The 121,896-nt window shown below is 46.1% G+C and overlaps 2 protein-coding genes across 8 annotated transcripts; one reads left to right on the top strand and one right to left on the bottom strand.

Moving 5' to 3' along the window:
- The first annotated feature begins 748 nt into the window (after window positions 1-748).
- ZBTB44 (zinc finger and BTB domain containing 44) lies at window positions 749-68,084 on the top strand. 7 transcript variants are annotated; one of them, XR_012028874.1, is made up of 7 exons: window positions 750-903; window positions 39,135-40,208; window positions 55,316-55,400; window positions 56,735-56,898; window positions 58,447-58,747; window positions 60,730-61,180; window positions 66,391-68,084. XR_012028874.1 is itself a non-coding variant. In XM_072822723.1 (7 exons), exons 3-7 carry the CDS (start codon window positions 39,191-39,193, stop codon window positions 61,010-61,012), a joined length of 1,851 nt encoding a protein of 616 aa, XP_072678824.1. In that variant the 5' UTR covers window positions 822-903; window positions 2,017-2,069; window positions 39,135-39,190; the 3' UTR covers window positions 61,013-62,558. The 7 variants fall into 7 exon arrangements, 6 of the variants coding, with proteins under 6 accessions (XP_072678828.1, XP_072678825.1, XP_072678826.1 ...); XM_072822723.1 differs by lacking the exon at window positions 66,391-68,084 and adding an exon at window positions 2,017-2,069 and having other exon boundaries at window positions 822-903; window positions 60,730-62,558; XM_072822727.1 differs by lacking the exon at window positions 60,730-61,180 and having other exon boundaries at window positions 749-903.
- A 10,917-nt stretch (window positions 68,085-79,001) lies between these two features.
- On the bottom strand, window positions 79,002-115,225 carry ST14 (ST14 transmembrane serine protease matriptase). Its single transcript, XM_072822721.1, has 19 exons — window positions 115,068-115,225; window positions 92,950-93,109; window positions 92,189-92,316; window positions 91,929-91,999; window positions 91,082-91,239; window positions 90,855-90,890; window positions 90,351-90,591; window positions 88,151-88,290; window positions 87,740-87,837; window positions 87,003-87,112; window positions 86,786-86,916; window positions 85,497-85,601; window positions 85,162-85,272; window positions 84,954-85,067; window positions 84,484-84,606; window positions 83,845-84,031; window positions 80,326-80,600; window positions 79,772-79,908; window positions 79,002-79,589 (listed from the first exon to the last, which is right to left on the bottom strand). Exons 1-19 carry the CDS (start codon window positions 115,146-115,148, stop codon window positions 79,428-79,430), a joined length of 2,568 nt encoding a protein of 855 aa, XP_072678822.1. The 5' UTR covers window positions 115,149-115,225; the 3' UTR covers window positions 79,002-79,427.
- Window positions 115,226-121,896: the final 6,671 nt, after the last annotated feature.

Here is a 121,896-nt window from a genome sequence, read left to right as displayed (position 1 = left end):
ACCTGCCTTCGGCCCAGGGCGTGACCCTGGAGTCCCGGGATCGAGCCCCGCACTGGGCTCCCTGCGTGGAGCCTGCTTCTCCCTCTGCCTGCGTCTCTGACGACCAAATAAATAAAATATTAAAAAAAGGAAGCAATGCCTCCGTTAGTGTAAGCGCGGAGGGGCTGGCGGAGAGGGCGCCGAGCGGAAGGCCGCGTGCACACGCACAGACACCGGCGCGCACACGCCCGCGGGAGGGGAGAGCCGGGCCCGCCGGCCGCCGCTCCGGCCCGGGCAGGGGCAGGGGCAGCGGCAACGCGAGCGGGAGCGGGAGCGGGAGCGGGAGCCGGAGCGGGAGCGGCCTCCGCGGCGCCTGCGCACTGGCCGCGCCCGCCCCGCCCCCACCGCGCCGGCGCCCCGCCCCCGGCTCGCCCCGCCCCGCCCACTCCCCTCGCGGTCCCAGCCCGGCCGCCCGCGCACGGCATTGTGGGACACAAACAAAGTGCCCCCGAGCAGGCTGGAGCGAGCGGAGCGGCAGCGGCCGCGGCGCCGGCCCCCTCCCGGCCGCCCCCTCCCCTCCCCTCACTCCCCTTCCCTCCCCCGCCCCGCCCCGCCGGGCGCCCGCGAGCCGCCGCCGCCGGCCCTCCCGCCGGGCGCCCCGGGGGCTGCGCCGCCGCCGCCGCCGCCGCCTCGCGCTCGCGCCCCTCGCGGGCACGCCATGCCCCGGCCGCAGGCCGCCCACGGGCCCGGGCGCGGCGGCCCCAGGTAGGGGCCCCCGGCTCCCGGGGAGGAGAGAGGCGGCGGGCCCGCGCTCCGCCCCCTCCCCCCGGGCCGCCGCCGCCGCCGCCGCCGCCGCCGCCGCCGCCTCAGCCTGGCGGGGAGGAGGAGCAGCAGGCCTCCGGGCCCCGGCGCCGCCGCCCCCAGGTACCGGGGAGGGGGAGGGGGAGGGGGGGAAGGAGGGAGGGAGGGGAGGGGACGGGAGGTGCGCCCCCCGCCCGGCCGCGCCGCGGGACGCAGAGCCCCGGCTCGCGGGCCCCCTCGGCGGCGTCCGCTCCTGCAGGGAGGAGACCAGCCGGGGGGGGCGGCTAGGAGCAGTGTCCCCGCTCGGCCGGGGCGCCCCCTAACCCGCGGGGGCGGCGGAGTCACCTGCTCTCACCTGGCGAGCCCCAGACCTGCCCCCCACACACACCCACATCCACCTCCCTCCCCCCCCCCGCTGCAAAGAAAAGGATGGCACTCTTGGGGGAAAAAAAAAAAAAAAAAGAATAACAACAAACACCCCTTTTCCTTCCCTACCTGAGGATCACCGCATAGCTAGTCGCTTTCTGCCGGCCTAGCCAAGGAGGGGGGGGGAGAAGGGGTGGGGAGTTCCCTGCAGGTGAAACTGGCACGTCCAGCACAGGTGATGCGAGGGGCTCTGCGTGCGGCTCCCACCCGGAATCTTCATTGTGCACTCGATTGGAACTTGAAGGAATGAAGACAAAAACTTAAGTTGTTTGTGGGTTTTTTGTTTTTTGTTTTTTTCCCCTTTTACACCGTATAAGTAGATTGAATCTGTTGAGGTCAGGAAGAAATGGTTTCCCACTTGTTCTCTTACAGGTTGGTGTGTTGGGACATAGACTGGTAATACCCTAAACGCACTAATCGGTGTGGTAAGAGGGCAGATAGTCTGGCCAGGTAAAAAATTTCTGATTCCCATTGGCCTGGGCTTGGAGTTAGAATTATTGGGTTTAAGAAAATAATGATCATAAAAAGAAGCACCATACAAATCTTCACTTCCCTCATTGCTTCGCATTGCCAGTGCATTAATAATATTTCATTGTGCCTAGTGGAGTTTCCTTATCACGCAATGTGAAAATCACCAAAGGAATGTTTTTTTCCCGTAGCCTTTTGTGTTTTTTTTAGGACGATAGCACTCATCGATTGCGGAAACCAGATTTACTTATTTTGTGCAACACAGGCATCTCGCATATGTGGTCTTATTTAATTCTCAGAGCAACCTGATGACTTAGACGTTATTCCTTGAATTTTGTCTAGGTGAACAGATCACACAGCTAGAAGTGAAATCTGTACCCAGATAGAATTCCAAGGTGGGTAATGTTTCTGCCTTGCCGCTCAGCACAGGGACACTTTTATTACGAAAGATTTGTCTCATGAAATTGAGAAATAATGAATATTTCACTATGTAGATGGAGTGAGTAAGGTTGTTCCCCCTCACTCCTCCCTTTTAGTGTCTCTCTTTAACCATTTGAAAGTAAGTTGCAAACATGGGGACCCTCGACTAATTTCAGCATGCATTTCCTAAAAATAAAGGACATACTTCTCCTCAACGTCATCATCTACACCTTTCTAAATTAATCCATATGCAAATTTCCTCTTTATTCTAAAATCTCCTTGAGAAAATTTACCCCTTCTGTATTCACTTGAGATTATTGCATTTGACCATTATGCCTTTAGTCCCCTTTTAAAAATAATACCCATCACCTTTTTTTTCCTGACACTTACTTGACCCAACCACTTGTCTTTTAGAATGCTCCCACATTCTAGACTTGTCTATTTCCTCATAGTGATATTTAATTTATTCCCCTAGCTCCTTGACTTTTCTGTTACTGGAAGTTAGATCTAAGGAAAAACTTGATTAGCTTGAGGTAGTAACTTTATTTGGCAAGAATATTGAATAGGTGATACTGTGTACTTCTCATTGCTTCATGAACAGGTATATAATGTCAGATTGCTACACTGTTGGTAATGCCAAATGACCACTGAAGCGGTGACTACCAAATCGGCTGTAAGAGTTTGTTTTACCCTTTGATTTGTATGTGATCTTGGGATAATACTTTGACACCAAGCAAATATCTTGTTTCTGGCTACTTTCTGTTTAGTGATTTTAGCACTCTTTGGTGACTCTTGATTAAACCAGTTTTACTGGAGATTTTCTGTAAAAAAGATTTCCTTCATTAACTAGGGGTAAGCTGAAGTTCCTCCTAAACAATGCAGAGTAAATGCTTAATTTCTTCCCTTTGATTATCAATATTCAGAGAAAGGATTGGAGAAATAGTTACCTTCAATGGTGGCAAATGAGATTTTTTTCTTGGTTTTTTTTTTTTTTTTTTTTGCAGGATACACTATAGACTCATGGGTTTTAATGTATTTATTCTTTTTTTTTTAATGACCATTACAGTAATTTTCTTTTTGACCAGATTGTCCCAGATTTGAATAGTAGGAACCCTTTCAACCTGGCTCCTATGTCTTGTTGTTGTTGTTGCTGTTGTTAAATACTTCTGCTTGCTATTGGAGCATTCTTGGAGTACTTTCTGGCACAACATACCCTAGGCTTACCATGTTACTTTCTTTGCTCTATATCTGGAATGGAGTCTGGATCTAAGGAGTCTTGGTTTGGTTTTTTTTTTTTGTTTTTTTTGTTTTTGTTTTTTTTTTTAATAAGAAATGGTATATAAAAACCAAGATCAGGATGTTGACATACTCATTTGCTGCTGGAGTGTCATTGCTTCAAGGCCCTTTCAGAGGAGAGAACTAAAAAATGGGTTTTTGCTTGTTTGTTGAATCATAAGTTCATAGTGATATATCAAATTCAGATTTAACATAGCAGACCTTTCCTTAACTTTTTTAAAAAATATTTTATTTATGAGAGACAGAGAGAGAAAGGCAGAGACACAGGCAGAGGGAGAAGCAGGCGCCCTGCAGGGAGCCCGAAGTGGACCCGACTCCAGGATCACGCCCTGGGCGGAAGGCAAGTGCTCAACCTCTGAGCCACCCAGGCGTCCCTCATTAACTTCTTTGATTTTAAATTTGTCTCTTGTCTTAAATGAAAATCTTAGTGCCTGATAAAATTAACATAATTAATTATCCTACTATATACATAGAATCATTTCAAAATCACCATAACAATATCCTATCTGTAAACTTCCCAGTAAAGTTTAAGAGTTCTTTGCATTTATTTTTGTCCTTAGAGTATATGATATGAAGAGTGTGTAATCAGAGTACTTAGGGTATTCAGAAGTCACTTGAAATACTTTTCTGTTTAGTTAAACTGTCAATTTGATACAATTCATTGGTTTTATTTATAATTTTGGGGTTTTCTCTATTTTTTTTGTTTTCTCTATTTTTGAATATGTCAAATATATCGTTCAATACATGGCTCAAAAAATAATTTTTAAAGTATGTTAAAGATGCCTCACCCAAATTAATTTTTAAGATGAAATATTCTTTATCTTTGCCATACCCTTTAGTATCTAATGTATTCTCATATATCTTAATTGCAGAAGGCTTAGCAGTAGACAAAGTATGTTACTTCCTTGAAGTGATGTAGGAGTAATTTTAAATTTTGCAATTAGATTCTGATTCCTCTGGCAAAGAGAAGGCATTAAGACTAATCTTTCAAGGTGAGCGGAAAAGTAGATTTCAAGCTTGCTTTTGCAATCTTTACTTGAAAAATCATGTCTTTAAAGAGGTATGTAGACGGTGGAAGTTTTATTTTTTTATTTTTTAAAGATTTGATTTATTCATTCATGAGAGACAAGAAAGAGAGGCAGAGACATAGGCAGAGGAAGAAGCAGTCTCCATGCAGGGAGCCCGATGCCAGAATCGATCCCGGGTCTCCAGGATCACGCCCTGGGCCTAAGGCAGGTGCTAAACCGCTGAGCCACCTGGGGATCCCCATTTGTAGCAGTTTTAATGTCTTTCCCTCATTAATTAATGAATTGGATAAACTATGACACGTATTCATTCTATATTTGCATGACAGTCATGGGAATGGCCTGTGTGTCATCTCTTCTTCTGAAACCGTGTAATTCCCCACCTTCTCCCAGGTACCCTTTCCCCAAGGGCCCAGAGTAGCTCAGGGGGGGCTGGTGTCTCTAGGGATCCCGTCCTGCCTTATGGTCAGATTCCCAGGTAGGCTGGGTGTTGGGACAGTGCAGTTACGCAGTTTATCTCAGTTGTCAATCACCCGGGTGCTATAGAAAGCAAAAGATGTGGCCAGTTTGTTTTCCTCTGTGTATACTATCATTGCTTTTGGTAACAGAATGGACTGGGAAAATGGAGAATTCATGTGCTTTGGACCCATTCACTCTTATTCTCTCTTTAATCTCAGTATAGATTTCCCAATATTGTTAGAACACATAAAGTAAAGGGGGAAATGCCACGAACAGTTGCATAGGTATGTGTAACCACATAGCAGGTAGAGCCTATTGTGGTAGACTGAATGGGAAAATACACTAACAATTATTGCTAACATTTGTTGAGCCATTTCAAAAAGTCAGCATTGTACTAGACATTGCTTACAGCATCTCATTTAAATTTCACATTAACTCTTTGATATTGCTGCTGCTAACTTATTTTTCAAGTAAGGAAACTGATAATCCAGGTTTCAAACTCAAGTCTGTCTTCAGAATTAGCATTTTACTACTTCAGTACACCTCATAGCTAAATATAATGGGTAATAAAATATATTTCGGGATCCCTGGGTGGCGCAGCGGTTTGGCGCCTGCCTTTGGCCCAGGGCGCGATCCTGGAGACCCGGGATCGAATCCCACGTCAGGCTCCCGGTGCATGGAGCCTGCTTCTCCCTCTGCCTATGTCTCTGCCTCATTCTCTCTCTCTCTCCCTCTGTGACTATCACAAATAAATAAAAATTAAAAATATATATATATATATTTCATTCGCCATGAATTAAAACATGTACATGACTGATGTTTGTTCTGTAGCACCACTGAAGATGGTATGCCGAGAGCCCCAAGTGCTTGTCACATCTATTACACATCTTTAGTATATCAGACTTTGCTTCAGAAACTGCATTTAGATACCATTTTAATAGGCATTTAAATAGTAGAGCATCAGGGCACCTGGGTGGCTCATTTGGTTGAGCTTCGGTCTCTTGATTTCACCTCAAGTTGTAATCTTGGGGTCGTGGGATTGAGCCCCGCTCAGCAGAGTCTGGGATTCTCTCTCTCCCTCTCCCCTCACCCCTCTACGTGGTCTCTCAATAAATGGAGAAAATCTTTAATACGCATCAAAATTCAGAGTGATTGGTTGATGGATAGATATGTGATAAAAAAAAAAGTGTAATGTTAATTGGGAATCTAGGTGTGAATGGGGAATCTAGGTGTGGTTATGCAGATGTTCACCAATAAAATGCTTTAAATTTTCCTCCATAGGAGTGATTAACAATATACTGTTATTATAAAACATTATTGATAGCTGCATAGAAACCAGTAACATGCCTACAGTGACTCCCTTAAATTTTTAGTAAGTCTTCCTAGCCCTCCCTGTAAGGATAAAACTTGTCACTGAAAACGGTCTAGAGTCAGACTGTTATTAAAGGGTTTTCTTCATTAGTTAGAGGGCCCCTAATTAATTAGGCCCCTTCCAGGTATAATTTTTTAGTATCTTTGTAAATATTACATATACCAAATGTATGTATGTACACACACACACACATTCTCCCCCCCCCCCCCCTGTGGTTTTCTGATGTTCTGTAGACAGCTCATGAGCATACTTTTCATATAAGCTATATGGGATATTTTTACTTTAAATGCTCCCCATCGATGATAAAAACAGATAGTAGCTAAGAATGATTGGGGGAAATTTATCCCCTGGTAAACTGAAAGCCACATTAGTTTTCTTTGTTCTTCATATTAGAAATGTGTCACCCCATTTTAGGCGATGAGCCGGAAATCTCTAGATTCTTAGTCACTGCATCTAAAATAGTGATTGTGTACATTAGATTTATATTATGCTCCTGTTTGAAGGGCATATGACTATTAGATTAACTTCTTCACTAATATTATTAGTGCCAAGGGTGATCTTAGGACATTTTTACATAACTGATTCTGGAGTAAATCACTTCTATCATCGTGGTATTTCATATCGATAATTCAGAATACTGAAAATTGGTAGATGAAACTTACTAATGTCTCACTCTTGGGGAGCAGTATTGTCCTTGTTTCCTCATTGAATATTCTATTTTAATAATTTTTTGGTATAGCTTTAAAAACTTAAATATGTTTTATGCCTCGTTTGTAATTTCAGTATTCTGTATTGCTATCCTACAGCTATTAAAATGCTTATATTTCTGTATGTTGAGGGAATTTGCTATCATTTGGTTTCGATTGTTTTTGATACATTCAGCTATAGACATCTTGGGGTAGCATATAACCAAGACGTGAATCTCTGGAATCAGGATTTTGTGGAACTTCTACCCCGCTGGCTTCTGAAACAACTTTAGATACTCTTTATTAAATGATTTCCTCTTAATTCAGATCTTAACCTGCTAAATGTCTGATCCTCATCTACTCTTACCAAGCACAAGCAAGCATATTTAGCACTAGTCTCTATTAAATATTGTATTTGTGTTTTTTGATAAAACAGAAATCCTTGCTCTAAACAAAAATAAAATGTAAGTTTTCAGGACTAGACATACTTGTTTGCTTCCATTTCATTTTTCCCTTTTACTGGTGTTGTGTACTGGTTGTGTGTGTGTCGTATGTCTTCTTGCACTTCTATCTTTTTCTTCTTTTTACATTGAGTACCTCTATTCCCCCCCCCCCCTTTTTTTTTTGGCTCTTTGCTTCTCTCCTTTCTTGCTTTGGATCTTCCAACACTGCTCATTTTCTTTTTTGTGGCTTTCTATTACTGTATGAGCACTGTAGCTTTTATTTTTGATGCCTTTTATATGCCATATAAAACTATACAAACCATACCTTTATGAGAATTATTTGTATTTACAAGAATCACTGCCTCTCTTTGTTTTTTGTTTCTTCCTCATTTCCTTCTGCTTCCTTCAACTAGGTACTTGGCTTTACTTTGAGAGCCAGTACAGCATAGTGTTAAGAGCACAGACTGGGTTCAGATCTTGACTCCTACTTACTGGTTGTGTGGTCTTGGGCCAGTTTCCTCAACTTCTTTGTGTTTTGTTTTCCTTACTGGTAAAATGAAGTTACCAAGTGACACCTATCCCAGGATTGTGTGAAAATTAAATTATTTATTTGTAAAAAGTATTTAGAACAATGCTTGGTACATATCGAGTACCATATAAATATTAACTAATAACTATCGTTCTTCTTAAAAAACTAGTTCAAAGCCATTCTTTTTTTGGCAGTTTATTGAGATAAAACTCAAAAGCCATAGATTATTGCCACTACAAATTTGTGGTCTTCCAATTTTATTTAGGTACCTCCTAGTCATCCTTCTGGTTTTTTTTTTTTTTTTTTCCTCCACAGGTTTCTCATGTTTCATTTTTCCTCAGAATTGTGCTTTATCTCCTCTCTTCTCAGCAGTCTGCCTCTACCGGTAGTTTCAAAGAGAAATAACATAAAAGCCACAGCTATCAGACAAGAACTCTCACTACTTGTCACCACCCACCTGTAAACTTCACTGTAACTGCACCCTTCCTTTTCTCTTTCTTCCTATCACTGGGTCTCCTGTTTCAGGCTAATTTTTTTTTTTTTTTTACTCATGCACTGAATCCAATTTCTCCGTATCCTGGAACTTTATGCCGTCTGTTATCATTGTGTTCCCTGTGTTTAACTTTTCCTCCTTCTGAGTCTTTTCCAACCACTGTCAAAACATTCTCTATTTTACTATAATAAAAACAATATATCTGGGGGGAAAAACATTCTTTAGTTTTTCCCATTCTATAAAAATACCAGTATCCTCCCTTGAGCCCTAATTTCCCTCCATCTAACTCCCTTGCTCTATCTTTAGAAGCTGTCTTCTTCAGATTGAATTGTCTATACTTACAGTTTTCACTTCCTCATTTCTGTACACTCTTCATCTTTGTCTAGTGCAGTCTGATTCTACTATGTGCTATTATAATGTCATCAGTAATTCTTTGTGGCTAAATCAAATAGAGTAGTTTATATCTTATTTGACCTATCAGCAGCATTTGACACTGACATCCACTCCTTGAAATACTCTGCACTCTTGGTTTCTGGAACATTCTACTATCCTGTTCCTTCTGAATATCTCTTTTCCAGGTTTTCTTTTTGCTACCTCTCACCCTCTTTTTCCTCCTCTTGTTTTCCTTAATCATTCTAGCTTAAAAGCTTATCAATTTTGCATTCTAGGTAAGATCCTCTTTAAAGAACCCGTTTGGCTTTAATTTGTTCTATGGTCTATTATTCACTTTATGTCTGTGCTTTACTTCCTTCTATTTATTTTGAGTTTGCCTTGCACTCTTTCTGGCTTCTTAAAGTAGATGTCTAGGCCATTGATTTTTTTAAATTATCGTGAAACACATTTTAAAAAATTTATTACCTTAACTATTTTTAAGTGTACAGTTCAATGGCATAAAATACATTCACACTCTTATGCAACCATCATCATCATTCATCTTTAGAATTCTTTTCATCTTGCAGGACTGTAACTCAGGACCCATTAAACAATAACTCCCCATTCTCCTCTTTTTCCAAGCCCCTGGCAGCCACCCTTTTACTTTGTGGTCTATGAATTTGCTCTAGAAACCTTATATTATTAGCATTAGACAATGAATGTCCTTTTGTAACTGGTTTATTTCATTTAGCATAATGTCCTCAGAATTTACCCATATTGTAATGCATACCAGAATTTCCTTCATTTTTAAGGCTAAATAATATGCCATTGTATGTGTGTATCATATTTTATCTTCTTTTGGTGAACACTTGGAGTATCTCTACCTTTTGGCTATTGTCAGTAATGGTCCTATGGATATTTGTGTACAAATATATGTTCATGTCCCTGTTTTCAATTCTTTGGGGTATATATCCAGAAGTAGAATTGCTGGATCATATGATACTCTATTTTTTAAGTTTTTGAAGAACCCCACCCATACTGTTTTTCCACAATGGCTGTACTTAAATTCACACCAAGAGTACACAAGGATTTTTTTCCTCCACATCCTCACCAGCACTTTTTTCTGTATGTATCTGGTTTTTTGTTTTATTTAATAGGAGCCATCCTAATGGGTGTGAAGTGGTAGGGCTTGTGGTGATAGGCCTTTGATTTTTAGGCCTATATTCTTTTCTAATATGTGTATTGAAAGCTATCAATTTTACCCTAAGCACCACTTTAGCAGCATCCCACAAATGTTAATGATGTATTTTAATTATACTAAGTTAAAAATGCTTTCCACTTTCCCTTGTTGATTCCTTCAGTCAACCTGTGGATTATTTCAGTATTTTATTTCCAAGTATTTGGGGTTGTCTTAATAACTCAGTGATTTCTAATTGTGCGTGTGTGGCGAGAGAACGTTTTCTGTGTGCATTCACTCCTTTAAAATTTGTTTAGAGGGGTCTTAATGGTGCAGCATATCTGTCTTGATGAGCATACTTTGTACTTGAAAAGGATGTGTATTCTCCACTGTAAATATCAGGACAAGGTGGTCAGTGGTGGTGTTCAGATCTTTCATGTCTTTAGTGACTTTTCTTGGTGGGGAAGGACCTAGTTCTATCAGTTATTGAGAGGGTCAGTAAAAGTTCCGGAGTATTATTGTGCGTTGTCTGTTTCCTTAGCTCTGTCGGTTTTTACTTCTTGTATTTTAAAGCATTGTTTTTAGGTGCACACACATTTCTTGCTATTATACATCTTTGTATCTCTGGTAATATTTTTGTCTTGAAGTCTATCTGATATTAAAAATAGAGCACTCCTGGGGGGCACCTGGGGACTCAGTTAAGCATCTGCCTTCCACTAAGTCCTGATCCTGGTTTCCCGGGCTGTAGCCCTATGTTGGGCTCCCTGCGCCGCGGGGAGTCTGCCCCTCCCTCTGCCTCTCCCCCTCCTCGTGCTCAAGCTCTCTCTGGCTTACTCCTTCTCAAATAAAAAAATAAAATCTTAAAAAAAAAAAAAAAAAAGAACTCCTTGGGGTGCCTGAGTGGCTCAGTCAGCTAAGCAGTTGACTCTTGGTTTTGGAGCAGGGTCAGGATCTTAGGGTCCTGCTCGTGCATGGGGCTTCGTGCTCAGTGCGAGTCTGTCCCTCTCCCTGCTCACTCTCTTTCTCTATAAAATAAATAAATAAAAAGCAAAAATAGAGAACGTCAGCCTACCTATCCTTATTGCTTGCCTGGTATATCTTCTAACATACTTGTATCCTTTTATTTCTTAAAAAAGAGCATACAGTTGGGCTTGCTTTTTTAATCCTGTTCTGCCTTTTAGTTGAAATGTTGAGTCCATTAAAATTTACTGTAGTTAAATGAAGTCCAAAATCAAATTGTTGGCAGAGTTGGTTCCTTCTGAGAGAAGGATCTATTCTATGCCACTATCTTTCCTTCTGTTAGTGCCATGCTTGTGGCAATAGGTCTCCAGTCTTCACTTGGTGTTCTTCCTGTGTGTCTTCAAATATCCCCTTTATATAAGGACATCCTAATTACCTCATTTTAACTTGATTACCTTTGTAAAGAGCTTGTTTCCAAATAAGGTAGTATTTTCAGGTACTGGGGGTCAAGACCTCAACATATTGGGGGGATGGGGAAAGACATGGCTCATTCCATAATGAGACACGTTTCACTTTGGCATCAGTGCAAAAGGCCAGTTGGGTAAAGCCACTGAAGTTGTGTACATATTTTAAAGCAAACACATTGGAACTCTTGAGTACTCGATGTGAGTGCTTAAAAACTCTTTAGGGAAGAAAAAAACCTCTTTAAATGCTAATTGGCTAAAACTGACTTGAATTTAACTTGCTCTTGTAAGGATCCAAAAGAGTGACTAACACCTATCCTTTCTTCAAGCTTGCTTTCTAGTAATAATGAATTGATGTCAACAGGTGATACTCTTAATGTACTGTGATTGAATCCTTATGCGTGGCAACATGATGGGACAGGGAGAAGAGACTAGGAATTTGAATTTTATAGTCAAATAGACCTCTGTTCAAATCCTGATTTTATTCTTTATAAGGACTACGGACGGGCAAGTTAATTTAACATTTGGTTTCCTCATTTGTAACTGAATTTTTAAAACTCCTTTCTCAGAATTGTGAGCCCAGAGTGAGATAATGACACCTGGTGAATTACTCTATATTAACTTACTTCCCTTAATGTAGAAATTAATAATCAGCATGACTGTGGCTACCAGCAATGAGGTGAAATTCTAATAGTTTAGTGTTACCAATTTAACGGATTTATTAAATCCAGGTAAATCTCAGTCTCTTTCTTAAGCTCTGAACTAGAAAGTATTTCTTTATGTAGTAAAATGCTTAAAATCTTTGTTTGATTAAAAAATGGCTAGTTATAATAAAAGTTAAATGATTTTTTTTTATAGCTCAGTTACAGCAATCTATTTGAAATTCTTCCTGAAAATTTAATAAACACTTAAGGAAGACCCGGGGGAAATAAACCATCATCAAATTAAAGATCACATATACTTTTATTAGTGTTCAGAGAGAGTAAAAGCATGTTCTCAAAAATGAGTACTCATCTGAATCCATTCTGAAAAGTGTATACTTCCTCTCATAGAAAACTACAGATTACAGATTTTTTTTTTTTTTGCTTTAGAACAAAATTTAAAATTGTGGTACGATAATATTTGTAAAGAAAAAGTGATTCTAAAAAAATAGTGAAAAACGTCTTAATTTAACTTAAATTTCTAGAGAGAGAAATAATTGAGTTGGAATTTTCACTAGTTCACTCAAACATTTTCTGTGTAGTTTTAGCATGAAGGTTTTGAGTTATGACTCTCCTGTTTTTTTGTTTTATGGCTCTTCTGTTCTTAAACCAGTTATATTAACAGGTTTTCTATAAAATATTTGGATGTTGTATATGTTAAACTTTTAGCTTCATATATTTTATTTCAAGTTTTATTATTCACCATTTGCAATTATGCTTTTATTAATAATGTAGTTCAATATAAAAGAGGATGCTTATTCCAGAAATAAGCACCATAAGTCACAAACGTTTATTCAATATTTTTTAAATGGCTTCTCTCTGTTAGGCCATTATTACAGTTACAGAATGCACACAGCCTCAGCCTCTTAAGTAGCATGTGAATCTCTAAGACCACAAGATCTGTAAACAGTTGATCACCTATTTTACATAAACTACTAAGGTAAAACAGTGATCTTTTTGTGGCCATAAAAGGACACTTATAATAAGCAATGAAACCAGTAAGAACCTCCATGTGTGTCCAAATAAAGATTTTACATAAATGTTCATAGAAGCTTTATGTGTAATAGCCTCAAACTGGAAATAAACAGTTAAATGATAAACACATTCTGGTATATTTATACAATGGAATAGTACTTAGCAATAAAAAGGAATAAAAATTTTTGAGCCTAACAACATGGATGAATCTCAATTATATCTAGTGAAAGAACCTAGATAAATAAGAAAGTCTATATTGCATAATTTTATTTCTATAAAATTCTAGAAAATGCAGCTAAAATAAAATGAAAAGGAAATCTAACATTAAGAAGAAAATGACATGTTGGTGAGGATGTGGAGGAAGGGAAATCTTCTCTTACACTGTTGGTGGGAATGCAAGCTTGTACAGCCACTCTGGAAAACATATGTAGGTTCTTCAAAAATTTGAAAATAGAGCTACCCTAAGACCCAGGAATTATACTAATAGGGATTTATCCCAAAGATACAAATGTAGCAAAGGGGCACCTGCACCCCAGTGTTTACAGCAGCAATGTCCATAATAGCCAAACTGTGGGAAGAGCCCAGATGTCCATCAGCAGATGAATGGATAAAGGAGATATGGTCTGTGGGTACACACACACACACACACACACACACACACAGTGGAATACTACTCAGCCATCAAGAAATGATATCTTACCATTTGCAATGACATGGATGGAACTAGAGGGTATAATGCTAAGAGAAATAAGTGAATCAGAGAAAGATATGTGGAATTTAAGAAACAAACAGGACCAGAGGGAAAGAGAGGGAAAAAAATACAACAAGACGAAATCAGAGAAGGATAGACAAACCATAGGAGACTCTTAACTGTAGGAAACAAACTAAGGATTGCTGGAGGAGAGGTGGCTGAGGGATGGGGTAATTAGATGATGGACATTAAGAAGGGCGTGTGATGTAATGAGCCCTGGGTATTATATATAAGACTGATGAATCACTGATCTCTTTCTCTGAAACATCTATTAATTTGTTGAATTTAAATTTAAAAATAAATAAATGAAAAGCAAATCAGGGGCACTTGGGTGGCTCAGTGATTGAGCATCTGTCTGCCTTTGGCTCACGGTGTGATCCCGGGGTGCTGGGATTGAGTCCTGCATCGGGCTCCCTGCAGGGAGCCTGCTTCTCCCTCTGCCTGTGTCTCTCATGAATAAATCAATGAAATCTTAAAAAAAAAAAGAAAAAAAAATCATCAGTTGCTAGAGAGGGGTAGGAGGGAGAAATTGAAAAAAAAAAAAAAACTTCTAGGGGGTCACAGAAATTTTCCTTATCTTGATGTGATGATTATCGAATTATACACTTAATATGCAATTTATTGTACATCAGTTATATTTCAAGTACTTATAAAACGATTTTTTAAAAGATTTTATTTATTCATGAGAGACAGAGAGAGAGGCAGAGATATAGGCAGAGGGAGAAGCAGGCTCCCTGCAGGGAGCCTGATGCAGGACTCGATCCCAGGACCCCAGAATCATGACCTGAGCCAAAGGCAGAGACGCTCAACTGCTGAGCCACTCAGGTCAGGCCCCTAAAATGATTTTTAAAGTACACAGGTATGATTGATTTCATAAATATGTTGGAATTGTTCTTGAAGAGACTGGGAATAAGCCCTGGTAAACCTGAATTGGTGTTATATCAAATTCCCAATTAGGAGCACCTGGATGGCTCAGTTAAGTGTCTGCTTTTGGCTTGAGTTATGATCCCAGGGTTCTGGGATCTGGCTCCCTGCTCCATAGGGAGCCTGCTTGCTTCTCCCTCTCCTCCCTGCTTGTGCTGTCAATCTCTCTCTCTAATAAATAAATAAATAAATAAGTTTTCCAAATGCCAAATTACAGGTCAAGACAGAAAATACTGCAGAAGTTAGCTGAAGGGAAAAGCAGCATTGTTTAATATAAAGTGGACACAGAATTTAATTAAAGTCAATTCCTGATTTGGAGATCCTGTTAGGCCACTTACTTTGTCTGATAGTCTTTTTCTTCATCTTTTTTTTTTTAGGTTTTATTTATTTATTCATGAGAAACAGAGAGAGAGGCAGAGACACAGGCGGAGGGAGAAGCAGGCTCCATGCAGGGAGCCTGACAGACTCGATCCTGGGTCTCCAGATGGGCCAAAGGTGGCACTAAACTGCTGAGCCACCCAGGCGTCCCCTTTTTCTTCATCTTTAAAAATTTTTCCTCATCTATTCCACAAGGTGTTTAAGATCCAAAGAAAATATATTTGAAAACGCATTATAATCTAAAAAGTGCCCTATAAACAAGAGGTATTGCTGACATCTAGGGTAAAAGGAAGAACAAATACAATATTTGACCTGTTGAGAGTAATAAGGAGAGGATTCCAAAAAGGGACCAGAGGTAGGGGAAGTGGAAATGTGTATGATGTATTTGGAGAAAAATAAAAATCAATTTGGAGTAAAGAGTTGATATTGGACAGTAGAGGGAAAGATAGCCTAAAGCGTCTAAAAATGTAACACAAGTAGGGAGAAGATGAGACAGAAAGATGAGCATCAGGATATAAACTGCTGTGTACTTGTCCTGTGACTTTGATTTATTCTCTCTTCAGTTTACTCATCAACATGATGGGAGGAGGATAATATGCCTTATGTCAAGGATTGTATATATTGAAATCGTTATCAAATGTATATAAAAGCACTGAAAAGAACAAAGTGCATTGTTTAAGAGTTGTTTCTTGTGATAAGGCATGAGGTAGTAAGTGCTGGACTCATGATTATATTTTAGAGAATATTTAAGTAATGGTGAAGGGTGAATTCAAGGTTGGGGAGACTAGAGGCAAGGAGACCAGTCAGGATGTTTAAGTAGGCCAAAGCAGTGGCTAATGGAGAAAGGAAAGGATGGATTTGAGATAGGTCTTAGGCGTCTGTGTTAGGAAAAGGGAAAGATAGAAGTTGTATTTGTTTCCTGTGGCTGTTGTGTAATAAATATGAGCTGGATGGCTTAAAACAAACATATTCTCTCACTGTTTTGAAGGCCAGAAGTTCAAAGTCAGTATGACTGCCTTGAAATCAAGGTATTGGTAGGTACCCACTCCTGAATGGCTTTGTCATAAAAGTAAGATTTGTAAACTCAGTACTTAGGACCTAGATGTGTTGGGGGGAGTGACCTTTTTAAGTCTACCACAGAAGTGAGAGATAACTCCCAGGTTTTTTGCTTTTTGAAATGATGGTATCATTGGCCACAGAACTTCAAGAGGAAAAATACATAGGTGAGGAATGATAATGAATTGACTTGGACCTGTTGAAGTACCTATGGGATGTCTGTGTGAGGATACTCATTTATTGTTTCAGAAAACCTTGAATCGTGATTTAAGCATTAAGGATGTTTCTTACTTCACAGAAAAATGACACAAGAAATTCTGGAATAAGGTAGCTTCAGAGTTGGTTATTCAGCAATTCAGTGGCATCATCAAGAACCCAGGTTTGTAACTTCTTGCTTTGCCGTCCATAGGCTGTCTCTCCTTAGGGTTCCAAGATGGTCCCTATAATTCTTGTGAGCTTGGTTTTTGTTTGTTTGGATCAGCTAGGAAACCTAACTCTAACCCCTGAGGCTCCCAGCACGTTCTATTCTTCTTAGCCAGGTAAACCGCCTTCTTGACTGTCTTTTACCTAAATGGAACTATTACGTCTACATTGTGGATTTGTTGAAGCAGGTCTTCCCCATCTTCCCCTCCACACACACGACATATGACACTCCTTCATGATTATCTTAAGTGACTGTGGATTTTACTACTTTTGATGTGCAGATTTGAAGATAAGGAAGCAACCCTTTCCTATCCTGGATCAGAAGTTTTAAGCAATTCCCCTTGCTTAGCCTTTAAGCTCTGTCTGCAAATTTTTTTTTTTAAGATTTTTTTTTTTTTAATTTATTCATGAGAGACACAGAGAGGCAGAGACACAGGCAGAGGGAAAAGCAGGCTCCTCGCAGGGAGCCCGATGCCGGACTCCATCCCAGGTCCCCAGGATCATGCCCTGAGCCAAAGGCAGACCCTCAACCACTGAGCCACCCAGGCATCACTCTGCAAATTTCTAACCATCTCTTGAATTAACCCTAAACATTAAAGTAGTTGTTAGTGTGATGTGGAGCCTCTCCTGGCAATCCCCAGAACCTTTCAGAGGATTTACAAGGTCATAACAATTTTATAACAGTATTAAGGTATTGTTTGTCATTTTTTATTCTTATTCTCATGTGGAGTTTTCAGAAGCATTTTGATATGTGAGAGCACAACAGACTGAATACAGATGCAGAAATAAGAATTCAGCTGATCTTATAAATCAGACTTTAGGATATTTGCAAAATCAAGGCCACTCTTCCTTTTTCTTTTGGTCTGAGAAGTGTAGTTTTTAGAAAAATACATTGTGCCAGCATTTAATGGGCTCATTATTTTTAATGAATCAATAATTATTTTTTACATATCTAACTTCTGATTTATAATATAAATATGAATAAAAGCTACTTGGAATTCTCAGTAAACTTTAAGAGTATAGAGGAGGTCCTGAGACTAAATAGAATTTGAAACTTTGCCATCTAGTGTTGATGCTACTTTAACCACATACCCAGAAGTTTTTTCCATTTCTCCAATCATATTTCTTATCACTTGCTGAGTATTACCAATTAATTGCATGAACATAGCATTTTCATATATTGTAGCACTTATTGTGGGCATTTCAGAATCATTCATACTGTTTTGTTTTTTTTTTTTAAAGATTTATTTATTTATTTATTCATGATAGAGAGAGAGAGAGAAAGAGGCAGAGACACAGGAGGAGGGAGAAGCAAGCTCCATGCCGGGAGCCCAGGACTCGAGGATTGTGCCCTGGCCAAAGGCAGGCGCTAAACCGCTGAGCTACCCAGGGATCCCGAGAATCATTCAGACGGTTTAGTGATCTATCCCATTCATGGAGGCAGCATGCTTTCTCATTCTTTTATTAATATGTTTAGGTCAGCATTTTATTTCCACCATAATCACATACTTCTGTTTATAATTTATGAAAGATTTTATATTTTTAAGTAAAAGTGTGAAATTTTACTTTAATAAGAACAGTTGTTCTTACTCTATTCTTATGTTCATATCAAATCAATGGAAAGAGTACTTGTCATAATTTAGTAGTTCTGGCTCCAGGTCTTGTTTTTAACTGTGATTTTTGTACCAAGCAGTGGACTCCCAAGAATCAATCTGGACTCAATTCACATCTTCCATTAAGTAACTGACTGCTTAACCTTTCTGAACTTTTTTCAAAAGAACAGTATATGGCACCTGATAAATGTTGAACTAAAAAACTTCTTAAACTATAAGTAATCTAATATCCCTTTTATCTTATTCCTTTTATCTTCAAAATTCAATTTCCTTTGTTGTATTTCTGAGGGTTTTTTCTCAGCTTAGGGGAAAAAATTACCTCATTTCAATCTATTCCTCCATCTTTTATCTCTTTAACTTCTAAGATAACATTCAGGCCATGAATAATAATAATACCTATAGTATAAGAGAGTCCCAGAGTCAAACCTCTGGCACATGGTTCCTCTATAGAAAATATAGTAGTCACTGTATCAAAACAGTATTTCTCCATAGTCTATCCACAAGACTGGTAATCTCCAGAGTTGCCAAAGAAGTCCTTTTCTTGACCAGCTTTAGTCAGGGTCCTCAAAGGAGCAGATCTTACCAGAAGTTTCGTGATTGTTACCCTTTTTATCAGTTGTGAGTTAAAGCTAGAGTTTAAGGGATGGGGCTTCCATGGCTTAATTGCGCCATCCTATGTAAAGAACTTTAAAGTATAGTACCGTTAATAGTTGTGACAATTATGAATTATTAATTTGTGATTATTATTGTTACTTCAATTTTATTTTATCCATAAACAAGTTTTTAATGAGAAGGAACAAGTAAGCAAAATATGAGCTATACATCCATATTGCCTATAAGCAAGAATGATAAAATGAAAAAAAGTTTCAGTAACGTAACAGTATAATTCTATAAATTTTACCTACATATGTGTTTGCCTTTTAAATATTATTTGTGAAGAAAGTAAAAAGAAAATCAAGATTTCTTAGTGTCAAACCTTAATTTTTATAAGTGAGATTGAACATACTCTAATTTTCTTTATATAAAAATGAAATTTTTAAAATATATTTAAATGGATGAACTTATTTCTTACACACTTTGTAAAACCTGCTTGGGAATATCCTCCTAAAATAGAGTCTGTGATGCTATTTGCTTTTATTCCCTGTAGCTCTTTGGGGTGTCATCAAAATCTGGCCTTGCCAATGAAAAAGTTTTGGAAATACTTATGTAGTTGCACAACAGCACATATGTGAGGATTCCATTTATATGTGGATTTACTTAAAGCCGCTGAACTGTACACTTAAAAATGGTTAGATGGGTATATTTTGTTATATATACATTGTATACAATATTTTTTAAAAATCTGGTCTTGCTCATGGAGGTATATATTACACATATGAACATCTGTTATGTGTGTCACGGTTACATAAATTAATTAAGATACTGATGATAATTGCCAACTTGGAAAGAGAAATACGAACAATTTAAAGCAGTAGCCACCTTTACTCAAGATGATAGAGTGAAATACCAGAACTTCATTGTTGTGATAACTTTCATCAAATGATTTAAATATTAGAAAGCTATGAAACTAGATGACCTCCCAGGATTCCTCTTAACTTGGAGATTGTTTGAACTTGAGAATAAACATTGGCTTCTTTAGTTAAATAGAAATCTAAAATCCATGGAAACAAACCAAATGTCCATCAACAGATGAATAAACAAAATGTGGTATATACATATAAAGGAATATTACACAACCTTTAAAAAAGAAGAAAAGTGATACATGCTACAACATGGATGAACCTTAAAGACATTAATTAAAGACATTATGCTAAGTGAAATAAGCCAGTCATATAAGGCCAGATACTAGATGATTCCATTTATATGAGGTGCTTAGAATAGTCAAATTCATGGAGACAGAAAGTGGAAGAGTGGTTATCAGGAGCTGGATAGAGAATTATTGTTCAACGAAAACTGACTTACAGTGTGAGATGATGCAAAAGTTCTAGAGTTGGGTAGTGATGATAGTTGCTCAACAGTATAAATGCACTTAATGCTACTGAGCTATACACTTAAAAATGGTTAAAATAGTAAATTTTATGTCTATTTTGCCACAATAACAAGAAACTTCAGGGCACCTGGGTGGTCAAGTGGTTGAGCATCTGCCTTTGGCTCAGGTAGTGATCCCAGGGTTCTGGGATCGAGTTCCACATCAGGCTCCCGCCAGAGAGTCTGCTTCTCCCTCTGCCTATGTCTCTGCCCCTCTCTCTGTGTCTCTCATGAATAAATAAATAAACCTTATTTTTTTCCTTGTAATTAACTTAGATAATGTAGGCATTTTACTTTATAAGAGTTTTAGAAAACTTTCTAAACGGGCATATTACCAATACTGTAAAACTTTTTTGAAATGCAGATACTACTTGAATTGTGGTGGGCAAATAAGTTTGTATTTAATTTTACTTAATTTTATTTAATTTGAATTAAGATAACCACATGTGGCTAGTAACTAATTCATAGAAGTATAGTTTTATATCTTCTCATTCTTTTACTTTCAGCCTACCTATATCATTATATTTGAAGTAAGTTTCTAGCAAATAGCATGTAGTTTTGACTCCTTTTTTTTTTTTTTAATATCCACTCTGCCATTGATGCCATTGAACATGTCTTTCAATTGGTTTTATTTGGACTGTCTATATTTAGTGAAATTGCTGATGGGTTCATACTTAAGTCTGCCATTCTATATATTGTTTGTTTCCTCTGTTCTTTGTTTCCCTGTTTTCTTTTTTCTCCCTTCCTGTGTTTACTTTTACCTTTTCTGAGAATTCTGTTTTGATTCGTCCATAGTGTTTTGAGTTTATCTCTTTGTATAGATTATTTTGAATTTGCCCTAGGAATCACATTTTGCAAGAATAACATCTCCCAGTGTATTAATGTCAGCATGTTATCAGTTGGAATGAAGTATAGGAAGCTTATTACCTCCTTTTAAAGTCCCTTTGCCCTCCTATAATTTTTGCTTCAGTGATATGAAACATAATGTATGAAAGTCAGAGGAGAGAAAAGATTATTGCCTATATTTTTTCTATCATTCTTCCTATCATTTCGAGAAGTACATACACCCTTTCTTTTTGAGTAGACCTGCTGGCAGCATGTTCCCTAGTTTTCATTCATCTGAGAATGTCTTGATTTCCCCTTTAATCCCAAAGGATCTCATCACTGGATATAGAATTCTTAATTGGCAGTTTCTTTGAATACTTAAAAGTGTTGTGTCACTTCCATGTGGGCTCATGAGTTTTTATGAGAAATCCTCTGTTATTCGAATTGTTTTCACCTTATAAGTAGAGTCATTCCTCTCTTGCTGCTTTTAAAATGTTCCTTTTGTCGGGGATCCCTGGGTGGCGCAGTGGTTTGGCACCTGCCTTTGGCCCAGGGCGCGATCCTGGAGACCCGGGATTGAATCCCACATCGGGGTCCCGGTGCATGGAGCCTGCTTCTTCCTCTGCCTGTGTCTCTGCCTCTCTCTCTGTGTGTGTGTGACTATCATAAATAAATAAAGAGAGAAAAAAAAAAAAAGGAAGCTGCTTAAAATGTTCCTTTTGTCTTCGTATCCAACATTTGGAATGATTTGATTGTGATGTATCTAGGCATGGATTTCTTTGGGCTTGTTGGGATTCTCAAAACTCTAGGTTTAGAATTTTTTTCCAAATGTAGGGCTTTTTCAACCTCTTTTGGTGGGGAGGGGAATAGTTTTTCAGCCCTACCCTCTAACTCCTCTCCTCTGAGGACTCTGAGGATATGAATATTAGATCTTTCCCATAGTTCTGAGGCCCCTGAGTTTCTCTTCAGTTTTTTTGTCTGTTTTCTGTTATTCAAATTGAGTAATTTTTATTCTTTCTTCACATTGAGTGATTCTTTCCCCTGTCTTTTCCATTCTCTTGTTCATCTCTTCAATTCCTCTCTTGAGTTTATTTTCAGTTATATTTTATAATGACTTTAAAATTAGCATACAATTCAGTAACTTTGTAGTATATTCACTGATTTGTGCATCCATTGCCACAACCAATTTTAGAATATTTTCATTACTCCCAAAAAACTTGAACCCTTTAGCTGTCACTCCCAAGTTTCCACTACCCATCCCCAGCACTCAGCAACCACTAATCTACTCTCTGTCTGTAGATTTATCTATTAGACTTCCTGTTCCTTATTGCTACTTTATCAAAATTTCGACCTTTTTATGTTTACCTTGTATCCAGTCACCTATTAGTTCTAGGCACATTTTTTTTTTTTTTTTGTGATTCCTTAGGTGTAGATAATCATGTCTGAAGTGAACAGTTTTATTTTTTTTAATATGCACACACATACCCTTTGCTTCTTTTTCTCTGACCTTATGGGGGAAAGTATCCAATCTTTATCTGGTAAATAGGTTATGTTACCTGTAGGTCTTTTCGTAATGCTCTCTACCAGATTAAAGAAATTCCCTTTTACTCCTAGTTAAGAGTTTATCATGAAGAGATCCTGAGGTTTTTTTGTTGTTGTTTTTTTTTTTTTTTTCAAAAACTTTTTCTGCATCAACTGAAATTATCAGGTAGTATTTCTTCCTTAGACTGTGAATATGATGGATTAAATAGACTGATTTTTTTAATGCTGAACCAGCCTTGTAATCCTAAAATAAACCCCACTTGATTATGATATTATTTGCTTTTTCTTTTTGTATTGCTAGATTTGATTTGCTAATATTTTTTTAAGGATTTACATCTTTGTTCACAAAGGATATTGCTCTGTAGGGGTTTTTGGTTTTGGTTTGGTTTTTTATGGACTTTGGCTTTGGTGTCAGAGTAATGCTGGCCTTAAAAAATGAGAGGTGTTCTCTGATTTTTCTGGAAGAGGTTATATGATTGACATTACTTTAAATGATTTGTACGATTCTCTAATGAAACCATCTGGGCCTGAAGATTTCTTTAGAATGACTTTAATTATCAGTTCAATGTCTATAACAGTTATAAGCTTGTTCTGGTTATTTCATTTTGGCTGAATTTTGCATGTAGTTATCTCGGGAACTGGTCCATTTTGTTTTTGTTATTGAATGTATTTGTACAGTTATTCATAGTATTCTTTATCTTCATTGTTGGGAAAACACAACAGTCATAAATTTTGAAATGATCTGGTTAGCTTTATTCAATTCATGAATTGAGCAGCATCTATTATAGAGTGGAACTCCAAATAATTGTACTAATGAGAGGGTTTTATAGACTAAAATGAGTAAGAATAAGGAATTTATACTAGGCATTTGAAGATTGGTTAAAAGCAGGATTACTTTCCCTATATGGAGCAAAAGAAACTCTTGGAGGCAGATCGTACTGAGCAGGCAAGTGCTGATTGGTTAGCCTAGGCTTTACTTTTCTGGAAGAGCCAAGCACAGAAACTTAGGTAAGTTCTAATTTGTTAACATCTTGGGTCTGGTCTGGACAATTGATAACCCTTCTTTTAAGATTTTGACAGAGAGTACACTTATGTATGGGGAGGAAGGAGACAGACTCTACACTGAGCAGGATCCCACAACCCAAGCAGAAACCAAGAGCCAGAGGCTCAACTGACTAAACCGCCAGGCACTTCCAATTGTACTGATGTCTGCTCTATTAATTTCTTCCTTCTACCTGTGCTTTGGCTTTATTTTGTCCTTTTCTAGATCTTCTAGATCTCTGTGGAAGCTCTAGATTACTAATTTGAGACCTTACTGGGTTTTTTTATTGGAGTTTGATTTGCCAACATATAGTATCATACCCAGTGCTCATCCGTCAAGTGCCCCCCTCAGTGCCCATCACCCAGTCACCCCAATCCCCCCGCCCACCTCCCCTTCCACTACCCCTTGTTCGTTTCCCAGAGTTAGGAGTCTCTCATGTTCTCTCACTCTCTCTGATATTTCCCACTCATTTTCTCTCCTTTCCCTTTTAATCCCTTTCACTATTTTTTATATTCCCCGAATGAATGAAACCATATAATGTTTGTCCTTCTCCGATTGACCTACTTCACTCAGCATAATACCCTCCAGTTCCATCCATGTTGAAGCAAATGGTGGGTATTGGTCTTTTCTAATAGCTGCTTACTCGTTTTTTGACACAAGCTTTTAGCAATATGAATTTCCCTCTAAGGGGTTCTGCACCCAATTCCAATGTGGTGGATGGTGGAAGAGGGGGGTGGTCCCCCACACCAACAAGCAGTTCTCTGACACCAACTGGGTATCCTACAATTTAAGTCCATTCTGACACTGTCTACACAGAAATAGTGTCAAATCTCACCAGTTAAGAGGTCAGGACTGTAAGATTGCCTCTCTTTCCCACTCTCCAGTTTAAATGGCAGTCACAAGCCTGCTATACTGTATCTGTCACCTGTGCTTCTGACTAACCAGTTACACATTAGAGGTTCCAAAAAACCCCTTTTGTGGTTTAGAACTAGACCAATTCTAGTTCTCTGACAGAACTCAGAGAAACATTTTACTTCTAGATTACCAATTTATTATAAAAGGATATTTAAGTCAGGAACCAGATGGAAAAGATGCATAGGACAAGGTACAGGGAACGGATGCAGAGCTTCCTTGCCCTCTAACGGTGCCACTTTCTTTAAATCTCTACATGTTCAACAACTCAGAACCCTCAAACTCCTTCCTTTTGGGGTTATATGAAGGCATGATTACATAAGCATGATTGAGTTCAGCTTCCAGCCCCCCAGGTTAGAGAAGGGAGATTGAAAGTTCCATCCCTCTAATCACGTGGTTGCTTCTCCTGGCAACCAATCCCTAGTGTACAGTCTGAAAGCTAACTCATTAACATAACAAGGCACATGTTTGCTGCCCTCATCACTGAAGAAATTCCAAGGGTTATAGGGGCTCTGTGCCAGAAACCAGGAAAAAGACCAAATATATATTTATTATAAACCAGAGTATCATACTCTAAACACTATTTTAGCTGCATCCCATTCATTTTTATATGTTCGATTTTTGTTCAGGTCAGCATATTGTCTAACTTCCCTTGAGTCTTGCTCTTTGATCGATCCATGGATTAGTTAGTAGAAGTATGTTTAATTTTCAAATGTTGGGATTTTTTTTTTTTAATCTTTCTTGTTAATTCCATTAGGATCAGAGAACATACTTTGGAAACAGTGTGTACTGTGTTGTTACCAAGTAGAATGTTCTATAAATGTCAGTTTTATCCAGTTGGTTGATGGTGTTGTTCATTTCAGTATTTTTGCCTATTTTTTTTGTCTACTAGTTCCATTGATGACTGAGGCAAGAGTGTTAAGTCTCCAAATAAAATTGAGGACTTGTCTCTTTCTCTTTTCATTTCCTTCAGTTTTCTCTTTGTGTATTTTGAACCTCTTTTTTAAGGTGTATACACATTTAGAATTGTTTAGTCCTTCATGAATTGACCAACCATAGCTTTCTGCTGATTAGTGTCTGATTTGTGTATGTTTTATCCAGCCTTCTCCTTTTAACCCACCTAAAATGTGCTTGAAATGAGTTCTTGTAGACATAATATATTTGAATAATTTTTTCTGTCTCTTTTTAATCCAATCTGACAAGTTTATTTGGTGTATTTAGGCCATTTACAATGAATGTAACAATGAGTGAGGTTGATAAATTGGGCCTCCCTTCTTTCACCCATCCCCCACACTTATGGAACCTTTTGTATAACTCATTTTAGAATACTGGGACCCCAGTCATCCTTGCCCTAGCTCATGAAGTGATGGTTCCATGCCAGAGAAGTCAAACCTAGTGAGCCTCCAGTTGCTATTCCTCCTCCATCAAGCACTCACCTCCTAGAGCAGGAGTGGTGCTGGGAGAGGAGCTTGCCCTTATCTCCATTTTCTGCTCCAGAGCTCTGTCCCAGAGATTTTGCTGGGGAGGAGAAGCAGGCCATAAAACAGATAGCCCCTAATCTCTTCTCAAAAGAGCTGACTTCGTTCAGAACACAGTGTATAGAACTTCAAAGCTTACAGGTGCTCTCAACAACAGTGGTAGTTCTACTGAAAGGCAAGAGGACTGTATATCTAATGAATATACAATCTAAACTGTCTGCCGGCTGGTCTACAGGAGTGAACCAGAGAATAAGACCTCCCTATGGTCATAAGTATCAAACCAAGTATCTCAGAAACTGTTTCCTCCAAGGGACCACAGTTTGTTCGGATTAATTTATAGGGCAATTTATGTCCCCTGAGAGTGTTGAAAAACAGTAGAGTAATTAGTGAAATTTAACATCTGAGCGTGGTAAGGGAAGGAGCCCTACTGATACCACTATAAATCCAGGGTAACTATTGATATACCCAAGGATGCACCTCCCTGAGGAGTAACTTCAGAAACTTACCACTTACTATTATGGGTACTGGGGTAGCAGAATAGAGATCACTTAAAATATCATCTGGTTAGTTGATGTCAATCACAAATACCAGGAGGTGGGGTGAGGGAATAGTAACTGGAGTTGCTACAATATATTATCCAATTTGTCAGTTTCCAACAAAAAAATTACAAAGCATGCAGAGAAACAAATTGATGGCCAAAACACTGGGGGGGGGGGGGGGGGAGACAACACAAAAACTGCTTGTGACAGAGGCACCTGGGTGGTTCAGTCAGTTAAATGTCTGAATTTGGCTCAGGTCATGATCTCAGGGTCCTGAGGTAGAGCCCCAAGTCCCAAGTCTGGCTCCCTGCTCAGCCGGGAGTCTGCTTGTCCCTCGGCCTCTGCCCCCCACTACTCTCTCTCTCAAATAAAATCTTAAAAAAAAAAAAAACAAACTGCTGTGACAGAGACTAGATGTCAGATTTAATAGGAAAAGACTCCAAAGTGGCCATTTATAAGTGTGTTCACAGAACACATGGATTAAAGAAACCATGATTAAAGAAGTAAAGGGATGTATAGTGACAATTTTGCATAGAGGATGCCAATAGTGAATGGAAATTGTAAAAAAGAACCAAGTAGACATTTTAGGAGTACCTGGGTGGCTCAGTGAACTAAGTGTCTGCTTTTGGCTCAAGTCATGATCCTGGGATCCTGACATCAAGCCCTGCCTTGGGCTCCCTGCTCAGCGGGGTGCCGGCTTCTGCCTCTCCCACTGCCCATACCCCCCCCCCACTCGTGCTTTCTCTTGCTCTCTCTTAAATAAAATCTTTAAAATATACATATATTATAAAAGGGCAAAATGAATAGAGTTATATATGACTAATGTTTTTATACATCACTGGTATTAAGCAGGGAAAATCTGAAGCTGATTCTGATGAGTTTAAGATTTCTGGGGTAAACTTTGGAGCAACTATTGAAAATATTTAAAAAACAAAAAAAATGTTGAAGTTAGAGTACTACGTTAGAAAATACTTAATGCAAAAGAAAGCGCAGGAAGAATAATAGACAAAAAGACATAAGACATACAGAAGGAAACAAAGTAGAATAAACCCAATATCAGTAATGTTAAATGTGAATGGATTCAGCAATCAGAAGGCACATATCAAACTGGGGTGAACAAACATGATCTAGCGATATGCTGTCTACAGGACACACACTGGAGATTCAAAGGTGGATACAGATGGAAAGTAAAAAGGGATAGCAGAAAAATAGATTATACAGACGGCAGCTACAAGAAAGCTGAACTGGTTGCACCAGTAGCAGACAAATAGACTTCTACACAAGTTACCAGAGATGTTTTATAATGATGAAAGAGTCATTTCATCAGGAATATATAACAGTTATAAGTTACTTATGTACTTAATAACAGTCCCAAGATATGTGCAGCAAAAATAGAAATGAAGGGAGGAACAGACAGTTCAGCATTCATAGTTGGAGACTTTGGTATACTGCTTTTAATAATGTATAGACTAGCTTTTCAGCATCACCAGAAAATAAGTACCATAAACCAGCTAGACCTAGAAAGCATCTGTAGAACGGCTCTAGAACACTCTATCCAGCAACAACAGTAAAATATATGTTCTCAAGTAGCATCTGAACTTTCTCCAAGATAGACCATATACTAGGTCATAAACCAATAAAAAAAAATTCTAAGATACATTTATTTGAGAGAGAAAACACAAGTGGAGAGGGAGAGAGAATCTTAAACAGATTCTGTGCTGAGCTGGGAGCCCATCTTGGGGCCCCGTCTCATAACCCTGAGATCATGACCTGAGCTGCAATCAAGGGCTGGATGCCTGACTTCTACTGCACCACCTAGGCGTCCCTATGAATAAATTTTTAAAAGTTGAAATAATCCAAAGTATGCTCTCAGAACATAGTGGCATGAATTAGAAATCAGTAATAGCAGGAAAAAATTTAGGAAACTCCAAAATCTGTGAAAATAGTCACTACTAAATAACCAGTGGGTCACAGAAGAAATCAAGTCAGAAAACATTCTGAAATAAATGAAAATGGAGATACAACATACCAGAGCTTATACGCAGCAGTAGCAGTGCTTAGATGGAAATTTATAACTGTAAATGCCTATGTTAGAAGGAAGGTGCTAGAGTGACACAGTTGGCTAAGCATTGGACTCTTGGTTTCTGCTCAGGTCGTAATCTTCAAGTCGTGGTATATAGTCGTGGGATATAGCCCTGCATCAGGCTCCGCACTCAGTGCAGAGTCTACTTAAGACTCGCTTTCCCTTTAACCCTCTCCTATCTCTCTAAAATAAATGAATAAATCTTTAAAATTAAAAAAAAAAAGAGAGAGATTTCTAGTTAATAGCCAGTCTTCCACCTAAAAGACGCTGGAAAAAAGAATAAACCTAAAGGAAAGAGAAGAAATGAAATAGTAAAAATTATAAATACAGTGTGGGCACCTGGGTGGCTCAGTCTGTTAAACATCTGCCGTTGGCTCGGGTCATGATTCCAAAGTCCCAGGATCCAGCCCTGCATCAGGCTCCCTGCTCAGCAGGGAGTCAGCTTCTCCCTTTGCCCCTCACCCCACTCATGCTCTCTCTCTGAAATAAGTAAAATATTTTTAAAAATTATGGGGGCACTGGGTGACTTAGCAGTTGAGCATCTGCCTTTGGCTCAGGTCATGATCCTGGAGTCCTGGGATCAAGTTCCACATCAGGCTTCCTGCAGGGAGCCTGCTTCTCTCTCTGCTTGTGTCCCTGCCTCTGTCTCTGTCTCTCATGAATAAATCAGTAAAATCTTTAAATAAAAATTATAAATACTATGAATAATGAACCATCAAAAATGAAATTAAGAATATAGTTCCATTCACAACAAAAAGAATACTTAGAAACTTAAACAAAGGAAATGTAAAACTTACAAAATATTTTGAAAGAAATTAAAGATGGTCTAAATAAACAGAAAAATAGCCCTTGTGTATGGATTGGAAGGTAAAGATGTAAATACTCCCCAAACTGATCTACAAATTAAGCACAATCCCAATATCCCATCTGACTTTTTGTAGGAATTGACGACCTGATTCTAAAATTCACATTTTATAGTTGTGAGGAACCCAAAATAAGTAAAGCAATACTGAAAAAGAACAAATTCAGAAGACTCATCCTTCCTGATTTCAAATTAACTACAAAGCAGCAGTAACCAAACCTGGCATAAGGGTAGACATTGAGCTTTGACTTCACACCATATATAAATAAATAACTAAAACAAAGACCTAATTGTAAGAAAAAAAAATTATAAAAACCTGTAGAAGAGGGGTATCTGGGTGGCTCAGTCAGGTAAGCATCCAACTCTTGATTTTTTTTCTTTTTATTGAAGTTCAATTTGCCAGCATATAGTATAACACCCAGTGCTCATCCCATCAAGTGCCCTCTTCAGTGCCCATCACCCAGTTACCCCATCCCCCCACCCGCCTCCCCTACCACTCTTGATTTCAGCTGGGGTCATGATCTCAGGATTGTAAGGTTGAGCCTCACTTCAGTCTCCTCAAGATTCTTCCTCTCCCTTGACCCCTCCCCCTGCTCGCATACACACACTCTATCTCTAAGCATAAATAAAATCTTTAAAAAATAAAACAAAACCCTCTGGAAGAAAACAGGGGTAAATACTCAAAATGTTAGATTTGGCAAAGGATTCTCAAATATGACACCAAAAGCCCAAGCAACAAAAGGAAAAAATATGTTATACCTGATCAAAATTAAAAATTTTTGTGCGATTGAAAAAAAAAATTTTGTACTTCAAAGGACACTATCAAGAAAGTGAAATGACAGCTCACAGAATGGAAGAAAGTGTTTGTAAACCATATGTCTGATAAGCAGTTTGTAGAACATGTAACAAATTTTGCAGTTCAATAAGATGACATGTAAGCCAGGTAAAAATGGACAGAGCATCTGAATAGACCTTTCTCCAAGGGTTATACAAATAGCCAGTAAGCACAGGAAGAGATGCCTGACATCATTAGTTATCCGGGAAATGCAAATCAAAACCACAATGAAATACCACTTCACACCCACAAGATGGCTAGAATCAAAATGTCAACACTAAAAAAAATCTTCGAATTACACACTTTTAAAGGGGTGATTTATATGGGATGTGAATTATATCTGAAGCTGGTTTATAAAATACATAATCATATTACATATTAAAAATAATTTCTTGATATCAAGTAATCAGTAAAAAATTTCCGATTATCTCAAATTTTTTAATTCATTTCAAATTAGATACTCCTCTACACAGTGATTGATTCATAAAATCTTTTAATCTACAAGTTCCTTATTTTAGTTCCTCTTTTATCTCTTTTTTCCCCTTGCTGTTTATTAGTTTAAAAATTCAAGTCTTGCTGAGTGAAGTAAGTCAATCGGAGAAGGACAAACATTATATGTTCTCATTCATTTGGGGAATATAAATAATAGTGAAAGGGAATATAAGGGAAGGGAGAAGAAATGTGTGGGAAATATCAGAAAGGGAGACAGAACATAAAGACTCCTAACTCTGGGAAACGAACTAGGGGTGGTAGAAGGGGAGGAGGGCGGGGCTGGGAGTGAATGGGTGACGGGCACTGGGAGTTATTCTGTATGTTGGTAAATTGAACACCAATAAAAAATAAATTAAAAAATTTCAAGTCTTTTGTCCTATGAAGTTTCTCACAGTCTAAATTTTGCTGTTTGCATCACAGTGGTGTAAATTAACATGTTTCTGTCACCTCTGTATTTCCTGTGAATTGATAGGGTCTAGAATTTCATTTAGTCTCTTTTGGTATGTCTTACTGCCCTTTTTTTGCCAAGTTATAAACCATTAATGATCAATACCTCTTCATTTGGGGATGGGGGCTTTGCTGCAAAATGGTTATCTTGTACTTCTGATATTCCTTCTTCATTTATTAGCCAGAATATTTCTATGGAGAAAACTTCCTTCATATTGTTTGATTACCCAAAAATACAATTTATTGAAAAGCCAGGATGAATGCTGCCTTCTTTTCTGTTTTTTAAAACCAGTTTTCAAAATAATTATTTGTTTGAATAGCATCTTTTAAAGGTGATAAATTAGCTTTGTTTTTTCTTGGCAATGTCAGATGAACTCATGAATTTTTTTTTTTTTAAGATTCTATTTATTCATGAAAGACACACAGAGAGAGAGGCAGAGACAGAGGCAGAGGGAGAAGCAGGCTCCATGCAGGGAGCCCGATGCAGGACTCGATCTCAGAACTCTGAGATCATGCACGCCCTGAGCCAAAGGCAAACGCTCAACCACTAGGCCAAACAGGCATCCCGTGCTCATGAATTTAAACATGTTTCATGTATTTCAATTTATTGTTCCATTTTTGGCCATCAGGAACCTCCACACATTGACTTGAGTTTTGACGCACTCCTAATAATCTTTGATAGTTTCTTTGCTACCTGGTAAGATGTTCCAGGTGGACATTTACTGCCCTCAAAATGCAATCAGCCATTTCTCTAAGGAGCCATGGTTCCTTTTAATGGGAAATATTTGAAAGCCAGTCTAGGTGCTAGGGATATTCATTGCTTGAAGATTAATTATATTATGAGTTCATACTGATATTTTTTATTCAAATTTAAGACTATAAATTCAAATTGTAACTTTTTCTTTGCCTTTAACCCCTAATAATATAAATAGGCACCAAACCAGATAGAAATTTTATGATGTATATTTATCCATCCAGTATTTCACAGACTTTTTTTGTGTATGTCATGCTAGGTACTGGACAAGATCAAAAGATAAATTAGGTACTATAAAGTGTTTTCACTAAATCCTTCTGCTCTGTCTGCTCTGAGCTTCTCACATCTTGCCTTCAGTCTTCCCCATACATGCTTTAGATGTCTTTAGTTCTAAAAAAAAAAATCAACAGAAGGAGATTTATCAGTGACTTATGTAAGATCCAGTATTTAGTTCCACCCCTAACTTCTTCCCTGAACTCCACATCAGAATGGGTAACTTCATATATAATTTTATGCGAATATTTCTCTCTAAAAATTTTCAAATTATATTACCTAAAACCAAAATATTCTTTCTCTTCGTCATTAATCCCTACCAAAATCATTCTTCCCCTTTCATTCTCTGTCTTGTTTGGTGAAAACACCATCCACTCAGTCACCCCTGTTGGAAACCTAGGGTCAGGTTATTCTCTCCTACCCCTTTTACCCCATCCCTGATAGAAGATCATGCCTAGGTGGTTTTATATCCTAAATTTTTCTTAGATGTATTTTCTCTATCCTCAGTACCACTTAGTTTGATCCTATTTTATCATACACTCATACTGTTGTAATAGCCACCCTCAAATCTACACTCTATATTGCCATCAGAATAACCTATACTACTCCCCAATGGCTACTCACATATTGAATAAGATTTCATTAGGTCCCAATAAAACAAAAAAAGATCTCATTAGGTCCTTAGCATGGCATAAACAAACATAAGTGGCCTTGAGCAGAGTTATTAAAGTCTCAATTTCCTTTGTAAAATCAGATTATTATCATCTTACTTCATGGGTGATAATATATCTACAGCTCCTAATCTTAGCATCTGCTCTGTGGTAGACAGTTACCCAGTACAGGCAACTTCATATATTTCTACCTGGCTATTCCTCTTAGAGGCATCTCAACATCAGTATGTCCCTTTCCTTAACCTTTTCTGTCTTTGGTTTAAGTTAGGATATAGGATGGAAATGAAATTATCTCAGTTCATTTTTCCCATAATTAAAACTTTGTTAGTATCATTGGGAAAGTTAGTGTTCACTTTTAAATGTGGCTGGATATTTAAACGTGCAAATTCTTATTAAATATTGAGTCTTCCCATCTTCCCAAATTACTTGCAAGATTAGCAGTCTTCATCACTTTTTCTTTAATCATATGAGTCAGGCATCTTATTTTATATGCTTATAGCTACTCCATTTGTTTTGTTTTGTTTTGTTAAGATTTTATTTACTTGAGAGAGAGCACGAGCGGGAAGAAGCAGAGTCCTCACTGAGCAGGGAGCCGGACGTGGGGCTCCATCCAGGGATCTCGACCTGAGCCAAAGGCAGACACTTAACTGACTGAGCCACCCAGGCTCCCGAGCTACTCCATTTTAATCCCAAATCCTTGGATAATTTTTATCAGCTAATCTCTATACCAAAATATACATACTCAAGATGTACTCTATATCATGTAAGAAATAGAGTAGACATGAAATTTGATCTCCATTTTACTTATTTCTCACTTTTTCTAGGGCAGTAGTAGCTAACATTTATTGAGTGCTTACTTAATGCCTGGAATTATACTAATTTTAATCTTACTATCTTGAAAGTGTGATTTCCATTATTCCTGTTTTACATACGAGCAAACACACATACAGAGATGAAGTAACTTGATTGAGATTTAATGCCTCACTTGTAATTGGAAGAGTCAGCATCCAAAACCTAAAATTTGTCTAACTTAAACCATTTTTATTTTTATTTATTTATTTGTTTGTTTATTTATTTATTTATTTATTTTTTAAAGATTTATTCATTCATGATAGAGAGAGAGAGGCAGAGATACAGGCAGAGGGAGAAGCAGGCTCCATGCCCGGAGCCCGACATGGAACTCGATCCTAGGACTCCAGGACCGTGCCCTGGGCTAAGGGCAGGCACCAAACCGCTGAGCCACCCAGGGATCCCCGTAACTTAAACCATTCTTAAAATAACAAGGCTATATACCTTATTTGCCAAAAACTTTTCACCCCAACTGCAAAACAACAACATGGGATTTAGCAAGTATTGCTTTCATAAGCAAACATGCTATTTCATCAGTGATTTGGAATAAAAGGTAGGGGTGGGTGGGAAGGAAACTGTTTCTGAATTACTAGTTCACATTGCAAAGTATTACACAAATACATTTTTTTACTTTTAAGTACTGTGTGAATTCTATGTTAGTAATTGGAATTAAGTGATATTTATCTTTATTCAAGAATATTGAATGAGCTCCAAATTAAATATGCATACATGTACATCTAAATCTACACAGGTGGGGAAAGTGAGATGTTTAATAGAATTATGTAATTGATAAAAATTTCAGGCTATACTTTCTAGCTTCTAATCTATATCAATATTATATATGACTTTTTCAAATCATATAATTTCATTGTAAGTTTTGTCACAATGTATGATATTGCAAATTTCCAAAATATATTGATCCATGTAATTTTTTATCGTAGAGTATGTCATGAGACTAAGTTTCCACAGACATGTATTGGGAAATGCTTATAATACATGGAGTACAAGACCTTTCTCGATCAAATCTTCATCTTCCTCTCATCTTCTGCTATATCAGGCTTTGCACCTTAGTTCTTGAACAAGCAGAACTTGTGGAAGCAACTCATAGTCCATTTTATTTTTGTCTTCTCCGTTTAAATGTATTCTGTGGTTAGTTTTTCCTCCAGCTTCTTGAAGGTCAAGTCTTAATAACTTTTCTGGCTACTTTCAGGAAATGAAAGCATTATTTTCAAGAACTAATAAATTTAATTCAGTTAAAGGTTTCCCTCCTTTCCCACTTCAGTTGTACTACAGGTGTTTAGTAAAAAATGAGGTTTTCCTGGCTTCCTTTTTCTTTCTGTTTTTGGCCTCTTTGGCCTTTTATTCCTCTTCTTTTGCTAACTATGGTTTCTGGTCCCTCCAGGATTGAGAGAGGCAAGGCTTGAGTAAGAAGAAAAGGTCTTTAATACTAGTAAAAGGAGCAGCAGCAACAGCTAATGTTTATATAATGTTTATTTTGTGCTAAGTACTCCACTTTACGTATAGTAGATCAGTTAATCCTCACAAGGCTCTGGGGTAGGTTCTGTTCTCCCTCTTTTACTGTTGAAGAAGGTAAGGCACAGTTTCATGACGTGGCCTAAGGTCACTCAGCTTTATAAACATGAAAAGCAGTACCAGGATGCAAACCCAGCACTCTGTGAAGTCCCGTCTCAACCACTCCTGTGTTGCTTTTATATACTGTGGGAAATGGCAGGCATACTTCCTAGTCTTGGCCAGAGTTTAAATCACACTTGTACCCTTTCGATGTTTTCCAAGTGTGACATACGTTTTCCATAGACCTAAGACAAAGAGCAAACATGTCTCAACCCCTTTCTCTTGCAGGAGAGTAGGAGGGAGTGTGGGATGGGGTTTGGAACTCACAACACACTGATCACTGTCTACAAAAATCCTTTTGTAATATTTAACTCTGAACATTGAAGGTGGGTGTAACTCAAGGTTAAAAAATAGTTTTCCACTACCTTATTGCATAGGTGTCCTTACCACTCAATTTTGGCCAGCAGTATCTGTTTGAACCCTCTACACACCAGGATTGATGGTTTCATTTTAAGACCATGTTGCACATATTCTCCAAATGCTCTTTAATTCCTTCCCTTCGTACCTTTGTTCATGCAGATGGTCCCTGGATTAAGACTCTGTCACTTGCTCTGAATCATCTGCATCAAACCAACACTCTTGATGGCCAGGCTTTTAAAGAAGCTAGTTTACTGTGGTGCAGCAGAGAAAGAAAAACATTATAGATAGTCCTTCCATTTTCTTCTTTTTCATCTCATTCCTGTGAGGGAAATCAGCAAATATGTTGAACAGTGGTTTGCTCAAACCAACTTTAACTGCCTAGTGTGTTGTGATTACTTGTCTTTGGGAAGGGTATATGAAGAGATTTATATTTGAACTCATCTCTGATAATGATCAAGATAGTGATTTCAGTGCCTTTACCTGGCTGTCTTGGCACAGGGCTTTATGTCTTTTATCCTTTCTGTTGTGTTATCCCAGATTGATCATTTTGTCTTCCCATATTAGAATATTCAGTGACCTTATATTTATTCTGCTAGAAGTCCTTAAGTTTTTTTTTCCTTTTTCCCCTCTATATACACATTTATCTGCATAGAACATTCAAAGGGATGTTTATCTAATGGATTGTTTGTTTGAGCATGTCTTCTGCATGTTCACATTTTTTTTAAGATTTTATTAATTAGAGAGAGCCAGCGAGTATGAGCAAGGTAGAGAAGGGCAGAGGGAGAGGGAGAAGCAGACTCCCCACTGAGCAGGGAGCCAGACACAGGGCACCATTCCAGTATCATGACCTGAGCCGAAGGCAGACGCTTAACCAACTGAGCCATCCAGATGCCTCTTTACTTTAAAAAAAAAATTGTTTTAACTCCAGTATAGTTAGCATACAATGTTATTTTAGTTTCAAGTGCATGCTCACATGTAGAATGTAGTACGGCACCCTTTAACAATTTGCCAGTACATACATTGCCCAGGGAGGCACATGAGGATGGTGAACACTGGCTGAGATTATGTGTGATCCCATGATAACCTGGAACTCCTTTCTGCTTTATTACCTGGCAGAGTTTCTTCTTTCGTTAGGCCCTATGCTCTATGATGCCTCCTCTACCTTGTACATTCAGAATTAATTATTTCATTCATTGCTTTCACATAGCACAGCTGCACATTTTGTAGTCTCGGTTAGGAACATGTCTTTTTCATAAGGACTGTAAGCTTATTTAGGTCAAGAACAATTACTTGTACTTGTGTTCTTCCCTTCACATAATAAAGTGCCTCACATTGGGTGAATCCACTGTTAAATTTTCAATAATTTAAGCAAAATCAGTTATAATTTGACTGTTAGAAAACTTGATTCAGTCATACTAATACTTGTGCCCAAAACAAGGGACAAGGGAGGTAAAAAATAGTGAAGTTAAATCCTACTGTACCTATCATATTTCATGCATAGGCATACTAGACCTGGGAACTAGTATTAAAGGAACATTGAAAAGTAGAGGTGGTTAAGAGAAAGGATGTTAATCAGATTTTAAGGAGCACTTAAAGGGATTAGGGATGTTTAACTTAAAGGGAAGAAACCATAGGAAAGAGTGGCATGTGATTGCCATCTTAAATTTTTGAAGGCAAAAAAAAAAAAAAAAAAGCTTTTGAAGGCTTTTTTAAGGGGAAAGAAAAAGTAGACCTACTCTGTATGACTTTAAAGTTTGAACCCAGAGTACCTGAAACCCCAGTGTTGTAGCAGTATGCTGGGTGGGTTTTCTTTGTTTTTGTTTTTTAAGATTTTATCTATTTATTCATGAGAGAGAGAGAGAGGCAGAGAGACACAGGCAGAGGGAGAAGCAGGCTCCACGCAGGGAGCCCGACATGGGACTCGATTCCAGGACTCCAGAATCATGCCCTGGGCCAAAGGCAGGCGCTTAACCACTGAGCCACCCAGGGATCCCCATGCTGGGGTTTTTAAAGAAAAAAAAATTTGCTTAATGTGCAAAAAAAAAAAAAAAAAAAAAAAAAATACCCCTACTCCTACCAAAGACCTCATATTCTCTTGCTCCTTGTGTGTGATGTGGATACAAATACTCTTTCATCACATTTTTCATCAAATTGTAATAGCTTCTAAGTATTTCTCCAAAGTGGATTTGTTTTATACTTATTTCAGTACTCACAATAAAAAAGTTATTTACACAGATAAAATAATTGACATATATAGTTGTATTTTTTTTACACTGGAAAAGTACTGTGATCTAAGTCAGAAGACCCAGATCATAGCTTTGGTTGTCATTCATTAGTCATGTAACTTTTGTATCTAATGGATTCGCTTTCTTATCTTAATATTAAGAGACTAATATGAGCCTCCCCGACTTCACATGGAGAGTGTAAAAAGAGGTTAGGAGAAAAGTACTATAAAAACTGAAGCATTTTTAGATGTGCTAATTTAAAACTATTTGAGAATGTCAGTTTCTTATATTTTTAGTAAACGTGAAATCTGATAAAGGCAAACTGACTTCTTTTTTAAGGGAAAATCCATTCAGTTGATTGATTACTAACCATTATTTAATAAGTTTATTTCCAGACAGTTTGTCGCATTGTATTAGGAACATAAACAACAACTGCTTTCATTTGTTGAGCATTCACAAAGCACCAGGACTGTGCTAAGCATTACTATCTGTATTGTTTTGTTTAATCCTTTAACAACCGTGGAGGAATTGTTGAGGAAAGAATCCAGGCCTATCACATTCTAAAACTTGAAATCATAACTGCCTATATTTAATCATTTTATATTCTAAAGGAAGCAGCATTGAGATGAAGAGGGCGGGCTGTGGAGCCAGCCTGTCTGGATTTGAACTCACCTGGGTCTGCAACTTAATAACTTCCTGACTTTAGCAAAATAGTTAACCCTTTTCTGTTAAACAAGGATAATAATGTATTTATTGACAATAAAATCAGCTAAATTGTCAAATGGGAAGCATTTAGGACAGTGTTTGGCACAAAGAGAGCACTCTGTAACTCTATGTAATTGTCCTATACAAACTATTATTTAAAACTATCCAGCTCATTAAAACAGTAGCTCACAGACTCCACTGATTGGAGTGGAGAGTTTGGGGAAATGTAAGGAGAACATATTTTAATATATTCTTTCCCTACCTTGAACTTTCTCACTACCACCCTTCAGCTTTTTTATTTAGCATAGTGGCCACATGAAAATAATGTAAATCACCTTCTGTTTCAACCACTAACCCATCAATTAATGCTTATTTTATGTATTTTTTAGGAAATTTCTGATTCATTTGCATCCTTGAAGAGCATCTGTAGAAGAGGAAGGAAAAGATGGGTGTGAAAACATTTACTCATAGCTCCTCTTCCCACAGCCAGGAAATGCTTGGAAAGCTAAATATGCTGCGAAATGATGGACATTTTTGTGATATCACTATCCGTGTCCAGGACAAAATCTTCCGGGCACATAAGGTGGTACTAGCAGCTTGCAGTGATTTCTTTCGCACCAAACTTGTAGGCCAAGCAGAGGATGAGAACAAGAATGTGTTGGATTTGCACCATGTTACAGTGACTGGCTTCATACCCCTTTTAGAGTATGCTTACACGGCCACTCTGTCAATCAACACAGAGAATATCATTGATGTTCTCGCTGCAGCCAGCTACATGCAGATGTTCAGTGTTGCCAGCACCTGCTCAGAGTTCATGAAGTCCAGCATTTTATGGAATACACCCAACAGCCAACCAGAAAAGAGTCTAGATGCTGGACAAGAGAATAACTCTAACTGCAATTTTACTTCTCGAGATGGAAGTATTTCCCCTGTGTCTTCAGAGTGCAGTGTGGTAGAAAGAACGATTCCTGTCTGCCGAGAATCCCGGAGAAAGCGCAAAAGCTACATTGTTATGTCTCCTGAAAGTCCCGTAAAATGTAGCACGCAAACAAGTTCTCCCCAGGTATTGAATTCTTCAGCTTCCTACTCAGAAAATAGAAATCAACCAGTTGACTCTTCTTTAGCTTTTCCCTGGACATTTCCTTTTGGAATTGATCGAAGGATTCAGCCTGATAAGGTTAAGCAGGCAGAAAATACCCGGACTTTAGAACTACCTGGCCCATCTGAGACAGGTAGAAGAATGGCCGATTATGTGACTTGTGAGAGCACAAAAACTACCTTGCCTCTGGGTACTGAAGAAGATGTCCGGGTCAAGGTAGAAAGGTTAAGTGATGAGGAGGTCCATGAGGAAGTGTCTCAGCCCGTCAGTGTGTCTCAGAGTTCACTGAGTGACCAGCAGACAGTGCCAGGAAGTGAACAAGTCCAAGAAGACCTTCTCATTAGTCCACAGTCTTCCTCTATAGGTATAGTGTCTTCTGCTTTTCATTGTGCTGTAGAGTCCATTTGAGCATTTTTCAGTACTTTTTAGATAAAAGTTTTGTGCTGAAAAAAAAAAAAAAAAAGTTTTGTGATGGATCCTATAAGAAACATGAAAAAGAATAAAACACAATAACTGGATTTTTAAAGATGCTATTAGTACTGTATGTATATATGTGTGTGTGTGTATATATATATATATAATGCATTGGAAAAGAAAGAAAATAGTTGAACAATTTCTGACAGGTCAAAAGCAGATTATGTTATATATGAATTGTGAATTATTTTCAATGCAGAATATACCAGTTTTTAAAAATCCAGTTTGTATTTTATTCTTTGTCAAAATATTTATTGAAAACTTTTACTCTGTGCCAGACATTGGGGATATATGATGAATAAAAGCATAGTCCCTGCTGCCTCTGAGGATTTAATAATCTAATTGAGAAAGCAGATGTGTAAATCAGTGATTAGTACTAGGCTAGAGATACGAACAAAGTATTAAGGGTCACAAACGAAAGAGCAAGTTAGCGCTATATATTTGAGCTGGATTTTAGTAAGTACAAATTTGCTCAGGAGACGAAAGGACTTTTTTGAAAAAGAAAAGCCCAGAGGTATGGAAAACCATTGCATTTTCTGGGAAGCAGCAAATTCAGTTTAAAATGATGTGAATAAACTATGGTAACCTGCAAGTATTGGAAATAATGAGAGAGAAGATAAAATGAGCAATCAAGAGCATATCGTGAAGAGTCTTAAACACTAGTTTTAGTTAGGATTGCATTTAACTGCATAGAACAGATCCCATCATAGTGGCTTAGACCAAACAGGATTTTATTTTTATCCCATACAATGTTTAGAAGTATGAAGTCCAGGACAGATTTTGCGGCTTTACAGTGGCCTAGGTCCCTTGTATATTCATAATCCACCATCTTTAGTTTGTCAGTCTCATTGATACGCTTATGGCTTCATAGTTACAAGAGGTTTGCTTCATCTTTAGTGTCATATTCTAGAAAGCGGCAGTGCTTACTTCAGGAAAGCACAAATGTTCCCAGAAATCCTTAAAAAGCTTCTGCAAGGTTATGTCATGCGGTCTTTCCTAGCCGTAAGGGAATCCAAGAAGATACGTGTATTAGCTGGGTGTATAACTACCTCAAACAGAATTGGAGGAGAATGGGTATTATGTGCAGCTAGCAGAGTCTGCCACAGGCAAGCCACATAAGCTTGAATTTTTATCCTAGTGTAAATACAAATAAGACACTTATAGATATTTAGGAAAATTAATTTGGTATTGGTATGCAAGGGAGTTTGGCTTGGCAGAGACAGTCTCAGAAACCAGTTACAGTAGAGTTGTTTTTATATGAATGAAGATACTTAGAGTAAAACTATAAAGTTATAGATAAGAGACTTATAAAGGAAGAATCATTACTTTCTGATGATGTTGATATATGGAATTGAAGGAATGGTAGGGGTTAGAGAACTCTGACTAGAAAAATAGTGCTAACATTTTATTATATTCATTGATTCTAAGGCATAATTTTTATATTATCTAAATAGAGAGATGTCTTACAATCTTTTACAGTTACTTTTTTTAATGGCACAAAAAATAATGGTAATTACATAATAGATAGGAATCTATTAAATTCAGTTACTATAATATGAAAATCAGTGGAAGAAGGTGGGAACCTAGTTTTAAGAGTAAATCAACAGTCAATTTTTTGTGAACTATGCTTGGGTGATGTGGCAAAAATGTCATGCTAGAAAGCAGTTGAAAAAGCAAGATTGATGAAATCAAAACTGAAGAATAGGGCTTTTCTTTTAGTAGTGACAGATTGAATCTCAACAGGAAAAAATATATGTAAGGGCTAAAACCAAAGAACTGACCCTTGAGAAATACCTGTATTCAGAGAGAAGAAAAGCCAATAAAGAATAATAAGGAGAATTTCTCCAAAAGATCAGAGAACCAGGAATGCTGTATTAACTTTGTTGATTTCTTGAATTTTGACCCACTATAAGAGTTTTTCAGGGTTATCACTACAAAGTGTACTACAAACTGGATGATATAAAATAATAGTTTATTCTCTCTTAGTTCAGAAGGCCAGAAGTCTGAAATCAAGGGTTGTTGTTGTTGGCAGGGCCATGCTCCCTCAGAAAGTTATAGAAAAGGGTTCTTTCTTGCCTCTTCCTAGCTTCTGGCAGTTATTAATACTCTTTGCTATTCCTCAACTTAATAGTTCATCCCTCTGACTTCTGCCGCTGTCTTCATGTGGCCTTCCCTGTGTTTCTGGCTCCAAATCTCCCTTACTCTGTAAGGACACTAGTCCTTGGATCAGGGCCCACCCTACTCAGGATGACCTCATCTTACTTGATTAAATCTGCAAAGACCATGTTTCCAAATAGGGTCACATTCCCACATATTAGGGTCAGGACTTGAACATAGGTTTTTGGGAGACACAGTTCTACCCACAGCACCACAGCACCAACTAAAGATCATATTCCTGAATTCGGGTCAAAATATTTTTCTTTTTTTTTATTTTAATTCCAGTATAATTAACAGATAGTGTTATATTAGTTACAGGTATACAGTATAATGATACAACAACAATTCTGTACCATTACTTAGTGCTCATCATGATAAGTGTGTTTTTCGGTTTCGTCTTTTTTCTTTGCTTATTTTGTTTTGTTTCTTAAATTCCGGATATGAGTGAAATCATATGGTATTTTCTTTCTCCGACTTATTTCACTTAGCATAATGCCTTCTAGGTCCATCCATTTTATTACAAATGGCAGGATTTCATTCTTTTTTATGGCTGAGCAATATTCCACATCTTCAACCATTCATCTGTTGATAGACATAGGTCAGGGTACTTTTAAAGAATTCAAGTGACCACACATTCAAAAATATATTTAATGTTAGCTATTTTTGTTATGTGACCAAGTTTTTGTTAAATTACTAGTCTTTAATCCTCAAAACACCTTCTGAGTAACAAACTGTTTAATGAATATTACTATTTAATCATTTTGTCTGAGAACTTAGAAATCAAAAATTGATCTCAGTATCCTGCTAACTAGGCGTGTGAAATAGTCTGATTTTACCACACTCAAGTTTGTGTAATCAGTTCAGACTTTGCCTTTCTTACTAACGTGATTAAATAGAAAAGTTAGGAACTTAAATGGAATAAACCTATCAGTATATTATAACTTCTTTCCAATATATACTATCAAAGATGTAGATTCTCTTATAGAGCTGACATGTGAATAACTATGATCTGAATATCATGTAATTAAATAATCCAAGAGTTGTTTTACTTGCAATCATAGTAAAGTGTATTAATCACTCTGAATTAACTAACCTATCAACTCCAAATCTATACAATAAAACTAAGCTTTGCTGTAAAGTTAAATTCCTAGAGTATAGTAAGCAGCCAAAAAACATGAGCAGGAGAAAGGAAAAATGTGTATCATACTTTTTTTTTTCTGTATTCTGTAAGAATATTTCATAAGTACTCAATTTTAATTACTATTTATTTATTAAGACATCTAAAAGGTAGTTTGTCTTTCCTAAGGACTGTGAGAATATAATATTAAATGCATTTGTTATTACAAATCATTTTTTAAAGATTCTATTTGGGGATCCCCAGGTAGCTCAGCAGTTGGGCATCTGCTTTCAGCCCAGGTTGTGATCCTGAGATCCCCTGCAGGGAGCCTGCTTCTCCCTCTGCCTGTGTCTCTACCTCTTTCTCTGTGTGTCTCTCATGAATAAATAAATAAAATCTTAAAAAAAAAAAAAAAGATTTTATTTATTTGAGAGAGGAGTGGGGGGAGGGGAAGAGAGAGGGAGAAGCAGGCTCCTTTCTGAGTAGGACTCCATCCCAGGACCCTGAAATCCTGACCTGAGCTGAAGGCAGACTCGTAACTGAGTCACCTAGGCGCTCATTATCACAAAATCCTAAAATACTTTGATCGTCCATAAAGTTAATTCAGATAGGATTTTACCTGCTGCTTCTCTTGCCAGTTGACCCAGCAGAGGGTCGTAAAATCTGACATCCCCACTGGAGGGCAAACAGAAGCAATAAGAGCAAATTTAAAAGAGGAAAAAAAAGTCTCTAAGTTTAGATTGGGTCTTACTACTCAAAAAGATGGTCATCAATATCTGGACTAGTATAGAAAAAAACATAAGTGAGAAGGACTTCATGATACGGCTTTATTTGTCTTGAGGTATTTGATTATCTTTCGGCACCAAAGACAAAATAAATAGTTCGGGTTAATCCACATTTTACTATGGTAAAGGAATTCAGTTTTTTTCTGAACTTTAAAATCTGCCATTAAAAGTAAAGCAGTTGTTATGGGGTCAATTATATTGAGATAATTTGACAGTTTTCTTAGTAACAGTAGTGATTAATTTGTTGAGATGGGCACCTAGAATAATGGTGGAATTACAACATCCATCATATGGAGAAGTAGTTAAAAGTTCAGGGGTTTGAGTCAGATCTAGAATCTGCTACCGGTTTCTGTCACTTTATAAATGTGTGACTTTGAGGAAGTCATTTAGCTTAATGAGTTCCCATAACTATAAAGAGTCAATACCCTTAAGCAAAAGACCAGCAGGAACATACTTGTAGTTGAACAATTTGGGGTGGTAATTTTAATGTCTGAAAATCCATAACAGTTACTGCAAATACCCTCGGGTGACTTAGTGTGCAGCAGGCACCTACAAGCCCTATGATGACATAAGAAGTAGTATCCTAGGGCGCCTGGGTGCCTTAGTCGGTTAAGTATCTGCCTTGGGCTCTTGTCGTGATCCAAGGGTTCTGGGGTCGAGCCCCATGTTGGGCTCCCTGCTTAGCAAGGAGTTTGCTTCTCCCTCTGCACCTCCTCCTGCTTGTGCTCTCCTATTCTCTCAAATAAATAAAATCTTTAAAAAAAAAAAAAAAGTAGTAGTAGTATCTTAGTGGTGGGGGCTTGGGGAATATAAGTATCTTTCATTACGACAGGTGTGAGTCAGTTTTATATCCCTTAAAATGGACAAATTCCTTGACTAGAGTTATAACAGTTTCTGCAACCCAGGCTAAAGAGTCTGAAGGAAGAAAGGAAGAACAAGCTCTGACTGTCATAATCAGAGTCCCAGTATTAATGTCTTTCTGATTGAATAGCCCTTAATGATAGGATTGTAATGGCAATCCTTAGCAGAAGCATTTTCATGATGTCAGATCAAGGAACATTTTTTCACAGGGCTCAGAGCCTAAATATAATATGATGCAAAGGGCCATTAAAAGGGAAGCTACCTTCTGACATATTTAAAGGAACAGTTATTAAATTTTTGTCAGCTAGATCAACTAGAGGATAGATAATTGATTCAGTGATCTGTTAAATTCAAAATAGTAGCTGTGGTCTGGAGAAAACCTACAAGAGTTTTGTTTTCCTACAAGGAGATCTTGGGGAGTCAAAACAATGGGATATAGATGAGAGATCACGCTAGTTGTAATAGACAAGATTAGTAGTGATGGTAGATTAGTAGTAAAGGGATAGAAAAGACTACTGAAGAATCAGAAAATTAATATGATTTTGTCATCTTGGGAAGGAGCTGCCCACTGTTAAAGTCCGTATTTTCTGGAGAATCTCTCAAAAAGATGTATGTCTTCTAACTTGGGAAACATGGATCTAGCAGATACCACCTTAAAATTTTACTACTAAATCAGTTGTTAACAATTGATAATCAATGACAGGTTTTTTTTTGGTGGCATCTTTTCCAGAAGACCCAAAACTCCAGATTTTAAATCATTCGGAAGCTGCTTTGGTGAATGTTTTCAACATGCAGGTCATAACTGTGATAAAGCTGCAGATCTCTTGTATTCAATCACATCGGCTAGTAAAAGGTTAAAACCTAAGATTTAAACTAAAATTCCCATTTGTAAAAGGCAGCCTATTATTAACTCCTAAGGAGTTAACTTTGAGTCCTAAAGAGTATGTATCTTATTGCCATCAAGGTTCTTGGCAGTACTTGGGGCTACGGAGGTTTAACATTCCATTTGTAGTTTATTGCCCTTTTTTTGCTCTAAGTCTCTCATAATTTAGAACAGGGATGTTGTTACTATTATTACTATTATTCAGGTATAATTGATGTACATTATATAATGGTTCGATATTTGCATGTATTACAAAGTGATGACAGCAGTTAAGTTCCATTAACATATGTTACCACACATACAGAATTTTTTTTCTTGTGATGAGAATTTTTAAGGTCTACTCACTTAGCAACTTTCAGAATGCAGTACGGTATTAACTACAGTCACCATGCTGTATATTACATCCCATGATTTAATTATTTCATACTCAGATTTGTGCCTTTTGACCACCTTTGCCTGTTTCTCCTATTTCCCCAACCTCCTGCTCCTGGCATCTATCCCTCTGTTCTTTTGTTCTGTTATCTTTGAGCTTGGTTTGCTTAGATTCCAGATAAAAGTGAGAGCATATGATATTTGTGTTCCCCTGATTTCACATAGCATAATGCCCCTGAAGTCCATCCATGTTGCACATGGCAAGATCCTTTTTTTTTTTTTTTATGGCTACATAATATTTGTTCTCTTTATTTTTCTTGAAGTTTGTAGATGATAAGGACAGTGGGAAAAGCCTCAGTAAAATAGAAAGTTTATGGAGTTCTTAACAGTATCATCAGTGAATGTGTAGTCCTGTATTGGAGAAATAAGTTGGGATTTCCCTAGCCAGGAATACAAAATCTAGTAGTTTTCCCCACCATTGTAGTATAGCTCTTTAGCATGTGAAAGCCTCAAGCCACCCTAAAAATAAACAACAACCAGAACAAACTGATTGCTCATTTGGAGGTATTTAAGTATACTTCAGTGTTTGATCCATATCCATGTCTTACCAAGGTTGTCGGTGACAAGAAGACTACAGGTTAGAAATACCCTCGGTAGTGCCTCTTAAAATCCCCACTCTGTTGATGCATCTCAAGTGAACAATCTTGTTTATGTCAGAAACTTCCCCCCCCCCCCAGAATGGCCACTTGCAGTTCCAAATTGTCATTGGTGAAATTGTGTTAGTTGAGAAATAAATATATTAGTGTTACAGAGAGGAAGCATGAAAGAAGCAGATGTTTGGCCTTGAAGAGGCGGCAGTTTTAGATTGAGACAACTCGTGAGAACTGCAGTGGTCCATAAGAATAATGCTTGTGTAACTTTTTATTTTACGGCTCAGCTAAAGGCCAGTTGTCACTGATCAGGGACCAGACAATGCCTGATTCTGGGCATATGGAAGTAAGCAAGGCAGTTCTCAGGGACCCAAATGCAAAACTGAAAAAGTCCTTATAAAGTTTTTCTTTTTAAAAACATTTTCATTGAAAAACAATCTTCATTGAAATACAACTTACATAGAAAATTCACCCATTTAAAGTATATACTTTAGGGATGCTCAGCAGTTGAGCATCTGCCTTCTGCATGGGATGTGGTCCCGGGGTCCTGGGATCGAGTCCTGCATTGGGCTCCCTGTGCAAGGAGCCTCCTTCTCCCTCTGCCTGTGTCTCTGCCTCTGTGGTCTCTCATGAATAAATAAAATCTTAAAAAAATAAAAAGTGTATACTTTAGTGGTTGTTAGCATATTCACAAAGTTGTGCAGACATCCACAGTCTAAGTTTATAACATTTTCATCACCGTAAAAAGAAACCCTGACCTTTAGCAGTGATGCCCTCCTAGTCCCATCCCAGCCCTAGGCAGACACAGATATACTCTGTATAGATTTGCCTGTTCTAGATATTTCATGTAACTGGGATCGTGCATTATGGTCTTTTTGACTGGCTTCTGTCACTTTCTATAATATTTTCAAGGTTCATGTATGTCATACCTCATAGAGTTTTGAAAAGTTTTTGCCAGAGGTCTTCTGAATTCAGCCTCTAGGCCCAGTTCAGATGAAGTAATTGGGCCGATCTCCATCCTCTTGATTATTCCTCTTATAGATAGGAGTCAACACACTGGACAAACCAATCATAGAAGCAGGTGTTAGAAGGCTAGAAAACAATCTCACCAAGAAACAATGACAAATCTGAGTAGCTGAAATAACCCCAAAAGATTTTCTAGGAAAACAAAATAAACCTTCCACTGAAGGACTTTAGTGTGAAATATTTGAGCTCAATTCATAATGAACTTATTAGCTCCCGGCCAAGGACAGGTTGCACCTCAAAATGGATTTTTTTTTTAAGATTTTATTTATTTATTTTATTCATAGAGACAGAGAGAGAGAGGCAGAGACACAGGCAGAGGGAGAAGCAGGCTCCATGCAGGGAGCCCGATGTGGGACTCAATCCGGGGTCTCCAGGATCACACCCTGGGCTGAAGGCGGTGCTAAACTGCTGAGCCACCTGGGCTGCCCTAAAAGGGATTTTAGATGTGCACTCTGTTAACAAGGTGCCCTGTGCAAGACCACAAGAACTGGATGGGTCCTCCTTTCCTGCCAGTGCTTGGTTGCCACAGACCACCAGGAGCACAACTATAATTGAGCAAGTTGAGTTTTTTGCTCATTTGCAATGTAAGAGATTACACACCTTAGGTCTTTAGAGTTTCTCAGTAAGAGGGTGTTAGAAAGAACTTAGAGGATTTGGCTTGTGTTTGGTGATTTTAGGGAGGATTCATTGGAAGTGGTGGGGTTTGCTCAAGACTGGTGATATTAGTAAGCAGGGAAAACTATGATTGTGTATCTTTTTTTTTTTTTTTAAGGTTTGTTTTTTAGTAATCTCTACACTCAGCATGGGGCTCAAACTCCTGAACCCCGAGATCAAGAGTTGCATGCTCTTCCTGCTGAGCCAGCCAGGCACCCCTATGATTGTGTATCTTAACAAATATCTAGGATCACAGCCTAATGTGAACCTAAAGCAGCAGTGACTTATTAGCTAGAGAGGGAGATGTTTGGTATTTTTGTGATTGCACAATGACCTTGGCTTTGGCTGTGCTTAAACAAAATTATGTGTTTTGTCTCGGCCCATTGTGACCTGGTCTCATGTTGATGTCCTTTGAGATTGTGTCCCAATATAAAGGACCAGGGTCTAACTATGAACACCAGGCCCACTCCTGAGTGTGTCAGTGTCAGGCCGGTGTCTGGATGTTAGGGGCTGCTTTTCTCTTTCTCAAGTATGAAATGAGATAATGTTTTTAAAACATGTAGTAGAGTGCACGTGGTAAATGTTGAAATCTTTTTTTTTTTTTTTTTTATTTTTATATTTATGATAGGCACACAGTGAGTGAGAGAGAGGCAGAGACATAGGCAGAGGGAGAAGCAGGCTCCATGCACCGGGAGCCCGACGTGGGATTCGATCCCGGGTCTCCAGGATCACGCCCTGGGCCAAAGGCAGGCACTAAACCGCTGCACCACCCAGGGATCCTGTAAATGTTGAGTAGTGGATGGCTACTATAGTTATTTTTCACCACCAGATTTTGTGTCTTGGGTACTTAAACAGTGGTTAGCAGTGGAAAACAGGACTCAGTTTGATGCTACAGAAGCTATCTCGTAGTACTAATTGGCAGAAGAGAGTAGAATCTCTCTTAAGATAACCCCTTCCACATAAAGCTGATTGTCTCTATAATTCTGTTTCTTAAGGTAAGAGGGTTCTATCAGAATTCTTAGCTTTCCTTAGCACTGCAAGCAAAATCCCTGTACAGTAGAAAGGAAAACTCCATTTTCGTAATTTAAGAAACATTACTATACTTCAAGGAAAGTAATATTGCTTGTGTATCCTGCTATTAAATTGGTTTAATTAAATTCCAATTCATATGATTACTTCTGTTATCATTGGCAAAAACCATCACATTGGAGAAGAAGTTTGCAAGATTTTTATCAATAGTTGCATAAGTGATGTAACACTATTTATATGTTATAATGTCCACAGACATTATAGATAGAATTCACAGATAGAATTCTTAAAGTGTACTTTTTAACTCTTAATTTAACTTGTAGTAGTTTTTATTCTTAGCTTTTAGTGCATTAATAACCATAGGCAGGAGCAGAATGTCCTTTGTTTTAAAAGGGGCTGTTTGCTACATGCATCTTATACTCCATTTTAATTCTTTTTTGACCAGCTTTTTAAGCAGACTCTTGACAATGCAGAATCAGTCCAAAGCAGAGTGGTTTTTATTTGCACCACACCAAGACTCCACTCCCGCCCCCCTGAAAGTAGTGTAATCTGATTGTGACGAACACATGTGTGCCAGGTCAGTCTTCCTGGCAGAAGGAAGGCCTAGTCACAACTCCAGTCCTTTTTTGCAAGTCTTTCCCTGGAAGCTTTAATATTGCCTGTACTCTGAATAGCTGCAGAATACTGCCATAAAGTCGATTTTTTTGGGTGTCCATGGTGACCAGGTCCAAATACTGGGATTTTTCCAGTTTTTATCCTAGGATAGATTGAAATGTTAGTGTTTAGTTCCCTTTCCTTTAAGGAAAAAAAGTGAAAATGGGGAAGGAAATTTTGACAAGTGAACAGTTCTGTCTTAAACAAAATCAGTAATATCTGGTCTCTCGGTCTATATTAAAAATAAATCAGAAGGATTGGGAATAAGTTAGATAAGTAGGTATGAGGAAAAGCGTAAATGTCTTTTGACAGTAAGAGAAAGAGAAAATGAAAAGATATGTGCAGAAATGCTAAACACACCAGTAGGTGTGAGGTTGGGAGGTGTGCAGAAGAATACAGATACAGTTGGGGATGAATGTAAATGCATATAGCCCCATCTCTTTTAAAAAATAATCACTATCAATGTATTAGAACATAATGTAATAATTGGTGTCTTTGATTGCCATGAGTCATCAAGAAACAAACAAATTATATTTAGTATTCTTTAAGAAGTCAAGGCAAAATGTCACAAATTTTCTAACACAAATGACTTAACTAAAGTTTGGATGCTTTAAAAGGGATTAGGTTATTTTTTGTTGGGGGTGGAGGAATTTACTTAAGTGGAAAATGTATTCATTTCTTAATGTCAGCTAATTCAAGTGTTCCAAAGGGGAAAACTGAAGTACTGGATTCTGTTTTCATCAGAAGGAAATTTCATTCTAAGTGTCCCAACGACAGATGATAGTTATTAAATATCCACTTGTATATGGTATTGTACAAAGTGTTACAATTAGTTCATTTTAGCTTTCATTAAAATATTGCAACCAGAAGCATGCTTCTGTTAAAGTGGACTACACAACTTTAGCAGCTCAGATTTGTTCATTTGGTGAAACATAGCTTATTTGCATATGATAAATACATTGGCAGAGTTCAGTCTCTGATCAGAACAAGCGAGATTTTTCAGATCTCCCTCTCACAAAAAAACAACATGGGTTTGTTTGTTTTTTAAGTTACCTTAAAAGTATTTGGAAGGTCGTTGGGAAACTGCCAAGTTAAACTTGGGGGGAAGGAAGCCCAACCCAAAGAGGTAAATGTATATCAGAGCACTGAAACCAGTTGTTTCCTAAGACATTTGCCAGAACACACATGGGCTTTGGTTCATCAACTCAAAGAGCAAGGCAAACAGAAGTCAAGACCCAGAGCACATGAAAGTTGTGAAGTCTAAGAGAAGTTGCTCAACAGTAAGTAGGACTTCCTCACTACAACTAAATATGCTCCCCCTCCTCCAGACCCCAGAGAACTATAGAAATAGTTGCCTTGACAGTGGGCAGATTAGAAGACAGAAAGGAAAAGGTAAAAAAAAAACACATCTCTGAGAAGTGGACACTGACCAGTCCATTTGCAGATTTAGATCCTGATTATTCCGTGTACAAGTAGGCCAGGGAATTTCAGTGAATTTGGTTTAGGTACGACCCTGCAGGAACCTAGCAAAAGCAAACAAAGTTTTTCTTGAAGAGAGCATATCCATCCTAACCTAAGCAAATCATTCTCTCTATAAATCATTTTCAAGATCAGTAACCACTGAAAAACAACCGGGACACACAAAGAAACATAGCAGAAAGAGAACCAATAGATAAAAACAGGCAGCAGAAAGAAATTGGCATAGTTTTCACACAGATATAAAATAAATATGCTTACCAAGTTTAATGAAATAAACAAGCATGAACAATAATTACAAACAACAGTATACTGTAAAAAAAAAAAAAAAAGGTTGAAGCAGATTTGAGGGGAAAAAATAGGACTTATAGAAAAAAGTAACCAAAATAAAGAACTCTGTCAACATTTAGGCAGTAGCTTGGATTTTGCAAAGAGACGATTGGTGAATCAGAAGATAAAAGAAATCACCTGAATGCTTCCCAAAAAAAAAGACTGTATTGTTTTAAGGTTCTCCAGAGAAACAGAACCAATGCAATATATGCAGGTATACAGGAGATTTCTTAGGAGGGATTAACTCACATAATGGAGGATAACCCCCACAGTCAACCACCTGCAAGCTGAGGCCCTGGAAGGCCAGTGGTATCATTCTAGTACAAATCCAAAGATCTGAGAACTGGAGGGCTGATGGTGTAAGTCTCAAGTCCAAAGGCCCAAGAACTGGAAGTGCTGGTGTCCAAGAACAGGAGAAGACGGATATCCCAGCTCAAGCAGAGAGAGAGCACATTTGCCCTTCTACCTTTTTGTTCTATTCTGCCTTCAGCAGATTGGATGTTACCTCCCCCTGCATCTGCTTTTTATTCAGTCTACTAATTCAAATGCTAATCTTTGCCAGAAATGTTCTTACAGACACACCCAGAAATAATATTTTACCAGGTATCTTGGCCTCCTTAGCCCAGTCAAGTTGACACACAAAATGAACCATCACAGAGACAACGGTGAGAAGCTGCTGTGGAGAAGAGGATAAGGGGTATGGACAATACAAACATAGATTGATAAAACCCTAAGAAGAGAAGAGAGAAAGGCTGAGAATTTTCTAGAATTGATGAAAGACATCAATCCATAGATTAGAGGCCAGCAAATCTCAAATACGAATTATAAAAATACAAACCTAGACACATTATAGAGAAAATTCAGAAAATAAGATAGAACAAGATACTACATTCAGAAGAATGACTTCTGAAACCAGTGGAATAATATCTTCAGTGTCCTAAAAGAAAATAACTGCCAATCTAGATGTCAACACACAAAAATATCTCTCAAGAATGAAGGTGAAATAAAGATATTTTTAAAAAACAAAAATAGATTTATCATTACCAAATCCTCACTGAAGAAAATTCTTAAGGATGGACTTCAGGCAAAAGCAAAGTGAGCAAAAAAAAAAAACAAAAACAAAACAAAAAAAAAAGCAAAGTGAGCATAGATGGAAAGTAATATATTACAAGGAAGAGGTTAAATATATGGACAAATGTAGGTAAACACTGCATAAAAGAGTAATGATGTTTTGTGGTACTTTATTCAAAACAAAATATCATAATAATTTGTGAGTTGCAGAATAAGAATGTGTAGAAAATGGAGTTAAACAGATCCTTAACATTCAAAGGTTTTAACTTCAAACTTTGATAATTATCTAATTTCTAAAGTAACCAGAAAAATAGGGAAAGATTATATAATTTCCAAACTGAAAGAAGTGGGGAAATGGAATGATTATTACCATTTATGCTTAACAAACTCATTTAAAAAAATGTATAAAGAAATGCAGTGGGCCAGGGAGCCTGGGTGGCTCAGTTGGTTAAGCATCTGCCTTCTGCTCAGGTCATGTCTCAGGGTCCTGGGATCCAGCCCCGCATGGGCTCCCTACTCTGCAGGGAGTCTGCTTCCCCCTCTTCCTCTCCCTCTGTGCCTGGTCTCTCTCTTCTACTCTCACACTCTCTCAAATAAGTAAAATCTTTAAAAAATAAATACAAAGGGCCAAGAATAGCCAAGGAGTTTAGGTAGCAAATGAACAAGGTGAGAATACTTGTTTGCTGCTCTGATATCATAAAGCTCTGGTAGCTGAAGATTGGCATTAATGTAAGTTCAGACAAGCAGATGGGACTAATATAATGAGAACCTGAAAACACACCCAAACACTTAGAGGCCTGCAGAGCAGAGAGACAAACTTTTCAGTAAATGTATTTGGTTATAAAATCAGCTCCAGGTGGCTTAAAGAAAAGACCTTAATGTCAAGGGCAAAACAATCTTTCATAAGATAATTTGAGATACAGAAGGATTTTTTTTTTAAGTAATCTCTACACTCAACATGAGGCTTGAACTCACAACCCTGAGATCAAGAGTTGTATGCTCCATTGAATGATCCAGCCAAGTACCCCAGGATTTTTAAAAACAAGACCAAAATAATGGAAAACTGTACATTAAGAGTGAAATGGATAGATTATGAATATTATAAACGGTGTAAACTTTCACCTGTAATAGCATGGATCAGTCCACAATATTGAAGGAAAGAAGATAGAAGAGTATTATATACTGTAACTCAATTTATGTAAAGTTTGCAAGCAGTAATACAAAACGGTACTGTTGGTGGTGAGAGCAGCTGATTTCCCTTAAAGAGGAGGATAGTAAATATTTTAGACTTAGCTGCCATGGTCTCTGTCACAACTGCAATGACTCTGCTCTGCCATTGGTGTAAAAGCAGCCCTTGCTGGTTCATGGCTATGCTCCCAACAAGAACCAACCCCTAGTTTGTAGGTACATGTGTTGGAAGTAACATTACTATTAAAAGGAAGAGGGACAAGAAAAAAGGGAGGGAAATGATGACCACAAAAGATAGGACAGTAATTACCTCTTGGAAGGAGGGAGTTTGTGTTCAGGGAAGGGTAAACGATTTATAGGATGCTAGCTGGTATTTTAGTGGGACTTGTATGGAGGTTACACAGGTATGTATTCACTTTATAGCTCTCTTGAATTCTATGTAAAAGTTCTATGTACAGTAAGTCATGTCACAAGTTTTCAAAAATACGTGTTTCTTTAAATGATTGTTACTAACATGTGAATTTTTGCTTAGTTTACATTTGAATTTGCTTGTTTCTGAAATTTATATCAAATACTCTACAAAATTTAAGTAGTAATATAAGGCTGTTGTCTTATATATGATTTCTATTTAAAGATTTCTTTATATTTGTTTTAGGGGCTTGGAGACGCAGATTGCAATTAATATATTGGTTTATTTATATCACTGTATTGACAGCTGTCCTCTTTTTGTCCTTCTGTTCACAGGCTCAGTAGATGAAGGCGTCACTGAAGGGTTACCCACACTTCAAAGCACTTCTAGCACTAATGCTCATGCAGATGATGATGATCGGTTAGTACCAACATAGTATGTCATCTTCTTATAAAGGAATGTGTTTGCAACTGTAAATCCAAACATTTTATTTATTTATTTATTTTTAATTTTGTTTATTTATTCATGAGAGAGAGAGAGAACGGCAGAGACACAGGCAGAGGGAGAAGCAGGCTCCATACAGGGAACCCGACACGGGACTCGATCCTGGGACTCCAGGATCACACCCGGGGCTGGAGGCGGCGCTAAACTGCTGAGCCACCCAGGGCTGCCCAAATCCAAACATTTTAAATGGGAATTATATAAGAAGTTTATTAGTGCCTCATTTTATTTACAGAGTAAAGAGACGTTATATCATAAATTAGACCACCTGTACAGGATTTTTTGGCATTTTTAAAACTATGCAGGCCCATCACTTTTAAATAGTATCTGTATCAGGTGTTGGTGAACTGTGAACCACAGGCCAATTCCAGTTCACTTCTTTTATTTGTAAATAAGTTCCAATAAAACCATGCTCATTTGTTTACATATTATCTGTGAATGGCAAAGTTGAATGGTTGAAACAGAGATCATATGTACAAAGCCAAAAATATTTACTGTTTGACCTACTGCGGAGAACAATTGCCAGGTCCTCATCTATAGACCCACAATCCCCAAGTCATTATATTCAAATTGTCCTCCCTGCTTCATATTTCCATATAGATGTTTAAGGGGCATTTCAGACTTAACATGACCAAGACCTGACCTCTAACTCCCCATCTAAATCCTGCTCATCTAGTCTTAACCATCTCAAAACAGCATTGTCATCAGTTAAATGTACAGAAGCACAGCCTTGAGAGAGAACTATGAGGATCTGTTTGGTACATGGTATGTTTGGGGAATGAGAAGAAATGAGGCTGGACAAGTATACAGCACCCAGATCTTGAGGAATCTCCTGTGCCTTGCAAAGGGGTTTGGACTCTATTCTGACGGTAACAGTGAACCATTGCAGGATTTTAGAGGGGTTGATTTAATCAGATGACTGTGAAGCAGAAGACGGATTCAAGGGGTGGAGGGCTAAAGAGAGGGACTTACTAATTCAACCTTGACTGATGAAGGCCTAAATTAAAGCAGTAGTAGGAAGGAAAGGATTAGAGAGATAAGGATGCCTGGTGTAAAATCATTCATGATGTGTGACTTAAGATGCTGGATATTCTGGACAATAATGTTGTTCATATTGCCATCAATGAAACTTTTAATCTAACAGTCAAACTCTCAAAAAGTTGTTTTTTCTTTCGTTCATTTAAAGTTGTGCAGAAATGTTTATTCAACTTAAAAATCAGAATCTGGTTGCCTTCTTTGGTCTGTTTTTTTAGATTGGAAAATGTTCAGTATCCCTACCAACTCTACATTGCTCCTTCTACCAGCAGTACAGAACGACCAAGTCCAAATGGTCCAGATAGACCTTTTCAGTGTCCAACTTGTGGGGTACGATTCACCCGTATTCAGAACCTAAAACAGCACATGCTTATCCACTCAGGTAATGTCATCTTCCCTATTGTTGCATAAATGAGTACTTGAAAAATTATATTTAGAAATCCAAGTTAAAAATAGAAAATAGGTGTTTTTGAGTTTAAAAAATATGTCTCTGAGAAATCAGATAAGCCTAACTCTGTTGCTTAAATGGTACAGTGTCAGAAAGCTATTTGCTTAACATATTTGCTACAGGCATAAGTATTCAGATTAAAACTTGAAGGAGTATGTGTATATAATTAATAAATAAAAGGTATTGGGTATATTACGGGTATGTATGTGTATCTGTGCAATAAAGCACAAATATAAATAGTAGAGCAAATGAAATTAAAAGGGTATTTATTGGTGTTCTTTGCACTATTCTTATAACTTCACTTTAAGGTTGGAAATTATTTCCAAGTAAGTGTTTTTTAAAACTTAACAATAATTTAATTTCAATTCTTTAATCCTAAGTTTCTCTGTACCCTGATTAATCAGCACTGTAGTAATTTTTAGTACAAAAGATTTTAAATAAATGATCCATAAAACAGATTTGAAATTTAAGTTCAATATTACATAAAGGCAACAAAATTCTTGTGGGAAAACACTGACCTCTGATGAGTAAAAAATCTTTGCTACTGTTTTCTGCTATGTTATTATCTTACTTTCCTGTGCCATAGATAGGTCTAATAGTTCTGAGCTAACACCAATTCCCTATGACTTTATTAAAACAACAGATTGTATTTTTTTTAAGATTTTATTTATTTATTCATGAGACACACAGAGAGAGGCAGAGACACAGAGGAAAAAGCAGGCTCCATGCAGGGAGCCCAATGCGGGACTCGATCCCGGAACTCCAGGATCACACCCTGGGCTGAAGCCAGGCGCTAAACCACTGAGCCACCCAGGCATCCCAACAGATTGTTTTTTAAAGGGCTTTTTGCCAAAACTGTAATAATTAATTGGAAGAGACAATACACTTTATGATTTACATATTAGTTTCTATATATTTTTTCTATCACTTCATGTTAAATGCTCAAAAACCCAATTCACAAAAAAATAAAACAAAACAAAAAAAACCCCAATTCACCAAATGATAATTCTACCATGATTATTAATTACATTCAGAGATGTTAGATTTTTCTTTTTTTCTTCTCATTTCTCTGTCAGGGAATGAAAACTAGGTCCTTTTTCCATCTTCTCAGTATAAACTGTACTACTTTAATGAAATAAAATAATAAATTTATGGAGGTTTCAATTTTGTTTAAAAACTGTTTAAATTATGTTTTTAAGTCTATAAAATAGATGATTTAGAAGAATATTCAAAAGTCAACTTCAGTATATTAAATAGTTTACATCTCCTTCTAATGCCTTTCTTTATTTTTTTTAAGCACTAGTGACTTTTCAAATGTTCTGTACCTTTTCTGAGATGTTGAATTGGAATCCATTTTTGCTGGTGATTTTTGTCTTTTTAAATTATCTATTGCTACAAAATTATAATTCAGAAATTGCGAGGTTTGTGACCTTTCATTTTATTTTGTTTTTAGATAATATTTTGTTTTGCTTGATTTTGTAGGAATTAAACCATTTCAGTGTGACCGCTGTGGGAAAAAGTTCACCAGGGCTTACTCGCTTAAGATGCATCGCCTAAAGCATGAAGGTAAACGCTGTTTCCGGTGCCAGATATGTAGTGCCACTTTCACTTCCTTCGGGGAATATAAACACCACATGAGGGTTTCCCGGCACATTATCCGCAAGCCTCGGATTTACGAGTGCAAAACATGTGGCGCCATGTTCACCAACTCTGGAAATTTAATCGTGCACCTGAGGAGTCTGAACCATGAAGCGTCAGAGCTAGCAAACTACTTCCAGAGCAGGTGAGGTGCACAACAAAAACGAACCAGGAAAACTGGTGACTAAACTCTCTTTTCCTGCTTTTAGGGCAGCCTGCTGTGTTTTTTTATCAGGTTGCCAGCTAAACAATCACAGTCTTTTTAAATTCCCACTATCCATACTCTGATCTCCTGATCTGATAAAATTTTGCTGAATCTTCTAAATATATACAATTATAAATATTTTCCTAGTTGATAATGGAAATTTTTCCCTACAGAAGTAGACCATTTACTTCTTGCTTTGTCTTTTTTTTTTTGTTTTTTTGTGTTTTTGTTTTTTTCAGTAACATAAGGTTAAAGTAATATAGACCTTATTGGAAATTTTACCCTGTCAGATGATCTTAGTGATATTGAATTACTTCAGACCCTTTGGATGTCAAAAATTTTTAACCACTTCTCATCTTTTTAAATTCTATACAAAAGAATATGTATTATCGATAAAGAAAGAAATTCCAACAGCCACTATAATGGATTTGATTATTTAGATCAAATTTCCTTTTTCTTTCAGTTTAGAGCTCCATGCTTTTAATATTAATAATTTATTATAATAGAGTTCCTTTCTGATTTATAGAGTATCCAAGGAAATCAGGTTCTAGTTCTGGCTCTACCACTAACTGCTGTTATAATTGAACATGTCACTTTACAAATGAAGAAGCTTGAAACATAGAGAAAGATAAAATGTAAGCTTTAAAGATGATTTCTAAGGTCTCTAGACATAAAATTCTATCGTCCTTTTTTAATATTTTGTCAGAAATACAAATCTATAGGAATCCTTTTTGTTTTTTATAAAATCTCCCTAAACTTTTAAATTTTGAGTCATATATATTTTTTATATCTTATTTTTCAATAAATTCCAAATTATTGCTGCATAGATTTTGTTTTTCTCTTCAACCTGACATTCATGCTTAATCATGTCTGGGTGTCTGGTTGTCCTATCACTAAACCTAAATTCTACATGTTATATCAAACGTTTTTTGTTCAGAACTAAAATAGTGTCTCAGTTAACCACTCCTGTTGCCTGTATCTTTCCTCTATCATCCCATTCCTCCTATTTAACACCTAAAGACTTTTTAGAAAATATAACACAGGACATTTTAAATTCCTTTGGAGATGAACAAATTTTAATTTTTTTTATTAATACTGGACAAATTCTAAAATAATCTTCCTGAATGTATTAGTTCTTGATAGTCCTAGTAGAATAAACTTTTTTAAAGTTCAGTAAGGATTTAATTAAAGCATCTGAGATTTATTTTATAATGTTTATTTTAACTACAAAAAATGCATATAGTAGAAAATTTAGTCAATGTAGGAAAGTATAAAATAGAAGAAATTAAATTTTTTTCTCATCTCACCACTCAAGGAGACTCTCCACTATTGTTAATATTTTACTGTCCATATTCAAAAATTAAATATTTAATTCTAGCAATAGAATATTAAATATTTTCAATATTAATAAATATGTCCTGAGGACTAATAATATAACCAGTCTCATGACATTCATTTTCAAATTAATGCCATTTATGCCTAAGGACTTAATTTCTTAACCAACTTCTATCCCAGAAGTAATAAAAAGCTAGGTTTATATACCTCTTAATATATATAATCCAAGAAGGGTTAAGTTATTCAAATGATCTTTGCTTAAGTGAGCATGCTAATTGCATTTGTTTGTATACAGAAACTCTTCTACATAGAACAAAAAAGGCTATTTAGGTGTCTAAAGTAACAGTGAAGGTGCTAATCTTACTGTTAAGATGGTGGTAAAGAGAGTTGATGTACTTTGGTTCTTATGGATGCTTCTGTTCATATTTAGGAAAGTTTAGAAATTGAAAATCCTGAATTATAATTAATCAAGAATTAGAGAAATGAAAAATCCCAATCTTGTTTTACAAATCAGGTCTTTTTATTGTGGCTAATTTATTACTGGTTTGAAAATTAACTCCCTCTTTCATCCTTTGCCTCTTATCTAGTGATTTCCTAGTACCGGACTACTTAAACCAGGAGCAAGAAGAGACCCTTGTTCAGTATGACCTTGGAGAACACAGTTTTGAAAGCAACTCCTCTGTTCAAATGCCTGTAATTTCACAGGTCTCCTCGACCCAGAATTGTGAAAGCACTTTCCCCTTGGGGTCTCTTGGTGGGCTGGCAGAAAAAGAGGAAGAAATGCCAGAGCAGCCAAAGGCCAGTGCTTGTACTGAGGCAACCAGAGATGACCCCCCAAAATCAGAGCTGTCTTCTATAACCATTGAGTAATTTCATGGTTTGGCTTCATTTTTGGTTTTTGGAAAGTGCCTGTGCTTGGTCTTGTACATTTAAATTTAACTTAATTTTTTAAACGAAGAATGTGGGAAAGAATTTCTCTTTTTACTTTGTAAGCCCCGCAATTGATGTCTTATTTTTCATGACTGAGAGATCGCTTCTGTAAGTGCACAGTAATATGATGTTGAAACAAAATCGAAACTATGAGACTTAAGGAGAGCTAGTTAAGGCATATATAAGTTTCTTCTTCCATTGTTAAAACTAGGCTAACGAGAACATTAGATAAAGAAGAATTCAGATGATTGTTGACCTTCCTGAGAGGAAAGGTTACACCAGAAGCAAATTACTGAACAGAATTTGACAGGTAGCCTGAATAGATGTTTACTCCTATACACAGGACATTGTACAATATTTTGTAAAGCCTGTTGGTTTTGGAAATATTTACGGTAAGACTTCTTAAAAATAATTAGGGTAAATACTTCTGAAATCCAGTGTAGTCTTTTTTTTTTTTTTTTTTAAGCTTTGTCATTTCTCTTTTCATGGTGAAAATTTGGTGTTGGGATAGGCATTCCCTGAACTTTTTTAGTACTACTCCAAATCTTTCTTTTTTCTGTGAAAGAAGGCAAAGAGAACCATGATTGAGAATAGTCAGGCTGTGCATGAAGTGACCAGGAGTGGAAAATGAAGTACATGAATCTCAGCTTTATAGGAACTCTTTTAATACTGCTTTTCTGACTAAAATTGTTGTTTACCTGGTCTTTGAATGTTAATACCTGGCTAATTAGTCATTGCCTAAATCATTTTTTCCTCTTGCCCCATGAACAGTACTTCCTCTTGCATATACTGGCATGATATCATATAAAGGAAAAATATTGGAGATACTCTATATTTTATATATAGGTTTATGTAATCTTGGAGATGTTTCTATTGTGCTGATTTGGACAAAATAAAAGAATTCTCTGTTAAGGCTATGTTCTTAACCCAACTAAGATTGTTTACAAAGTTCCATATGTCAGTGATATTTTGTTTTTGTTCCAAAATATTTTTAGACATTGCCAAGTTTATTAAAAGGGTTAGTGTAGTTTTTACACAATGTAAGCAATAATGTAAAAGATAGGCTTTAGATTAATGATCTATGATTCATAAATCTAGGGGAAAAAAAGAATCGTTAAGACTAAAGGAAAACTAAAAACCTTAAATTAATATCACTTCTTTTGCTGCTAAAAAAAAAAAAAAGAAAGAAAGAAAAGAAACTTCCTGGTTTATAGTTGAAATTTATGTGATATCCTAGACTGAAGTATATATACTTTTCATCTGCTGCCATTAAAGCATCACTGACCTTGATCCTAGATAGTCATGACTCCATGAACAATGAACTTCTGAGTAACTTTTTTTCTATGTATAGACCCAAAGTTTAATAATTATGAAAACACCTGATTAAATTAGAAAAAGAAACTAAATACAGTCTCTTACTCAAAACACAAGATTTTAATTTTGTCTGGGTGCTAGACCTGAATAATAAAATTCATTTTAAGTTATAGTGATTTTATTGTTTCATTTTTCTTAATTGGCTAATTTTATGATTGATTTTCCTCCCACAAATGTAAAGGAAGGGAAAGTAAATACATTGAAGATTTTTTTGAGGCAACATTCTTTTTCCAGATCCTGCTTTCTTTAACTTGTTTCCAACTCCTTATCTCTGTCTTGAACCTGCTTTCCCCCTTTACTGCCAAACAGGTATATTACCTTTAGGAGGATCAGCATACACAGGTTATGTGATGGGCTTCCACCAATTTTGCTTTTTACTAATAGGGGTAAATTACTTTTTGCAACAGACTGGGTTACTTAATTAGTAACAGTACTGCTATGTCTCAACTAGAAAGGTTAGGAATTTTTATTTTTAATGTCCTACATATTCTTTTTTTTTTTTTCTTTTTTTTTGTCCTACATATTCTTGAAAATTGTCATGACTACCAATGGATTAACCTTGGAGTTATTGGCAAAAAAAAGAATAGGTAAAATTATGACCAGGAATCATTGTTGCCTTCAGTTTTAAGATTTTTTTTTTAAGGAATTTAAAAAAAAGGAAGGTTAAGAAAAGAAAACTGGGGATTTGTATGGTTGAAAGTGTTTAAGCACATCCCCTGTGCTGAGAACTCTACTTTAAGAGAGCCCACAATTTTGGCAGCTCTAAAGTAGCCTGTGTTCTCAGAATGTAGGATTACCACCACTGTCTATTCTTTCCCAAATGGACACTTTAAATTTTCATCGGTAATTACAAATTGCACAGATTTCCAAGTTTAATGAAAAATTTGAATATACTATGAAAATGTATACTTGATGTGTTTATTCCCCAAATCTTAGCAATACAGGTAGCTAACAAATCTTTAACATAAAATGATATAGCAAAGGCTTTTTTTCCTTTCATTGAGGCTCTACATTTTTCTTGATATACAATTTAAGGGTTTTTAGCTTTTGGATCTGTTTTAGGAAATTAAGCTGCAAGGGATAATTGTATATAGTGTTATTTAGTTTATTTAAAATTCATCAAAGAGAGGGATACCTGAATGTGTAAGTTTTACCAGAGTATATGGATACATTGCAAAGAGATGAAAGCCAGTTATATTATCCCATCCATTAGAAATTTCCAGTGAAAAAATTCCAGTTTAGAGTACTTAAGTATATCTGTCTTTCTTAAGGCCCAAGAGGGTAACTTTGTGATCTTTTAAAGGGCTTAAATGTTAGGAAGTGGGATAAATTGCCTTTTTAAAACCAAGTATTTTATACAAGAAAAGCATTTATTTTCCATTTCTATGCTACCAAATAGGTGTGATACACTTTAGGAAGGAGTTAAAGATGTTCGCTGTGATACTGGATGTTACAGCTCCTGCAGTCATTCTTTCCATTTTTAGGGGTGTATTTAAACAGTGGAAGTGTCTAGCATGACAGTGATTGTAGTAATTCAGAAATAAAGGGATTAATATTGGAGGGTTTTTTTTTTATTGGAGGGTTTTTTATTTCAATTTTTATAAACGGATACAGATGGATTATCAACAAATATATTTAAATGGATTTCTCTTATTTGGAATTTCTTTTTTTTTTTTTTCCTTATTTGGAATTTCAAGTCCTCTTCCTAATTTGTATTTCACGTAATTAGTTGCACAGTTAGTACATTGCTGGTTTTTAAAATTCCCAATTTCAGTGAGACAAAGTGTGCTAAGATGTTTAAATAGCCTCATTCCATCTTATATTTTAACCTTTCAACAACCATTCAGGGTTTCAACAACCATTCAGGGTTAGGTAATTAGGTTCCATGTATGACACATGCCCTTTGTTTTAAAAAACAGAAAAACTTGTGTTTTGTTAAGGTATTATATCAGATGGAATGGACTGGTCAGCATGTTTAATGCAGTATCATTGGTAACTCTTGTTACCTTCTAACTACTGAGCCAGACTCTCCCATTGTGTAAATGATTCCCTGGGAAACTTTAGAAGTTGTATTTAACTCTTTCAGTCTTTTATTTGATCACTCACTATTTTATTTTTGTAATCAATCTAAATAGAGGCCAGTTATCTTATTTAGTGGCTTCTATTTTGAATATTCTCAGATCAGTCTTAGTCTCTTAGCTTTGTAGTCCCTGAAAAATACATTACTGTATAAGGTAATGACAATGGAGAGAATTATTGTTATTGCTTGATGAATGAGCAGTCCTAAACTTTTAATACCTTAAATGAAAGGAGTTTGAGATTTGATGACGAAGAGAATTAGAAACTTTCATGTGGCACTGACTCTGTTTTCACTCATCTGCAAAATGTGAAATAATAACTGAAATATACATCCAAGTGAGGGAGAATAGTTTTCTAGGTACTAACGGGAGGGTGGGGGGGGACTAGTAAAGTTTGCGTTTGCAAGTGACCCAAAGTTGCTAAAAGGTAAAAAATGTGATTTTCACTCTAAGTTATTGACATAAAATACTTTATTTATAATATATTCAGATTTTAAAAGTAACAGAGAAGAATGTATAGAAACTAGATTTTCTTTTCTAAAGCAGTGGAACAAAATTGGGGAGTGCTATTATAGTAAATGCATCTATGAGGAATATTTATAGCTAAGCATACTCCTTTAGCTTTAAGCTAAAATGGTCAAAATTTATATTTTATTTTGCCTTATACCCACTTTTTTAGTGTCCTTTTGCTTGACAAAATGTGGTGAGATAGGGTATTTTTACTTGGAAAGTCCACAGCAAGACGAATTTACCAAAAGCAATCATAGTTCAGATTAAACAATGAAGTAGAATTGAACCAATTTCCAGGTTCAACTAAGGAACACTCTGTGGATATTTTGTTTTTAGATTACTAATGTGTTGATTATTAATGGGAGAATTAAGCTTATATCAGATTATGAAACGTAGACGCTTAGTGACATCATAGCTATACTTTTTTTTACCTCATGCTAAATTCTAATACATTTAGATATTTCTACTACATTGTAGTGATTATATTTTTATGATAGAAAAAAATAGTTCCAGGTCTTTACATATAGTCTCTGCAGAGATGTCAGGCGATGTTACTGGAATCTCAATTTGGCGGTATCAAAATATGAAACTGCCTTAAAGTGCTCATGCTACTTTAAGCTTCCTCTGTGCAGGCCCCATGTCAGTTACAACTAATACCAAGGTTCCTAAGTACATTATAGTTTACAAAGAATTTAAAAGTTGAGACCATTGACTGACAGCAAAAAATTTTTTCTAAAAATTTTTTTAACTTAAAAATTTTAAATTTCAGTTTGAAGTGCCTGGTTTATAAAATCTAATTCTTTGGTTATTGCCTTTCTCTTTTAAATTGACTAATTTTGCTGATTAAGCTTAAGACCCTGGGTTCCATTGTGATGATTTATTGATAAAATTCGCTGCTTGATGGTTTGAGGGGCTAATGTCATGACTCTTATTAAATTATCCTTGTTTTCTCAAATGCTGGTCTAACTATATCCAGACTTCATAATCCAATTAAACAACCTAAAAAAATCATCCTGTAATTGAATGTTCAGGTTACCAAAGTACATCACCTTCTAAAGAAGGATAAATCTTCCCTGTTTTAAGAAGAGCCAGTCATCTCCCCTTAACACACGTTTCCGTTGGCATCAGTGGAAGCTGTGTTCATTTAAAGGTGGGAAGCCTTTCGTGCAGTTCTAGAAACAGCTATTTTCTAAAGAGAACCTTTTCTGTGATTAGGTTATAAATGTGTTTTCTCTAAAAGCTTTGTTTTATTTCAGTTATCAATTTAATTTTCAAGTTGGTAGATGCAATGTAAAGTCTCTCATACTGAGAGTAGTCATTAAATTATTGAAAGTTGCACTGCTTTTCATCTTTCAGGTGCCTGAAATGAATGCCACCAGGTATTTGGAAGGATTAAGAACGTGAACTATTCGTTTTCTTCCTTCTACAAAGTGATGGCTTCTAATGCTATATTTCAAGATATTTAAAAAGAAAAAAAAAAACTGTCCCTAATAGAATAAGGTTTGGTTTTGATCCAAGTACCAATAATATATTTGATTTTTCTGTTATTGCTGGTGCCTCCTGTTGCATCAGATAGAGATTGCCTGCCTCTTTGTAGGGCACCCTTGTGGCACCTTATGTCCAATTGGAAGATAGTATATGGCTTCTTTGTGCCTCTACTGTCTTTTCAAAAGCCATTTTATAAAAACCCTAGGTAGCCTATTTTAATATTTAAATATATATATTTGTGAGATACTTTTAGAACAGACTTTTTTTTTTACTTTGAAATTCCTGTATTCTCATTTTTAAGAGTATATTAAGATTTTCCAGGATTAGGATTTGTCTTTTTCCACAGCAGCATAATGAGAAAGTCAGATTGAAATTGAAATTGACCATACTTCAGTGATAGAAGAAATTGATGGCTTAGTTATAGGAGACAGATACTAAGGGAAAAAATTGTGTTAATGTCACAGAAATGAATCTTTAAATAAAATTGTGATTTTGTTTCTGTATTTTCATATTTGCTGCTACAGTAGCTCAATATTTTACAGAGCTAACATACGAATATGACTCCATTTAAAAACTGGAGTACTTTCTAGTACAACCAGCCTGGAAGGAAACTGTACACCACAGTTTTCCAGATGGGTGACTGACTGCTTTGTTTAGCCGATGCATGCTCAATATTTTCCTGTAGGCCAACATCAAGGAAGTCTGGGGGAAAGTTTTTTACCTTCTGCAGCATTATGATTCTTTTTGGGCCTGGCATTTTGTGAAACCCTTGGGGGAGGGTAAAGCCGGAGCAGAAATGTGAATTAAAGTATGTAGGTGGGTGTTTTCATGTCTTCTCCCCTCTCCTAGAACCAGTACAACTCTCTTAACTGTGCCAGTCCCCAGTTCACCAGCTTTGTATCCAGTCGTCATCTCATTTAAATATGGCTTTACTTGGTGACAGTGGCCATAGCTAAGTTACTTGGCATGTTTGACTTTCAACAATAATGAAAACGGTTTTGGGATTTTGTTTTCTTTCCTAAAAATGTATACAATGTCAGAACTTCACATTTTATATACTAGTATCTGGCTATTAGTATTTTACAGGAACCATAGTTCTTGGTGACTTCATATATATATATACATATATATATATATTTTTGTGACTTTTTTGTAAACTAAGTGCCGTTTCAACGTTACAATCATTTTTAGAGTTATTGTAATCAATGTGAATATCATGTTTTTTCAAATCTGTTCTGAGCCTATAGTGTTTGCTTTGTGAACATATGTGTATTGTATATATTCTGTATAGTTACATTGTACTGAAATATTAGCTTGTTTGATATAAGGAAAGTATGTATTGAGTACCTTTTTGCTAGCCTGGTTGTTTAATCTTTTTTAAAAAGGTTTAAACTTTTTAAAAAAAAATCTTTAAACTGGCCTTTATTACATGGTCACAAAGTTGCAGTTAGAAGGGATGGGCAGGGAAAAACTAGTTTTGAGTGTCTTTGAATAGAAACATAAGACTAAGATTTTTTTTTTTTCCTCATTAAAATATCTTATTAATGCTTTATGGAGTAAAACTTCTGCCTTTGTTGTTTATTGTTAGCTGGAAGGAAGAAATTGGTGGTGCTGGTTGAGAAAAGCGGATGAGAAAGTCCTCAGACTAATGCATTACTTAAATAAGCATCCACTGAGCGTGCACAGACCAGAGTCTTACATTAGACTGACTGCACACAGCAGCCTCCCGGGCAAGGAAGAAAAGAGCTGAAAGTGCACAGATCCCAAAAACACCGGCCCTAAGTTTGAAAGAGACACAAAGGAAGCTAGTTAGAGAAACTCCTTAGATCCTGGAGCTATTGAACCGGGTTCTTGGGCAAGGCTACTTCCTGAAGGGTGCGTTGGATCTTTACAAGCTGCTCCGAATCTTTCTGAAATTGTACTTTATTGACGAAAGACCTCTTGGTAACATTTCAGTAATATCTTACACCCGGAAAGTAGAAAACAGGCGCTCGGAGGGGCCGGGGGAGCAGCTCATGGCATAGGTCGTGAGCCTATGAGAGCCTAAGGGGAGGGCTTTCTAACTTTAGATTCATCTAGATGTGGATTTTAATGATAATTGGTCTATACAGAATGAGTAACAAGCAAAGAAAATTGTTTCATTGGTCCCAAGCTACTAGGATGTCACTTCAGATTTCAGTTCAGGGAGGAAGAGGGTACATTTTAAGAAGCATTCTTTTCATTCAGTGAATGTGCCAAGCGGGTTATTTTGTTTGTTTAAGTAAAAGAGGGAGAGAAGCTGAGGGAGGGGCGGAGAGAGAGAATTTGAGGCAGGCTCCACACCCAGCACAGAGGCCCGGTGCAGAGCTTGCACTTCAACCCTGAGGTCGTGGCCTGAGCCCAGGTCCAGAGGCGGACGCTTGAGCCAGTTGAGCCACGGAGGCGCCCCTGTGTGGAGTGTTTTTAACAACTGTTTACCAAACCATTCAATGACGGCAAACTCGGGGTCTCCGCTCAGCCACAGGTGCTGTATATAGAATGTAGAATGTAGAAATTAAAGTGATTACAGTCGGCCCTTGAACAGTGTGGGGCTTACAGGTGCCTTCCCCCCACAGTAGAAAATCTGCGTATAACTTGAATTCTCAAAAACAACTACTGATAGCTTACTGTTGACTAGAAGTCTTGCTGATAACATAGTCAACACTTTTTTTTATGTTGTATGCATTATGTACTGTATTCCTACCGTAGAGTAAGCTAGAGAAGAGAAAATGTTACTGAGAGTCATAAGAAAAAGCACACAGTGCTGTACTGTATCCCCAAAGGAAAAAAAAAAATTGCATAAGTGGACCCGCGCAGTTCAAGCACATACTAAGGGTTATCTATATCTAGAGTTTGATTTGCATATGATTTACGTACTGGAGTAATTCCTTTCAGAGAATGATGCCAAATGTAATAACCAAAGATGTTTATCTCCTCACCTGATAGAGTTGAAGCTAAGAGTTTGGACGTTCTCTTTTGAACAGGAATGTTTGTTCTCAGTACTAAACTAAGTTAACAAACGTGAAGAGTTTATGTGGGGGAAACTTGCTTGTAAACATTGAATCCCAGAGTTTAGTGTAATTTTTTTATATGGGTAAACTTTTATACAGATGGAAAAACTAAGAGGCATATTCAATCTAGAAAGAAATTCCTCAACAAACTGTCTTGAACTCCGGTTTGAACACCCTTGGGGACCAAGGGAACGCTAGTTGTTTTCCTCACCCCTGATTGGTAAGTGAATATTGCAGAAGCTCTGGGCAGAGTTGGCATCAGAATTATTTTGCGGGACTTGCACACATAACCCCACACCCTGCTTTCTGTCCCTGCCTAGTTTTCCCCGCAGCTGACATTTCTGACTGCCTTGCGCTGGAGATGGTGTAGTGAGTAGGTGGGCCTGTCTCTGACCGGAGGTCCTGGATCGTTAGGCTTAGCAGCACGTTGGCACACACCCTCCAGCGCGGGCCAGCCTCAGGTGAATTGCCTCTGGTGATTCTTGCCTTCTAGAGCCCCTGTGTTGGGGAAGTTATTTTAGAACATAAAGAGAAAAGGATCAAATGAAATGCCTGTAAACCGTTTTTTTTCCCCTTTTTTCAAGTTTTTATTTAAATTCCGGTTAACATATAGTGTAATATTAGTTTGAGGTGTACAATTTGGTGATTCATCATTTACATGCAACGCTCCGGGCTCGCCGCAAGTGCCCGCCCTTAACACCCATCCCCCATTTAACCCATCCGCCCACCCACCTCCGTGTCAGCAACCCTCAGTGTGTTCTCTGTAGGGTTGCCTCTCTTATCCCCGTGTTCATCTGTTCCATTTCTTAAACTCCATGTATGAATGAGTGAAATAGTGTTTTGTCTTTCTGTGACTTGTTTTGCTCAGCATACTACCCTACCCCCGTCCTGTAGACCAGTTTAAATTAGGGGCTAAAGCATAGGCTCTCCTGGGCCCTCCAGGCAGCAGCAGTTCATGGCAGGACTTGTGTGTGTGATCATGTCTGTCCAGGAGATTTTTTTTTTTGAATGCAAATGAGTCTACAAGACGAGTAAAAATTCCTTTTAGGCATGTTTTACAGTTTATGAAATGCTAGCACGTAGGGAGCCTGGCTGGTTCAGTCTGTAGAGCGTGTGACTCCACTTCAGGGCGGCAGGTTTGAGTCCCACGTTGGGTGTAGAATTTAAAAAACCAAATGCACCTCTCGTGGAGTTCCGACAGCGGGGGAGATAGGCAGGGAAGGTCGTAGTGGACCGACCTGTGGTCCCCACGGGCGGGGGCCCTGCGCTCCACCTGCAGGCCCTGCGAAGGGCTGGGGGCTGCAGCCTGTAGAGGGCCCCGAGCCGTCCTGGTCCTGCGGGCTCCAGCACCTCGGGACACCCCGAGGGGAGGGTAACAATCGGGCGTGCAGGGGCGTGTTCTGTCCTTTGCGCCAGGTGAACTTGGAAAAATCGCGTATGACCTCGTTCCGAAGGTGGTGACCGCCCGTCTGCCTTGGTGTGCCCTTCCCGCACCCCCCGCCCCTCAGGCCGGCCCCACGCAGGCCTCCCCCACCCCAGCACCCCTCCCCGGGCCCTGCGCGGCCAGCTGATCCCAGTCAGACCTGAAGGCCCAGGCGGGCCGGCACCTCGTGGCCGGCTGCACCAAGCCCTTCCTCGCCTCGCTCGCCGCGCGTGGTGGCGAGAATCACGTTTAAGGTTTGCTTTCTCGGCAGAGCCAGAGAACACGAGGGGGGGCGGCTGGCGCACTCCCGCCGCGCCCCAGGACCTTGGTCACCACCTGGGCCGAGACCGATGCTCACCCCAGGCGCCCCTAGTTGTGAGAGTGAAGTGAGTTCTATGTAAAATACTCGCAACCACACTCGGTGTATGGCAGCCGCGTGACAGGCCTTGTCCGCCCGCAGTGTGTCCCTTCCCTGACTGCCTGGGGCTGCAGGGACTGTCCCGTCTTCCCCCCCGGAGCCTCTGACACTGTGAACTCAAGGACTCTCGTGTATCGGAGCCTTACTCCCGAGGGACACTGGGGCGGGGTGGGGGGGCAGCGGTGGGGCGCCTGCCTTCGGCCCAGGGTGACCCCAGGGTCCTGGGATCGAGTCCTGCCTCGGGTTCCCCGCAGGGAGCCTGCTTCTCCCTCTGCCTGGGTCTCTGCCTCCCTCTCTGTCTCTCATGAATAAATAAAATCTTTAAATAAAATAATCTCTTTTAAAACAAACAAAAATTCTCAAAGTCCTCTGTGTCCAACGTGAGGTTCGAACTCCTGACCCCGAGACCAAGAGTCGCATGCTCGGCCGCCTGGGCCCGCCAGCACCCACCTTACTCATTTGGAGAGGAGGGTGTGAGGTCTCAGGCTGGATGTGGTCGCGGGGAGTGTGGCTGTAGTTCTGAGAACAGGCGTCCTCGGTCTGCAGACTTGCCCCAGACTGTTCTCTAGAGCGCTGCCCTGCCCGGCCGCCCTTTGGCAGGTTGACTCCCGCCAGGTCCATCCCTGGGCGTCCCCTTCCCAGGGCTTCCTGCGCCGGGAGCCTGACTTTGGGAGATGCTGGTTTAGGAGGTAAAGAATTCTCGAGACAAAATTTAAAATAACCGGTTGCCATGAGAGAAACCCCGAAGAGTGTGGTGGGAGGTGTGAGGGAGAAGGGGGCGGGAGGCATCAGGGAAGGCAGCGTGGAGGAGGCCGCGGAGGAGCTGGGCCTTCCCTGGAAGGAGGCCCCGACTAGTGGAGGCCGGAACGGGGGAGGCCGCCGGGCGGGGCAGGGAATGCGGGGGCCCCTCTGCCCTGCGCCCCGGGGAGGTCCCCGGGCAGCCCAGGCGGGGCCACCGCGGGATGCGGCCAGAGAGGCCTGCTCTGGAAGGATCAAGAGCTAAGAGGGCAGGCGCGGAGGCAACGGCCATGGCCCAGGAGTCCCCTCAGGAGCTCCGGGACCAGCCCAGGGGCGGCGGGGCCCAGGCCGGTCCTGCCACTCCCTCGACCCCTGCAATCCTTAGGTGACCTCCCGTTACTTTGGGGGGGCCTCCGTGTCCTCGGGAGAACGGGGTGGCCGTCGGTTCCAGGGCTGAGCTCAGATCACGGCCGAGGAGAGGAGACGCTCGGCCTGCGCAGCGCACGGGTCCAGGCCCTGCGGGTCCGCCTGGAGCAGGAGGACGGGGTGGGGGGGGGGAGGAGGATGGTCCACGGGAGGACGGGGAGGGGGCAGGGGAGGACGAGGAGGGGCAGGGGGAGGAGCAGGGAAGGGGCAGGAGAGGATGAGGAGGGAGGGGGCAGGGGAGGACGAGGAGGGGGCAGGGGAGGACGAGGAGGAGGGCAGGGGAGGACGGAGGGGGGCGGGGGAGGGGCGGGAACAGCAAGTGCGAGGGCGCCGAGCAGGGCGCGGGCGGGGCGGGGCGGGGCGGGGTTGGGGTCCCCGCGGAGATTCGCGGATTCGGTGGAGGCGCCGTGGGAGGGAGAGGCTGAGCCTGGACAGCGGAGGCGACGCGGGAGCCGCTGGTTTCCAGGCAGACGGAGCCGCGAGCGGCGGGGGGGGGGGGGCCGAGGGGTCCGTGGGTGCCCCGCGAGCCCCTCCGCGCCCCGTTGGAGGGCTGAGCGCTGCGAGGTGCCACGGGGCGCCCCCGCCTGCCGCGGACTCGGTGGGGACCCGCGGGGGCGGCGGTCGGGGCCTTCCCTGGGCGGGAGCCCGCGGCCCGGGATCGAGTCCCCGCGGGAGCCCGCCCCCCGCCGCCGGTGCCTCCGCCCCCCCCCCCGTCTCCCACGGATGAACAAAACGTCCAGGAGCCCGACGCCTAAGCGCCGCCCCGGGGGCCCGAGCCCGTGGGGACCCGCCCGGGGCCTCTGCCCTGCGCGCTGCGAGCCCCGAGCCCGAGGCCGCCCTCCGGGGCCGGGGCAGGGGCAGGGCCGGGATCCGGGCGGGCCGCGGGGAGCTGCTCTAAGCAGGGCCCCCCCCGCCAGCCCCGGCCGCTCCCGCCCGCGCCGCACCGGAGCGCACGAGCCCGGAGCGCCAGGGGGCCCGGCCGGGGGGCGTGGCCGAGGCCGGGGGGCGGAAAGGCCGGGCCGGCAGCCCGGGGCGGGCCGAGGACGCCCACGCCGCCCGCACCGCGCGTCCCACGACCGAGGCCCCCCAGCTCGGCACCAGCGCGCGTCGGGTACGGCGGGGCCTCCGGGGGCTCCGGGCCGCCCCCCCCGTCCCCCGGGCCGGCGTCGGCGCGAGCGGAGCCACTGAGGCCGCGGGAAAGCGCCTCGGCGCTCGGGGGTGCCGCGCCCGCGGGCCGGAGGGAGTGGGGGGCGGGGGGCGCCCAGAGCCGCCCGGGGGCCTGCCCGCCTCGCCGCCCGCTCCGAGGAGATGCGGTGCGCGAGCGCCCCCTGCCGCTGCTCCCGAGCACGCGCGGCCCGAACCCGCAGCCGGACCCGCCCCACCGCCCCCGCCCCCGCCCCGCGCCGCCCCGGCCTTGGCTCCTGCCGGGTTTCAACAAAGCCTTGGGATAGACCACGGCGGAGCTGTCCTCGCCGCGCGGGGGGCGCGGAGGAGCGGGGCGCGGCCGGGGGTCCCCCCGGGAATGACGGCCCGACCGCGTGCTCGGCCCCCTGGCCGCGGGGACTCGTCCGCATCCGCACGGGTGGCCGCGGCGGAGGACGCAGGGGAGCGGCGGGCGCAGGGGCGAGCGCCTGGACTCAACCTGGACTCAGCGCGTCGCGGCCGCGGGGGGCGGGGGGGCGGGGCTGCTCCTGGAGGCAGCGGGACGCGGGCCCCACTCGGGCCGCACCTGGGCGTGCGTCCAGCCCAGCGGCCACGCAGGAGGCCTCAGCGAGCGACCTCAGGGTGCCCCCCCCAGAGGACAGGTGGCCGCCCGCAGTTGTGGCCGGGCGCCCCCAGGCCCTCGCTATCAGGGGGAGGCTCCCCTGAGCCCCTGACGGCCCTCCACGACCTGGGAAGGCCCCGCCCCGGCCCGGCCCGGCAGGTGGGTGACCCTGTGACCTCACAGCTGCTAGGAGCCTGCCCTCCGCGGCCACAGGCTTCCGGGCAGCGCCCCCCCCCCCGCCCCCGCGCCCCGTGGCCGCCAGGCCGGGGAGCCCGAGGTCGCCCCCGCCTACACCAGGGGCCCCCTGCCGTCACCCCGTCACCCCGAAGGTCGTCGGTGACCCGGCCCCCTGGCTCCCTCCCACAAAGGAGCTTGTCACGGGTTCCAGGCCCTAGCGGCTGGCGGGACGGCCAGGGTCGGGGCAGGTGGCCGGGCCGCGGCTCCGGGGACTGGCCTGCGACCATGGGGGGAGCCCGGCGCTGCCCTCCTGCCCTCCAGGGCCCCCCCACTCCCACCACCCGCCCCCAACCACACACACGCCATCGTGTTCCCGAAGCTCCTGGAAGAAGGGCGCAGGCTAAGAATCTCCGTTGGGAGTAGAGGAGGACGTGGCGCAGGTGCTGCGGGCCGGGGCGACACCCAAGGCGCGGGGGGCGGGGGGCAGGTCCCTTGAAAGGACACAGGCCTCGTCCTGGTGGAACAGTCTGCGCTGGAAGTGGCTCCGAGGGACAGTGGGAGGGCAGGGCACTGACACACCGCACCTCGGAGCTGCAGACAATGGGACTGGGGTGTCCACCCCCCGGAGAAGGAAAGGAGCGCAACAAGACAAGGGGATCCTTCAGGGCAGCAGATGTCTTCACCGACGTAAATCATCCCTGTGGGCCCATCTGAGCCCCGAAGCACTTAGCCAGACCCAGGTGCTCCTGGGGGGTCAAGCCACTCTGCAGCAGCAGGGATCAGGGGTCAGCCTCCCCCCTTCCCAGGGGGCTCGCTCCCTCTCACCTCCCACCCGGCCACCAGCTCGGAAGGGCTGGTTCTCGGGGAGCTGGGCCTCTGGTGGCCTCCGGCTGGGGGGGAGCCCAAGGGGCCCCACAGGCCCAGAGCCAAGGCCGATGGCTCAAGACCTCAGCTGTCCCCCCTCTGCTGTCGCTGCCGGTGTTTGTCATCTTGAGGGAGAACAACCTGAACCGTCTCTTAAGTAATGCCGAGAGGTCAGAGCAGGTGACACACTCCCGTTCCTGCTTGGGGTTTGGTCTCTGGTGGCTTTCCCGGCGCTCCTCCTGAGGGTCACCCCGAGGAATCCTGGCGGTGTGACCAAAGGGACCGGCCCCTGGGACAGCGGTCTCCGCCCACCTCCGGCCATCCCTCAGCCAACCCCTTACTGGGCCAGCTGAGGTGGCCCGGCAGCCAGGGGAGCCCAGGGGCGCCGTCGGGCCGCCCAGAGGGCTGGTGCCCGGGCTGCTGGACATTCCCTATGAGGCGGGCACCCCCGGCCCCGCTCCATCCTACCCGCTACCTCTGGCGAAAGGCTGGGGAGTGCAGGATTCACAGCCCTCGGGGCGGCCAGGGCACCAGCCCTCGATGCCTAGATCCAGTAGGTCCTCAGCAGGGGACGCTGGCAGTGGCCAAAACTCCTGGCACCCAGGATTTCTGTCTGTGCCATGGGAAGTGCCGCAGGGTCCTTGTGGGGCTGGAATTAAGTAGAGCCCCAGGGACACCCAGAAGGGCCCCACGGTCAGGTGTGAGATCTGCGGCCACGCACTCGCACAACTGTGCAGTTCCAGAAACTCCAATGTCTGAGAACCACTGACATCAAGATCCACCTCCCCTTACGTGTGGCTGCAGGTGCACAGAGCGCGTGTGCACACACAGACACACACACGCCCAGGACTCCAAGCCTGGAACGGTGAAAAGCATCCTTTCAAGCCCAAAACGCAGAGGCCCCCCTACATCCAAGAGAGCGGGTCCGGTGGAGCAGCCAGGTCACATCCCTGTGACATAGGCCATTCCAGACGTTGGTCCCTCGATGCATACCCTGCTCCCACCCGCAAATGTCTGTGTGCGTGTACATGTGCGTGCGCACGTGTGTAAGAACATACGGGCCTACAGGTCACAGCCAGCGGCCCGCGGTGAGCGACCCCCATGAGGTCTCCCGCCCGCTGCCCTCAGCGGAAACCCCTACCCCCCCCACTCACCCCCAGTGGTCCTCACTCCAAACTGCCTTGGACGCTGCCCTGGGGACGTATGTCGCCCAGGTCCTGCCTGAGGGCCAGCGGCCCTGACTGCAGAGTAGGGCCCAGGGGACCGGAGAGGCCACGGGGCTGCCCGGAAAGCCTCATGCGGGGCCTGATGCCCACGGGCCGCCGCCGGCACCGCGCTAAGAAGCCCCTGAAAAGTGGCAGCCTTCAGCTCGCCACCCCACCTGTCCCCCCAGAGGCGACGTGCCCGGTCCCCTGGGGTGGCCCGCAGCCCGGAGCTGCTGCTGTGCGGCCTCTGTGGCTCCGACACCCTGGACCTGAGCCCCTCTGGTGTCTATAAAGAACACGCGAATTCATCCAAACTCAGTTATCTCTGCACAATCTCCATCTGGGGGCACAAGGGGGGCCCAGTGGTTGAGCGCCTGCCTTCCACTCAGGGTGTGACCCCGGGGTCCTGGGATAGAGTTCCGAATCAGGGTCCCCGCAGGGAGCCTGCTTCTCCCTCTGCCTGTGTCTGCCTCTGTGTCTCTCAGGAATAAATAAAAAAATCTTAAAAAAAAAAAAAAAAAAGGAATCCACATCTGGACTAGACTCCCTATCCATGCAATTGCATTAAACACTCACTAAACTTGAGTGTAAAGGTTTTTGGCTGGTGGCCAAAACAACTGAAATTCAAGACAGTTGGGGAGATTCAGAAAGAGGGATCTTCGGAGGCTAAGGAGCCTCGGGGAGGAGCTTGACGTCCCGTCTTAAGGATTCCTGGCCTATATTCTTGTCCAGTCAGGAGGAAATGGATTTGGCTCCACGGTCTTTCTAAGGGAACTGACCCGTCGCTGAGCTTCCAGGGATGGACTGAGGCCGCGGAGATGGGCCAGGAGTGCAGGACGCACCCTCACTCCGCTGCCCTGGGCCCGGGGGAGGCCGGTGCCGCCAGCCTGCGGGCCCGCTGCTGAAGTGCTGGTGGGTTAGAATCATCTGGAACACCTGCTGATGCACATACTGCACGGCCCTGGCCCGGAGTTCCTGATGCAGGAGGTCTGGGTGAAGCAAGAGCCTTCCCAGGCGGTGCCAGGGCCCAGGGGCCACACTGGGGGAACACGCAGAGACTCCTGGGGGGGGGGCTGAAGAACTATCTGTATTTTTAACCCTCCCCCAGGTGGAAAACAACAGGGCTGAGGAGCCCCAGTAAATTGGAAAGGGGGGGTGACAGAGAGGGGGTGCCCTTAGGGGACAAAGGGACTTTCACAGTGAAGTCCTCCTACATTCCTGGGGAGGGAGTCAGGCCATGGGGGGAGACTGAGGACACTATTGGCAGGCACTGGCTGGCCTCCCTACACACCGTGTGGGCCGCCACCACCTCCACACCCGAGTGGAGGCGGGGACCTGGGGCCCCTGAGTGCTGGGGAGGCAGAGCACAGGGAAGCCCCTCCCTGGATGTCACCATTTAGAACGTGGTGCCAGCTGCGCAGGGGTCTCCTGACAACGGCGTCTGTCTGCTGCTTGTCAGGCCTCGCTAGAGAATGGAGCCCTCCCCCTTCCCTGGACGGCAAATCCCACAGCATCCGTGCTCAGGTGCCAAGACAGAGCTTCTCCTTCCTCCCGGGAGCAAAGCATTCAGGCTGAAATCAGAGGCAGCTCAGGTCCTCCAAGAAGCCGGTCCGGATGGCTGTGAGCTGACTGTCCCTCCCTCTGGTTCCCACACTCATGCAAGGCAGCGACTATTCGTTCAGCAAACGCGTACTAGCATCTTCTAGGAGCCAGTTTGGGCCAGGGATACGGAGACAGCCCAGAGCAGCCCATCATCGTTCATGGCCGCGGGCTCCTCTCTCTAAGCCCCGCCTTTCACCAGCCCGACTTGCATCCCGCCTTGGCGAACAGAGGCTCTCACATGTCCCTTGGAGAATTCCCTGAGCCCTCCACCCCGCAGACGGTTGATGCTACCACTCTGTGTCACTCCGAGCAAGGAGAGAGAGAATATTCTAATAAGGAGACACCAAGGAAGGTGCGCTGGAGGTGTGAGAACACTTCAGCAAGGCGCCAGGCCTCCCGCGCGGCTCAGGGACCCTCTGCTGGGCCCACCCTGGGCCGCGTGGCTTCCCGTGTACCCTCACGCCTGCGTGCACAGGTGCACACACGGATGCACAGATCGCCCTTGACCCCCTGCAGGGCCTCAGGGAAAGCCACACTTCCTCCTTTCTTCCTGGGGCGCAGCTCCCCCTCTCCTAGGGCGCCCAGGCTGGGCAGGGCCGCACTCCCCCGCCTCCTCTCGGCCCCACATACCCTTCCTTCCAGGGCACCAGGCCCTGCTCTCAGAAGCGAACATGGCCCCTACTGCCTGGAGGGGACCACAGGGCCCGTGGCCCCTGCTCTTAGCCCGACTCCAGCGTCTGTGCTGAGGGCAATTTCAATCCAGCTTACTGCTTGCAACTGGGGTACGAGGAAGGCGGAAAGGGCGCCCGCAGTAAGACCAGTGAGAAAACAATTTACCTAAAAACAATTTACTCATACACACAAATACACACACTGAAGCCCACCCTAGGAGCTGGTAAAAATTCAATCTTAGGCCCGCGTGTCTTCCAGGGTCTCTGGCCTAGGAACCGACCGCGCCACGGCCCCACGGCAGGGATCCCGGGGCAGCCCTGCAGGGCCCCTGCGCCGGGGGGCAGGGGGGGGGCAGGGCGGGCAGGTCTCCGGGCGGGAGGCTGAGTCCTCACGCCTGCGCCCCCGCGCGGCCAGCGTCCTCCGCCCACCTGCATGCGCTGCTCTGGAGGCCCGGGCGCCCTCTCCGGAGGCCTGGGGATTGGGTTCACAGTCTGGGTTCCGGGGCGCCCAAGTCAGGGGTGCCGTGAGCGGTCCTGTCCTTGGCCCGCACGTGCGCACGCCGGGGTGGCCGCGGATGGCCCTGCACCTACACCCCCGTCTCCTCTCTGATCCAGTCCCGAAATACAGCGAGCCTCGTGTACACGCCCGGCTTGTCCCTCTGAGCGCAGCCGTCGCCCCAGCTCACCACGCCGGCCTGGAAGATCCGCCCGTCGGCCTCCACGCTGGACAGGGGGCCCCCGGAGTCGCCCTGCGGGGAGACCCGCGCCGAGGCGTGAGGGCCGGCCCCGGCCCCGGCCCCGGCCCCGGCCCCGGCCCCTGCCCGCGCTCCGCCCCGCCCCCTGCCCGGCCCCGCCCCCTGCCCGGTCTCCGCCCCCGCCCCCTCGCCTCGGGCCCCGCCCCCTCGCCGGGCCGCCCCCGCCTCGCCCGCACCTGGCAGGCGTCCACGCCGCCGCTGAGGTAGCCCACGCACATCATGCGCGGCGTGATCTGCTGCGGGAGCAGGCTCTCACAGGTGGTCTGGTTGATGACGCGGATCTCGCCCTTCTGCAGGACCAGCGCGCCGGAGCCTGGGCGGGGGACGAGGCTGACGCGGGCCATCCCAGGGCAGGGGCCTCGCAGCCCCAAGGGCTCCAGGAGCTGCTGCCACCCAGCCGAGGGGCAGGGGGCGGGGGACGGGGCGTCGCCGGGAAGCGGCGTGGGAAGGGACAGGAGGGGGCGCCGCGGGTCGTGCAAGGCAGGAGCGCCCCAAGTCAGGCTCTTCCTTCTCCGCTTGCGCTCTACAGAGCCCGCAGCGCTGTCGCAGAGCGGAGCTTCCCATACACGTGTCCCCACCACCGGCCTTGGATGGAGGCAGGAGGACGGGGAGCCCGGGCTCCCGCCCAGGCCTGCATCACACGCGGCTGCCTCCAGGGGCCTGGCCGGCCTTCCACCCGGAGCCCCGGCGCCGCTCGCTCCTGGACACCTGGCCCCGCCAGCCCACTCACCTCCTTCCTGCGTGTGACCCCAGCCGGTGACCCAGATGGCCTTGCCGGCGGGGAAGCTGTGCGAGGTCTCGGGCAGGCAGATGGGCCGCACGGTGCTGCTGTACTCGGCCGCCTGCTCCAGCTCCAGCAGCGCAATGTCATAGTCGAAGGTGAAGTCGTTGAAGTAAGGGTGGGAGATGATGCGCTTGAGGCCGAGCTCCTGCACCCCAGTGGCGCTGCGCTTGCTCTGGTCATGCAGGCCCAGGAAGGCGGTCCACACCATGTGGTCCGAGTACCTGGGACAGGAGCCCCGGCAGCTGCGGTGAGCCCAGCGCCCACCGAGGCCGGCCACCTGCTGCTGCCCCCGTGGCCAGTGGGCCGAGGCTTCCGAGCAGCTGCAGCCCTCCACCGAAACCGCTGGCGGCTGCCGCCAAGCACTCATCCCCTTCCCGACCCCCTTGTTTCCTTCTTTTAACACATTTTCTTCTGATGCCAAAAATATACTTCTTAGGGCAGCCCAGGTGGCTCAGCGGTTTAGCGCTGAGTTCCACCCAGGGTGTGATCCTGGAGACCCGGGATCGAGTCCCGCGTCGGGCTCCCAGTGCATGGAGCCTGCTTCTCCCTCTGCCTGTGTCTCTGCCTCCCTCTGTGTCTCTCATGGATATATATATAGATAGATAGATTTCTTAGTGATCTGATCTTCCACAGAAGGCATAACACAGAACTCAACACAGACTCTTTTAACAGCGGTATGTACTCTAAGAACAAAATGAGTTGGGAAGTAGGCTGAACCACGTCTACGAGGTTTGCTATTGGTAGTGGGACACGAGTCACAACTCCAAACGGTACCCTGTATACTGGCAGACTGAACACATAAGGATGACACACTGACACTGCTGGGAGCTAATCCCCGGTGTGGGGGAGGAGATAGGGGAGTAGGGGAGAAGGGCGTGCAATTAGAGGTAGCAAGAAAAGCTCAGGATTTTTCCAAAAAATGATCCCAAAACAATGACATCCCCAATAGCACCCAGAACATCAGATGCTCCTGCTCCCAGAGGCACTCCCAGGTCTCCCTCCCCTGCCCAGGGCCCGATTCTCGGCCTACCCACAGGGCTTAGGTAACCTGTGCACCATCCATCCCCACACAGTACACACCGTGGGCGCATGTACGTATGTGCATGTGCACGTGTATATTCACGTATGTGTGTGCATGTATACATGTACGTGCATGCAAGTGTGTGGGCACACATTCATGTGTGTGTGCACACGTGTGCATGTGTGCCTGCATGTGTGTGCATATATGCGTTTGCGTGTATGTGTGTGCATGTACGCATGTGTGTGCATGAGCACACATGACATAGCAGGCTCCCCCCCCCCCAGAAGCCTGGGAAGTGCAGGGAAGAAGCCTGATCCATCTGGGGCCCCCGCAGTAACCGCAGCAACAGTGTCGCCTGCATGGACCACACTCTTTCTCAAGGAAGGCTGACTGGGAATCAAGAGAAGATGGAAGAGGAAATGAGAAATTCAATGATGAAGCAAGACAAGGAGAGAGGAGGAACCAAGGGCGGGGGGAGGCATACATGGGGATCCGGGCTCGCTGTGTCGAGGGTCTGGAAGCAGCGGGGCTGTGGCAACTCTGAGGACACCGAGTGCCCCGGGCTGGGTCCCACTCAACGGGATCCCTGGCGGGAAGGCTAATTCCAGGCCTGGGCCTGCGCAAATACAAGACGCGCCAAGAGCCCCTGGGAAGGCCCGAAAGCACATTAGTGGCTCAAAAGAACCAAAGAATGGGGGCCGATCAAAGGGACATGGGACCAAACTTGAGGAGACAGCAGTGGTCAAATCTGGAAGAGTCTGAGCCACAAGCAGGGCATTGGGTTACAACCCAAAGGAGACGCGAGTGTGCGAGAGTCCACACGAATATCAATAGCGTGGAAGGGAAGGGCCGAAGCTTCCTCACAGAAGAGCTGCACGCTGCCTCAGTCCCAAAGAATAAAGAAAGGGGGGCTTGAGCGTGGGGAGCCCTGGCAAGCACCGCGTGGGCCCAAGGAGAAAGACCCACATTAACCGGCGATGTCTGGCCGGCATCCTGGGCCGGCTGACGGGGCGCGACCTTCTTTCCAAACCCTCAGAAGCCGTGTCTAGTATCACAGGAACATGAGACGAGCCGGGGGGGGGGGGGGGGGGGCGGGGGGGCGGCATTTGACAGGACCCCTGGCCTCAGACTGTTACGATCACAGAAACAAAGACGCGGCCTGATCGCAGCCTGGGGACACGGGACAACAGAAGGCAAAGTGGTAACGCGGACGGGCTCTGGCGCCCAGGGGAGCTGAGTGTGCAAGCCACGGAAGGCCAGGTGAGCCCACGGGGGCTCCGGGGCTCCTAGCAGGGGCCCAGGGTGAGCCTTGCCATGCGGGGGCCACACCGGTGCACAGCCAGGGAAACTGGGTGACGGCGTGCGGAACCCCGTCTCTATCCCAGGGTAAACAGTGTTACAAGTTCTGCAGTGAGCTCCCACCCTCCCGAAGAGGATCAAAACCACTTTTGCCCGGGGCAGAGCAAAGCGTGACAAAAACGAGGGAGGGGGCCAGCTGGGGTGCGCTGCCCTTCAGTCCAGCAGGGCCCCGGGGACAAGGCCCTGACCCGGCTCCCCCATCCCCGCCTGACCTCCGAGTGACCTCCATCAGCCACGCCCGCGTGCACCTGCCTGGGCCCTGGCTCTCCTGCCAGCGGCAGGAGGGGGACTACAGCCCAGCCACCCTCCTTCGCGCAGCCAGCAGAGGGTGGGGATCCCCCGGAAGGCTCTGCTCCCTCCCCTGTGCTTGTTCCTCCGGGAGGAAGCGGTCCCAACAGACTCCCCCGATGGCCGGCGGCCAGAGGGCCTGGGCAGGCTGGCACGAGGACACAAGGAGCCCCGGGCCTGGGCAGGCCACCTGCCCCCGCGCCCCCGTCCTGGGAGGCCAACATGACCCCTCCTGAGAGACCTTCCCCATGCCGGGCTGGGTGTGCCCGAGGACGCGAGGCTCCCGTGGGCAGAGCACACGGCGTGCCAGGTGCAGAGCGTCTCAGGAGCAGGAACACGTCACTCTCACAACTCCAAGGACAGGAACTCACCGTGTCCCCCTTACTGCGGAGGGATCTGAGGCCCAGGAGGCGAGCATGACTCGCCCAAGGTCACCGGGCAAGCAGGGCTGGAGCATGAACGTGAGTCTTGAGTCAGCCAGTGCCGAGGATCCCCCATGCACACTGACCCCACGAGCCTTGGCATCCGCACACGGGCTCCAGTCTCTCTGTGCCACCCGCTAGCTGCGTGCCCTCGAGCACCTGTCCTTACCTCCCTGACCCTTCATTTCTGCAAAATGGGAACGTAATGGGAGCAGGTGCAGTCACACGGTAACTGGGCTTCTGGAGGGGCATCCGGATACCGCGGTACCTAAGTCTGTGTCTGTGATCACTGCTGTGAAGCCCCAGCAGTGCCACCCTGGCATGACGTACACTAGGGGAGAAAGAAAACACAGAAGGGATGCCCTGCCGGCCTACCTGAATCCTCGGTCGTCGATGAAGCAGTGAGCGGCCGACACCAGCCAGTTGGGAGAGATGATGGAAGCCCCGCACACGTGGCCCTGGCCCAGCACGTGGAGGCTCACCTGCCAGGGCCACTCGCCTTCGTCCGCATTCGTGCCCCCGACGACCCGGGACTGCCTGGTGAACGATCGCAGCCCACAGTCTGGGAGAAGCAGAAAACCCAAAGGTCAGAGGGTCGAGGTCAGGGCACCGGCGCCCGGCTGACCCAGAGGCCGTGGGAGGCCGTCCCCTTTCCGGGGGACCCCCTACAAGTATCTCTGAGACTCGGAGACCCCACTGACTTTCACCTGGCCCCTCTCCCTCCCCAGACCCCAAACCCTCTCACTTCCACCTCCCCATTCCTGCCCAAATGCCTTTGGAGGCCTTCGGACACCTGCTGGTTTGCCTGGATTTAATTTGAGTGTCATTTGCCTAGACTTCCTTGCTGACAGACGAGAGCTGGCCCAGGGGACAGCAATCATCCTTCCCCCCGGGGCAGACACACCCTGTCACCAGGGCAGAGCCGGGTGAGTGAGGCACTGGCATGACTGGCACCTCTGTAGGGGCCTTGCCCAGTGAACAACCTGCACAACCGTGCGCAGCGGCCCTGCTCACCGCAATCCTTCTCATCCGAGCCGTCGCTACAGTCCTTCTTCCCATCACACTCGGGGTTGCTCTTGCTCAAACAGAGCCCGTTGTGGCAGCGATAGGTGTGTTTGGTGCAGGCCACAGTTCTCACTGCACAGCAAGAGGTATAAGGGGCAGGGAATCAGTTCCTTTACAGCACCCAACCAGAAACCTGATGACCCGTCCACCTTACACCCCTCATCAGGCTGGCCCCACCCATCCACACCCATGCCCACGCCCACGCCCATGTGCTCCCAGCCCCACCGGAGTTTCTCCACCTTCTGGAACATTCTCCCCCCACCGACACACTTTCTCATCATGCTTCACACATAGGGTGGTTTGTGCTCATCAACCTTGGGACACCCTACAGTGTGAGCGAGGCCACGGCTACCTCCTTCCTTCCTGCTCCTGCCAGGAGAGAAGTCCCTAAAGGAAGGTGGGGCTGGGCCAGGCCTCACCCAGGTCACACGTGGCCTCATCGGATCCGTCCCCACAGTTGTCCGTCCCGTCACACTGCTGGTTCTGTGGGAGGCACTTCCCGTTGCCACACCTGAAGGTCTGAGCCGGGCAGCCTGGGGGCAGGAGGCACAAACGCTGAGCGGTGGCCCGGCGGCCCCTGCTGAGGGTGGGCCGCAGGGAGGCGGGCCGGCCCCGCCCCACACTCACTGCACTCCTGCTCATCGCTGTTGTCTCCGCAGTCGTTCACGCTGTCGCACACCCAGAAGAGGGGCTTGCAGAACTTGTTCTTGCATGTGAACTGGTAGGTGGCGTTGCATTCTAAAGGGAGCGAGGGGGGGGCAGCGTGAGCCGGGCTCCAGGCCTCCAGTGCGAACTGCTCCCTGGGGAAGCAGCGGCAACCACAGCTGCTGGGGGGAGGGGGGCTCCCCGGCTATGGAACCGACCCCAGGACTGCAGAAACACTGTGCTGTCTGCTCAGAGGAAGGGAGGGAGGGAGGGAAGGGGCGCGGGGGGTGGGCACAGGGCACGGGCAGGGCACTCACGGCAGTTGAGCTCGTCGCTGTAGTCCGTGCAGTCAGCCCAGCCGTCACAGCGCAGCTCATTCCGGATGCATCTCCCCGTGTGACACATGAACTTCCCCGGGCACGCTGCGGGGGACAGGGCGGGCCTCAGGTCCGCGGCCACCGGCCCCGCCATCCACGCCGGCCGCCCTCCCTCGGGGCCGCCCTCACGGCCACACTGACAACCAACAGGACCCTGTCCCCCGGCCGGCCCTCGGTGTACAGGGGCAGGGGTCCCGGGCCCCAGCGGGCTAGTGCAGCGGGGACCTACCGCCCACGGCCGGCCCGGGTGGCCAGCCGCAGAGCCACAGCGAGGGGTCCTCCCGGCCGCCGGGCTGCAGCCCCAGGGGGCTCCACACAAGGTGGACGGAGGCGGCCGCTGTGCCCTGTCCCCTGGCCCGTGTCCCCGGCCGCCCACACCCCCCGAGTGCCAGGCTCCCCCAGCCGCACTCGGAGCAGCGGCAGCCTGGCAGACGGGTGATGCGAGCACCCGCTCCGGGTGTCAGGCGGCATCCCGAGATTTCCTGAGTTCTGAGGCCTTTCCCACGTTTCTCTGCTTCCAAAACTGGAAACGTGTCAGCCCGCTGATGTCACAAGGCCGGTGACAGAGCCGGGCCAGGGGGCGGGCGGCGCTCCTGGCTCCGCGCCGGGAGCTCTAGTTACTGATTAGAGGGGTCGTTCGCCTCGTCCCGCTCTGGGAGCCGAGCCGAGCCGAGCCGGAGCCTGCAACTTAAGTCTGGATCCTGTGCAGACGGGAACCGTCTCCATGACGTCGGGCGGAACCAAACCGTCAGCGCCGTGGGAAAACCGCCACGCACGCAGCAGTTGGGGAAAGAGAGGGAGAGACCACCCGACTGTCGGAGCTCAGGGTAGTCACTGCGGCGCCCACGCCCCGTGGATTCTCACGTGTCTCAGAATCGAGCTACTAGTCCCGAAGGCGCTAAAAGGCCACAAAGTCAGGCACGGATTGGCAGGGTCAAGGCCATGCTGGAACAACGGGACAGACGGCTCGGGGGCCGGGGGGACCCCTTGGGCCCCGGTGCCTCGCGGCGGCTACAGGGCACCGTGCGGACCAAGCACTCGCTGTCGCCTTCTCCAGTAAATGCATCTATGGCAGGGTTTTATTTTTCCCTCAAAAGGCTGCCAGAGTGGTACGCACCCCGCGTGCCCTGGTGTCTCGGAACCAGGGGAGCACGAGGCTAGGAAGATGCAGCCGGAGGGTCCATCCAGCCCCGCTAGCCGGGCCGCTCCCCCTGGAGACGGGTACTCACGGTCACTGGAATCGTATGACAGGTACTCGGCCAAGAACCCCGTGTCGGTGTAGGACTGGTCGGAGTGGAAGCGAACGGTGATCTTGTTGCTCCTGCTGGTGACCACAAACTGGGGCCTCTCTCCGCAGTACCTGGAGGGGGTGTTCGACGGTAGGAAGAGGGTCCCGCGGGGTTGGGGGCAACCCCCCCCCAGCACCGGCCGCCCCAGGGCGCTCACTTCTCCCCGTTGACCTCCACGTAGTCCTTGGAGCAGGTGCCCAGGGGGGTGTTGGGCTCCAGCATGTAGAAGGCCTTGAAGAGCACCTTCACGTTCTGGTGGCTGGGCACCTAGGGAGGGACACGCGCTGGGTCTCTGCGGCTTCCCCCGAAACCCAGCGCCACCTGGGCTGTGGGCGGGGGCCCGCGGGCGGCACAGAACACGCAGCAGGACGGATGCAGGTTGGCCATTTGGAAGAACCTCCAGACTCAGAGGCGACAGGCACCCTGTTCCCCTAGAGAGCGTGCGGGCCTCCCGGCGCCGTCGAGGAAAGGGCAGCCGGGGCAGCCAGGATGGCGCGAGGGTGGCCTGGGCGCCAGGACGCCGGTCTCGCTCGCTGCCCTTTAGCGAGTGCTTTCTCGGCGCTCGCGCACATTCTGTGACTTTACCTGACTTTACCTCTGAGAGGCCCACCCGCCGTCACCCCCCTTCCACCCGGGAGCAGGCCGAGGCGCAGGGGGACCGGCCCGGGTCCCCCAGGCAGCCCCGAGCAGGAGCTAGGATTCCAGCGGCTTCTGCGGCAGCTGCAAGCTCGCGCCCCTGACCCTGCCCCGCACTGCAGGCTGCCGAGTTGGCTCTGGGGGCTGCTCCGGAGCCCACCTCCTCTCCCTGCCCTCCTCGTGCCATCCCGGGGCGCCCCCTCCCCCTGCCCTCCGTCTCCCCAGCCCCTGCCCTCCCGGGCACCCGCCGGCTCCTACCTCAATGTCCCAGGTGCAGTTCATGTTGGGCGGGTAGTGGCCAGGATAGTAGGGGCTGCTAAAGGTCCCCTGGCTGCCGCGTAAGGAGCCGCCACAGCCTGAAAGGAGAGGCAGGAGACGGGCCTGAGCGCCGAGGACCCCGTGGCCGGGCGGGCAGGCCGAGGGCCCCGCCGTCCGTCAGGCTTTGCGCCAGGGCAGCTGCAGGCTCCACGACCGCTGCCGGGAGGTCTGACGCCGGGGCCTGACCCTCCAGGGAGGCCTCCCGACCCACACAGGAGGCGAAAGGCCCCGCGGCTCCGAGCTTCGGACCTGTCACCGACCTCTGTCACCGACCCCGGCCAGTTCCCAGCCGGACGGCCCGGCCCCTGGGCCCCGCCAGCCCCGCCTGGGCCCCGCCGCGCCCGTCCTTACTGCTCAGCTTAGGCAGCTGGAAGAACGTGGCCTCAAAGCCAGGGTGTCGCCGCTCCGTGTTGGTGATCAGCGTGACGAGCAGGACGTTCTGGGAGGAGAGGAAGGTCAGGTTGTAGGAGGGAGGGTAGGTGCCACACAGCCTGCGGGGGCAGAAGGGGCGCGTGTTACGGGGAGCGCACAGACCCCGCGCCCGGCCCTGGTCCCATCCAGGCCCAAGGGGGGTCCCTCAAGAGCCCCTCCCTGCATAAACGACCTGAACACGGATTTAGTTAAAACCACAGAAGCTCAGGGGCGCCTGGGTGGCTCAGTCGATGAAGCATCTGCCTTCGGCTCCGGTCACGGTCCCGGGGTCCTGCACGGCCTCCCCGCTCAGCGGGAGCGCCCCCTCCCTCGGCTGTTCCCCCTGCTTGTGCCTGGTCTTGCTCTCTCTCTTTTTCTCAAATCAATAAATGCAATTTTTATTTTATTTTATTATTTTTTTAAATTTTTATTCATGAGAGACACAGAGCTAGGGAGAGGCAGAGACACAGGCAGAGGGAGAAGCAGGCTCCCTGCAGGGAGCCCGATGTAGGACTCGATCCCGGGACTCCAGGATCATGCCCTGAGCTGCAGGCGGCGCTAAACCGCTGAGCCACCAGGGCTGCCCTAAATGCAATATTTTAAAAAGTAAAAACAAAAAAAAACAAAAACAAAAACAGCAAAAACTCACAAACCTCTAATGTCTGACTACAGAAGATTCATTAAACTATGGACTAAATCATAACAATAAATAAATAAAAATAAATAAAAAATAAATAAATCATAATAATAACAGTAACAGTGAGAGCTCCCCCAGCACCCGGGAACACACCCGGCTCCATGCTCAGCTGCGTATCTGTGAGTTCTTCCTAACAACTCTACCGAGTAAATACTAGCCGCACCCCCCCATTCCACAAATAAGGAAACTGAGGCACAGCCAGTAAAATAACTCGCCCAAGGGTCCACAGTTAATAAGTGGAAGGGCTGAAAACAAAACTCGGGCATCCAGGCCCCAAAACCCACGCAGCTGACGCCCGAGTCACCGGCCTCTACGCGCCGCCAGGTGATGCAACCGTCACCGAGGACAGAGCTGAGCCGACTGACTGGGACGGACCAGCACACGTACACCCGCACAGCACGTGCGTGGACGGGCCTTCGACACGAATGTGACGGTGATTACGTCCAGGTGGGGCGGTCACGATGGGGGCTTGAGCTCTCGGGCGCAGCTATTCCCCGCCTTCTCCCCCCGGAGTCGTGTGCTGCCTTCGTCGTACGACCCAGAAGCCAGAGGGGGACCGCGCCCCGCACACACACTGGAGCCGGCTGCCCAGCGGCGGCCGCAGACGCTCCCATCCCGGCCGGAGCCGGGACGTTACCCCGTTATTCACCACGAAACGTCTGCCCCGCTCATTTCCGCGGGCGGCCGGAGAAGGTGGCCCACTGAGGCAGGCGCCGTGAGCCGCGCCAGCACCCCGGCACCCCAGCTCAGCAGGTCAGCAGGTGCACGGTGTGGCCGCTGGGCCGTGCCGCCCCTGGACACGCTGTCCCCGGGACCGGGAGCCCCCGGAGCGGCCGATCACCCTGGGGCAAGCCCTTCGCACGCACACACTCAACGCAGAGCGCACTCCCTAACCGCCTCCTCCCCGGGGCTCATCCCGGGGCTGGTCTCCAGGCCGCCATCACCCGCCCTAGCACCCCACGACCAGGTGCCAGGCGACGAGACACGGCGCTGTGCCCCAGAACCCCCCGGAATTATAAAACCAGCCGACCCCGAAACCTGCGGAGCTGCCTTGCCTTGTCTTGCCCGGAAACCGCGACAAAGGCCCTTGCCCATGTTCCCTCCACCCCCGAGCCTCCTGGCGACCCGGGGCTCCCCTGTGGCCCCGCCCATGGTAACTGTGGGTCACAGAAGATCTCTTCAACGGCAGCGTCTCCCGATCCATCGGCCTCCACATAACTGGTAACAACGTGGGGTCTGCACCCCCCCCCGCCCCTCGGCCCCAGTGTGCCCTCCTCGCCCGGCCCACCTGCGGACGTCACCTCCGAGCTCTGCAGGAGCTCACACTGAGGACCACGCGCCCTGACCTCTGATGCCCGGCGGCGTGCAGGGGCCCAGCGTCGGCCGCAGCTCCAGCCCACGCTCCGCTCCCCCAGCCCACCTCCGCGCCCCCGGGACACTCACTGCACCACGGCCCGGGGTTCCACGGGGCTCAGGGTGTCATACACCATGACCAGGTCGCTGCCCCGGTCGTCACAGGTCGCGACGTCAAAGCTGCGGAAGGTGAGGCTCAGCACGAAGTCGGCATCCCCACGCAGGGTCCACTGGCAGCGGGCCCGGGCCGGGTACGGGCTGTCGGGGAAGCCGGGCGTGGTGAAGCGCATCAGCTCCCCGCTCCGGGCGTGCAGGGCGAAGCTGCAGCTGTCTGCGTGGGACACAGAGAGGCCGCGGGGGCAGCGCTGGGCAGAGGCGGCCAGAGGCGGCGGGGGCAGCCACCCAGGGCCTTCCTGACGCTGCACCCGGGCCTGGCCCCTCTGAGGTGTCCCCGGCCTTGCTGGACCCCCGACGGATGGAAGAGGGGGCTTCTTGTGGCCTGGGACAGGCGGGAGCTGTGTGCACGCGTGGGGCGTGGGGGCCCCCATCTGGCCACACCGCCCCTCTGGTCTGGGAGGAGGGCAGGATACTTACTGTCCTGGGCGGTCTGTACTGTTCTGGGGTCAGTGGCTGAAGAAGAAGGAGGAGGACAGAGCGGTTACCAACGTGCAAGGTCCCCGCTCCTGCTTCCTTGCTCCGGGCGCGGGCATCCTCTCGTCCCTGCACCTGCTCAGGAGCGTGCCTCCCCGCCACGGGCCAGGCCGGGCCTGCGCCTCCCCCCACCGCCCGGCAACTGCCCACGCCTGACGCCCCGTACTCACGGAAGGCCACCACCGAGGTGAGCACGAAGGAGTTGAGGGCGCGGGCTCGGGGCGGCAGCACGGCCGCCCGCTCCTGGGCCATGACGCGCTCGGCATCCTCCACCAGGTACTGGGGGATGCTGAACTCGGACCAGTAGTAGGCGATGACGCTGCCCTCGCTGGGGGAGAGGCGTGAGGCTGGGGCGTGGCTGGGCACCGGGCTCCCCCTGTCCCCTCGCCCCCCCAGGTGCCGGGCGCAGATGGGACGGCTCGGGCCCCCAGACACCCTCCTCCAGGCAGGGGCCCGCCCCAGATTCCTCACGCTTGCCCTCCCTTGGATCCCTGAAGCCAGAGCCCGTGCCCTGTTCCCTCTCCTCTCGGTCTCGGCGCCCGCCCGGACGTGCGCTGGGGCCGCTCAGGGCTGGGGAGCTGGGCAGCAGCCTGGGCTGGGCACACTGACCCCCAAGCCCCCGGGTCTGTCTCCTCGACTTGGAGACGGGATGAGAATGCCACCTGCCGCACGGCGTTCGTACACAGTAAATCAAACAAAACCGAAAGTCCCCTTGAGATAGTCTATTTTTTAAAAACAGTGTATTGAAGGCGGTTAAGGAAGGAAAATGTGGAGCCTCGCTGAAGCCCTCCAAGCCCAGATTTGGAAAAGTAATGAACGGTCACCACCGTTACTGAGCCGCTTATGCGGCAGACAGGCCACCTGCCCTGGCCCCAGGTCCCCTGGCCACATCCTTATGGTCGCCCTGCCCGGGAGGGCGCACAACGGCGGCTCCGAGGGACGAACGGGCCTGGCTCCCCGGGCCCACTCCTCCGGCTGCGAGCTCCCTGCCCCACCAGCCCTCTCCCTAGCACCCACCTGAAGGCGGTCACCATCGACTTCTTGTGGTAGGGGCCCAGGGACGGCACCCCACTGTACAACAGCTTGAGCTGGGGGAAGGAGACGGGGCTCACAAGCGGGCCGGAGAGCGGCAACAGCACCCCCCGACCTGTGCCCCCTTCCCAGGCGCCTGCCAGGGATCTGGAGGGAAGGGAGCCGTGTCCTTTGGGCCTGGGCGAGGGCGGGTGCGCCAGTGCTGACAGCAGGGCCGGGGCTCCCTGCCCCGGGACCGGACTCACCGCTTCCTTCACCCTGTTGGCCAGGTTTGCAAACTCCGTGGAGTTGGAGTTCTCATAGGCATCCACGAAGTTCTCGTTGGTGATCCTCAGGTAGCCATTGAAGATCTTCTGAACCCGCATGTTCTGGTCTATGGGAGGCAGAGAAAGAGGGTACTCAGCGGTGGTCACCATCACCCCCAGTGTCCTCATGCTGCCCTCGTAGCCCTCGGGGAGTGAATGCCAGGAGGGGCCCGGAGGGGCCAGGAGGGGCCAGGAGGGACCAGGAGGGGCCAGGAGGCACCAGGCGGGGCCAGGAGCGACCAGGAGGGACCAGGAGGGGCCAGGAGGGACCAGAAGGGACCAGGAGGGATCAGGAGGGACCAGGAGGGGCCAGGAGGGACCAGGAGGGGCCAGGAACAACCAGGAGGGACCAGGAGGGACCAGGAGGAGCCAGGAGGGACCAGGAGCAACCAGGAGGGGCCAGGAGGGGCCAGGAGGGACCAGGAGGGGCCAGGAGGGGCCAGGAGGGGCCAGGAGGGGCCAGGAGCGACCAGGAGGGGCCAGGAGGGACCAGGAGGGACCAGGAGACACATGGCCTGGGGCCAGCCCTCCACCCTTAGGGCTTGAAAGAGCCAGGAGAGACAGGGCCCCGGGACACTTCCTCGGCTGCCCCCAGCTGCCCCGGTTGTCTCCCTCGCGCCACACCCGCGGGCCCCGCACCTGTCCCCAAGAGGAGCACTGTCCCGCCCTCCCCCCCAAGGCCAAGCCCTGGCCCTACTCACACTGGAAATGCCACATCAGGAGGCAAGCCACGAGGGAAAGCAGGACCAGGCCGGCCAGCCCGGTCACCAGCAGCACCCAGCGCTTGGGGCCCCGCTTCTCCACCTTCCTGGTGTTGTTGACCGGCAGGAACTCCACGCCCTCCTCGACGCCACTCATGCTCTGAACGGAGAGACGCAAAGCCGCTCAGGGATGGCCGTGACCTGGGTGGGGAGCTCCCGCGTGGACAGCGGGCCAGGAGGAGCCCCCGCGCCCCGGGCCAGCGGCGCCACGCTCGGAGGGCTTTCCACCTGACAGGTCCCAGCAAAATGACACAGGCGGGCTAAGCCCAGCCGTGAGTCACCCCGACCAGGTGGACGCCCGGGGGGGCGGGGCGACCGGCCACCAGGGCGTGTCGCCTCCTCCAGCCGGGCAGCCCCGGGCGGTGCACAGAGGCAAACCCCCCCCCACCCCCCCGCGGCCAGCCCCACGGAAGCTCGGCAATAAGGCGGAGCCCGCCAGGCCCAGGGGACACGCCGTCTGTTTCCCGCCTTAAGAGTCCCTGTCCGGGATCCCCAGGTGACGTGGGGCCCCTCTCTCCGGGAACCCACACCCACACTCACGCCCAGGACGAGGACGGGAAAGAGCAAGACTTGCGACAAACGGGAGGGCAGCTTACCCGGGCTCCTCCCGGAGAGGGCCGGAGAGGGCCAGGGAAGCAAGGACAAGGACATGGGGCGGGGAGGGGGCACACGCACCCGAGGGCCAAGAGGAAACTGTCCTGCCCTGTGACACGCACTCCGCGTGCCCGAAACCCCGGGGAGGAGCTCCGGCCCCTCATGGGTGACCCACTCCAAAAGGGGACGTGACAAAGGCAAGAGCCCCCACGTCCCAACCCCCCAGACGCGGCCGCGAGCGGGAACTGACACGGCTGGACTTGTCACGCGGGAGCACCGTCTGGGAACTCCACCACTCCGAGCTCCCCCATTCTTGCCACGCTGGGTCCTCCTATTTCTGTTCCTCAACTGGTTCCTGCTGCGACTTGAATATTGCAGCAGGAACACAGCCCCTACCCTGGGCCTCCTATCGCAACGTGTAAGTATATCCAATCAATGTGCTCTGTCCCTTAAAACAACACAACGTTCCACGTCAATTATGTCTCCATAAAATACGTTTTTAAAAAGGAATGAAACATACCCCAGAGGTGACCGCTTAAAGTGCTTTCACCAACTGCTAATTTTGGAATTTATCTCCGTATTTCCAGGTAATATGCCAATAGCACTATCTCTTGATTCATCTATTCAAAAATATAATCATCTGACTTCCTATTATGATCATGTGAATTCTAATATCTTTCTTTCTTTGGGTGGTTCAACTGGTTGAGCATCTGCCTTCAGCTCAGGTCCTGATGTCAGGGGTTGTGGGATTGAGCCCCACATCGGGTCCCTGCTCAATGAGGAGCCTGCCTCTCCCGCTGCTTGGGCTCTGTCTCTTGCTCTTGCTCTCTGTCAAATAAACAAATAAAATTTAAAAATAATAATAACCATATCCTTCTTTCCTTTTGTATATCCCATCCCCCCCAATAGTTATAGGGCTAAAATTTGTTTTTTTAAAAATTATATCCATACTCTATAGTTTCATTACAGCTGACCCTGGCAGGGTTAGAGATGTCCACCCCCGACACAGTCAAAAATCCACATATAACTTTTGACTCCCTCAAAACTACTCATAGCTCTACTGGTGACCAGAAGGCTTACTGATTAACACATATTTTGTACGTTATATGAATTACATACTGTACAATAAAGTAAGCTAGAAAAAAACAATGTTAAGAAACTCATAAGGAAAATACATTAATAGGACTAAACTGTGTTTATTAAAAAAAAAAAAAAACAACCCACATATAAGTGGGACCACACAATTCAAACTGTGTTGTTCAGAGGTCAACCATATTAGTCTTTGAAAATATTGTTCTTTATTGTTTCCTTCCCAGTACAACTAATTTATTTCCCCTGCTGCAGAATTCATTTACTTGGATTTCTTTTGAACATATACCCAGGGCTTCCTAGACAATCTTAGAGTCCTGCAGTACTCTTCTAATCTTCCATATAGAAAGTCTGTCAAATAACCTCTCACTTCATTTTTTTCCTGGAATCTTCCCTCCTCTGTCCTTTCCCATAACTATTGTCTGGAACTTCCTTCAATAGCATCCAGGGAATTTCCTTCCTCTCCGTCTTCTGTTAAAACCCCTATTCCTCAGGGATGCCTGGGTGGCTCAGCAGTTGACCATCTGCCTTCAGCCCAGGGCATGATCCTGGAGACCCAGGATCAAGTCCCACGTCAGGCTCCTTGCATGGAGCCTGCTTCTCCCTCTGTTGTGTCTCTGCCTCTCTCTCTCTCTCTCTCTCTCTCTCATGAATAAATAAATAAAATATTAAAAAAAAAAAAACTCTTCCCTGGATTCCATGTCTTCAACTTTCTTGGATTACTTCATTTGGGAGGAATACACACTTCACTAGCTTCTCAAGAGGAAAATTTTTTTGAGATGTTGCACATTTCTGAAAGTACCTTACCTCTGTATGCACATTTGTTGATAGTTTGGCTGGGTATCGAACTATAGGTTTCATATCATTTTCACTTAAAATTTTGAAGGCTCCACTGTTTTTTTAGCTCCCAGTTTTGCTTTGGAGAAATACAAGAACAGTACAAATCCATTGTTTCTTATTCATAATTTGTTATCCCTCTCTGAAAGCTTTGAGGATGTGCTTTAAATTGAGCCTTTAAATTTCATTATCTTGAGCTCTCTCCCCCAGCCCTTTGAATTTGGAGATTCATTATCTTTCAGCCTGGGAAACTTTCTTGTACAGGCATACCTTGTTTTATTGTGCTTTGCTTTATTGCACTTCACAGGTAATGCACTTTTTACTAATTGAAGATTTGTGGCACCATGAGTCAAGCAAGTCTTTCAGTGCCATTTTTCCAATAGCATTTGCTCACTTCATGTTTCCATGTCACATTTTGCTAATTCTCATAAGACTTCAAACTTCTTCATTATTAGTATATCTCTTAGGGTGATATGTGATCAGTGATTATGATTCACTGACAGTTCAGATGATGTTTGACATATCTTAATAATAAAGTATTTTTAAGTTAAGGTATGTACATTGTTTTTTAGACATGATGTACACTTAGTAGACTACAGTATAATGTAAGCATAACTTTTATAAGCACAAAGAAGCCAAAAAATTCATTTGACTTGCTTTATTTGCCATTTGCTTTATTGCAATCGCCTGAAACTGAATCCACAACATCTCCAAAGTATGCTTGTATTATTTCTTAAATTATGTCCTCCCCTTCATTTTCTCTAGTCTTTCTGCAATTCCTATTATATTGATTCTCTACTTATACATTCTCGCTATTATCCATCTCATTGGGTTTTTTTTTTAAGTAATCTGTACACCCAACATGGGGCTCGAACCCATCACCCCAAGATCAAGAGTCACACACCAGCCAGGCACCACCCCCCTCATTGTTTAACTTTTCCACTGAATTTTTCATTTCTGCTGTTAACTAATTTCCAAGAGTTCTTTCTTATTCTCTGAATTTTTCTCTTTCTTGTTTTCTGAACTTTGAATGCAAAATCTTCTCATCTTTGTGTTGCTGTCAAGTACCTTTTCTCTGTTTTGGACTTTCTTTTTCATGTTGAAGAAAGGATATTAGATTGTTCATTCATATTTAGGAATGAGGTCCTAAAGACTGATTGGAAGCTCTGTGTGCATGGTTTGCCACAGTCACTTCACTGTAGGCTACAATTAAGTGGTGAGCTACTTTTTTTTTTTTTTTTTTTTTTTACTAGGCACTTCCAACTGTTAGACTATGTCTATCTTTTTTTCTATGGGATGACTTAATTGCTCCACAAAATAATTTTCTAATCTCCTGGATAGAGTGATTTAAACCCAGCCACTAGCATTCTGGAATATGTGAAAGAAGAGGCCTTTGACTATTTTTCACCCCTCCGTACAGCCTTCCTCTGCACCTAACATCCTCAAGTCTAGAGAAATCAATTTCACATCCCTTATAGAGGACTGATGAGGTAGGAGTACATTTGTTTGCTATCTAAGTGGGGATCTGGGGATTCCTAACAATGCCCTTCCGTAGCTCTCCTTTATCTGATAGCCTGAGCCCAATTCCTGAACCTGATAGAGGACATTATCAAAGAACCCTGTAAGAATATTTCCAAGAGCTAAGGAGAGGCATATATCTTTAAATTCAACAGGCCCACTGAATAGTAAGAAAGATAAATGAAAAAGCACACTTAGCTGAATATATCACGATGAAATTTCAGGACACCAAGGATAGAGTAGATCCTTTGCATCTTTCCCTGGTGTTTTTTCTCTTCTCTCATATTTTACATTTCTTTGTCATTTGGTTCTATTCTGGGACTTTTAAAACTTACTCCTGTATACCTTCTATGGAATTTTAAAAATAGCTTCACTGACATATCATTGACATAAAATAAATTATACATATTTAAAGTGTGCAATTCTTGGCATATATATATACACCCATGAAACCATCACCACAATCAAGATAATAAACATATCTGTCATCTTCTAAAGTTTCCTCTTGGCCCTCCCTTCCCATTCCTCCCTGATTCCCTCTCCAGTCCCAAAGCAACCACTTATCAGCTTCCTATCAGTAAAGACTAATTTGCTTTTTTCTAGGACTTTGTGTAAATGGCATTATTCAGCATGTACCATGTACTCCTTATTGTCTGGGCTCTTTTACTCAGCACAATATTTTGAAATTCATCCACGATATTACGTTTATTATGCTAATAGTGCATTCCTCTCTATTCTTGAGTAGTAGCCCATTGTATGTATGTACAATGATTTACTTATTCATCTGTTGAAAAACGTTTGGGTTGTTTCTAATTTGAGGCTATTATAAATAAAGCTGCTATAAACATTCCTGCACAAATCCTCTTATTGGCATATGCTTTCATTTCTCTTGGATAGATACCTACGAGTGGAATAGCAAGTTTGTGGGACAGGTATATTTTTAGTTTTTTTTTAAGATGCCACCAACCTATTTTCCAAAGTGACTCTATCATTTTACATTCCCATCAGCAGCGTGCAAGGACTCCCATTGTCCACATCCTAACCAACATTTGGTATGGTCAATGTTTTTCATTTTAGCCATTCTAATAGATATATAGTGGTATCTCACTGTGGTCTTAAGATGCTTTTCCCTAATGACTAATGATGTTGAGCATCTTTTCATGTGCTTAATTACCATCGGTTTGTCTTCTTCGGGGAAGTGTCTTTTCAAATCTTTCCCTGATTTTTTTTTTTAAAGATTTTTATTTATTCATTCGAGAGAGAGAGAGAGCACAAGCAGGTGGAGAAGCAGGCACCCCATGGAGCAGAGCCCAACATGAGGTTCAACCCCAGGACCCTGGAATCATGACTTGAGCCAAAGGCAGCTGCTTAACCAACTGAGTCACCCAGGCGCCCTTTCCTCTAGTTTTTAAAGTTGGTTTGCTTATCTTCATATTACTGAGTTTTGAGAGTTCTTTCCATATATTCTGGTTACAAGTCATTTAACAGATATATAATTTGCAAAGATTTTTCTCCTAGTCTGCAGCTTGTATTTTCATTCTCTTAATAGAGTCTTTTGAAGAAGAGAAGTTTTTCATTTTGATGAAGTTCAATTTGTCAAGTTTTCGTCTATGGATTGTGATTTTGGTGTTGTAGCTAAGAAATCTTTGCCTAATCCAAAACACCAAAGATTTTCTCCAATGTTTTCTTCCAACAGTTTTACAGTTTTAGATTTACATTTGGGCCTATAACCCAATTTGAGTTTTAAAATTTTTTATTTGGTGCAAGGTATAGATAAAAGTTCTTTTTTTTCTCTTTTTCCTTTCCTTTTTTTGTTTCTTTTTTATACAGATATCCAATTGCCCCACTATAATTTGTTGCACAGACCATCCTTTGTCTACTGAGTTGTCTCTGCACCTTTATCAAAAACCAGTCAGTTCCCCCTGCTTGTGCTCTCTCTGTGTGGCAAATAAATAAATAAATCTTAAAAAAAAAAATCAGTTGCCCAAGGCAGTGCCTGGCTGGCTCAGTTGGTAGAGCATGCAACTCTTGATCTCAGAGTCATGAGTTCAAGCCCCATGTTGGAGATAGAGCTTACTTAGAAAATAAAAAAGTTTAAAATTTTTTTTAAAAAATCCATTGTTCATATATTTGTGGGTCTATTTCCAGACTCCATTTGGCTCCATGGATCCATTTATGTGTGTTTATGCTAATATGATATCATCTTCACTACTGTAGCTTTGTAAGTCAAAAAAGCTATTGAAATATTCAGTGAGTGTAGCCAGGTTGCAGGATACACAGAAATTAAAAAGATTAATACACAAAAAAATCAATTGTATTTCAACATAATAACAATGATAATAACAATGACCAATTGGAAATTTAAAATTTTTTAAATGCCATTTACAATAACATCAACAATATGAAATACTTAGGAGATAAATCTGACAAGATATATACAAGACCTGAACCCTAAAAAATACAAAACAGTACTGAGAGAAATTTTAAAAGACTTAAATAAATCAAGTAATATCCCATGTTCATGGATTGGAGGACGCGATATACTTGTCTATTCTCCTCAAATTCATCTAGATATTAATATAATCTTTTTTTTTTTTTTTTTTTAGATATTAATATAATCTTGATCAAAATCTCAGCAGGCTCAGGGCTCCTGGGTGACTCCTGGTTAAGCATCTGCCTTTGGCTCAGGTCATGATCCCAGGGTCCTGGGGATTAAGCCCCCTGTCGGGCTCCTTGATCAGCAGGGAACCTGCTTCTCCCTCTGCCTCCGCCCCTCCCTCTCCCCTTGTCTCGTGTTCTCTCTCAAATAAATAAATAAAATTTTTTTAAAAAGAAAAGAAACATTGGTTAATAGATCAGATAATAATAATAATAATAAAAAACCTCAGCAGGCTTTTGGAGAAATTGATAAATTGCTTCTGAAATTCATATGGAAATGCAAAATACTCTGAAGAAGAAGAACAAAATTGGAGGACCAATGTCACCCAATCTCAAGCCTTATTATAAAAGCAATAAACCTTTAAAAAAAATCATGTATTTCATTTCCAAGAATGATGTTTTATTCTTTGATGGTTACTTTTTAGAGCAGCCTTTTCTTATCTTATGAATGCACTACATTCTTGCTCTTTCTTAGGATACCAACTCGATTTTATTTTACATTCAGAACTTTGTCTTTGCCTCTCTCTTTCAGGGTATAGATTTTCATTAAATGCCCAATAGTCCTTGGTAGTCTAATCATGTTTTAAAATGAAAAAAAAAATAGTAAGGTTTTGGCTAGGCTCTTTGGATAAACTATATGTTTGCATATGTTAGACGAAATGTAACAAAATAATAGCTTATTAAGTTTATTTTCAATTTTCAGAGTAGCTGCACTCTTTTTTCTTACATGACTCTCACAATCCTGGAATCATTCATGACTGGTGCCATCACTCCCACTCTATAGATAAGGCAGGGAGACATGATGACTGCAAGATCACGCAGCCTCTTGGTGGCAGACCCAGATTTGACCCTGTTTTTCTGCCTCCCAATGAGAGCAGTTTCAGGAATTCAGGAAGCAGGTGTTAAGGGAAACGGAAAGCAAGTTCCTTGGGAAGGGGAAAGTGGCTGACAGCATGGACAGTGCACCCCAGGGGCCACCCCCAGCCTTGCTATAGAGCAAAGCTGTCAGCACTGGGACTGGCTCAATGGCAGGGCCCTGGTTCCCCCTGCTGGGTCTCCAGTCAGCCCAGACCTGCTGTTTAATCAGTAACTGGACGGCTGCCTTTTACAACTACTCTCAGTTCCATTCTTAGGCATACGAGGGATCACCCTGCCTAACCTAGTCACTTTATTGATAAGGAACTGAGGCTGACAGAGAGGGAGTGTCCTGTCCAAAGTCACAAAGCCAGTGAGGTCAGTAAAGCAGCAAAGTTGAGATAAGAGCCACATCCTTCAACCCTAAACGGGGTTTCAGGCCTGCACACAGTCCATCAGCCTCCAGAGGAGGAGGTGGCAGGGAGTTCCCACCCACTAGGTCTCAAGTGCATCCGTAACCATCTCTCCGTACATAACAATCTCTCTGCAGGGCCATAAAGCTAACGGAAGACAAAGCGTGCCAGTGCCTGCTTCCGCCTCTCCTTTCTCTCTTTCATAAGAGTAAATACATCAGCAGGTGCGCCTAAGAACTCAGTGCTGGGAAGCCAGGTGCTTGCTTATGAACAGAGACAGAGGCCCCATAACTCTCAGGGCCAATTCCACCAGCCAGCTCAAGTCGGATCACGGCCAGAGTCCCTAGAAACACAGCAGGGCTCAAAGGCCAGCTCCGACAAGAGAGCAAGGAATGATTTCCCGAAGGACAGATGCCCAGAAAGGCCTGAAGCCCACACACAGTGAAACGTAGAGGGTCGGAGGGGGAGAACCCAAGCGATGGGTTGCACAGACAAGATCACATTACCCCTTTTTCCATCCAACGTCCTGGAGGAAACAGGGGGCAGAGGCCAGAAAATCAGGAGGGAGGGTGTGTAAGCCTTGAAGAATATTTACTTTCTGTTGTTTTAAGCACACAAGTACAAATTGAAACATATCTTCCCCCAGGATAGTGACTATGCCAAAGAAAATGACTGGGGCGCCTGGGTGGCTCAGGTCATGATCTTGAGGTCCTGGGATCGAGCCCTGCAGGGGACTCTTTGCTCAATGGGGAGCCTGCTTCTCTCCCTCCTTCAGCCCCTCCGCCTGCTTATGTTCTCTCTGTTTTTTGTTTTTTTGTTTTTTTAACATTTTATTTATTTATTCATGAGACAGAGAGAGAGAGGCAGAAACACAGCAGAGGAAGAAGCAGGCTCCATGCAGGGAGCCCGATGTGGGACTCGATCCTGGAGGATCGAGGGAGGCGCTCAACCGCTGAGCCACCCAGGCGTCCCCCCACCTTTCAAATAAATAAATAAAATCTTAAAAAAAAAGAAAGAAAGAAAGAAAAGAAAATGACTTACAGAAGGTATTTGATGATATAGGAAAGACTCCTGCAGTCACCTGACTCCCATCCAGTAAAAATCTCCCCAGAATTGAAAACTAACTGCTAAGCAAACAAAACTTGGTGTCCAAGTCAACCAAAAAAGTCCTTCCACTTTGAAAGGAACCTTCTCCTGGGTCCCCTGTCATCAGCTCCAACTCTCCCGGACCCTCCCCCGGGCTGCAGGGACCCGCAAACCCTAAGCCAGAACTTGCCTCTGGCAGCTTGGAATGTGGTCTTTACTAGAGAAAAGCAACTGGTAAATGCATACATTTATAAACAGCAAAAATAATACTGACTATCCAAAAATCTACACAAGATTTCAATCAGAGCAGATGGAGAGAAAAATGAATCATCCAGAAATCTGCCAGACTTTTTTTTTTTTTCCTGGAGATTGTTCCTCATTTGGTGACGGTCGGGTGTGACCTGATGGGAAGGCAGGGTATGAAACTAAACACTGAAGCAGTCACTTGGAGTCGTGGGATGACATTACACAACGCCTGGTAATCTGCTTCTGCTGCTGAAGATCAAGATCAAGGGGCAGAGGTGAAGTCACTGGATGGAGACACAGGTGTTTTGCTCAGTCCCGAGACGAGGACAAGGGTGGCCGGCTTCACGTGCCACTGCCAGCTCCGTCGCTGACTTGCGACACACACTCTTCACCCACAGCTCCGCGGACTAGTGTGCCCACCACCAGGGGAGATGGATCCCACCTCCATCCATGATGTCATCGCCACCACCCCAGTCATGTGAATGTCCCTCCGATCGTTCAAGCAGGAGAGGACAATCTGAGCCTCTGCGGTGGTTTTCCAAAGTGAGGAGTGTTCTGGAGCACTCGAAGATGCCCTCCTTGGCTGGGAGCAAGACAAAGCCCGCGGAACTCTCGGGGCCACCCCGATGCCCGTTGGGGTCAGAGCCTGGCCGAAGTCCCCAGAAACAGAGCACGGCTCCAAGCCGCCTGAGACGACAGAGCAAGGAATGACCTCTAAACCCCAGCACTGAGTGTGTCACCCTGGACACGCTGAGCACGGACACACCCAGCAGACACAGCAGAGGTGACGCTGATTTCGCAGGGAGGTGGGTCCCTACTGAGCTGGGCTCTCTCCAGCCCCGGCGGCCGCGGACGGGGACAGCCAGCGCGCGCCCAGGGACTTCACCGGCACAGAGAGGACACCGGATTTGTTCATCACAGGATGACCGAGGGGACAAAAGAGAAGGGGGAGAAAGCCCGCGCTCAAAGCCTCCACCTGCCCTGCTCTCCAAGCTGTGGCGAGTGATCCCACGGAAGCTGGCGTCGCGGGAAACCCACGGGGGGCGACGGTTCCCGTGCTCGCACCACTTCGGCGTTTCCCAGACCCGTGGGGCCGCGAAGAACAGTAGAATAAAGTGGAGCAGACACGGTGCTTGCCCGCGGCTCGTGCCAGGCCCGCTGGACGGTCTGAGGCTGCAGGGCCGGCGGGGGGGGGGGGGGAGCCGTCGGGAAGCTGAACAGACCCCCCATCCCCCATCCCCCCAACACCCCGGTTCTTCGGGGGCTTCCTCCTAGGAACCCACCCTGGAGAGCCCAGCCCACCACCCCGAGCCCCCCCCCCACCCTGAGCCCCCCCCCACCCAGAGGCCCCCACCGCCCACCCTATTTTAAGCAACCAACTGCGGGCAAGGAACCTGCCCTGTGGGGCTGCGCCCTGCGTCTTGCCCCGGGACCCCCCACGCAGGGTCCCACAGAGGGGCTCAGTGTCGCCCTGAGGTCCCTGAGGCCTGCCCAGCCCCGAGTGGACTCCCTAAACCCTCCCGCCCTCTGGGTGACCAGCCCTCTTACTCTTGCCCTTTGACCCCGTCCCTGTCTTCAGCTGCTGGGAAATGGGTGAGGCTTCGGGCCCTGAGGAGGATCCAGAATTACGTGCGGATCTGTGACCTCAGGCCATCCAGGGGAGCAAAAAGCTGACCCAGAGCCAACAGTATCTGCTCAAGGAAGTCCATCACTACTCTGCCCACCTGGTCCGAGCGGGAGGGGAAGTCCCCGGGTCCTGACTCAGCCACTGTGGCTGCTCTGTCTGCGCAGAAACTCAGTAGGCCTCGCAGGCCCGCGGCTGGCTACTGCGGGGGTCACGCTGTGTCCCCTTCGGCTCCCTGCACCGCCCAGACCCTGCGCACACAGCCGTGGCCCGGGGACCACATGCACCTGCAGCGAGACCCCGTAAGGTGACATCAAACGGACTGAGGGCAGGACCACCTGATACAAATCCCTTCTTTCCTTTTTGCGGGGTTGGGCTGGTTATCACCGGGATTAGGGGTCAGGCCTGGGAACCCCGAGCCCCTGGGGCAAATACTTCTCACTGTGCCTCAGTCTTCCCCTCTGAAAAGTAGGTTAATAACCCCTTGCACCTTCTAAGTAGAGGTGTTGTAAAACGTAATTAGCTGATTCCTGCTAATGACAGAGGCCTACCTACTATCGCCCTTCGATTTTCATTTCTCCGCCCACAGTCCATCCACCTGCCTAAAGCGACCGAGGCCCATTCCTCCCTCCCGTCTGGGGGAACGGCTGGAGTTCAAGTTCAAACATTACGATGAAACAAAAACACCATGCGGCCTCAACCGTAGCCCATGGCCCCTGCCCTCTTGCCACTCGCCCAGGGCCAAAGGCACCAGGAAGCCGTCCTGCTCCCACCTGGCTCCCATCCCCCCTCCCCTCGTCTGAGGAAGGCAGGGAGTGGCCTGGGGGAGAGAAGCAAGCCCTCCTAGGGACCTCCGCACCCTCACAGCCCAGAGGAGACTCACCTAGCAAAGCCATCAAGTCTGCCACCTATTTACATTCTAGGCCTCCGTCTACACTTCAGGTTTCCAGTCATTTCCAAAACATGTTTTTAAAACATTAAAACATATCTCAGGGACGCCTGGGTGGCTCAGTGGTTTCAGTGGTGGAGCATCTGCCTTTGGCTCAGGGCGTGACCCTGGGGTCCTGGGATCGAGTCCTGAATTGGGCTCCCCACGAGAAGCCTGCTTCTCCCTCTGCCTGTCTCTCATGAATAAATAAATAAAATCTTTTTTAAAAAAATCTCAGGGTCACCTAGGGGGCTCAGTCGCTTGAGTGGCCAACTCTTGATTTCATGATCTCGGGGTCCTGGGATCCAGCTCCACAGTGGGTCTGCTTGGAGATTCTCTCTCCCTCTGCCCCTCCTCTCCCTCAAATAAACAGATAAATCTTTTAAAAAATCCATTTCAAATGCAATTATTTGCAGAACCTCAAAATAATAAAATAATGAGCAGACTGGCTCAAGTAGCCTCAGGACCCAGAAGGTGTCCAGACTATTCCTTGAAAAGCTGCCCTCAAGGACTGTGACCGGTTTCCAAGCCGTGCGGTTAGAGGACGCCTCACCCGAGGCCTTCCTGGGCGGCTATAGGAAGGCGGCCAAGGCTCACGGGGCTCTGGGGACACCTGGACAGTTGCCAGGGCTCTCAACCCGTCGTCTGCGTGCCACACAGCTCAGGGGAGAGGGCGGAGCCACCACGAGCATATTCATGATTTCTGCACATCTTTGTGCCATTTAGGCATTTTAAATACAGATTATCTCTAACTCCTATAATCAGGTTGCATTTCCAGATGAGGAAATGGGTAAAGGAGGGTTAACATCAAAAACCCAGATGGCTGGGACACCTGGTGGCTCAGCGGTTTAGTGCCATCTTCAGCCCAGGGCGTGATCCTAGGGTCCCGGGATCGGGTCCCACGTCGGGCTCCTGCATGGAGCCTGCTTCTCCCTCTGCCTCTCTCTCTCTCTCTCTGTCTCTCATGAATAAATAAATAAATCTTAAAAAAAAAAAAAAAAAAAAAAAAAAAACTCTGCAAAACTCTATCTGCTTCTGGGGCCCAAGTGGTGAGAGGCCTTGCTCAACTCTGTATATGCATTTCCACCCTTGAGCCACAGGTGTAGGGGTGCTGACCCCCCCACCTCTGACCTTGCCCCTAGCCGCGGGGTCCCACACCTGTACGGAGCCAGGAAGCTGCTCCCATCCTGCCCAGCTCAGAATGGCTGCGCTCCCCTCACCACCCCTGAAAACACAGCCCAAGGCTCAGCCCCTCCAGGGAACTTCCACAGACCATCTTAATCCACAGGACTTTCTCCTTGGGGCCTCCCCCCACCCCGTGGCCTGTACGCCCACTTGGCATCAATGATACCCCACTGTCATGCTAAGACCAAGCAGTCCTAGGGGGCCAGGGTACCCCAGTGTCTTCTTCATTCTGCGTCTCTCTCCAACCCCCTCTATGACCTTGGCCAAAGGTCATAGTTTGGTTGGTTGGTTGACCAACTGAGGGACCTCTCTTTCCACAGCCACGCTTGGGTAGCCTACCCCGGGCCAGCCGGGGATCACCCGGTGCCAGGGCTTGCATCCCCTGCGTGCTTCATCCTCCTGGAAGGGGACAGAATGGTTGGTCCACACCCCAGGGTTCTGTTGACAGCCTGCCCATCTCTCCGGTGTCACCCAGCCTGGCCACCTGCGCTGGGCAGCTCCACCCAAGTGTGGACTCTCCCAGCATCTTCCTCTCCTGGTCTTCAATTAAATGCACCCCCGCCCCCCTAGGACACAACGTCTTTTGCAATCCCACCGGAGAATTCCAGATCAGTGGGAGAGAACGCCACCAGCAGCCCCCACTCCACCCTCAGCCCTTTGTCCTCCCAAGTCGGCCTGGGTCCTGTCCTACCTGGGTCCTCTCCTGAGAGCCTCTTCCCACCCAGCCAGTGTCGCCCCTCCGGCCCGCAGTCACCAGATTCAGGGAGCACAGGGCTCTGCCAGGACCTGCACAGCCAGAGATCACACCCGAAACGAAGCAAGAGAGACGAGAGCAGCGCCACGCAGCCCTTCTCATCCTTCCCCCCACGACCCACCGAACCCGCTTTCTGACGTCTCGGCCCGTGCTTTTCGCACTCACTGCCTTTGTTACTGAGAGAACGAGGTTCCCCTGCAGGTGTGAGAAACACCACGGGGAGCCCCCTGTACACCCTCCGCCCAGCCTCTCCCAGGGGAAAGGTGCTGCATTGGGATACCCAGTGCGGACGCAGTCCGGCGATCTGGGTTTCTCCTTTTCCTTTGCTCATTTGTGAGTGTGAGTTCGAAGTTCCACGGCACCGATCTCGGGCGTGGGGGGCCCCCGGCCACCAGCCCAGATAACGGCTGGTTCTGTGTCCAGCACCAAGATCCGTCCCGCCGCCCTTCGGGAACCACGGCCGCCTCCTCCCCGTCCCCTCCCTGTCCATCTATCCTCCTGTCCTTGAATTGTCCTTTCAAAACCGGCACATAAATGAACCATCCAGCGTCAGTGTTTTGGGATTGCTGGCGTCCTTCACTCTGCACACTTCTCTGGACAATCGTTTGGTCATCGCGGGCACCGGGGCTTGTGCTGCTTTGCGCTGCGTCGTATCCACAGCAGCAGGCGCCACGGGCCGGCCTCCCCCTTCCCACCGCTGCCGCGCGGCCCCAAGACTGCAGAAGCTTGGGGCGCCCCCTGCCCCCCCCCGCCTCCTGGGACGCCTCGGTTCCCAAAGCGGGCCCTAAAGCCAGAGTCCGGGGGCAGGAGCCTGGTGGCAGCACGCAGGACAGCGCGGCCCTGGGGGCCCCTGGAGGCCAAGGGCGCGCTCAGCAGCGTCCCCGCGGTGTGTCCTTGGAGGCGCATAGGAGCCATCCCGCCTGCCGTCCGGCGCACCCTCGCTGGGGCAGCGGAGCTTTCCCTGGGTGCCAACCTCGGGCAGCGCGGCGGCACCGAGCGGGAGGAGCAGGCCCCCGGAGGCCCCTGCTCCCCGGCCTGGCTGGTGGCCTGCGGACTATGCAAACTAAGTGTTTGTCACCTCTGGCCACCTCCGGCCTCGCCTCGGCCTGCCATATCCAGACACGACTGCCCACAACCCAGCGGCGTAACTCAAACGTGGACCAGCCTGGGGCCCACGGGCCGTTGGCCCATCACCTCCCTTCCCCGGGGGCCCCAGGTCCCTTACCTGCCCAACAACGGCTCAGGGAGCACACACAAATAATCAAAACAAATAGTAATCATAAAGGGTGACATGTCCACTTGATGAAAGCTTATACGGGAATCAAAACCGGGTTTTCAAAGAGTAGGTAATGCCACGAGAAAACTCTAGGATGCACGGTTGGTCGGATGAAAACACAAGGTCAGGAAGCCTACAGGCACTTCCCATCCCGCTAAGCTCACCTCCCACGTCTCCTCCCAGAGGCTCCCCAGGGGGCCCCTCCCTCTGTTTTAATCAGGTGACTTCCCCAGGGTCCCCTAGCACCCCAGACACCCCCCAGCCCCAGCCTCTTGCCATCTCAAGGCCAAGCACTTGCTCTTTCAGGATGGGAGAAAAGGGCTGCCTTGTTCCAGTCCATGGCTTGAGACAGTTAATACATGTTTGATGCACTGATGGACTACGACCGTGGCTTTGGCTGCAGAATAGGAATTAGATTATGACTCTATTTGGGGGAGAAAATGCATCACATATATATTAACATCCACATGAGTAAACAGCCTGGGGGGCTCAGTCGGTGAAGCATCTGCCTTCGGCTCAGGTCATGACCTCAGGGTCCTGGGATGGAGCCCTCCCTCTGCACTGGGCTCCCTGCTCAGCGGGGAGTCTGCTTCTCCCTCTCCCCCTGCACACCTCCCCACTCGCACTCACTTGCACTCTCTCAAATAAATAAATTTTTTTTTAAAAAAGACCTTGGGAGATTGTAAGCCAAACTACTTACAGGGGTTTTAAAACCCCAAGGAAAGAATTTCAGAGGAACTTTGTTTTCTACCTTGCATACTTTTGTATTGCTTGATAAAAACAAAGAAAGAAATTAAAAAAAAAAAAAAAACCCTTCCTAACTTTTGTATTCAGAAAAAAAGTAATTTATTATTTTTTTTCTGTTAAAAAGCAGTTTCATTTAGAAAAATGCATAGGCAATACCAAATGATTAAAAATGCCTTTCTAGGGCATTTTCTCTTTCTCAATTCTTTTCATTTATCTGAGTTATCCAAATTTTCTTTAAATATGTATCTATCAGGGACGCCTGGGTGGCTCAGTGGTTGAGCACCTGCCTTCGGTTCAGGGCATGATCCCGGGGTCCTGGGATCGAGTCCCGCATTGGGCTCCCATGGGAAGCCTGCTTCTCCCTCTGCCTGTGTCTCTGCCCCTCTCAATCTGTGTCTCTTATGAATAAATAAAATCTTTTTTAAAAAATGTGTATCTAGGGCAGCCTGGGTGGCTCAGCGGTTTAGCGCCGCCTTCAGCCCAGGGTGTGATCCTGGGGTCCCAGGATCGATTCCCACATCAGGCTCCCTGCACGGAGCTTGCTTCTCCCTCTGCCTGTGTCTCTGCCAATCTCTCTCTCTCTCTGTGTTTCTCATGAATAAATAAATTAAATTTTTTTTTTAAAAAAATGTGTATCTATTAGTCTTTTTTAAATGATAATTTTAAAGGGTATAACCAAATAAAAATATGGGGAAGGAGGAATTTACTTTGCATTTTCGGGAGCCACACAACAGGCCTGGCTCTTACTAAGCTTGCCGTTGACTCCACGTACTAGATCTCCTACGGTGCCCTGCTTGTTCTTCCTTGGCCTCCTCCTCACATCCCAACCGTGGGAGCAGGTGGGTTTTGTTTCCAGTGTTAGGGTGGGGCACCCAGCACAGCACTCACTCCCGACACAGATGGACACAATTGCTGGCACCCCACCAAGCCGGCCGTCCAGGTCCTAGTGACTCAGAATTAAGTCATCCGAGGTATTGGCCTTTCCCTCCCAGGAGGGTGTCATCTACAAAGCTGATAAGCAAACGTTTCGAGACTCCATCAGAATTGTTGGTAAACAAGAAATGGCACAGGAGGCAGGCAGGAGTTAGGAGCCGCCCCCAGGCTAACCGCACAGAGTGACAAAGGGACCCTCTTAGGCACGGTGGGTCGGTCGTTCAGCCAGACACGGATCTTCCAGACCTCGCTGGTCTTCCAGCCCCCGGGGACGCCACGACCCTGCAGATAGGAGAGAAGGCCTCGGACACAAAGGAGATGAACACAACACGAACTAGATAAAACCTATGCATATGGTAAGGCCTGTAAGGAGGCCAGGGAAATGTAAACAACCAGATTTGCTGGCCTGGGTAGGTGAGTCTTTTCTTTTTTTCATTTTAAAACTGCCTTCATGGCTATAATCATGTGTATAATAAATAAAGCCACATTTTGTTCAAAGGCTTGTTGAAATCACACCTCCCGTCAGTCTCCTGGTCGACCGAATGAGTAACTTCATCAAAAGGGGAAACCAGACGCGTTTGGTGCAAGAGGTTTTTGTGGACTTGGGTTGGCGCCTGGTGCTCACCACTCTCTGCTTAATAACGTGTTCCCGTATTTTGCTGGGGATGTGCATCAATCACCATCATCTTTGGAATACAACTGTATAATGGCTTTGCGGTTAAGATCTAGGCTTTGAAGTCATGCAGATCTGGGTTGGAACCCTTGTTCTGCCTCTAATTGCCTTTGGGTCATCATGCAAACCCTCTGAGCCTCAGTATTCTCATCTGTAAATAGGGCTGCCCCCCACCCCCCCAAGGGTTGGTGTGAGACTAGAGAGGGATGATGAGCTGAAATACACCTATTCGGTGACGGGTAGAAATGGCTGTTACCATATTCTGCTCTACTTCTCCCCCAACATCACCACCTCAGGGAAACAAAGGCTCCAAGATTTGGACCAGTTTGCCAACTGCCCCCAAGGAACCCAAGGATTCCATTGCTAACCCTGGGCAGAATTTAGCAAATTCAGAAAATACTAGATTCCAAGATAGAAATTTTAGTAAAGACCTGCTTCTGGAAAGTCCTTAACAAAGAAAAAGAGTCAATTGATGTTCGAGAACTCCGAACTAACCGCAGACACCTTCTCACCCCTGCCAGCCTGAGCGAGAATTCTGAGCAGCCCAGGCGTTTCCATTGCCACCTACCAACTGCGAGCTGGCCATTGTAATCATGGTAAGCCCCCAGCATCTCAGAAGCAACTAAGGGGAGGAGAAATCCAGTTTCTTGCCCAAATCAAACTAATTCTTTCCCGTCATAAGCCAGCCGGGCCTGAGCTCCGCGGACGGACAGCCCTGTCTTGGCACCCTCGCGGTCTAGTAGAGTAAGCAGAGCCAGACCACCAGGCTTCAAATTCCAGTCCCACTCGGACGTCAGGCAAGTTCTTAGCTCTCTGTGCTCCCACTTCCCTCACCTATGAAGGGAAGTAATACTGCTAAGAGGCGTGATTCACGGAATATGTCCCACAGATGCTAGCAGTGATCTGAACACTCCGTCCTGAAGACGTGGCCCTGGGCTGAGGGGCTCGGCCACACTCTCTTCCTCTAAGAACAGACTTTCTCTCTTGGGAGAGACATGAGCCAAAAGTGTGGGCAGAACCAGAGGCCACAGGAGGAACTGACACCACGGGAACTCCAGCACCCAGGGGCCACCGGCCACCGCAGCACAGACCGCCACCTGCCCTGGGAGCAAAGCATGAGAGGCTCAGGTGGGGTGAGGATGTGGCGCCGCCACCAGCAAGCCGGCTCGGGGCCGACCCACCCACGGGCGTCCCCACGGCTTTAGACGGCCCGGGCCTCTGACTGGGGCAGCCGGCAGGCTAGGGTGGCTTTCTCCGCCTGTTTTCCCATCTCCCAAATGAGGCCACGAAGGTCCAGGCCTTCCCGGGGCCGAGGGCAGGAGGGAGGCCCCCCTGGAGTAGCCAGGCTCCCTGTTCATTCACAGCACCTGGGGGGCGAGTCCCCCCTAAAGAGCCATCTGGGTTCATCACTGCCCACCTCGCTGCTCCTCCCTGCCCCCCTGTGCACACCTTCCCGGCACACGGGCCTCTGAGAGAGCCCAGCACGTGCTCAAGAGAACCCAGAAAGGAGGGAGTTTTTTTTTAAGTTTTGTTTTGAAGGGGGGTGGGGGGGCAGGAGGAAGAGGGGAATGAGGAATCGGTCGTAGTGGTCGTGGGCACACATTTCCTTTCCATAGAAGGGTCTTCCTTGGGCAGCCCAGGTGGCTCAGCAGTTTAGCGCCGCCTTCAGCACAGGGCCTGATCCTGGAGACCCAGGATCGAGTCCCGCATCGGGCTCCCTGCATGGAGCATGCTTCTCCCTCTGCCTGTGTCTCTGCCTCTCTCTCTGTGTGTCTCTCATGAATAAATGGATAAAATCTTTAAAAAAAAAAAAAGGGGGGGGTCTTTCCCATAGAAGCTGCTGTGCAAAGAGCGGTCTCATTCCCCAAAACTCCTCAGAGAGCCCCTGCGTTCAGCAGCGCAGGCCGGCCCTGCTGGGAGGCCAGTCCCCACCACCGGCCCGGTTCCTGGCCTCCGCGGGCCTCCCACCAAGACGACACCACCTTCCTGTTTGTCACCAGGCCTCTTCCAGCTCAGAGATCCAAACTGTGTACCTACACACTGCAACTTACAGAGGGCTCGGACGGGAAGTGTCCCTTTCCATCCTTGCAACGAGTCTATACCATGCATGTCATCCCCATTTCATAGTTACAGAAACTGAGGCTTCCAAAGATTAGGTCACATCTCTGAGGTCACCGGCCAGCAGAGGGGAGGCACCGGGTCCTGGCTTCACGCTGGACACTCCGGCCACCACATCACAATGGCCTACTTGCCCCAACTCCTCTACCCTGCCCCTTCGAGCGTGGGTTAGCTGTCTCTAAGTGCCCGCCCTGGGCTCCTCTGGAGTCTAGGACTTAGCACACCCACAGAACTGAACTCCCGAACCCCTGGGCCTTCGCCTTAAGCAAGGGCTCGATGGCTGGAGTCTTTCTCGCTGTTATCATCCAGCCTGGCCTGGCGCGTGCTCGGGCCGTGGGTATCTAATAAATATTTGGTACAGGGATGAGTGAATGTCTGACTAGTTAATAAAGAGATGACTCTCTGAACAGCCAGAGCCGCACAGCCTACCCCCCACACCTGATTTCCCAATCGTGGCCTCCATGTGCCTAGGGAATACGAGTCCTACCCAGGGCGGGCACTCGAGAAGGCACCAGTGGATGTCACGGCACCTTCACAGCTCCATCAAATATTCCACACTCAGTGAGGCAGGCTCCCTGGCTCTTCCTGGTGGCCACGATAGTTGGCATCTGCACACCTGCTCTCGTGCAGGGAAGGCTCACACAGTCCCCAGACATCAGGGTCCTGGGGACAGTAGGGAAACCTGAGGTGGCCCCTTCCTGCTTGATGGGAACAGCTTGGGCTGGGGCGAGGGCCACAGTCCTTGGGAAAGATGCTGCCATATACACAAGAACCTCCAGACAGAACTCTTCTCCGTCCGTGCAGGAATGGAAGTAGCCAGAACCCAGAACTCAAAAGCACTGGTTCCCCTTTGGGGCTCAGCACGACCTGGCTGGGCTCTGCTGATGGGGTGAAATCAGGGGCAGCAGCTGTACCTCCTGGTCGGGGAACGGGTCAAGGCCGAGTCTGCAGACCCTGACTGCAAACACTGCAAGGTGATCCAGGGAGCAAGCTTCCTGCTAAGGCATGGGATGGGAAGGAGTACGTGAAGCCTTCCTGGAGGCATGGAAGTGAGCCTTGGGCACAGTTGGCTACTTTCTTCAGGACCCACTGCATCACGTCAAATTTTTGCACGTCTTAGCAGGACTCTCGGGACTGTCACTTCCTTAAGGGAAGCAGTGCTATCTTGTCTTGGAGAACCTTCCCTCCAACAGTGCCGGGCCCGGGACTAGCCTCGGAGCTGGTTCAGTAGAACTTGGCAGGAGAGAGGACAAAGAGTGATCCATGTGAAGGAAAATCGCAGAATCAGGGAAGAGGGAAGAACCCGATGGAAGAGGGAATGTGTGAGCCTCGCAGAAGATGAGCAAACCGGCAGGGACCAAGGGGAAAAGTAAGCAAGGGCTTGCAGGTGACAAGAGAGAGCTGGCTGTGGTGGCTCAGAGCGAGGCAAGGAGCCCCAGGCTCCGCCCCTGGGCGCCAAGACTGGCAAATCCCAGAAAGGGAAGTGGAGGGGGGAAAAAAAAAACCCAAAAAACCCCAGCCCAGCCCCGAAATAACAAACACCAAACAGCAGGCCCCCCACTGCGGAGGCGGGAGGCTAGAGGCCCAGCAGGCAGTTATCAAGGATTCGTAAACACGGCACTTACAGTAGGGAAAATAAAAGGCGGGCACGGGGTGGATGGGCCTCCAGCAGGGAGGCTGCGCGGGAAGGCCCGGGCCTCCAGGCTGGCCGCCCTGACTGCGCTGCTTCTTTCCACACAGGAAGTCAGGTGTGGAGAAAACAAGGCGGCCAGGGGAGCCGCTCTGGGGTCTGGCTAGCCGCCGCGGCCCCCAGAGCTGGTCTTCTGCAAACTCCCGGGGTCACCCCGCCAACAGGGGAGAGACCGGCTTCAGGGACCTACGAGGTCTGGCCCGGCCGCCCGACGGCGCAGCGCGGGGCAGCGGGAGGTCCCGGACCCGCTGCGGAGGGACCGACCCCGACGCCGCAGGGAGGAAGCTGCCTCCCAGGGCGCCCCGCCCGCTGCGCCCACGGTGCCCGCCCTGACCTGGGGAGCCCTGGGGCCCGGGGTCTCAGCGACGGTGCGGGGGCCTGGCCGGGCCGCCTTCAGGGGGCCCCCCGCGTCCTGGGGCTCCCGGGCTCGCTGCTGGGTCGGTCGCACCAGGGACCCTCCGCGGGCGCAGCCCCCACCCGCGGCCTCGGCCCCGGCAGCACCTGCGGACCGGCCCGGCCCCCCGGGAGCCCCCTCGCGGGCCGCAGGGGCGCGGCGCCTCCGCCCGGCCCCGACGTGCGCCCCGAGCCCAGCGCCGGACCGCGGACGCCCGCCTGGCCCGACCCGGGGCGGAGCGCGCCGCTCGGCGGGGACCGGGGCGCAGGCACCCGTCCGACAGGAAAGTCCACCTGCCGGGCCGCCCGGGCCGGGGGCAGCCGAGCGGGGCCCTCGCCGGGCTCAGCGGGCAACGCGGCCCCGGGGCGCTCGGCGCGGCCCCGCCCCTGCGCCCCCCGCGCCCCCCGCCCCGCGCCCCTGACCCCGCGCCCCGCGCCCACCTCGGGCCGCGCGCTGTACTTGAGGCCGGCGCGGAGGTCCTGGCGGCCGCGCTCGCCCTTGAGGGCGCGGCTGCTCTTCATGGTCCCGGTGGCGGGTCGCGAGTCTCAGCGGCGCGGGCCCCGCGGGCGGCCGCCTGCCATCGCCGTGGGCGCTCGGGGCGCGCGGGGGGCGCGGGGCGCGCGGGGGGCGCGCGGGGGCGGGCGGGGGCTGCGCAGGTGCGCGGGGGGGCGCAGGGGGCGCGAGGTGCGCGGGGGGGCGCGGGGGGCGCTCGGGGGCGCGGGGGGGCGCGCAGGAGGTGCTCGGGGGCGCGGGGTGCGCTCGGGGGCGCGGGGGCAGGGTGCGCGCAGGCCGAGCCGAGTTCCGGTCGCAGCCCCGCGTGCGGCCGCCGGCGGTCCTCTCGCGCTCGCTCTTCCTGTCCCGGGCAGGTAGTTTCAGGGTGTGGCCTCCCCGGGCCCGCCCCGCCCCGCCCCGCCCCGCCCCGCCCCTCGCGGGCCCGCCTCTCTCCCGCCCTCCCGCCGCGCGCGGGCCCCGCGCCCCCCACCCCACCCCCACCCCCAGCCCGGGGACCCGAAGCTGACGGACACGGAGACCCGGCGACCTGCCTGGCGGCGGCCCCTCGCCAACCGCGCCGCCCGCCCGGGTCCCGGGGAGGGACCTAGCAGCCCGCCCTCCCTCTCCCCCTCCCTCTCCCCCTCCCTCTCCCCCTCCCCCTCCTCCTCCCCCTCCCGGAGGTGACCCCTTGCGCTGGGAGACCACGGCCGCCGCCTCCTTGATGCCACCGGGCTTCCGCTCCCTCCCTCAGGCATCTGCAATCTCTCCCCACCGTGCTACGTGACCGGGTCTCAATTACAACCCTTCCAAACCCAAACAAGAACCACCACCGGCCCTAGACCCGGCCTCCGCCTCCACCGCTGCCGGCCTTCCTGGCGGCCGCCTCTGCCCTCCGCCGGGAGGCCCTGCCTGGGCCGTCCAGCCGCCCCGGGGTGGGTGACCAGGACTCCCGTTGCTCCACCAGGTGCGGTCTTACCTGTTCCCAGCATCCTCACCTGTTTGCCGCGCCCCATACTCTTGATCCCAAGTCAGATGCTCCCCTTCCCTGGATTCCGTGGTCCTCCTCTCTGGCCCCTGAATGTCAAGGTTCCCAAAGTTGTCTCTTGGGCCTCCTCCCTTTTTTCCCTACGCTTTCTTGCCAGGTCGTCTAAGGGCTTCAAGTAGGTAAATCTGCTTTCCTAATATTGACATCATGAAGGAGCGCCGCGTCTCCACTGAGAGCTGCTTGGGAACTTCTCCGTTTGTGAGCTACTGGTGTGACACGCTCAACAAATATTACCGAGCACATATTATATGCTCAGCACTGTCCTAGGTGCTGGGAAACAGGAGTAAGCAAAAGTAAAAAGTCCCGCTCTGCAAACTTCCTTCCCAGACGTGGCCGCCTTCCACTCTGTCGCCGGGCTGTAGTGGCAGTGGCCTAGCCTCAGAATCTGGGATTCTCTTGGACTCCCCATCCTCTTACACTTTGCATCTAATTAGTTCCAAATCTGACCAAGTCTTTCTCTCCAGGAGCGGATAAGTTTAGCCCTTTTTTTCCTCCCCCTTTAGGAGACCCCTTGATGGCAAGCCCTCATCACCTGGTTCCTGGATGTGTGTGAGCAGTGACAGGATCTCCTGTGTGCTCCCCCCCTAAGCCCCCCTGTACCCGGCAACCAAGTTGCTCTTCCTAAGCCACGGCTTCTGCAAACCCTTCTGGATCCCATCCGACCTCCTTAGCATGGCTTTCACGGTGTGATCTGTCTTCCTTTGCAACCCTGCCTCCCAGCAGGCCTCTCTGGGCCCTGTCTCTGCAAGCAGACTTTCTGATACGCACCTTTCCTCATGCTCCTTGTGCATGGAAAAGCACTTCTCCTTCACACTCGTCTCTGAGCATTGGGACAAAAGTCACTCACGGGAGTCATGAGTGTGTTGTCATTGTTCACCTAGTGTTTTTAGCTTTCTGCCCTCTGGGCACAGGCTGGGATTTCGCTCCCTCCCCTTTGAAGTTAGGTGTGGTCCTATGGCTAGCTGTGGACAAGGAAATGTTCAATGAGGAGGTAAACACCGCTTCCAGGTGGGAGCATAAGGAAGTGACACACAGGGGCGCCTCGGAGGCCCCGTGGGCTTGCCTTGGGCTCAGGTCATGATTCCCGAGTCCCGGGAGCAAGCCCTGCATCGCATCAGGCCCCCTGCTCAGTGAGGAGTCTGCTTCTTCCTCTGCTTCTGCCCCTCTCCCCACTCATGCTCTCTCTCAAATAAATAAATAAAATCTTAAAAAAAAAAAAAAAAGGAAGTAATACACGATTCCGTGCCCTCTTCCCCAATGAAGTACATGTTGAGACAAAAACCTCCCGTCACCCTGTGATCCAAAGTGGCTGCAGTGAGCGGAGACTCTTGCTAATGGCCATGGGCTGTAGAGCATGAATGAGAAGCAAACTTTGGGGATGTTAAGTGCTTTTTTTTTTGCTTGTGCTTTTATCATGGAATGTATCACCTTTTCTTTGCATTGCTGTCAGGGTCTCACTCACCTCTGAGTGTCAGAGCACACCAGCACAGTAACTCGTGTCAATTTAATAAATGGAAAAATAAGCCTGCCCCTGTGCAGAGAAAAGCATTCCAAAGCTAACCAGGAGATATCAAAAATAATTTTCTGCATATTGGGACAAAGTCACCTCCAGTCCTTTGTAGGCACCACGGTTGCCAAGGACGCAACAGCCTCGAGTTAGTGCCGGTGATTGAAAGTCAGCCAGACCCGAGGTACCGTGAGTGAGATGGCACACGTGGCACTAAAACCTGTTGTGCTGCTGCAAAAGGAGTGTCTCGTGTCATCTCCCAGGCTCCTAGAGCATCGTCTCTTATCTCGTGGAGCTAACACATGCCTTGCCCACGGAAGGCCCTCGGTGCTATTGAACGCAGTGCGTACGCAGTGCATTTTCCAGGTTCAGAGGAAGCGATGCAGCCCAGGACCCTTCTCTACGGTCACTGAGTCGTGACCACGTACATTAAACGGACTCGGTTTACTCCTCATAAAATTCTATCATGTGAGATAAACGCTAACGCTTTTATTCCTAGACTGTACGGGAAGAAAGCCAACAGCAGGCAGCCCGAAGGATGTAGCCAGGTTCTCACGCTCGTAAGGGGCAAATCCAGACTCAAACCTAGATTTTGGTCTGAGGCCCGGGTCATTTGCTACGACGACCAACTCTCTGAGCCACCGTCATCCCCCTGCCGGCCCCGAACCCTCCCGCCAAAGCTGCCACTATGGCCTGGGCCTGCCCCACGCTGCCCCCGGGACTCTGCTGGGCAAGTCAGGCCTGTGGCCCTGGGACCCCCGAGCCACTCAGAGCTTGTACCAGAGCGACCTGACCACAGGCCAAGACGCTGGCTTCCACGGGGGATAACGTGGGGGAGGGAGAGGGGCCACCAGGTAGACTCAGCCGCACCCCCCGCTGAAGCAGACTGTGCAGGCCGGCCGCCAGGCCCCCTAAGGACAAGCGTGGACGTGGGGAGGTCGGAAGGTGGAGCAGGTGTGCGGGTCGCGCAGCCGTCACCTGCAGGCGTGTCTGCACCTGCCGGATGGCGGGTACCTACGGGTCCTGGCGCCACCTTTGCTTCGGGGCCGCTGCGGCTGAGGCTCGCCTGGGGGAGAAGGTGCGAGAGCTGGTCCGTGGCCCGACGTGGTCTTGCCTTCGCCCCGCGTGACCGCTTCACCCACCCCGTCTCCTTCTCCCGCGGGCACCCCGATTCAGCGGACGTAGCACCCTGTGGACCCTCCTCCAGGCACCCCGATCTCTTCTTCCCCAGTCCTCCCGGACCCTGGCACGCCCCTCAGCCACAGCTTGTCGTGGCCCGAGCTCTTCGGGTGTCCTTGCAGGAAGGGGCGAGCGAGGCCGGCCCACGAAGCTGGGCGCTGTCGGTAGATCAGGCCCTTGCTCAGGCTTCTGCTCTTGGGTTTCTGCATATACTATTTAAGAATACAAGTGTGGGCAACCCGGTTGGCGCAGCAGTTTAGCGCCGCCTTGGGCCCAGGGCGTGACCCTGGAGACCCAGGATCGAGTCCCGCATCAGGCTCCCTGCATGGAGCCTGCTTCTCCCTCTGCCTGTGTCTTTGCCCCTATCTCTCTCTCTCTCTCTCCATCAGTCATGAATAAATAAATAATCTTTAAAAAAAAACTACAAGTGGTTTTGTGGTTTTTTTTTTTAAAGATTATTTATTTATTTATTGAGACACAGAGAGAGGCAGAGACCCAGGCAGAGGGAGAAGCGGGCTCCATGCAGGGAGCCCAACGTGGGACTCGATCCCGGGTCTCCAGGATCAGGCCCTGGGCTGCAGGCAGCATTAAACCTCTGCACCACTGGGGCTGACCCCCCAAAAAAATCTTTAAAAAAAAAGAATATAAGTGGTTTTGTGGGTTTTTTTTTTTAAAGATTTTATTTATGTATTTGACAGAGAGAGAGTTAGTGAGCACGAGCAGGGGCGGCAGGCAGAGGGAGGGGGAGAAGCAGGCTCCCTGCTGAGCAAGGAGCCCGATGTGAGGCTCAACCCCAGGACCCCGGGGTTGTGACCTGAGCTATGGCAGATGCTTAACCCACTGAGCCACCCAGGCACCCCAAGAATAAGAATATGTACTTCAGGGGCACCTGGGTGGCTCAGCGGTTGGGCGTCTGCCTTCGGCCCAGGGCATAATCCTGGGGTCCTGGGATCAAGTCCCACATCTGGCTCCCTAGATGGAGCATGCTTCTCCCTCTGCCTGTGTCTCTGCCTCTCTCTCTGTGTGTCTCATGAATAAATAAAAATCTTTTTTTAAGGCAGCCCCGGTGGCGCAGTGGTTTAGTGCCGCCCGCAGCCCAGGGCATGATCTGGAGACCCTGGATCGAGTCCCACGTCAGGCTCTCTGCATGGAGCCTGCTTCTCCCTCCTCCTGTGTCTCTGCCTCTCTCTCTCTCTGCATCTCTATGAATAAATAAATAAAATCTTTTTAAAAAATCTTTTTTTAAAAAAAGAATATGTACTTCATATGTCACAATTTTGTAAGAATTAGACCAAATGGGTCTAATTTAACGACACAAAGTTCCACTTGCTCCGCCTGCCCTCAGGAGGTGGACCTGAAATGATTGCAGAGAAGGGTCTGGGCCGGCATGATTTCCTCTCAATCTGGGATGGCATTAAGTGCCCTGCACGTGTATTGCATTCGAATGATAGCACTCAGGGCCTTCTGTGTGCAGGGCATTTATTAGCTCCGGAGATAAAACGTGATGCTCTAGGAACCCAGGCAACAAAAGGAGACGCTCCTTTCCTAGCAGCACAGTGGGTTATTTTATTATTTTATTTATATTTTATTTTATTTTTTATTTTATTTTTAGGTAAGCTCTAGGCCCAGTGTGGGACTTGAACTCATGACCCTGAGAAAAAGAGTCATGTGCCCTATGGGCTGAGCCACCCAGGCTCCCCTTTTTCAAATACAGTTGCTCTTTTTCATTTTGGAGGGAAGATTACTTCATACGTGGTGGTGTGTTCACATCTGGCTGTCTCTTGTATTCCCAGCGTCATGTTTAGATTCTAAATTCAGGAAATGTGAACGGTAACATTTCAGTTTATCATGCCTTGTTTATTTGCTGACTGAAATACCTCTGCTAGGGGAAAATTTCCATCTACATAGTTAGCCAGTGGTAACATTTGTGTTGGAAAGAAAGGATACAGGCCTGAGTCTTTCCCTTTACTTAGCCGCTCTCAAAATCGTTAAATTCCCTAGCATCTTCCAAAAGGACCAGTTGGTGTCTGTTTGCTTGTTTTTGTGTTTCTATGAATTCTTGGATTTTTATTTTTTTAGCATGTACTTTTTTTTTTTTTTTAAAGATTTTACTTATTTGATAGAGAATGAGCAAGAGAGAGAGAAAGAATGACCAGATAGTGGGGGAGGTGGAGGAGAAGCAAACTCCTTGCTGAGCAGGGAGCCTGATGTGGAACTTGATCCCAGGACCCCAGGATCATGACCTGAGCTGAAGGCAGACGCTTAATCAACTGAGTCACCCAGGCGCCCAATTCTTGGATTTTTGAATATATATACTATGTTTTGGCTCATTGTCATTTTTATGCTTAGTGATGTTCAAATTGAGGAGTCTCTTCTTCTTTTTTTTCCTTTTTAAAGTCAGCTCCACACCCAGCATGCGGCCCAATGTGGAGCCCGAACTCGTGACCCTGAGATCAAGACCTGAACTAAGACCAAGCATCGAACACTTAACCAGCTGAGCCATCCAGCCGCCCCAAATGGGAGCTCTTCCAGTTGGCTGTGACTTTGGCCCCCATTGTACTCATCATTGATCATTTATTTGCTTCCTGGTAAGATGTTCCAGGTTCTTCTCACATATTCATTCCTGGCCCAGACATGCAATCGCCACTCCTTCAAGACATCCTAGTGCCTTTTTTAGTGAGAAATGATATTTCGAGACAATCACCTGGGTGCAAGGAATATTTATCATTACTGAGTTGGTCACTGCTTCTGGGGCTTTTGGTGGTGGACAAAGCTAGGAATTTTTTAAAGAGATAAAATTCAAATTCATATTGATATTTCCAATTCAAATTAAGGACCACAGGGTATCGACAGAACTTATTCTATCAGTCTTGTCTTCCCCCACACTTGTTCCCATGTCACTTCCCCCCCATCTTCTTTGTTAAATGAAGGTCACAGTACAATTTTCTCCTTAGACTTCAGTGACTTTGTTTTTAATGGAGTTTTTGTCAACTTGCCAGTTGATAAACAACAGAATACTCTGAGAAGAAAAAAAAAAGAGGAAATT

The sequence above is a fragment of the Canis lupus genome, chromosome 3, assembly GCF_048164855.1.
Source record: "Canis lupus baileyi chromosome 3, mCanLup2.hap1, whole genome shotgun sequence".
Taxonomy (NCBI): domain Eukaryota; kingdom Metazoa; phylum Chordata; class Mammalia; order Carnivora; family Canidae; genus Canis; species Canis lupus.
Note: the sequence above shows the minus strand (reverse complement) of the source record. Positions and strands in the feature narration are given on the sequence as shown.

Coding starts and splice junctions, on each gene's coding strand:
- ZBTB44 (XM_072822722.1), top strand. CDS start 39,191: ATGGGTGTGAAAACATTTACTCATAGCTCCTCTTCCCACAGCCAGGAA. Junction 55,401..56,734: donor CATGCAGATGATGATGATCG/GTTAGTACCAAC, acceptor CTGTTTTTTTAG/ATTGGAAAATGTTCAGTATC. Junction 58,748..60,729: donor GCAAACTACTTCCAGAGCAG/GTGAGGTGCACA, acceptor CCTCTTATCTAG/TGATTTCCTAGTACCGGACT.
- ST14 (XM_072822721.1), bottom strand. CDS start 115,148: ATGAAGAGCAGCCGCGCCCTCAAGGGCGAGCGCGGCCGCCAGGACCTC. Junction 90,592..90,854: donor AGTACAGACCGCCCAGGACA/GTAAGTATCCTG, acceptor TGTCCCACGCAG/ACAGCTGCAGCTTCGCCCTG. Junction 86,917..87,002: donor GTGGAGGTCAACGGGGAGAA/GTGAGCGCCCTG, acceptor CACCCCCTCCAG/GTACTGCGGAGAGAGGCCCC.